At 38.7% G+C, this 144,179-nt stretch overlaps 4 protein-coding genes across 5 annotated transcripts in view; 2 read left to right on the forward strand and 2 right to left on the reverse strand.

Annotated features, from left to right (window-relative positions):
• Positions 1–50,012: 50,012 nt before the first annotated feature.
• On the forward strand, positions 50,013–56,000 carry LOC140234062 (uncharacterized). Its single transcript, XM_072314141.1, has 2 exons — positions 50,013–52,257; positions 53,990–56,000. The coding sequence occupies exons 1-2, from the start codon at positions 50,027–50,029 to the stop codon at positions 54,912–54,914; spliced, it is 3,156 nt and encodes a 1,051-aa protein (XP_072170242.1). The 5' UTR covers positions 50,013–50,026; the 3' UTR covers positions 54,915–56,000.
• Positions 56,001–58,676: 2,676 nt separating this feature from the next.
• LOC140234072 (stathmin-like) lies at positions 58,677–106,633 on the reverse strand. 2 transcript variants are annotated; one of them, XM_072314153.1, is made up of 5 exons: positions 106,548–106,633; positions 90,095–90,361; positions 69,802–69,956; positions 65,349–65,540; positions 58,677–63,493 (listed from the first exon to the last, which is right to left on the reverse strand). In XM_072314153.1, the coding sequence occupies exons 2-5, from the start codon at positions 90,102–90,104 to the stop codon at positions 63,407–63,409; spliced, it is 444 nt and encodes a 147-aa protein (XP_072170254.1). In that variant the 5' UTR covers positions 90,105–90,361; positions 106,548–106,633; the 3' UTR covers positions 58,677–63,406. The 2 variants fall into 2 exon arrangements, with proteins under 2 accessions (XP_072170254.1, XP_072170252.1); XM_072314151.1 differs by having other exon boundaries at positions 69,802–69,959.
• Positions 106,634–120,315: 13,682 nt separating this feature from the next.
• Positions 120,316–121,795, forward strand: LOC140234270 (heparan sulfate glucosamine 3-O-sulfotransferase 5-like). The gene has a single exon (XM_072314331.1). It carries the CDS (start codon positions 120,354–120,356, stop codon positions 121,386–121,388), a length of 1,035 nt encoding a protein of 344 aa, XP_072170432.1. The 5' UTR covers positions 120,316–120,353; the 3' UTR covers positions 121,389–121,795.
• A 12,209-nt stretch (positions 121,796–134,004) lies between these two features.
• The window catches only part of LOC140234231 (uncharacterized), a 17,881-nt gene continuing 7,706 nt past the window's right edge, over positions 134,005–144,179 (reverse strand). The window contains exons 6-10 of the mRNA XM_072314291.1: positions 143,790–143,922; positions 142,570–142,737; positions 140,791–141,071; positions 138,988–139,173; positions 134,005–134,456 (exon numbers count right to left, since the gene is read on the reverse strand). Of these exons, the coding sequence (XP_072170392.1) occupies positions 134,322–134,456; positions 138,988–139,173; positions 140,791–141,071; positions 142,570–142,737; positions 143,790–143,922 (903 nt within the window). The 3' untranslated portion in view covers positions 134,005–134,321. The remainder of the gene's footprint in view (positions 134,457–138,987; positions 139,174–140,790; positions 141,072–142,569; positions 142,738–143,789; positions 143,923–144,179) is intronic.

The raw sequence follows: 144,179 nt of genomic DNA on the forward strand, positions 1-144,179 counted from the left end.
CGTTACATGATCACAGATGCTTATCTCAGTGAATTTAACAACCAACATTCTCTGCTGGTACAGATAACCTTTTTCTGTTCATGCTCAAAGTAGAACCCCGAACTGGCTTATACAGCTGTAATATCATTTGATAGAGTTCGACCACCTCCCTGCTCAGAGGACAGACTCACTTTCTCCAGAGATAGTAGCAGGCCACGATGGTAGGTATACCAGCACCAAGGACAACGATGAAGATAGGGAACAGATATGTGTATTCTATAATACACGAAAAAATACAAGATCTTGTTTAAAGGGATGTTACAGTTTTGGTTGAGATGGGGCTACAGGTTTCCAACGTTTTTTGACGATGAGTCTTTGAGATAATAAGAAACCTCTCAGGGAATATGTAAGAGCATATATAATTCTAGAGGAATTTAAAGTTTATTTGAGATAGCCAAAACAAGGCAATCTGAATAAAAGGTGGGACCCACCTTTCATTATGATCGCTTTGTTTTACTTTGTTTTTGGATATCTCAGCTATTTCAAAACTGATTTTCATCAAACAAACTTTGAATTCCTGTTGGAATTTTACACTCTTTAACATTTCATAAAGTAGTCACCATCTATATACCCACTTTCGCTTCAATTTAATTCCTACTTATTTCATTTCATCTAATAAAAACATTAGGACATAGGTACAGATACATTGATTACAATTATTGACAACACAAATGTAATAGAATGTGGAGACGGGAAGAAAATCTAATCTTATGAATAGCTTCTGTCATAACAAAAAAACAACAACATACAATTGAAGAATAAACTCACCTTAAAAAGAACATGAAAACGTTATCCTGAATATAAAGATTTCATTTAATCTATTTTAATCATTAAGATCTTTGCTTGAAATATTTCAAGATGGACTCGTTTTAAGCTCCTGAGGTAAGCTACTCCAAATTTGTGGTCCTCTATAAAAACGAGCATAAACCAACATCTGTTTAGTTAAAAGGGTAAATTATAATTCAGAGGATTTCTCAAACAATATAATGTTAAAAGTCAGAAACAAATATTCTGAATACAAACTGGAAAAGGAATAAGAATCATCAAGAAAAAGTAATTTAACACCCTGTTAATAAACATTTAAATAATGTTGATTATAAATGCACAATACATTGTGTAATATACATGTATATTATACATTGTCAGATTGGTAATTTTTGTTGATCTCATAAAATATCATGTAGTCCGTCGAATTCCTTGAGTCCAGAACCAACCTCACTGTCATGATGAACGGATATCAAAGAAAAGATAAGTAGCAACTTACTAACAAGAAGTTTCTCTGTGAACGACATCTTGGTGGGCGTTACCCCAACGCGACCCTCGTTATCTGATGCTTGGCCGCCCTTTCCATTATTCACGGTATTTGATTCTGCCAAATAAGAGGAAAATTAGAAAAAAAATAGTAAAGGAAACCTTTCACGACATGATGAAAGACGAGAGATACATTGCATTGCATATAGTGCATTTTTATCGTTTCAAGATATTTCAATTCAATTCAATTCAAAATGATTGTATTTTCATTTAAAGTAATACAAAGTGATATACACAACGCTCAGATGAGTACATAATTCTAAGGGAACTTAGAATCACGAAAGTTTCAACAAAACATGAATACAATTATTATAATGATATCAACTCTGGTTTGAATAAATAAACAAGTAAGCAATATAATTTTAATTTATAACTGTACATGGAAAAGAGGAACTCACAAAAAAAGAAAAGAAAACATTTGGTAACAATGCCAACAAGCTCAGAAAACTATATTATATGATTATACAATCTCCCTATCTTATAACCACACAAAGATACACTGCCTTCACATACAAGAAAATATTGACGTAAGGTATCAATGAATTTATGCCAAAGTTGTGCGTTTTACATTGGATAACTGTACACATCTTTACATAGTTCACAGTTTTGAAACAGGTTTGATAAGTATATAAGGAAATGAAATTGAATTGATGATTATGTTGCATTGCCTCAGAAATCCCAAAACGTTTTGCAAATTGAAAGGAATGGTTGTCATTTATTTATGATTTAGCAATGCCATTATTATTCCATCATTCGACAGTTTATTCAGGAGAGTATTCAGCGAAGAAAATTCTTCTTTTTCTTCTTCTACACATTTTCTTTCTCTGTTGAGGAATTGGAGGCTGTGACGTTATATGACACCATGGTCTTATTTGTATAATTTATTTCACCATGCATCTTGAAAGGGAAATTCCTTCCTGAAAATATTTTCTTTAATGTAAACAAGAAATCAGACAAATGGACAATGTTTGTTTGTTGTTTTTTGAGGGGCATCAGACACACAATTCTTATGTAATGAAATTGTAGTCTAGAGAGAGAAAAGAAAAATTCACCAACTGTGTATAATGTAGGTGTCTTCTCCATTCGGTTTGTACATAAACTTCACCAAGTATTTTTTTTTTCTCTCAAATACATGGAGTTATTTTGGGCATACTGCAAAATTCTTCTCTGAGGAGGACATCTAAAAACATATTACACTTACTAAAAAGCAAGAACAAGTTCGAAGATATTTTTTCTCCTCGATATAAATTCAAGTTGGTAATTTTTTTTGTGCAAACTGAATGGAGAGCTGCCCCCCACACACACACTAAACAAAGCTGAACTTTATTTCTCTAAACTTTGGCCCCAATTCACGAAGGTGGTACAATTGAAACCATGGTTTAAACCATCGACAATTTGTATGGAGCGCAAAGTGTCGCATGGCCTATTTCGTTACGAAATGATCAATTCGTCGACGAAATGACTGATTTCGTATAACGAAATAGGCCACGCGACACTTCGCGCTCCATACTATTGTCCATGGTTTAAACCATGGTTTCAATATTGTACCACCTTCTTTAATTCGGGCATATTTGTTCAGAGCATTTGTGTGTGTGCGTGTGTGTGTGTGAGAGAGAGAGAGACTGTGTGCGTCTGATCTTGCCCCAGATTTTCACTAATCAGTCTTCTTCCCTGATTTTTTCTTTTTATAATTATACAATGCAACATAATAATTAGGGATGAAATTTCCAAGAAAAGACGTGTATGACTACTCTCTCTTTGTCTTTTTGAACGTCGGACAAGGCTACTGAAAGTTAATTAAAGGGGTATTCCAGACGATTTTCATAATTTCACATCAAGTACTAAGCCTACATAAATCAACAGCTCCATATATAGATTTTGTGGAATTCATTATGGTTCTTGAGAAGAGAAAGCCATACTCTGAAAAATCTTTATAAACAAATTACATTGAACAGTGCTGATGACATAGCAGCCTCATATATTTCAGAAATCTAGCAGTGTAATTCCATTACAATACTTCTTGCTTAACAAGTTCACCAGTGTAGAATATAGACATGCCTTCTTCTTTTGCTCTGCTTACTTGAGCCCCAACCCATGCATTCCTATGGTGAGGCTGACATGTCATCATCCATGTTCATTACTATTTGTTTTACATTTTGAAAACATTCTTATTCCCGACACAACTCAAATTCTGAAACTCTGCACTCAGTATAACTAACTTAAAGTTGTTCAAATGTAAAAGGCTGAAAATCATCCGGGTGTCTCCTTTTAATGGAATCCACTTGGTGAGGTTGTTCTTTTTAATACACGGTGATGTAACGACTAGGCCTACTTCATCCCATTAAGTACAATAATATGAGGGATTTATCATGACTAAAGCACGTGAATGCAAGCATTATACAAGACTGGTGTACTAACCGGATAACACCGACGATAGCATGGTGTTCATGGGGCCCATATCTCTGTCTGTACTTGATGTAACACCTGACACGTTGCTCGCCGTTCTGGTGTCGGGCGGTGCAGTTTGGGTGTTGACGGGATTTGGATGAGCTGTGCGCCGGGGTAAGGTGTTGGTGTCACCATGAGTTAACTTGGTGTCAGCATCAGTAATTGCACTGGCAGGCCGTCTGGTGCTGGCTTCAAGTTCAGCGGAGTTACCCGAAGTAGGCCCACTGTCGCCGCCACCAGAGGCGGACTGACCAGACGATTCGCTGGATTCAGATTCTGGTGCGGTAGTGTGTTGAGGAATAGGATGAGTTTTAACGCTTGTTTTCTTGATAAGTGGTGGTGCGGTAGTGGACAAATATGAATTTGTAGAAGGTGGTGCGGTAGCAGAAGGAGTGATAGTGTCTTTGCGACTAATATGGGATGCAATAGTTGTTTTCTCAGATGATGACGATGGTGCATCAGCAGGGGATGGTATGCTGGTGGAGGGTGGTGCGGTGCTATGCGTTGTGAAAATACTTACCTCGCTGGAACTCTGAAAAGCAGATGGGTCTGTTGATTTTAGCGGTGGATATGTCATGTCGTGACCGCTCCCAGGATGCTGGGTGAGTTTATGAGGGCGTGTTGTAGCATAAAGCACGCCCTCTATTGTGGTTTCAAAGGAGTTCTCGCTGGGCGCAGCCACGCCAGCTGTGGTGCGTGTCGTTAAAGCGTGCTTAGTGGTTAGTGAGCCATGCATGCCAGTTGGTGGTATGGGGCCACCGTTTGAGGTGTTGTGTGCGGTGCCATTATGGGTGCCGTGTGCTACAAAATTGAGCGCAAGTGCCGGTTACACAAAAACCATAAACAAAACAAAACAAAACAAAAGTTCCAGATACACTCAATATCTATGGAGATGTGGCTCACTTTTAAACTTATCAAGTAATTCTAGTATGCTGTGCATTTCATGCATATACATCGATAAAAGCAATGTATGAACCATCTTTGGTGGGTACATGGTTGGATAGGTGAAAAACTACACAAAAGAAAGAACAGCTATGACCATAAGGCAAACATAAAGAAACATACGCTCTCTTTTCATCGATATCAACATGATTCCCATAATAATTCAAAGTTCAGCAGCTAAAATATAAGCTGAAGACAAAGCAAAATTTCTGCAAATTCGGCATTTTTCCGAATAATATATTGAACACAATCATTGATATTCAGCGTACTGTAAAGAACATAGCAATGTAAAAAAAAAAAAAAAAATCTAAACAGAACAATCGAACGAATAGACTTCTCATGGGTTTTAAAGTCGCAAAGCGTACGAAAGTAGAAAATGATTATTGATCTATATAGACGGGATTTTATGATTAGCAGCTATTTACAAGGTACCTAAATGACGTAAGGTGATATTTTACTAGAAAACTTCGCTTTAGTGACTGGTATGCCTCCGCCATGATGCATGGTTCTCCCCATAGGCCTATATACTACGTCTTGACAATGTGTGATGACGGTTTCATATACTTGAATAAAAGGCTAAAATATTAAAATGACATACTAGTGTTAGATTTGATTGGATGAATGGCTACAATATTTAGGAATGCAGGTATTTAGTGATTTGGGGGATTTTTATTCGACTTTGACCCTTTTGTATAAGTTTATGCATTGAGTAATTTACAAGATATGGAGAAAAAAGTGTGATTTCATGGTTAAAGGCATTGTTTACCATTGGGAGCAGTGATTTAAAGATGTTCGACTTGTCACATTGATGCATATATATATATATATATATATATATATATATATATATAATGGCCCTCTGCTTTCGGAGTGACTGTAGGAAAAGCCGTGAGAGTGATAAGATTATAATGTCGTGATAGATACAGGTTTGCAAACATGAAAGAAAGATATTACATGGTGAGACATTGCGAGAAGTGCAAGGGGTGCGGCGTGGAACAGGCCAAGGAGCTTCTGCACTTTCCGTGTTGAAATTGAGGTGCGATACACTTTTACATGTGATTGGGGAAATAGTTATAATGAGCACACTTATTTTCAGATAACAGGGTAAGGTGTCATACGCCAAGTTTCATCTTAAAGAGATTACATCCCAGCTCTTACCTCGTTGTACCCGACAGGCGTAACGGACCCGAAAGTCCGGGCAGTGGTTCGTTCCGTCCGCCTTCAAATTTTCATCTGAGCAGAAAATGCCCCCAGTGTTGCACAAGGGAGAGGCCTCACCTTCGGGTGTGATGAGGTCGAGCATGTACCATTGCTCAACATTAGTACTACTTCCAGCAGGTGTTGTGGTACACTCGGCATACCTTGGATTTTGGCACGGCGGAGACGGGTCGGAATCTTGAGTCTGTGAATCAAAAATATGCTAAATAGGACCAGTGCGTGTTTTTCTTAATTGTAATGTTATTTGTTATCGGTTGCCAAACAGTCAAGCGTTGTGCTTATTATTGGCAATCGTTCTGTAGGCAAATTATTAACATGTTACTTTTTATACTACAGATGTATTGTATAATTGATGAAAATTGTGAAAATTGTTGAAAGTAGGTATTTTGTACTTTGTTATTGAAATTGCAGAAAGTTGATGTATTTGAAAAAAAAATGGCATACAGAGAATAAATCAAATCAAATCAAATCAAATCAAATCAAATCCCACTCGCTAGTTTATACTCTACATTACATAAGTAAGATAAAAATTTGAGCCTGAGAAGTATAGTTGTCCTATACAGCCTGGGAAGCTAGGCGCAATTCCCTACCGTAGTGTTATAACGATTTGAAAGAGAAAAAAAAATAATCATGATTGATTAATAATTATAATGTTGATTTATGATGTTGTCTGTCCTTGGATAAAGAAAGGAAATGAGTCTTTCAATGTAATTTACACTGCATCATCTCCAAACGATTATCTTGATGCAGATGTTTAACGAACATTAAAATACTCAAATTTTGTGCAACCTTGAAACATTAATATGTACGCATGCGCGAGCACACACACTCACACACACACACACAGATGCACCAAAAACACAAAGACGCAAGAACACACAAATATAATGATTGTATACAGTTTTTACAATGAATCAACAATGAATCAACACCGCTCAAATTCAATAACATTGAAGGTGCTTTCTGACAGCAGGATAATTTTATTTTCCGATAATTTAGCAGCACTGAATAAGCCAGCTCTCATTTCGAAAATGAGTATGTGCAGACAAAAGGCATTGCAGACATTCTCTGTAACTCAGATTTTTGAAAAAGTGGATAGGTTTTCACGAAAACTTAGTTCTATACGTATTCGTAATGTATAATAATAAAGTGTTTATAGGCTCATACCCGATTTTCATCAAGTTAATAAACTTTGAATTCCTCTTAAAATGGTATGCTCTGTACTATATCATAAGTGTTTTCTTGGTATCTTGCAAAAAGTTCAAAGCCCAATTCTCATCTCCACCAATACTGTACCATCCCTTTAAAGACCAGGTAGTGTAATAAGATTGTGTATACATTTCCGAAGCTAGGTTCGATTTAAAACCGGAAATTTTCTTAAGTCATCGAAACTTACATACAACCAAATACGAAACATATGCGAGACTGAACATATCCGATGAGTGAAAGTGTGAATCTACGCAAAATTAAGTACAAACACTCCAGTGATCTATACAGTGACTCATACTTAAGTTAATAATTATGCCACTGCCGGTAGATGTTGTTTTTATTGTGTGTGTCTGTGTGGGTTTTTTTTGTTTGTTTGTTTTGTTTGTTTGTTTGTTTTTTTGGGGGGGGTTGGTTTGTTTGTTTGTTTTTTTTGTTTGTTTGTTTGTTTGTTTGTTTGTTTGTTTGTTTGTTTGTTTGTTTGTTTTTGGCATGAATGTGTATTGTTCAGTGTCAGAGCGAACCATAATTTCCTACTCTTCAAGGTTTTTAAAAGTATAATCTTAATCTATATTAAGAAAAGTCTGGTAGTTTACAGTCATTGCAGACCATTGCTAACTAAAATGAACTGACTTATTTGATTTCTCACTTCTTCCAGGTGTCTTAGTTTGGTCTCTGTTTCACCGTCGGTAGAATCGTGGTCAACGTTGAACCAGTCGGTCCAGTAGAACGTCGTGTCTTCATCCACTTGGAGGAAATGAAGAAACATTATTCAGATATTCAGTCATAAAAGATAGTAACACTTACAAGACCTCGTTTCTTCTACCAAAAAAAAAAAAAGAGCTAAAATAAGGCCATGTTATTTTTCTGAGACTACCAGAGACAAGAATCCCATGCACGGTTTTGTTATTCTAAACAGGTCCCTCCCCATTAGATAATGAGTTGTTGTTGTTGTTGTTGTTGTTGTTGTTGCTGTTGTTGTTTTTATATGTAATGACGTAATCCAAAAATAAATGAGGTTCCGTGACGTCAAATGACGTTCACTGGCTGGCAAAAACAAATCACGTGTGTATTAATCACCTATCTCTAGCGCGCGGTGCGCGTGCAGCATTATACCGCCTGCCATATCATGGGTCTTGAGATGTAACGCTTATGCGCTTGCCGTCGTCCATGATTTATATATTGTAATCCGCCCAGAATTTATAAAATTCTAAAAGATAAAAAGTAAAAAATGGTAAAGACATGTGCCGTTATGGCCCGATAAGCTAACACAATATGCGATGTAACAGTAATGGAACCATTGGAAAGATAATTCCCCATATTTTTGCTTTTCTTGTATAATGAATATAAGTGTTTTTGACTTTTGACAGGGCGGTGGTAGCTCAGTCAGTAGCGCGTCTGCCTAACGATCCAGAGGACGACGCCGGTTCGATTCCCGCGGGTCCCACTGACCATGCTGTGTAAAATCATACCATCCCCACCAGAAGCAAAACACTCTGTCCCTCGGATAGGACATAAAATAGAGGTCATGGACAGTCACAATTCATGCATGCAAAGGATTCCGTTTCATTTATTCATCGCAAAGAGCAGAGTGTTTAACCCGGTAAAAAAAAAACACACGAGATTTTGCCAAACAATTCGGCAAAAAGCACTTGAATTGGCATCTTATGGGACACAGATGAGGCAGAAGTGCAAAAATAAGAGACAATCCTAGTCCAGTTTTATTTACATGTGTATTTATTTTTGTTTTTGTGAAGAATATTAACGAGTGATCGTTATGACATTCAATGGTAATTATTGATACGCATTACAATGATGATGTAGGCCATCAATAATGTTTGTACATGTACTTTGATAATTCCGGCCCCACTACAATAAAAAAAAAAAAAAATAAACACAAAACAATATCAGTGATAATGGTAGTTAGTAAGTTGATGATAACGAAACTGTAAATAATGTAAAAAAAAAACAACAACAACAACAACACCCGCTTGGAAGGTTAGGCGTGTGTTGCCGCCAAGAAAATCAAGGGATTGATGAAAAAAAAAAAAAAATATTAGACATTAATTTGTCAGTATGATGCTACTTGGTTTGTGTATACTTACAGTTGTTGCCGCTGTCCAAAGACACGTAGATAGGTTCCAGGGAGTAAACACTGAGTGGGCGAACCGAGGCCAATTCACAAGTGTAATACTCCGGTAAGTCATCACCATGAACATTTCGATCTCGCCATCCGTATATCTGCATCCGTGCTGTTGTCAGGTATACAGAATTGTATTTATCGGTAAATAATGGGGTGAGTGATATTTCGTATGCTATATTTCTTTCTTTGATTTCATGCCATAGGTAATCGAAATTTTATCGCTGCTATTATTGGAAATATCTTATGATATTTTCCCGGCACACACGCCGATTGAACCACAACACAAACGAAATACATGGACTGCAAGAAACTGAAGTGACAGGACCTGGTATAGTTCAGGTCCCACCCTAGGAATTGATATCGGGGCTAGCAGAGCCTATATACAGTGCACTCCCGTAAGTCCCGTCATAACGAACACGGTAATAGCAAGATTCTCGTTACAAAGAAATCATCATTCAAGTCCCAAAGTTAATACTTTGATAAATCTACATTCTACTGTTTGGGTATAACGAAATTATGTTATAACGAAAGAAAACCGCCGGTCCCAAGGATTTCGTTATGACGGGAGTACACTAGTGAGAAGGGGGATATCAGAGTCTGCGGCACCAGCATCGACAACAATAATCGACAGTTTAAATCCAGAATAACAATTTCCGAGTGTATGAAAAGATAAAAGTTCTGCGGTTCTTGGGGTTGCAAGATATAGGCCTATTCATTACCATAATTACATCGGTTGTCTACGTTAACAGGTACAAAGCAATATTGTTGTTTCCTAACAGAGGTCTATAAGAATAAAAATGAAACATGTGTATATATAATTGGAAACTGTCGGCGAGAAAAAAAGAGTACCGAAATGATAGAAATCAATACTTACTTGCACGTTGACAGAGCTGGTAATAATAATCAAAAACTTACCATTACATATTGTATATCACATTTCTTTAAGCGTGATAATTAGGTGAGGTTTGACGAGAAGAAAACAAATCCATGTTATAGATCACCGTATTTTGTACACTGACCCGTGATTCGTACAAGGTTCCTTCGGCTCACGTGAGTCCAGATGTAAAATTCCTCGTCGGACACCGGATGGAACCGCTCGTTGTCGAAACTGTACAGGAAGCGGACGTCGTCACTTCCTTCGGGTTGGGGGGCGACGAAGAGACAGGTGAGGTGAATGTGTCTCTCCTCCTTACCATTGCTCACGTCCTCACCATTGGAGGCAAACCGATACGACGTCCCTGCTGCACGCATCAGCGTGTATGGCACACCTATCAATTGAAGTTCAGGCAAGGATACGCAATATCAGTTATAATCATTATGATGATAATGACGATGATAATAATCATGACAACTTTATGTTTGTTAGTTATTGTTATCATTATCATCATTACTATTATTATAATTATTCTATTATTATTATTATCAACACTATTATGATTATCATTATTATCATTATAGTATACTTGATGATAAGTAGCCTCTTCAGTGTTACCACTACTCCATCACGGGGTCCTGCCAATATTCCATGTACAATACGTCATGTATAAGCCAGTTCGGAGTTCCACTTTGCGCATGAGCAGAAACAAGGTCATTCGGACCAACAGGCATGTTGGTTTTTAAATTTACTGGGATAAGCATCTGCCATGTAATGATTATTCATGTAATTCTTATAAATGCCGCTTGCCAGCACATCCACCTGACAGCAAAAGTGGTATTTGGCAATATAAATAGAAAGAGATTGTCAATACATCCAATGCAAAATAATGAAATGGATGCTTTCTCAAGTGTGAATTGACAGATTATTCTGCTCATCTGGTCTACGCAAGTTTATTCTTTGTTTGAACGGGATTGATGAATCCCATAAATTGTTACGTAAAGCTTATGCATTATGTCGCTCTGAAAACGATTGAAGTGCCCCTAACCAACTGAGAAAAAAGAAAGGTCATTCGTACCAATGTGCCCATGAGCTAACTCCGAACTGGCTTATTACCCTATAATACCACTTGCCTACCGTTGCTAGGTTCCCATTTATATTTAGGCCTACATACTGTAACAGAAGAGAATGTTTTTAAATCATAATATCACCAAATAAACCGATATCGTCAAATAGACTTTGAATTTCTCTTAGAATTGTACGCTCTTTAAACTTTCATAAGTGCTTTCTAATCATCTGAAAAAGTTAAAAGCTGTATCTTCATCTCAACCAAAAGCACCCTCTAAAGAATGTGGTAAATATCCCTTGTGTAAATCATATACAAATAGGTAAGGTAAAAGGTAAATACTGCATATTTATGCACATCAAAAATATCTATTACTCCGAAGTTAATAAATAATGTCCCAGAACTTCAAGATACTTTTTTGTTACCCACTTGTTCAACTGACTATCGTTTTTCTATAGTAATTTTGTATTATGTGGATATGGAAAAATAAACAACAGACACGGGTCTCGTGCTCACTATGATATTACAAGTTCACTTTCAACGTATTCTTGCATACGGGCCAGCAGAACTCAAGTGTGATTATAGTTTACATATTGAAATGTCAGAATATAGAGATCAAACTAAATTTGACAAAAAAAGAAAGGAGACGTCTCTTACTTTCCTTACAGACAAAATAAAACGCTCGCAATGGTTATGATATAACCCAACGAAAACCGCATACACAATATCGAGACTGATGCTATAGGAGAGACTACAGGTAATATAACCAGAACGTTTTCATTAAAAGTTTCCTCGATAAAAGTAGAAATGAGCTAATAAATCACCAATAACTCACTGTCATAACTACTCTTGATTGTGTCTTCATCAAGAGCTGTGTAGTGTATTTTCAGGTCACTCATTGCGATCGATTCAGCCGCACCGCTTTCACTATCCGTAGACAAGATCTTGAAGGAAGTATTGGTAGCTCGGAAACTATCGACGTTGAGCGGCATTTGGGTCGTTGAATTCGTCTCAACCCGGAGGCCATTCATAAAGATCTGCAGTTTCTGCACCTGGTTCCTATATGTCACGTCGTAGTGCGCCCATTCGGCATTCACGGTCGATGTCAACACGGCCGAGCGGGTATTCGCGTCGATCTGCCAGGCAAGCTTCCCACCCCTTAATGTGACTTGAAGAATCGGGGAGAGAAAGACGTAGAAAGGGTCGCTCGAGGTGGACGGCGCCGCGCCCTCGACCCGCAACCAGAACGAAACGGTGAAGCCCTCAGCGCAGCTACAGGCGGAATCCGTGAGACAGCTCCGAACGTGCGGTTGCATGTCCACGCTGGTGTTGCCATTGGGTGTGGCGTTCAGGGCACATATCCGGTGAACGCGATTTGGCCCTTTCACCTTGCCCAGATCACTCCTGGAATGTTTAAGAGACAGACGATCCCATTAGAGCTCATTTCAGTTCCCCACCTCCATAGATTGACATTGTCAAAAAGAAAAAAAAACTGATTTATTTAAAGAACAGAACTGATGATTATGTATTGTGGATTATCTGTACTCGTACTTGATTAAATATGTTGTGTTTTTTTTTGACAGTTTTAAAGCGCTTCGAAACATGTCTGTCTCAAGCTCTATGTAAATTTTCTATTTTGTTATCATTTACAGCTCCTCCCTGTACATTTGAGACGAGCCTGACATGCAAACTTAACGATACGCCCGAGGGAACCGAAAACCTATTTACTGGTTTTAAGTGGTGCGTTTTATCCTTTAATGAATTGACGTAGATACATTAATGGAAAACATAATGTTTCCGAATATTATTCGACTCTCCTAGTTTTAAATAACTGTGTACAAACTGAAAGAAATTCTTCCTTATTAAACGTAAGTGTAACCCTTCAGTTACAGTCTCTCTGACTCGAAATTGCCCTACATCGCCCTTCATCGCGAATGAGCTGACCGCCTTTCACTCAGTCTATAATCATTGATAATGTTCTATCTCTTTATTATTAGTGATAATAATAATACAGGGTATACTTCTAGGGCGCCAATTCCACCACATGACTAATGTGTTTAAGGGGTAGTGAGAAAAGGTGAATTATGAAAGACAAAAATCATTACACACACATGTACATGAAATAAGAAACTATTTAATGTAAAATTCTACTGGAAAACAGTTATTAACAATTGAGTCTTGAGGGCAGCTTTGAAGCAGTAAACATTCAAAATGTAACGGAAAACTCTGAGGCAGCTGATTACACAGGACGGCTGGTGTACTTTTCTATTCTTTTCTAGCCTAGATGAACGCACACTTGCGCGTTTCTTTTTTTTTTCTGTTTTGACACTATTGTGTATTATGTGGGTATGTGTAGGGGTCATGTTATCAGTCATATAAGATAAAAAGTGTATTTTTGAACTGCTTAATTTGTTTTGTATACTTAACCTTTTTATGGAATGTAGTTGAAGAGGCTGCACCATGCACGTCCGCTTTTAGCAGTTCCTATATTTTACATTTCTAGTCTTCTATGAAATAATTGTCATGTATTTCTATATAGCATAATATTCCATCGAAAATACTGTTATTTCATCGTTTGTAACATACATGAATAATTGTTTGAAAATGAATCAGAATTGGAAACACTGAAATGCATATAAAAGTACAGTGTATCAACACTGCATTCAGGATGTAATTTCTTCCATCAATATCATTGGTTAGAATGAAAGTGCGTCGAAATGAGGGGACGGGGTAATTTTGTTCCTGATGGAAACTAAGAATGAGGTTGAAGGGAAAAGACTATCAGCGTAATTACATATCTTCGATGAGCATACCTAAACCTCATCAATTTTACCGTTATTGTGGTTGGAGACCATGGTGAAAATTTGACCAAGTAAACAATAACAGGTTTATTAAGAAATTTCAGACCGAGAATATACGTGGTTCACCCTTTTCCCATGTTATAGTGGTCGAATTGAAACACAGGATACTGGCTATAGAGTCTGTTAAGGATGAAATTTCTGCAGTATTGAAAAAAAAAAAGAAGGCCGGTAAATTATGGAAGGTAGTACACACAAAAGAGGAGGGGGGGGGGGGGTTGTGAAAGCAGACAAGTCGCTGGACGTCATTCTGGTTTGTACATATCGGAACATGATGCGAAAGAATGGGTTTTCGATGCGAGTGCGCCACTGTTGACGGCGTGCAAACAATGATCGCTTCTCGACATTCGCTGTGCCTGCCCCAGACAATTTTTAGCTTTCCTTGTCAATATCTGCTACCACTGCAGCTTCTTACTGCAATGTGCACCACGTACCGCGTCCGTTCCGGTTCTTTTGTTTCTTCCTCCCCCTCTCTATATTCTATCTATATATCTATCTATCTGTCTGTCTTTCCGTATATATGTTCACATTCACGTTTATTTATAATCAGAAAATAGTGCATGATAATTATAGAGAGACGACAGACAGATATTTTATATAGGATGTATTATTATTATATATATATATATATATATATATATATATATATATGGAAAAAAAAAGAGAGAGAGATTATAATCATACATACAACACCTAGGTCTTCATGAGTTAGTTTTCTCAAGGTTCGTAATAATTATGTGCTGTGTAGATTTTCTTCTGTAAAATCATACACGCGAGACGAAAATATAATAGATTTTATACAACGTCCAAGTAGATCCTTGTAATTTGATTGGAGGATTGTTGGTGACGTGTTATTCAATAAGTACTCCATTCAACGCGCCGTGCTATTTTGGTTCTATTTTTGTGTGCAACTTGGTTCGATTTTTTCGCTCTATTCCACGGTTCGAGAAATTGTACGGTACTGCATGTACTGTGTGTTGCATATTGAGGATCGCGCATGCAGCTAGCGCAGTGTACGTGTGCGGTACATTGCGGATGCGCGTATGTAGCCTATACGTAGTGCTAGTGCACGAGCGCTAGCTGTGACCTGTAAGTATCTACACTGATTGCACAAGCCAGAAAGAGAATCGCAGTGGATCCACATGTAAGTATGGCTATATTTTTCATACATATATAGACTTCTAGGCCTAATTAGACCTACCCAGTAATCCTCCAACCAAATAACAAAGATCTACTTGGACGTTGTATAAAACAAATAGTGTATGGTCTTGACTCGTGCGATGGAACGAGATTTCGCACTCGATGAAAGATGAGGCGCACTATTCAACTCGGCTTCGCCTCGTTGAATAGAGCGCCTCTATCTTTCACCTCGTGCGAAATCTCGTACCATTGCACTCGTGACCATTCACTATTTGTATAATATCTAACAGCAACACACCAAGATCTGATTGTAAAAAAAAAAAAAAAAGCCAGAAAACAAGACAAAAAGTTAGTTGCGCTATTTCAGTTGGTAGACTTGGATGTGTTTCTTACAGTAGTTCAAAATATTCTCTATACGATATTTGACTTTTTTTATGACACTTTTAGAAATGACAAAACATCTTGTGTTTCAAGAAAATTATCATAAGATGTACTTTTAAGCCGTCGAAATCTGGCCCGAGATTGTTGTTTGTTTGTTTGTTTGTTTCATTTTCCATCTCAGAATATGGCTGGATAGCCCATATATTCAGCCCCCCTCAGCTGGTCTTCCATGGGATCTTGTTGGATGTGTGGGCTATCACTTAACCGGGTTAAACATCCTGCTCTTTGTGATGAATGAATAAAGGAGAACCTTTTCGTGCACGAGTTTTGACTCTCTCACACACGGGGCCTCCTTCATCTTTGTCCTTTCCGAGGGACAGGGACACCGAGAGAAATTGTAAACGAAACGGCAAAATAGGTATTTTTGACTTTTTACCCAGTGATTTCTATTCAAATGGGTGTTTTCTTCCTCCCTCTCCTTTTCTTTAGACACCTGAAAAAAAAAATCTAAAATGGGGTTACAAAATATATGGGAATTAACCAAATCCAGTGATCAAAATTCCTGCAAGGTTTAAAAGCTCACTGTTTATCCGTGGTTATTTGATATGTGACCGTGTATCACAAACGAAGAAAAAGTCGCACACACTGTTTTTGTGTGAGGACTGAGATTAGGTGAAATGGGTAAACCGAGCCGATCTTGACTTTTCATATTTTCTGAAGGAGCAAGTCTTCTTCTACATTATACTAAAATTTGGGATCATAAAACGGGCAGGGAAGTGTATTTTTTAGCAGTTTATCTTGAACATATAGTGTGATTGATTGTGTCTTTGAAGTCCCCTTTTCATTTCCTAAAAACCATGTACACACTCTTCACTTTCAACTCCTGTAACTTTTCAAAGGATGATGTCACTGCCTTGAAAGTTGGTATTAATTAAGGACAGAATTTGTTAATAAGTCATGCTCAATTTCAGCTTAATCTGATAATCCCTTCATTGTTGTTACTCCGGTGGTTTACATCCTGTTTTTTGTCCCATTCATCGCGCAACCAGCACGGCTTGGTAAAGATTAAGCGCTTGAATAGACAGTGTACTTCAGAGCCTCTTTTTCTCAGTTCACACTTTTCCTGAGTGTGTGCTTTTTTTCCGATATTTAGATGTAGGTTAGGAGAGTCCATTTGACTTGTGTAATACATCATTTTAAAGCTAAAAGTCTGCTCTTTCAGAATATGCTTTTAACTAAAATTTCATGTCTGGCGACTTTTTGTTTGTTTTGTGGTGCAGGGTCACATATTCTTGAGATAACGTGGATGAGGCAGAGGGAGGGGTGCGTGTCTTGAGGTAGGATGCTGGAATGAAAGTTCACCTGTTTAAAGAGAAGTAAGCATTGAGCATGCAGTGTTCCGGATTAAAGGGAATATCCAGGCAGGAGAACAAAAATCGAAAAGCCTGTGAAAGGGGGTGTTGAGGAAGGGTAACGTGCCTGAGCGTACCCTAAATATTATAAATAACATTGATTGGGCATGATGGGGGGGGGGAGGTGTATATCATATGTATGCATATTTGTAAGTGTGTTCAAGTTTCTGTTCGTAGGACCCTATATTCCTTATGATAAAATGTATACAATTTGAAAATGTTAAATGGGCATGAAAATTATATACAACTGTTAAGAGAGCCCATATATGCATTTCACGTTTGCCTCCATTATGAGCTCTTTTTTCCGCTCTCATTTTTCTTTTACACATTGTGGCGCCCTGCTCCCCCCCCAAAAAAAAAAAAATAAAAAAAACTGTTTGAATGCTTCATCCATTGCTAAGCAATACCAGTACTCCATCTTTTAGCTGGTTAGACAACCCTTAATCATTCATAAACATTTAAATGTGATAGCACTACCTTTACACTCTTCTCGCGCTTGATGGACATATGGCGTCCCAAGCACGCATGCACGCATCGCTCCCCTTTCATGTAAAAGTCACGTCACTGCTACAAACTTCTCATTTTCAGCTTTTCAGTTCTCTTTATTTATTCATAGGTTACTAACAATCGATCGATATGTTAGACTCAATTACTGGCTGATTATGATAATACTAGAAATGACAACGACTTGCAGCACAGGCGACAATTTCCAGTTATTACTGTATGCTCTCTAAAAAGGAGAGAAATATTTGTCACGTAATTTTTGTGTGTGTGTGATTTTGCCTTCTGCCATCCACAATTATTGTCCAAAATAGTTTGCAAGTCTCTTCTTATCATACCCTTAATTCTTTACTTCTGTTTTCCTCATTATCGTAGATTTGGTAGAGTTTGTTGTCAAGTAGTATACATGATGATCGACAAGTAATATTTGATTGTCGCTCGCTGCATGATTTTGATAATGACGTGGTGTAACAGTTTACAATAACAAGAGTTATACATTTCTTGCGCTTGATGATTCCTGTTTAATCTGTACATAGGGCTTTCTACCATTGTATTTGGCTCTGTTGTCCCTCGCAAAGCCTTCGTTTGCTTCGCATTTTTAGATATAATTTTTTCAATGAGTGGTGAATATTTAATTTTTTTATCCGATGGAGCATTTACCTTTGTACGCATACAATACCATGGCGACGCACGTGCACAAATTGATAATAATTCATATGGGGCAAATTGATTGAAGACTGAGAAAACGGCAACTGCAAAAAAAAAAAATTAAACGTTAAAGATTTCATGAACCAATCAAATTGATGATAACCCATCTTTTCATCGGCTCATCTGGTATGGCAGTTGCGTTAGAAGAAAAAAAAAATAAGCAGAATTCTATAATAAGCGAGGGAGGTACTTTTGGTTCGACATTATTCTATTTTGAATACAAATGACGAATGCAGTCAGACGAAAGGGCTGAGCAGAAAAGAGTTTGCTTCTTTGCTTGTGTTGTTTGAGCCTGGCAATGTGTACCCGATCGATTTTTTTAAGAGCGACTTTTTCTGTCCATAAAATGTTAAATAAATGTCCATCAAATTAAAATTTCACGAGGGACACTACTGCCCTTTCTCTTTCTCCCTCTCTCTCTCTCTCTCTCTCTTTATCTCTTTCCTTTTCTCTCATTTTACTAGTATATGTATGTCTCTCTCTCTCTCTCTCTCTCTCTGTGTCTATACACCACACACAGCAGTTACACCCCCTATAACGACTTCAACAGGCCCGTGAAAAAGACCTGTAACAGGGAGCAATACAAGGCAAAGTGAACTTCTACGCCTATAAATTATGTATGATAATAGGCGTACTGTGTTTTGTGCTTTATCTGCTACCGGCGGTAGGCAGACTGATAGACCCAACGGATTATATATATATATATATATATATATATATATATATATATATATATATATATATATATATACATAATGCTTGGTGATACTATCCTTCTATGAAGAGTGCTCGATATCCTCAAAGGAAGAGCTTTAGACAGAAGTATTGGAACAAGTTCACGCGGTTGACTCCAGGTTCATCCGTTCATGAGTTGCAATAAATACGGATAAACCTGCAGCCAACCGTGTGAACTTGTTCCAATACATATATATATGCTATTCATGAATATACTTTACACTCTTCCTAATCCTAATTATGTATAACCTTAAACTACTCTTATTCCTCCAGATTAACTATGCATTTTCATTTTATATGATTCGTTTTCTTTTAATCATGACTGAATGCTTAAACAATAATATAGACAATGTGTTTTTTTAACAGTAGCACCCACTTAAAAGCACCTGAAAAATAAAAACAAGAACTAGAAAGCAAACCTAATCCGAATGTTTGTTAAAAGAAGACTATTCGGTTTCAACGGATGCGTGTTCCATACCTGCAAATGAAGCAATAAGAGCAAATGTGGGTGTTTCTCTGAGTGCCCTAACCATATTTACTTGAATTTGCACTGTAATATAACTTTAAGTTTTCATATCATACGTACTGATTGATAATCCAAACGTTTCCAGAGAACTTATGATTGCATCGGAAGAAATATTTTGTATTGACTTATTGCTTTGCTATTATTGTTTCATCTTTTCCGTCAATATTCAAAGTTTTCAAGTGTTTTACATGCCTTATTTACTTCAGAAAGCTTCCCCATAAACCAATGTCAAGATAAGGGAAATACATGAAAGGACAAACCATTTGTTATTCGTTGAAAGACTAAAGACTTCGAAACATTTTTTTTCTCAAATTTATCATCAGTCTTATGGATAATTTATTTATGTGTATGTGTTAATAAGAGATGTCAAATGCGACACAGGCTATCAACTTTGGTTGTCCTCGTGACTGTCTCTGTGTCGCTCAAGGTTTAAACTGCTTGTAAATTAATTGCTTCCTTGGAACGGCTAAACCCAAGGTTGAGCCAGCTCAATGCAAAATCGAAATTTAAAGTGTGATATCATTACACCCATTTCTCGACTGAAGGGACTTGTCAGCTAATAGCTTCGAGCAGAATGGTTTCCTCCGTGTGTAAAAACAACAACAACAAACGTATTGGGTTTGCTTTGCATGTCACTAGAAGTTACTACTAAAGCGCAACACATGCAACATGCAACAGTTTTTAGCAAATTGCATGCAAAGCAAACTAATTTAAAACGCTACTCAATATGAAAATACGTTTCATCATTTACGATAGGAGCACGCATTAAGCGTCCTGATTCTCTCTTCTTACGTCATGTCTGGTGATTAATTGCAATGAGAGACTATCTGACGATGCAGAATATTACCAATAGCAGCAACATAACACTGCACGTAGTAAACACGCGTCAGAAAAGAAAAGGCTTGATTCGAAGGCGTCACGGTGGAAATGGTGCGCAATATTGGCGTGTATTGTCATGTTATGATATATAGGGAGAACGATTTAAACTGGTTCGAGCACTTACAAAAAGAAAATAGACACGAGGAAATGTAAGACTACAAAACTATACGGATTAAAAAATTACAATTCATAGCAAGCCCTCTCAATTATAATCATTGCCACCCCCCCCCCACGCAATGGTAGAGCGATATAAAACACTGTCAGTTAAAGTATTTCATCAAAAGAAGATTATGAATGGAATGAGTCGAAGCATAAATGACTAAAGGAAAGCTAAAGTAATGGAGACCCGAATCAGTTTAGAAATCTAAAGACTGTGAAAGCAAATGACACATTTACAGAAACATGATGTGGTTCAAATCGACCACGTTATGACGTCACAGCGATAAAAAAAATAAGACAACGAGTAGCTGATTAGAGAAATATAGAGAAAAAAACGCAAAATATGCAAACACTTGCTTCACATACACACACACACTATAAGTTTAAGAGCACACGCAGAGGAGAATGTCAATTCGTTTTCCTGGCAAACCTATTAAAATTGAAATCAATCTTTTTCCTACTAGTTTTTTTTTTTCTCTCTACTCTCCTCTCGACTCATATTCCTTTCTCCTCTCCTCTTTTTCTTCTTTCTTCCCTTCCTCTTCTCCCTCTTTCTGGACCTCTGTTATAGCCGACGAGAATCAATAATAATAGAACATCATTATCATGATAATTATGTCTGTGAAGCGAATTTCAGATTTCCGGCCTAAACTTGGTTTACCATCTTTTCATGGCTTATTTTGAAGGTGTTAGATCCGAATCTGCAAGGTTGATGCAACTCTTGCATCCTTAAGGGTTTTGAGATATTGAAGATGAAAATTTCGGACAACGATAGGAGATAAGATATTTGGTGGCCATCTGGCGGCTATCTCAAAAATCCACGAGGATGCAGGAGTAGCTGCATCACCAGGATTCGAGTTCAGCATTCGGAAATTATGGTAAGCCCATCAATTTCTTTTTGATTAATTCACCATTTTGTTTAAGGGTATATGCTTACATGGGAATTCTATTTTTGGGGGCGAAAAAAGGATCAAAACCATCAAAAAAACACCTGGCGATGGTTAAACAAGATTCAGTTTCAGACACTCAGGCTACAAATACTAGTTGTTTCTCACCCTCGTACTGTGCCCACCAGGTCGCCAGTCAGTGGATGGACCTTCTTCACTGCTGCTGCTTCAGAGTGATCTCTGCAATCCCACGTGCCCCGCTGGCCGCCAGAATTCCAGTCAAGTTCACTGAGGGACCAGTGATGGGCCGGCTCGGGTAGCATCGTAGTCTGAGCAGCCGTTCCTGCTGACGGCATGGTATAGAATAAATTACCAAGATGCTTTTAAAGCTTTATACCCCCGTTCCACAGATATTTATTTTTCTCATTGGTCACTCATCGGAATCAAAGTTTGCTGCTTCCGACCACCCACCGAAGTGTATCGGATCGCAGTCTGATGAATCCGACTCGGTTGGTCAACTATCATAATATGAATGTCAGACATGTCGCGCGTGATCCTTATCGGACGATCTTGCCTCATCGGATCACCGCCCGACATGTCTGGCACTGACCTGATTGTTAACCAACACAAGTCGGATTCATCGGACTGTGATCCGATACACGTCTGTGTGTGGCCGGAAGCGGTAAACTTTGCTTCTGATGAGTGACCGATGAGAGAAAATCTCTGAAGACTGGGGGTATCACATGACATTGTGGTGAGGGCACAAGTTTTGGAGCGATAGGTTCCATCATCTTTGCTCTTGATTGCGTGATCGAGTAGATAATATCATAATGATATAATTCCTCGTGTGAGCGAGCTCGTGTAGTATAAGGCCAAATAAACTCACGTCACCAAAAAGATACAAAGAGTGGTCGCTTTGGTTAGACGGCTATTATCTTAGTATCATTATGTCAATGTATGTGGCATTGCAACTTTTTCATATACCGTCATCAGAAAGCTGACCTTATCTGTCCTTCCCACTATACAAAACAACACCCAAACAAACACGCAAAAACACACAAAAGGGCATAGTAAACTCTTAAGTTGATTTCAAAGAAATGAAAGAAATATTCGAACACTCGTGACTGCGTAATCTTACCACCCAAAACATAAATGATAAAAATGTATAGGAATAAAAATAGAAAGGTTTATTCATTGGGGTCTATCCCCTGGACAATTACCCCGGACCCTTCCACTGACCTTAATCCTTATCCTAATCCTGAACCTAATCCTAACCATAACCCAAACTCTAACCCAAAACCAAACTCTAACCCAAAACCAAACCCTATATATTATAACCCTAATCTTTACTCTAACCTTATCGCTGACCAATATTTAGCCGGGGGGGGGGGGGGGGTGGGGGAGACAATTGCCCTCTGGGGGTATCAATTGCCCTGATACGATTTATGCGTATCATACCTCGTAGCCCATGAGCTAAATTTGCGTAAAATATTACAAACGTATCCGGCCAATTACCCCCAGAGGGCAATTACCCCACGGCTAATATACTGGTTAGTTGTAAGGTTGTAATTAGAGTAAAGATTAGGGTTAGGGTTAGGTTTAGGGTTAGGAGTTTGGGTTAGGGTTAGAAATAGGTTCAGGATTTGGATTAGGGCCACGGGAAGAGTCCGGGATAATTGCCCAGGGGGTAATTGCCCTCGACCCATTAACAGACAAATTCAAGATGAGATTTCTTACTTGTGTAATTGCAGAGCAGTCTCATCTCCATATCCAGGCAGGTGTTAGGGGGATTCTTATTCGTGCTGCATCGAAGAATTCCGTTTTGACACGGCACATCGAAGGATAGTTCTGTCTCATTCAGTTCAAGCCTAGAGTACATGGCTCTGCATTCGGTCAGCTCAATAGTATCGCATTCCTACATCAATAGAAATGATGCGGTACGACACGAGTGGGGCAAGTTTGAGTTTGAATCATTTTTAAGGGAAATGGAGATTTATAGATGAAATGATATTAAAGGACACCTCCGGATGATTTTCAGACTTTTACATATGAACAATATTAATAAGTTACACTGTCACTGGGTGCCGAGTTTCAGAATTTGTATAGTGAATGGGTTGAGCAGGGGCGGATCTAGCTTTTTATAAAGGGCGGGGTTGGGGGCGGTATGCGAGGGAGCGTAGCGACCGAGCCCGAGCGAGCGGAGCGAGCAAGGGGGGGGGGAATGGTGTGGGAGGGGGGTGTCCCCCCTCCCACAGTAGGGAGATTTTTTGAAAATCTGTGTGTGAAAATGGCGTTTTCTTGCATCTAAAACACCACTATTTTTGGTATAGAGGTCATTGCCATAAATAGAAAAAAATAAAAGTACAAGTTTAAAAAAAAAAGATAAGATAAAAAAAAAATGGTCCCCGGATTTTTTTTTTTTTTTTTTTTGGGGGGGGGGGGGGGTTGCAACCCCCCCAACCCCCCCCCCCCCTCTAGATCCGCTTCTGTTAAGGAATAAGAATGTTTTCAAAATGGAAGGCAAATTGCAATGAACAAGGATGATGACATGCGACCTCATCATAAGAATGCATGAGTTGGGGCTCAAGGAAGCAGAACAAAAAAAAGAAGGCATGCATAAATCTTACACAGGTGAACTTGTTAAGCATGTCGTTTTGTAATGGAATTACATTGCTACATTTCTGAAATATGTGAGGCTCCTATGTCATCATCTTTGTTCAGTGTAATTTGTTTTGGGTTTTCAGAGTGTTGATTTCTCTGCTCAAGGACCACAATAAATTACACAAATCTATACATGGAGCTGTTGATTTATGTTCCACAAGATGTGAAATTACGAAAATCGTCTGGAATGCCCCTTTAAAGACGTTAAATACATCACCAAGAGCACGAAATGGAGACAGGGGTATATTATATCTGGTTTAACCCGTTGAGGACGAGTCCCGAGTATTATCGACTCGGGCAGGGGTCTAGAAATGCGTGTTGTAGCAAAATCAGCCCGTCCTCAACTTCTCGCAACAGCAATGATTGAAATCGAAAAAAAAAATGATGTAGCTACTTGTATTTCTGTCAAATCAGTTTTCATCACACACAAACACACACTCAAGCTCATTTTGTCTTTGTCTTTCTGTTCGTCTGTTATTTTTTTTCTTTACTCTTCTTTGACTATGAAGAAAAGCGAAGATCACTTGGAACATCATGATTATTATTAAGTATACCACATCACACCGGAGACACAAAAAAACAAGGGCATATTGATCACAAACTGCAAAAGGTATTATATAATAAGTAGTATTTTATACACTATCAACATTACAGCCAAACAGCTTTAAAACAACAACAACAACAAAGAAAATTAAAAATGAAAACGGATGGGAAATTATCATTACCAACATTCGAAATTAATTATCTGTCCTTATTTACAAATATTAGCTTGAGATACTGCAAAGATTGATTTTAAAATGTTATGTAGCTTTACTTGATATGTAAGTTCATGCTGCATTCATGGTATTTTCATTACAGAAATGTTAATAGAATCACTACTGTTTGATCTCTAGACACACGTCACAAATATAATATATTGAAACTTTACATAAATGAATAAATGACTGGTATAAACAAAAATGATAATATGAAGAGTTTGTTCGCAAAAACCGATAAGTCCATATTTGCCAAATGGAGATATTTGCGATTAAAGATCGAGAAAAATAAAGAGAATAATAAGAATTGTTTTGCTTCTTTTGACCATAACTTCAAAAATGTACCTTTATATGTAGTGACCAATATATCATTTAAAAGGTATTATTTTGTACTTTATGACAGAGACCGTACTTCAAAATCTTTAAAAATGGACTTATCGGTTTTTGCGAACAAACTCTTCATATTTTCATATGCCTTCTTTCTTTTAATCTTGAAAAACGCATCACCCTGTCTGGATACGCACACACACGCGCAAACCGAACATACACGCTAACCAAACATACATGCAACACACACACACACACACACACACACACACACACACACACACACACACACACACACACGGAAGAGAGGTTTATTACAGTGGCATCAAAAAGATTTTTAAGCATGATATGACACGCAGGAAAGTGTCTCTCACAAGCCAGTGAATTCCGACGACGTATATTGTGTCATCAATCTCTCTAGTTTTCACTTCAATAAAGATAATCCAATGCATTCACGTTTGGCATGATAGATTACACTCTGGTGCTGGCTGGGCACGAAATTGATTCTGCATCGCGAATTTCCCAATCCTTGTTTTTGTTAGCTGAAAAGTGCTTGGATTATATATCGCAAATCCCTTTTCACAAATTTCCAGCAATACAAGGTCGCATAACGTAACTGGCGACAAGGATGGATATATTTTCATTTCTATGAGCACTTTAGGATCGCGTTTGCACTTCCATTACAACATCTCTAAATGAAAGAAAATGTACACACTGGTCTATAGGCCTGATCACAAGGGGGTGGATTGTGGTTGCTTTCCTTTTAATAGTGATAGTCCACGCACACCTGTGTATTGTGAGTAGCAAGCACGCAATAAATGCTCTCTCTTCATTAATATGTAATATTCCTCAATACATCAACACACTTTTTTAACAATACAATCAAATTGAATCATTTACAGAGTGAATTAAATAAAAATAGGCGCACATGTTTGTGCAAAAAGAAAAAAAAAAAAACATATTGAAGCAGAAATTCCGACACAAAAAAAAAAGAAATCACCCGAGTCTTAAATAGTTGCAGTGATAAGGATTCCCAAAGACCACTGAACGCGTGATACATCGCCTACGCCAACAGAGTTATTATGTACATAGTTAACACAAGAAGCTAACATATCCTTGGCTGACTACTATATTGTACTATGATAGCGCAAGCCAGGCCTCGGAGAGCCTTAAAGGAGACCTCCGGATGATTTTCAGATTTTTACATTTGAACAACTATAGATTAGTTATACTGAGGACAGAGTTTCAGAATTTGTGATGATTGGGATGAAGAATAAGAATATTTTCAAAATTTAGAACAAATTGCAATGAACAAGGATGATGACATGGCAGAGTCACCATAAGAATGCATCAGTTGGGGCTCAAGGAAGCAGAACAAAAGAAGAAGGCATGCATAGATTATACAAAGGTGAACTCACAAGCAAATGGTATTGTAATGGAATTATACACTGCTAATTTCTGAAATATGTGAACCTCCTATGTCATCATCCTTGTTCAGTGTTTTTCAAAGTATTGTTTCTCTGCTCAAGAACCACAGTAAATTCCACAAATCTATACATGGACTTGTCGATTTATGTACTACATGATGTGAAATTATGAAAATCGTCTGGAATGTCCCTTTAAAGAAACTTTTACGAAGGGGCGTGCGAGGTTTGCCTATTTTGCAGTTGTTTTATTCCATGAACTGCAGACTCACACAAGCGCGCCGGAACACTTCTGTTTTTTTTTTTTTTTTTTTTTTTTTTTGGGGGGGGGGGAGGGGCAAAATCTCCACGGGGGCACATTTATGTGACGATGTGAGATCCTCGGCGCGGGAGCGAAGCGAGTGAGCGGGGGGGGGGGGTGATGGGGGTGTGTGGAAAGGGAGATACCCCCCCCCCCCTACTGTAGGGAGCTTTTGTAAAACAGGGTACAAAGTTCGCGTATATAGAGCATTTATAAGCAAATTTCTAAGGAACTAGAAATTTGGCCGGCCATCTGGCCGGCCATCTTTTCAAGCTATGCTTACAATGGCGGCCCTCTGCACTATCGCTCCATAATTATAATTGTTGTAATCCCCGCTGCATAGACATGCATACTGTATATTGTATCATTAATTACCTTTTATATCTTTGTTTACGCAAGTCAAACGACTCTGTTTTGAATCTATTTTGTATATTTCCCACATGTTCATGATCATGTGCCTTATGTATATTGATTTGCTGATTGATTTGTTGATTTGCAGAAAATAAAGTATCTATTAAACAAACAAACTATACATATTGAAAAAATCAGTTGGAAGGACTATGATCTTAACATACGGGGGTATATTATGTGATGGTGTGAGATCCTCGTCGAGGGAGCGAAGCGACCCAGCGGGGGAGGAGGATACCCCCTCCCACGGTAGGGACTTTTTGTAAAAACAAAGAATAAAAGTCGTTTTTATTGAGCATTTTACATTAAATTTCAGAGGAATTAAACATAGTAAAAGAAATCACTGCGAAGGACTATGATAATACCTCATGAAAACTTTTCATTTTACTATAAGTACGGGCAGGACGAGCGAGCCACATTTACTTTGCAATTTATCTGAAATGTACTCATTAAAAGCTTAAACGTGATCGCATCGTTCGAACAATAAAAGATATTCTTATACTGCTAGAAAGCAAAGAAGAAAATGAAATGTGTAAGGTTTACTAAAGGTATGTTTCAGCGGGCACACTCGAGGACACGAGGCTACCATCTATACACTATATTTACTCATAAGTTACTATTAGTGTATAGATACAATAATGTATGTTGTTAGTGTATTATAATTTTCGCCCCGTTAGGGGCGAAAATTTTTGCATTTTCAGTTATGAATTACAACATTTAGACCAGATATATGCCTTTATTATTCATTTTGGTTTTTAAATCAGTGATTAATATTGTTATACAGGGGCACTTGGGGGGGGGGCCAAAAACTCGTTTTGCCCACCAATATTTTTTTTTTTTTGGGGGGGGGAGGGGGGCATGCAAGTGCCACCCCTAAATGTACGTGCCTTTACAAGAAAGGTACACTGCTAAAAATCCGATGAAACACCGAGCTGGTGTTAAATTTTCGGTGCTCATTTGTGGTGTTAGATCAAGACCTCAGGGTGTCACTTCAAAATATAAAATCGTTTTTTGAATAGTTTCTTAGTTACTATTTTTCTTGTTGATTTTGAACTTCATCAAGACGATCAAGAATTTTCCGATAAAGTACATTATTTTTGAAAAAAAAAGAAAGGTGTGAACACATTTACACCACAGTAACATCAGTTGATGTGGTCTCCTATTGAAGCTGGACGGGTGCTATACCATTGACATTAACACCAGCAATATCAAATCAACATCATGCGGTGTCATTGTTGAATTAACACCAGCGCAGTGTCAAAAATATCACGAGCTGTAGTGTCAAATTTGCACCATGAAGTGCCAGGTGAACACTTTTCAACACCATCATAACATACTTTCTACACCTGTGGGTGTGGTCCTCCATTGACACTTGATCGGTGCTAGCAAGGGCGCCGGAAGCGGGGGGGGGGGCAGGGGTGGCACTTGCCCCCCCTAACAAAATGTTGGGGGGGCAAAACGAGTTTTTGCCCCCCCAAAGTGCCCCCTGTAACAAATAATTAATCACTGATTTAAAGACCAAAATGAACAATAAAGGCATATTTCTTGTCTAAATGTTGTAATTTCGTAACTGAAAATGTAAAAATTTTCGCCCCTAGCGGGGCGAAAATTATAATACACTAACAACAAACATTATTGTATCTATACACTAATAGTAACTTATAAGTAAATTTAGTGTATAGCCTCGTGTCCTCGAGTGTGCCCGCTGAAACATACCTTTAGTACATTTTTCATTTTCTTCTTTGCTTTCTAGCAGTATAAGAATATTTTTTTATTGTTCGAACGATGCGATCATGTTTAAGCTTTTAGTGAGTACATTTCAGATAAATTGCAAAGTGAAAGTAGCTCGCTCGTTCTGCCCGTACTTATAGTAAAATGAAAAGTCTTCATAAGTTATTATCATAGTCCTTCGCAGTGATTTCTTTTACTGGGTTTAATGCCTCAGAAATTTAATTTAAAATGCTGTATAAAAGCGACTTTTATACTCTGTTTTTACAAAAAGTCCCTACCGTGGGAGGGGGTATCCCCCTCCCACACCCTCCCCCGCTCGGTCGCTTCGCTCCCTCGACGAGGATCTCACACCATCACATAATATACCCCCGTATTTTAAGATCATAGTCCTTCCAACTGTTTTTTTTTTTCAATATGTTAACTCCCTAGAAATTTGCTTTTAAATGCTCTATAAACGCGACTTTTATACTCTGTTTTTACAAAAAGTCCCTACCGTGGGAGGGGGTGTCCCCCCTCCCACACCCTCCCCCCGGGCCGCTCGGTCGCTTCGCTCCCTCGACGAGGATCTCGCACCATCACAGTATTAATGTACTCCCGTATGTTATGATCGTAGTCCTTCCAACTGATTTTTTCAATATGTTAATTCCCTAGAAATTTGCTTTAAATTCTCTGTAAACGCGACTTTTATGCTCTGTTTTTACAAAAAGTCCCTACCGTGGGAGGGGGTATCCCCCCTCCCACACACTCCCCGCGCTCGGTCGCTTCGCTCCCTCGCCGAGGATCTCACACCATCACATTATTATGTACTCCCGTACGTAATAATCATAGCCCTTCGCACTGATTATTTTTCACTATGTTTAATTCCTTAGAAATTTGCTTTTAAATGGTCTATAAACGCGACTTTTATACCCTGTTTTACAAAACCTCCCTACAAGGGGGGGGGGGGAGGTATCCCCCTTTCCACCCCCCCCCCCCTCGCTCGCTTCGCTCCCGCGCCGAGGATCTCACATCGTCACATAATGTGCCCCCGTTGAGATTTTGCCCCCCCCAAAACCAGAAGTGTTCCGGCGCGCTTGGGTGCTAGATTTAACACCCGTGGTGTTAAATCTAAAACCGATCCTTTTGCAGTGTATAGTAACTGAATTGAGGGGAGACTGCAGATTCCTTCCTTCCTTCCCCACTAATCGTTCTATCTATTTATTTTTTCTTCCTTTCCATTGGTCAAGAGAGCTGCCTCATGATTGTTAATGTGCATCTGTGTGTGTACTACACTGGGTTTTTTTTTCTATCTCTTAGGCAAATTGCCCATGCAGTCTCTTTTTAGTTGTGCAATTCTTTTTATATTATATATATATATATATATATATATATATATATATATATATATATATATATATTATATTCATGAGGGGACTGTATACTACACGTTCTGCTTTTTAGCAGTCCCCTCAATTTCCAACAACTGTGTTTCGGAGTTTACCATAAAGATGTAGCATTTATTTGTATCTCTGTTAATAATTACCTCTGTCTTTGTTGCATGTTATTATGTTCATTACATTGTTGTACTAATTTCATGGCATTGTTTGCATACGCAAACATATCATTGCATCCTCTATTTGTTGGAGATGAAATGAAACTACTTGAACTTGAACTTGATTTGGGTGATGGGGAGGAGGGTGAGCTGGCGGGTTTTATAGTATTTCTTACCCCAGAGAAGTCCTCAGTTTCCCCCCGCTCGGTCAGGGAGCCGTTGGCTGAGAACCACGGAGTCCAGAACTGGTCCTGTGTGGACACTCCAGTGTCTATTCGAAAACCAAAAGAAAGTAATACAAAATAGCGAAATGAAATGAAAGATGAACCATGCAGCCAAAACGGAAGATTGTTTTGTCATTCTGCTTTGTTCAATACACGTTTACAAGGAAATACATGTTTTGTCTTTCTGTTACTTCCCTGCTTTGTTGCCGTATTAAGTTTTGATAAGTAACGAGAATCGATCAGTGTGGTATTACCATTTTGTCTTTGATTGGATATGTTTTTTTTTTCTTTCAACGGCTAAGCTACATTCAAGACCATGTTTCATTCAGTTCACTTCAATTTAATTCCTACTTTATTTCCAGCGAATGAAAGGTTATACATGATAAAAGGCATGAGAGGAAAAAAATAAGGAAGTACATTATGATATCAAGAAGTATAAAAATGAAGAATTGGCATTAAGACCTGTTATGAGTACTGTTAAATGTTTTGTAGTTGATATTTATAAAGGGTATATACGAGAATATTTTACAGAAGTCGAAGTTTGAATGGCCAAAAGTATATCGGGCATGAGCTTAGAACCATAGGCGAGAGGAGCGATAGTGAAACGTAAGTTTAGATAACAAGATTGGCATTGATTAAGAAAGCACTTAGTTGTCATGGCACTAGCCTAATACTGAACCATGCCGAAGGCTGCAATTATTATAATCTATAACTTACTCGGCATCCTACCATCTTGATTAGAATTGGCTCAATATTATTAGCTTTGAACGGAAATGTCGATGAAAAAAAAAATCACAAGGAGACAAAACACATACTGCGTTAACATTAGACGGTCTTTCTCGCATAGAATGTAAAACTATTGCAGCCTGCTTAAATATCAATATGTTGGTATAGAATGATGATGATGACGATGATGATGACGTTGATGATGAATATGAAGATGATGATGATGACGATGATGATGATGATGATGACGATGACGATGACGATGATGATGATGATGATGATGATGATGATGATACAGGACAACTGATACAGGATTACCTTGGATGTATTTTCACTATTAAGCCATAGTAAAATAGACTACTCATTTCCATTCTACTATCAATCTGAACTTCTTGGTACCGTAGTCATAGAAACACAGAGATTGATAACAGACGCACCACGCGTTGAGAAAGAGAGTGAGAGGGAGGGAGAGAGAACAGCTATACCAAATAACTCGATACCACTTTCAATGGAAACCCAGTTCAGAGTACATCCCGCCAACGCTACTCACTAAGAGCAAACATCCAACCATGAAGGTCTGTCGATGATATGGAATTGTTCATAGATGAGAGTTGGGAGATGGTTTCGATTGGTATTTTAAAGGTGGAAGCAATGTATTCTGGTGCATGCTATGCGGTCACACCAGTGCCTGCTGGTTTGGGTTTGCATGTATAAGATTTTAACATTCTTGCATTTAATCATTATATCGTAGTACTATATTCTTTTTTGTTTTCAATTATTGATATCTGTATGGGGGAACTGCGGCATGGCGCATAAGACTCTTGACTTTAATTCGGAGGTCCTGGGTTCGAATCTCATCCAGAGCCTAAGTCATTGGACAAGATGTGTTTACCCACCATGTCCCTCTCAACCAAGGCGTCCATTTCATGAAGTCATCACATAAAGGCCTTTGCATAAATCTCAGAATGTCCAAAGTCGCTCATATGTAACTGTGAGAGACTTTCAAAGAGAATTACGTACAATCCATTTCAAGACGTCTCTCGTATAAGATTTTCATGAAATGGACTCCAGGGGTATAGATTATAAATGGATACCTGGCAACGCTACAGATACTTCTTAGAGAGCAGTGCCAACAATGAAGAGTTTACATGGACAAAGGAGATCACATTATCATTATTTCTATCGTCAATGTTAGTATAATAAAATGTCACTAGCATTACCCTTGTAAAATGACACTTCCCATTCATTTCAAAATTGCCCCCCCCCCAACAAAAACAACCACATTTTGCTCCTTTACAATATTATTTTCTCACTCAGGCATTATGATATGCTTTGAATAAAACTTGTCTCTTTGTTATTGGTGTAGTCAAATAATCAAAGAAGATTGTGGATCTTTGGTCATTCGTTTTTGTGAGTACTGGGGTAGATTTTCCTTACCAAAGAAACATCATTTTTGCATGAAATGATATTGATATCCATGTTGGTTTGACCATGGACTTTCCTATCGTTTCTAATACAACCAATTTGAATCATCCTTTCGCAGGTCGCAGATTACAGGTGAACCGAGGTGGTTTTTTGTTATTAAAAAAAATGAAAATCAGAGTAAAAAAGACAACAAATCCGTAGCTTTCTGAGGGCTCTTGCTCATGCTAAGAGCCCATGCTAAGATTCTTCCCGTTGAGGGGAGGGGGGGGGGGAGGAACCATTGACCCAATCATGAGCACGGTCCTTGCTCGGGGGGGGGGGAGGAGGGGGAGGAGGGGGAGGTAAAAGTTAGTCTAATACAAATAAAACATGTGTCAATAAGAATTGATGACATGCAATGTCACCTCCTGGGTTCCTGGGTTCCTATTCTAAGCCGCTGCAAGCCTGTAACGTCTTTCTACATTTTGCGTGGTATTTCTAGTTTTATTTCCGAACCTACATATCTCTTCTCTTGTTACAGTAAAGAGCAGATACGAAGAATACAAAGAAAATAAGAAAATAAAAGGTGATGAAGGATAAACCATTCAAATAATATCAGTAACCACCGTCGGCTCAGATTCCTAATAAGACAGAAAATTTGAAAGAAATAATGGATTGTTTCATCTGAACAACAAACAAACAAACAAACGCTTAAAGGGATGGTACAGTATTGGTGGAGATGAGAATTGGGCTTTTAACTTTTTGCGAAATACCAACAAAACACTTATGATATAGTGCAGAGCATACCATTTTAAGAGGAAAAGTTTATTTGATGAAAATCGGGTTTGGAATGACTGAAACATCCAAAAAACAAATTAAAACAAAGCGATCGTAATAAAGTGTGGGTCCCACACTTTATTAGAATTGCTCTTTTTGGATATCTCAGCCATTTCAAAACCAATTTTCATCAAATAAACGTTGAATTCCTCATAGAGTTACATGCTCCTTCATATTTCATAAGAGGTTTCTCAATATCTCATCAAAAAAAAAAGTTAGAAACCTGAAATTAGGTCTCAACCAAAACTATACGATGCCTTTAAGCTGTAGCCCTCCTGTAGCATTCATTGTATAGCTGATATGTTTAGCTGTACATTGTATAGGCAGTGAAGAAAAAAAATGTTAATAACTTATGTCTGTGTATATGTATGGCACCAACAATGTATGTATCCATGTATATGTTCGTACGTGTACAATGAGAGTAAACGAACCAATAAATCCAATCAAGTCAAATCAAAATTTTCACAGTCAAGTGATAAAGTAGTAACCTTACCGTCCATACATTGTTGCGGTACAGCGTTGACTTCAGTGAATATAAGCCATCCAAGAATGAGTTGTAACTGGAAATACACACACAAAAATAAGGAATACAAATTTTGAAATTGTATAGTTGCTGCACACTTGCCATTCAATCTCATTCGAAATATATTGTTTCCATAAAACCACATGCAACGCGACTCGCTGGATGAAGTACCATATTAAAGTTCTTACACTTAACCTAGACGAAAGCGATATGGGAAAAATGAATCAAACTGGTAGAAAATTGAACTGATTTTTTTTTTTTTCAGAATTGAAAACGAGAATTTGACGCTTTACAATTAAATTGTCTTTATACGACAAAACCATATTGATATTATTGGTCTGCTATAGGCATCAGATTACTTTTTTTTTCGTCCAGCCGATTCTCATGTTTGACATTGTAACGATTGACTGTGCAATTAAACTCCACTCTCTGCCATCCATAATCCATTGATTGATAACTGAGCTAATATTTCTTTAAACTTTATCAATGCTTGTCATATTCTAACGTCGCGCGCATGCTACTCTCTATGATTGAGTGGATGGTATTGCGAGGGGCTTGCCTAGCAATAATTCTATATTGCAGGAAATAACTCTATTATCTCTAAAGACATGTGTGTATATGGGAACGGCACCAACAAGCTCGTGACCACTTACATGATAATAATATGCGCGAGCTATTTGGTCAAGTGGGTTTGTTTCGGGTACAAAACCGTGCAGATGAGCTATGATTCTTTCTCGATACTGACATTTTTGTGTTTTGAATTGGTTGTTGTTATTGTTGTTAAATTTTTCTTTTTTTTTTGAGGGGGAGGGGGTACGAATGACCCCGTGTCTTTCATTAACCCAGTACAAAGATTGGATACCTGGCACGGACAAGGTTTATCAATGGCAATAGCACAGCAGGGCTTTCAAAAAGAGGAGAGAATATGAATAAATGATAGAACTGATTTATTAAAAATCAGACAGAGCATAGTGTGATACGAGTCTCTGCTATCTCCTGCATTTGTGGTAATGCTGATTGAAGTCTTGTTAATTGATATGATCGTATCGTTTGCTTTGTATTCTTACGTGTGATGAGAAAGTCCATATACAGACGATATATATTTAGAAGGAAAATGAAAAAAAAAAACAGAACTAAATGACGTCTCGACTGGGACTTTGAAAAATTATTGGTGCACAGAAATTTAAAGAGAGCATAGCATTTCAAATACAGCAGGTAAAAATGTAATACAGTGCGTATCAAAAAAAAAAAAAGGTAATCCAATTCTGGAGGGCTACTACTTCATAATTGTCAGCTATGGAGAGCACAATGTTAGTTGTGAGGAAAGGAAAACTCCTCTTCTTTTCATTGATACCTAATTATGATGATAAATGTCATGCATGACTGAGCACATGAACTTTAAAAACAACAATGACAAATTGCACTTTTTCCAAGTTTGAGTGTTAATTGTGAAGGAACAATGAATCTCTCACTGAATGAGTGAAAGGGGTCAAATTATCAGGCCAGGCTGTAGGACTGCGGGCTTCTGTTTCTTCTATTTTTTTCTGGTCCATAACCTTCAAAATGGCTACACTGTCGATAACTTGGTCACTCCCACAAAGGCTAACCCATTATGGGCTCACACCCATGAATATTTCCCCATAGGGATGTGTGTTAAAAATCAAATTTCAAAAAATTCTGTAAAATAGCTGGGAGAAATGAGTTGTTTCAGCTTCACTAACCTGGATAAGTGAGATATACCCTTTCATCCATCAAATTTTCAGGGTGGATTCTTCAGCCCAAATTCTGTCCAGGGGTCCGCAAAGCCAGACTACGAGTTCTTGTCACTCAAAAAAATCACCTATTTTCCGTACACGTACCCAATGAAATATAGTCCCCTCAAATTCCATCAGAAAAGCTTTCATCTTCCAACCAAAATGCAGTTTGTAGAGAAATTCATACTCAATATCTACAGCTATTCAGTTTTTTGCCAAACTACATCATTGATTTTTAATTAATTTTTTCTTCATTTATTTTGGTATCTTTGGTACGAATTTGTGAAGGGGTCTGGGACATTCCATTTTATTTACGGGTGTGAGCCCTTATCAATTTTTCTCTCTTCATATTCAAGACACGGTTTGTCGCTGGCTATGTGGTGAATATGATCAGAAAAAAACGGATTGTGTGGGTTGGTATTTGTGGGATTAACCAAGTTATCGGACAGGTGGCCATGATTGTTAACGGTTATGGTCCATAAGATGTTAGAAGAAACCCTTAATACAAACTCTGGACACAAACCTGTATTCGTAAAGGCTGGCCTATTTATTTGGCCACTTTCATTGACAGTCCCATCCATTCAATGAGACGGTCTATTCATTTTTCATTCATGATAACACTCAAACTTGGAAAAAAAAAAGTGCAATTTGTCATTGCTGTCTTTAAAGTTCATGTGCTCAGTCATGCATGACATTTATCAACATAATTAGATATCAATGGAAAGAAGAAGAGAGTTTCATTCCTCGAAATCAACATAGAGCTCTCCATAGTTGACAATCATAGCCCTCCAAATTTTGATTACCTCTTTTTGTACGCTCAGTAGATTACAATACTATGCTAATGACTGCTTGTGTAACTGACCTAGTAATGATGCTAGATCAGATGAATTATATGAAGATATTTAATTAGAGATGGATGTGCATGTATCTCTCAGATCAATTAATTAGCTGGTGCCTTATGAGCAATAATGATAACCCAAAAATAATACTGCTGATGATCATGCAGAGCACACAATGAAGATAATAATTAACGTAATTGCTATGAGTTTATGCACCATCACTCAAACGCGATGCGGTATCTGTTTTTATGATGCTCATCACATTATAATTATCAGCATTATACTGTAGCGTGGTAATGAAAGTAAAAGGCAACTTCGTCACTATAGCAACGAATGTTACATTCCACGAAAGTGTAGTGACGGTAAACATAATTATGGTTATTCATTCAGCACTATCTTTCTCTTCTCTCACTTCCCTTAAAAGCCTCTCTCACTCGTCTTGCTCTCCCTCCTCCTCTTTCCCTCCCCCCTGCTACCGCAGTCATCCCACGACATAGACGCCCACGAGTCAAACGGTCCACGAGCTAGACACCCACGAGTCATACTGCCCGCGAGCTGGACAATGGAAAAAAAAAGGATCCCTGAGCCAAATAACCACGAGTCAATATAGCCCATGAGTCGTACAGCCCATGAGCTTAGCCGAAAAGTAAAACAGGCCCAACTGCTCTACACTCGAATCAAACAGGCCCAGGAGCTAGACACTTGGCTAAAAAGGCCCACGAGCTCTCCACTACATAAATTAAGCTCAGTGATGTATTGTTCTTTTTTCTTTCCTTTTTTTTTTCTTTTTTGGCCTAGTGTGGAGCTCGTAGGCTTTATTTATTTAGTGTCTAGGTCTTGGGCCTTATTTTCCCAGTGTCTAGTTCGTGAACCGTTTGTTTGTTCACACTCATCTGATCGTGCACTGTATGACTCTTGAGTTGTGTGACTTATGGGTGCCGATGTCGTCACGTGGACCCCTGTTACATGCATTTCTGTTCTCCTTTCATCCGTTTTCATTTATTGTTCTTTATACTGATCACCATGTAAATATTATGTACATTCTTTATCCACCATTGCAAACGTCATGCAAGATACATGCTTGCATTTATGTACAATAATGTATGTATCTATTCGATCCCAGCGTCCCAATTTGCCAATGGTGGGCTGCAATGTCTATGCTTGTATCCAAAAATGTGTACAGACAGATAGATAGATAGATAGATAGATAGATAGATAGATAGAGAGATAGATAGACAGATAGATAGATAGATAGATAGATGTAGATAGATACTAGATAGATAGATATAGATGAACAGATAGATAGATAGATAGATAGATAGATAGATAGATAGATAGATAGATAGATAGATAGATAAAAGATACGGTAGGCATGCCGCGTTACAGGGTCTTATTGTTTTACTACTGCTATTTCATTATTTCATCAAAATTGGCTGTGTGATAATGTAGAGCGCTATTCATTCCCTTCCTCTTAGCTCTTCCCAATTCTTCTTCTTCTTTTTTTCTTTTTCTTCTTCTTCTTCTTGTTCTTCTTCTTCTTCTTCTTCTTCTTCTTTTTTTTTTCTCTCTCTCTGTCCAGCCTTCCATTCCCCTACCTTTTCTCCACCCCATTCTTCCCTTCCATCTATCAATCCCCACCCCTCCACCCCATCCTTCTCCCAAATCTACCACTGGTCTTTCTTTCATCCTCTCCATACCCCCCCCCCCCCCTTTCTCTCCTAATCTTCATGATATTCACTTTCGTTCCCCTCTCTTCCGCCATCTCATATATACTCTCCCTGTCAAATCTAGTTGTTGTCTTCCCCGCCCCTTTCCCCTTCATTCCGTAATACAACAGTGGTGGTCCCATTAGCGTTGAGGGGCGAACAGGGCGCCCCTTACTTTGTATTCTTTTTTATAAAACGAAAAAAAAGAAAGAAAGAAAAGGCCACACCAACCCGGAAGTGGCACGAGAAAACGCTCTGGCCAGCTGATGAAACTCAAAAGCGCCGCGGCCCTGGATCGGACAGTCCCTACGCTCCCTTGCTTTGCGCCTCTCCTTTTTTTTTTCCCCACGGAGTTTCTGGATCCGCCCCTGCTTACAAGAAGACCTACATTGCACATGCATCATCATACATTCAACCACGATGAGAGGGGAAGTGCAAGGCAAACTGACTGAGTAATCACTTGCTGAACATCCATCCGAACCATAATGACTGTAAGGCCTTACAAAAAATCACTTAACATAATAGACCCGGCTCAGGTACGGCCATTTCCCTCTCCTCTCCAATCAGTCATGAAGATGAATTTGGTGGAAAAGTAATTTGTGACATTCTTTATGTGATGATGGAAGCGTGGGAATGAATGAGCTAATGCTTAAATTTATAGGACAACCCCCCCCCCCCCCAAAAAAAAAAGCAAAAAGAAAACCAAACAAAACAAAACAATGGCCATTCCAATGACTGTGACGATGAAACCAATCAGGATATTAATAATGATATAAGCTGGAAATGTTCATAATTCGTGTCAGTTTGATTACGAGCGATAAAACGTTTAAAAGAGTTGGCTAGTAACTGATCAGTGGGAATCAGTGGGAATGCTGGGGGATGATTGTTTTCAATCCTTGTGGGTTTCATTTAAGAGTATATTATATATCTGTTGTTGTGTGGAAATTATTCGCTTCAGAATGGTCTCATATTCAAGTAGTGTGCAGTTTAATGTTTCAAGGTTAGCATGCCTCTACAGTGACGGGGCCTTAAACTGCACATTACTTGAATATGAGACCGTTCTGAAGCAAATCATTTTCCCACAACAATAGATACATAATGCACTCTTAAATGAATCCCACACGAATCGGAGCAATCATCCCCCAGCATTCCCACTGATTCCCACTGATCAGTTACTAGCCATCCCCTTTAAAGAAAAATATAGATGATACCCTATTATAGCAGCATCTACAGCACTCTGTCATTTTTCGTGATACGTGGGTTCCGATAAAATCAAAAGAGAGGCGCGGAATTGGACGTATTGTGATAATTTCATTTTCATCAAACTTATTCCATGCGATCTACTGTATTAAAGGACAGGCAGTCAGCAAGCAGAAGGTTTCTAACTCCATTTACTCTTTTTTTTTCTCGTATTATTTCATTCTAGAAGAAATAATTCCACTGAAATATAAACGTCTAGAATGGCATTTTCAAACAAGAGATTCAATTCAAGTGATTTTAATTCCACATAAAGTAATACAACGCAATATACATAATGCTTATACATAAGTACATAATATTCTAAGGAACTTCGAATCATATAAGTTTTAACAAAACATGGATACAATTATAATAATATACCAACTTTGTTTTTAGACAAATAAACAAGTAAGCCATACAATGCTATTTTTAAATTTCATATGGAAAAGAGGAATTCACAAGAGAAGCGTAGCTTGTAAATTCTGTGAATTATACTCTAGAAGATAAGGGCATCTCAAGGTCCGTCAAATGTCTCAGATGTTAGAGAAAGATTGCGGTGTTCCACGAAGCAGTTTGCTTGGCCCACTACTCTTTGTAATTCATATTAATGATTTTCATAGATCTTCGAAAATATTATCTTTTATCCTATTTGCAGATGATTCTAATCTTTCTTTCGCTCACCCCGATCGTCATATTCTCATACGTATACCCTGAACTCAGAATTAATAGAAGTTTACATCTAAAATAACATCTATAATAGATACAAACAGCTTGTAGATCTGGATTAAAAAAAAAAAAAAAAAAAAAAAAAAAAAAAAAAACGAGATTACAGTGATCACAGCAAAGGTTCCACCTTGTCTGGACTGTCTGTCATGCTTGCAATTCTTAATTGAAGTGTCACGTTGTACCGATGCTGTAAAAGACAAGACATTTCCTCAAGTTCCCTTTGTTAGGCTGCTACTCATCAGGCGACGTAGAATCAAAGGACAAGTCCACCTTCATGGACATGTGGGTTGCGTGAATGCAGCAATATTGGTAGAACACATCAGGGAGAGTTTGAGGAAAATCGGACAATTCAAATTTAAGAATCTTTGAAGTTTTTGTTCAGCCATTGCTGGATGAGAAGACTACTACAGCTTGTGATGTCACAATCATGTGTACAACGATATAAAGAAAACATATAGAAACTTCAACATAATTATTTTCACTTTTCATGATGAAAGAACGATTGACTTGCCTCTTTCAGAAGGTTATAGAAAAAATAATATTACCCTTAACATACGTCAGTGACAAGTCGAGGAGATGTGCACTTAAAAAAAGTGAAATTCTCTTTATATGTTCATTCTATCGTTCTACGTAGTTTATGTCACACCTACACTGTAGTAGTCTTCTCATCCAGACTGCCGCGCAGATACTTTAAAAATTCATAACTTTTGAACGGATTGTCAAATTCTACTAACATTGCTGCATTCAGTCATGTCACATGTATATAAAGGTGGACTGTCCTTACAGTAAATATGTCTCTTCAACTTCCCAAATACCAACTTTATCTCTTCATAGCTGTAGTCGCCTCCCCCTCCTTCCCCATTCCCCTTCACACCATCTACCATACCTCCTTCATTGCAGCGGGCAGATTAACTTCAAAATAATCTTTTCGTAAATCAGCTTACTTTTGGAGACAAGAATTGAAGAGTTTGTTCGCAAAAACCGAGAAGTCCATATTTGCCAAATGGAAATATTTGCGATTAAAGGTCAAGAAAAACAAAGAGAATTATAAGAAAATTAGTGCTTCTTTTGGCCATAACTTCAAAAATGTACCTTTATAATATTATGTAGTGACCAATATATCATTTAAAAGATATTATTTTGTACTTTATGACAGAGACCGTACTTCAAAATCTTCAAAAATGGACTTATCGGTTTTTGCAAACAAACTCTTCAATTATAGGCTATGAGGTTCTATGAGACTCTTTCTATCGCTGAACGGTCTTTCAATAGTGTTTTCCGTTCTTGTCGTAGTATATGTTTCATTTATTGCTTTGTTTTTAACTGTGTGCTTGATTTGTTTTGTTTTTTTCATTGAGGGTGTTTATAAGACAGTTTCTAGCCTTCCCCCTCGAACAAGCCCAGACTATGAGAGTTTCAAATTCCCAAAAGAACAAACCTGATTATACCTGACTCGCTAACTCTACATGCAGGTTTACAATCGTATACTGTCTAAAAAGATATATATTTTATTATAAACGAAATTCTTTCTTTTTTTTTACGTTGACAGAGAACGGACAGGTTGACAATCCTCTTGTCTGTGATACACGCAGTTTTCATACAGAAAGAAAACTGATATTGAAAGAAGAAAGTCCAATCTTTCTCTCAAAGCCATTTTTCTGGGTGGCAGAACACAAATAATCATGAATTTAAGCCACGAATGCATGTACTCTTGTCTATGGGAACCTGGTATAACAGGTTACCGTAAGGAACGGGTTAAGTGTGCTATTGAAGCTGAAGTTCTTAACATGTAGCACAACTTAGCAGGAAATCAAAACATATCCCAGTTGCCTTTCATGAGGTCAGTAGACATCTCCTCATCTCCTCGTCTTCCTCGTCTTCCTCCTCCTTCTTCTTCTGGCACAATGTAAATATGTGCTTCCGACAAAGGCATAATTTATCAGCGTGTGGTGCCTTCAATGCTATACTGTGTCATTTGTTTCAAGAACTTCGAGGATAATGCAGAAATGAAACATTCTTGTAAAAAAATAGATGGTGTATGATGGTACCTATCTGCAATACCCAAGCATAGCATTGTATGATATGATTTATCATAATTATGATGGCATGTTATGCAGTATAATTTTTATTGATAGACATTTGCAAAGCACGGACTTCGGTTGTTGGCTATTATTTCTGCATTCCCCTGCCGGATTGATTTAACGATATAATAGAGAAACAGACCTTAATCCCGGAGTAGCACAAAAAGTTGATACAATAAAACTCTCGATGGAATGTCAGTTGTCATGGTAACGACAAGAATCCAACTTCCCGATTGGCTGTTGCTATGGAAAATTGCCATTCCAGCAAGGGTTGCTATCCTAGCATATATTATGTAACGTGGCCCACAAGGTGCTGACGTGAGTGGTTTTAGACGTAATTAAAATTCTAGCAAAGAACTCCTGAAGAACCGAAAAAACCCAAAAATTATATCTACGAAGTAAACAACGAATTATTGGCAGCAGTAGATGATATTAAGAATGAAGGTGATATACAAAATAGTTGGCTTCATGAAAATGAGTACAAAGACGAACAAAATTTCGAAATTTGCAGACCCATTGCTTTTGTTAGAGTTAGAAGCTTTTCTCTTCATATTCCATAATATCCGTTGAAGTTTGAAGAAAAAATGCAAAAACAAAATCGCTGCAATAATGCAAACACGTTTACCGGTTACTCTTGTTTCCAGTCTTTTTTTTTTGGGGTGGGGGGGTGGGGTGGGGGTTGGGGTGGGTGGGTAAAGCTGAAATGCATTCAGCTTTAAAATCCAGTCAGTATAGTGATAACACAGATAAGCACAGTCTTACACAGGGGTTTCAAAACTTCTTTGTTATTTTTATTTTATTTATTTATTTATTTATTTATTTATTTATTTATTTATTTATTTATTTATTTATTTATTTATTTTTAGTGCGGAGAAGGGGGCTGCGGGCCGATGGGGGGGGGGGGGGGCGGCGAGTCAATGGTCAATAGTACACCCCACCACCCACACCACCACGGCCACCACCACCGTTTTGACCGAATGAATCTTCGGCGGAACCCTCGGTTGGTAGAGTCGTGGGGTTTTGTAATGGTGACTTTTATGCTTTCCTCCTTTGTTTTCTAAAAACCAGTATTGTATGTGTGTGGAATGGGAGGGGGCGGAGGAATCGGTAATTCGTACTGCACCTCTACACCCCCCCCCCCCCCCCCGTTCCGCGGAACCTTATACATATTATGTACATTAAAAGAATCATTCCTTTCGTTTCAATAACTTTTAATTGAAGGTGAACATTCAACAGAGTGAGGGGCATTGAGCATACTTGATAAATACGAGGAAACACAATGAATTTACTGACGTCAAAGATACCATACGTATAATCAAGAGAAATAGCTAGCTGTCGACGATTATATCATATACAATATACATTTGTAATGATTACAGAAAATCCGTCTATTCCACGATTTCTAAATAAATTTGTGCTCGTCTCAGACGTCTGGACGTGGAGAACGTGAACAATGATTTCAAACGATTACTCATACAGTTTAATGATAAAGGTTAGTAATGTGTGTTTTCTGTTTCATAATTATGAAATATTTTTCATTGTTTAGATTAAATATACCTCTTTCAATAACCACCGTGTCTTTCCTTCACTGAATGCTGACATTACTCGATCAACTTGTGCTCCCTGTCTAAAATATAATTCATCAATCAATTATCTCTTTTACTCTGAGCCGTGACATAAGAATGATTGGTGAGCTGAACTTACCATCTTCATCTTCTTTATCCCTGTCGTCATCGATTCCAATTATTGTATATCTCTCCTCTGTGGGCTTTAAGAATGAAGACTCCTTTCTCTATATTCAGAGAAATTGTCACTTTCGGGGGGAAATCGCTGCAATATTCAGGAGTGAGTCTGCCCAATGCAACGCAATTGAGAAATGGAGATAAGGTAACAGACAGTTGATGATCCAGCAAGAACGAAAAGAAGGTTTTGCATAATATCAACGAACTCTTTTTGAGAAGAAAAGAGCAGGCGACAACCGAGGAATTAAAACATTAATCGGTAAGTATCAACCTGGAAAACTGCCAGGCTCAAAATATTCTAAGTGGTGGACGGAAGCTTGCTGAAGTCTGCTCTTATCCGCACACGATTAAACCATCTCGGCTTTGCAAGGATTCTGCCTCATGGGGGCGGGCGAATGTACACACTAATCTTTTTTTTTTTCGCCGCTCCTCAGGCACTTGTTACTTTTTCATAATCGAAACATTGACAGTTGTCGCGAAGCAGGAGAGGAGCAAAATACATTTGCGTTCTTAGCAACCGACATAAAAAAAAAATATAAAAAAAAATTACGCTGAGCCTCGTAAAACAGTGAACGCGCAGAGGCAGCTGAATACCAGCAACTGCCTTTGGGTAGCATCGAATAAAAGCAATCCTCTAACATTAATCATTTTCCAACGCCTTCTCATTGCTGTTCGTTTTGGAAGAACGCCGACAAGTAGTGATGCTTCTGGTATAGGATACTTTGCCGGGCACGATGCTTTCAACGAAGGCAGAACATAGTATATTGTGCATTGTATCCTCTTCGTTGGATGTTGTTGTTTGGCTGTGGACGGCTCTGTTACCAGACGACGGAAGGTAGATATGGAAATGTTCAAGGTCAATAATAATAGGCAACCGCCGTTACACAGTGAACGCTGAAACGCAATGTGAGAGTGACGCAATTAATCAGCTCGGGGATGTGGGGGGGGGGGTGGGCATTTTTACAACAGCTTTGTATGTAACCATCTGATTCCTTAGAGCTGTATCTAATCATCGCTTCACTGCATTCAGATAATGTACTCAAAATAATGCCATATCCTCGACATCCGGTCTTTACTGTGTTAACTCAGTAGCCTAAGACATCTAGAAAATGAAATAATTATGACATAATTATTCTTTGCAACTGATTGACAAATTGCCCTACATTGACGTAAATAAGCACTGCAGTGTTTTAGTAGTAGCCATGATAAAAAATGATGGGCGTACATACTCGTAAATACATAATCATTCTTCAGCAGAAATCTACTCTTTCCCCTGTTCTATTCTTTATTACCCTTTTTACAGCAGTTAATTTACCGCGCGTTAAAAAAAAAAAAAATGTATTAAGAATTTATAAGACATTTCATCCATTGTAAAGGATCATCTCGTTAACTTCTTCAGCATCGGTATGACCTCTGATTCACTTGATGATATGCAGTTGTACTATAATTACCGTGTATTATCTTTGCTCTGTCTCATTCTGTCCTTACTATAATGGCCAGTTTCCTAGGTTTCGTCTTCTCATTTCGCGTTATCTTGCCCTTCATTTATAATCTCACTGGGATATATTTTTATATCATAATATCATAATATCAACCCTCATTCTCGCTTTTATTTCTTTCTCCGAAGAGCGTATATCTGGAGAGCTTTTCTTCCATGCATCACCAAACTTACTGTTTTTATGCCTCCACCACAAAGTGTGCCGGAGGCATTATGTTACTGGGTTGTCCGTCTGTCCGCCAGTCCGTCCGTCCGTCCGTCAGTCCGTATTCGTGGACAGCGTAACTTAAAAAAAGGTTTGAAGTATCGTAATAAAACTTGGCATTATTATGTATGAGTGGACGAAGTTGTGCCTATCAACTTTTGGGTGCGGACGCTCAAGGTCAAGGTCAAGTTCAATGTCAAATACTCAAAATTTCACTATTTCTCCCATATCTATGTAATGCCAGAAGGTTTTTCTTCTTTTTTTCTTGAAACTTAATATATGCATGTATTAACCGATAAAGATTCTCTAGGGAAAGTTTCCGGCCATGGGCTCAAAGGTCAAGTGAAAATGCTAAAATTTCACTTTTTTTTCCATACATCGGAAATGGTTTAAAGTGTTATCATGAGGCTTAGTCTATGCATATACTGCCAGACAATGATTCTCTAGGGATTTTTTGTTTTTTTGTTTTTTGGTCATGGGTCAAAATGTCAAGAGTCAAAGGTCACATCAAAATACTAAGATTCTACTATTTAATGCTGAAATTAAACCTTTTTCCTCTATACCTTAGAGATTACCCAATGCATAAGCTTAATAAAAGGGTCAAAGGTCAAGTGAAGATCCTAAGATCCCCAAACATCCTTCCATATTAAACTCAGGTTCAAGGAAAGAAAACACTCGACGCATCTGTGACAAACACGCCATTTCAATTCTTTGTCGATTTTGTGAAATTGTTTTCTCACATTGTCAGGACATTGTCAGACCCATAATAGTGGAAGAACCCCGTATGATGGCGGCGGCATACCAGTCGCCAAAGCGACAATAATTTTCTCATCATAATTACAATATCATGTTTGAATCAGATTTGGCATTGTTAGTTGGGGAAAGCCCACCGGAATATACGAGTCAATAACGTTCTTTGAATGTTCGATTTTCTTGCATCCAACAATGATCTGCTTTATTTACGCATTATGCAGCGCCCCCTGTCGATATGAGGGTCACCCATTTTTATGTCATGTACAAATTCAAGGTTATCACGTATCACGCACCATTTGACATGTACAATGTCTTTCCATGTAGCAATTAGGGAGTATCAATACCGTAAAAATCTGTCTAAATACGTGTCCTTCAGCGGGTTTACTGACATACAAACTTGTACATATAAGTACAAGCAATCAACCGGTGCAATGTAACAATGATGATAAATTTTGTTTTTATGTTGGTTGATGGTCATCCCCCCCCCCCCGCACTCTCCCTTCAGATTTCAGCCATGTGCACTCCCCCCCCCTCTTCCTCTCTCCCTCTCCTTCAATCATGCTTCTCTCTTTTAGCATATTCTCATACAAAAACCAAGCTCGTTCTTCTTCATATCCAAGTAATTAAACTATTCTAGTCACACCCTGCTCCCAGGCGAAGGACTTTACTTAATACAAACCATGCAGACAATGACCCCGCTCAGTAACAGTTACACTGTAAAAAAAAAAAAAAAACAATAGAAAGTAAAATTAAAAAAAAAAGGCTATAGGACATTGTTGTGTGAGAATTGATGAAAAAAATCTACGTCCCTACTAATATCTTACTTTTTACACATATTCCCCATTTTAAAAAAGCACAATAGATTATCAGGTTAATTGTAGTCTCTTTCTTTCTTTTTTCTTTCTTTTTCTGCACAGAAAACGGATTTCAAATATATCTAATTATTGACAAGAAAGTATCTGCCATTTCTGGTACACTCGGAAACGTTTGTTTCATTTTCAGTCCGAGAAGAAGGCTGGATAGCCCATGGATTCAGCTGCTTCCGTGCGGGGTCCATTTGGATGCGATGCCCAACAGAGAGCCGGACCATTTCACATTGTTATACACTCTGCATGTTCTTTGCCATAGATGACTGAACGGGATCTTTTACAGGGTGCATGAGTTGTGACTCTCTTACACAAGGGACTCCATTATTTTTATGTTCCGTCTGCCTCTTACTAAAGGGGACGGTATGATTGCATTCAACATTGCTCAGTTAGACTCGGGAATCGAACCAGGGTCCTTTGGATCTGGAGGCAGACGAGCTACTGACTTTACAGCTAAATCCCCGTTTCAAATGTGGAGATTCAGTGGTGTCGTAGGGGACAAGGTTTTATGTTATCTTTGCTAAGGTTTTGTTATTGTGTTTATTCAAATTCAGTCATTCATTGTCAATATCAGGGTGTTTGTTTTGTTTACATACTTCATACAAAAAAGAATACACTACATTATATGAACAACACTGAAATGACATCTACGTCATAAGAAAAAAATCGATCAGTTATACAACATTATGAAATGTTTACATGAAAATATTGTTCAACATAATTATCAACATCAATAATCAAACATCAAGCTGTTGGTTATATCAATATAATATGTAAACTGTGAATGCTGAACTGATAATGCTGAACTAATAAGGGTGATGAAATTTTACTTCCATGCCTAGAGGGTACAATATTGTTTATGAGTGCGATTGTTCCGAATATTACATGAGCGTGCAAGCTTAACCATATTCAACGACGCGAAGCTCAGTTGAATAGAACGGTTAAACTTGCACCGGACGTAATATTCGAACCGTCGCATGAATGATAAAACATTGAATATTTGTTTTATACAACACACGATATAAGTCTGGTCTATGAGAACAAAATATATAGATCTAACGTTAAGCTTATCTATAGGAGGAGTTCTAACAGTTAGGCCTACTAGATCTAGATCTGGCTCTAGGTCTTGCTGGCAGCGTAAACGGGTGTGCGCGTACAGTATGCAGTTATGCGTTACGATATGCACTCAGAAAACAAAGAAAGTAAACACCTTTTCAAGTTTATATTTCTCATTAAATGTGTTGCTAAAAGTTCATGAGTAATATACCATATGAAAGGTAATGTTATTGGCTTTCAACCTGATAGGTCAATCAAATTAGGGTAGCTTTACGCATGAGTGAACACCTTTGTTTTTCTCTTCAAAGGAAAAAAAGTAAAGACTGCAAAAAAAAAATGAACAAGATGTCATTCATACGTAAGTGCTCTTCCATGTAACACCAAAAACAAAAGACAAATTGAACACAATCAAAAAAAAATATGACTTCAGTTGCAACAATAACCCTATGAGCTCTATCTCCGAAGTCCAAATTATTAATATAGGCTAAAGTGATGGTGGAAAATGAAGAATCTTCTGTCAAATCCAAATTGAAATGAAATGGGAGAGGAAGCAATGTAAACAAAAATGAACTTTCTCAAATTAGGAAAATTCTAAATGATATTTGGTTCTTGAATCATTATGTCTCATAAATTCTTAAATTACTAAATTAAACAAACAAAATACATAAAAAATTATGTTCATTTAATCATCTTTATACCCGTATTCCCTACGTAATTTGAAGTTTGAGTTGACAGAAATTCTTATTTTTCCTCTTTAGTTTCCCACTTTGATTTTGTTTGAGGTTATAAAGAGATAAATGTCTTTGACCTTTACCCTACATTAGTACATCTGTGCCCACGTGAATTATATCAAAGTAGGTCCCTATTGTGCAGTATGTTTCATAGTCTGGAATGCAGTACAGTCGTGGAGCGCGTTTCACTAACTCACACGCGTCATACATGTCTTACTGTGACGTCATCACAAAATGCGCGCTCATGTCTCGCTCAAGAGGCGCAGCTGCGACGGTGATCTATTTATGACATCATAAGAGCAACTGCGCTTTACCTAGTAACAGACCAAGAGTAATCGATCAAAACTAGTATTATGGAACATACCAGGAATTCACAGAGATGGAAGCAGCGCTATACGTTGAAAACATGCAGACAGTGAAACGTAACGGAAGGTAGAAACATGTACATACTAGTAATATCAAGATCTTACGACGCCGTCTGTTTCTCTTGGAACTATTATCAGAGGGTTTTTTTTTTTTTTGATTTAATAATCTAAATAATCACCATGGATTCCACCTTAGCATGTAACTCCAGGTTACAGCGCCTGCTTTGGACTAATGATTATGTCGCACTTACAGAAGAAGTTGTGTTGCAGGAGAGTTCGTTCGTTCTCAATAAGAAAAACGGCACCCCCATCAGAATGGTCCACGTTGGCCTGACGTCAACGGCACTGCTCATAGCTGAGGACAAACTCTCCTCATTTTCGCCAGCAAATCGACTCCTGCATCGTCAGACCACCGACTGCAACTCGGATCTCGAGCTCTTCGAGCTCATCTACCTCTTTCCGCTCGTCAACATTCGGCTATCGGTTCGGACGCACTCGGAGGAGCTCGGTCTCCACGTGATCAGACTGCGGCTGTGCAACCGCCGAGTGTGGTATCTGGAGCTGTCAGACTCGGGTCATCGGGAGGACAAGTGGCACGAGTGGGTGTGGTGGATCAAGGAACTGGAGCAGAGACGGAGGAAGGAACAGAAGATGCTGCGACGCCACCATCGGATGTTGGGTTCCAGGAATAGAGCCTACGTGAGTAATCACACGATGAGCGTAGCTGGCAGTATGAATTCAGTGCTGAAACCATTCGATCATTCTTGTGGTGGGAAGAAGGATGACACTCCTACAGCGAGTCCTGACAGAGGGGCTATCGGTGAAAGTCTGTCTATCAAAGGAGAACACCCACAAAGCGTGGTCCATGAAACAAAAGGAAAACGAGGCGCACAGGTTAATCGATGGGTTCACCACTTTGCTGAACACATTATTGAACATCACGATGAGACCCTGAACACTTGCAACAGTGATCGCCATCTTCATGGAGCCGTGAAGGAGAAGAGAGGCTCGAAGAATAAAGTTAACCATTTAGCCGACAACCAAATCGTAAATCCTCTTCTTGAGTTTGAAATCAATTCAAATTCCAAGCTGTCCAATCGTTCCTCAAACATCTGGAGTGAGGCCCATCTCACTGGAAGCCAAATCCACAATCGCTCGAGCCACACCCACATTCGCCACACCTTCAGAGGTTTTCCCGGCCGACTTCCCAGCAATAGTCGCGCGAGGTCGCTCTTGCGCCAGGATGACGTCAACTCTCTCTCAAGCCTCGAAGACATCGAGAGCGTAGCGAGTTTCGTGTCCAGCAACGCGGAGAGCTGGACGAACAGACACTCCAGAGATACTAGAAAAGGGCTCCTGCTTTCCGTCGACGATCTCTTTGCAAAGACAAATTTCGAAGAACACGCCCACGGTCACGTGGGCCACCTTCGTCCAATGGCGTCCATGACCAGACTCGAAGCTCTTACAGACGTTGACACTGACATCATTACCCATAATTCCTCAGAGTCTTATTGGTTGAACGCTGCTGACCTCGAGGCCATTCACCATTGCTCTTCTCTGCCAGATATTCTCGAAGGAGAGGCAAGTTTCTTGGAAGATCTACCAAACGCTGACGACGTTGGCCACAGGATTTCCCTCGTCTACCTAGACCTTGAAAACGACGACGAGAGTCGCACTCCGCACGTCATCAACGGTCACGTGATGCTGCTTACAAAAGAACAAACTGACCTTCACAAACGAATTATGGAAGTGCGCGAGACAGGAACGAATCCTACGGTTCGACGCAAACTTCGTAAAAACAAACGTAGTTTACACAACCGCCCTTACACATTCACAGATTCTAACTTTCAAAATGCTTTGCACCAGTCACCGATGTCTTCCTCGTCGCATCCTACTGAGGACGGGAAGACGGAATTTTCAAATGAAGGTAAAACTAAAAACGGGACCAAAGGAATGGGTTTGTTCTTCAAAAGTCACCGCAGCCATGTCAGCAGAAAGGACGATAAGAAATGTTCAGTTCGCATGAATGGTGTGCGTGACATGAGCCCACAGAAATTAGCTAGTGAGTTGACGTCAATGGATGTGGCGCTCTTTTTGCGCATTCACGAGGCGGAGGTTGTTGACTGCATGTGGCGAAAGGAAGATCACCATTACCGGGCGAAGAACGTTCTCGCCGCCATCGAGTCGTTCAAGAGGGTTGCGGGCTTGGTTGCCGACGAGGTTTTACGTCCGGTGACCTGTCAGGGGCGAGTTGACGCCATCATTTACTTCCTCGAGGTCGGAGAAGAGCTGAAATCACGGCAGAATTTCCACTCTCTGCGAGCCGTCCTCGCCGGCCTGCAGGCGCCCGCCGTCTACAGACTGCATGACACCTGGACGCTTTTCGAGCATCATTATGAACAACACTACAGGTACCTATAATCAAAGCTAACTGAAAACAGTGGCATCAATGATGATAATAATGATGAAAATGAAAATTATAGTATAGGTTTTCCCGGTCAAATTCGCACTTTTGTCAGTCCATTTGATAGAGCGTTCATTCAATTTAGCAAAAACCATCGTTCTCGCACGGTCTGTCTTTTAAAATTGCAACTTGTGCGTTCCAATCTAGCATTTTGATCAATGAGATTTGCACGTGTGGCTTTCAAATTTCGTAAAAAGGGTATTGACATTAGCAATTACTCTACGTTCATTCAAATTCGCCATTACTGGCGGAAAAGGATATTTGAGTCTTTCAATTTCGCGAATGGGCAGTCAAATTCCAAACATATTCATTCAAATTCACGTCATGTTATATCTGTTTTTGAAAAGGTGAGAACATTTAAACATGTGTATTTTTATGTGACTTCTTGTCATCCACACACTGTTAAGCATTGAAAGTATCATATTTTTGACCCTATATAACTCGAGATTGTTGCTCTGTAACGCCCCTTTTCTTTCATACATGTCGTTATCACTAGGCCTATACATGTACCAGTACTACAGATTAACTTCATCTTCTTACAGTCATGACAACATAAATCAGTTAGATACAGACGTATATCTAAAGAAGACAGAGAAAGAATTATAGAAACTTTCGAGGATCATAACCTTGACTATGACCTAGAAGTGGCCGGCACACTCGGAATAAAGCGCTCAGCGGCCAGATAATTTGTGGCCACATGCATGGCATGCACTGTCTTCGGACTGGGAGACTCATTATAAGCACACTGAAAAAATAAACTGTTGCCAAAATCTCTAAAATGACCAAGAAAATGTGAAATGTTATGATGCTTACAAAACAATAAGTATGATGAAAGAAAATAAAGAAAGAACCAAACCATAAACATATCTGCTAAATTGACTGCAAAACATATTTATTGGATGCCTAAAAAAATGAATTCGAAGGAACGAGCACAGCATATACGTGATAGCAAAATTGTGCTGGTATTACGAATTTCAATTGAAAAACTGTTGATTAGAATGAGATTAAAGGTAATTCGAATGCTCCAAAATGAATTTGAATGAAGAGATCATAAAATTGATATAACCAACATGTCATCTGTGCTAAATTTTGCTAAATTGAATGCAGCAATAAGGAATCGGATTTAAAGAAGCGCGAAATTGGCCGGGAAAACCTACTAGTATAATATACTGCATTATTGTGTAGTTGTATACAGAATGCCAGCATGTCTATCATGCTTAAAGTAAACCTATTTAGATATTACATTAATGTTAACCTCAATCAATCCTTTGCGATTGTATCATAATGTGGATTATTAACTGTTAAAATCGCAAATGTTTAAAGCTATACTTTTATGCACACACACACACACACACACAAATAGATATACGATATCCAAATTTGGATCCTTCCATCCCGCTCTTCATCTTTCTAATATCTAGTTCGATTCTTCATCATTGCGTCGTCAAGTGAAGACAAGTTCTGTCTTCAGGAGTAATATTTGATGAGGGTTAAAAATGTGCCAATAGGCCTCCATAATCATGTCTTCATGGATTTGTCTCTCGCAAGCATACAGTGTTGCACGGATGAAAAAGCTTTCTTGGCTTTTGAGTGGAACAGCATTGTCTTTATTAATCAACACCGTCATTTATTCTGTCCTTCGGATCATTTGACATTGAATTTCCTGTCTTTATTTACAGCATAATGGAAAACTTCCTCGACAACGTGAATGACGAAGGACGTTCTATGCAGAATGATCCTGAACTTGACAGAGCGATGGGGGCGCCCCCGTGTCTACCATTTCTTGGCAGCATTTTGAACCGGATTATTGAATTTTACTCTGACGTCGACATCAACGGGACGCGAGCTGCACACAAGATGTGGGACCATCGCATCGATGACTCTTCGGAGAGTGTTGACTTTGAATCGGAAATAGATGTAACACAAGGTCATTCGCTGTCGAACCTGGACACCAATGACCACAGCACGTCTGAAAATTCCCCTAGGTCACCTGCTGAAAGTGGCAAAGGCACTCTCAAACTAGAAAACTTCATGACTAAACTTATGCACAAAGTGGGTGCTATGCGCGCACATCACACTTCGGGAAATACTCGTTCGGACAAAAAATCCACGCGCATATCAGCCTCGCGCAAGCAGCATATTAAAAAACTCGTCATCGAACACGCGAAGCGCCTGGCTAGAGAAAATGGCGTGGATTATTTTGGCAACGACAGCGAAGAGCTCAATCACCCAGATACATCTCTGTGCATGAATCTTGTGGAAGAATTCATGCGCGGTGCGCGCAAATCTGAAATCAACACTCAGCACCGAATCTCGCACCACTTTTCCGACCTCCGACAGATGGCACACGGGCATGACGACATGCCTTGGAAGCACGCATGGACATCTGAATATCACGTGCATGAGACGCTGCTGGCGTTTCAGCTGGCAGCCGTACAGTATGATGTTGGAAACCGCAAACACTGGGTAATTGCCGGTCTTCTACAGGACGCGCAGCTTCAAACGGACGAAAAGCGATTCGCCCTGTCGTTAGAGAGAGAACCCCCATTCCAGCTGGATAAACCCATTGATTTGTCACAAGATTTATTACCCAAAAATATGTGATGATATTCAGGTCGAGTGAACTTACCATGTTTCAGTGAATTAACCAGAGGAAAACGTTTGAAGTAGCTTTTTTTTTTTCTCGAAGTTTCCTGTGACAATAATGGAGTGGTACACACTGCCAACATTCCTTATGCAAAAATTATCTTATGACTGACTTGGTTAAGGGTGCTCCTCAAAAACAAAAGGGAAGAGTACTATGTTTCAGTGAATTAACCAGAGGAAAACGTTTGAAGTAGCTTTTTTCTCGAAGTTTCCTGTGACAATAATGGAGTGGTACACACTGCCAACATTCCTTCTGCAAAAATTATCTTATGACTGACTTCGTGAAGGGTGCTCCTCAAAAACAAAAGGGAAGGTTACTATGTTTCAGTGAATTAACCAAAGGAAAACGTTTGATCTCGAAGTTTCCTGTGACAATAATGGAGTGGTACACACTGCCAACATTCCTTGTGCAAAAATTATCCTATGACTGACTTCGTTAAGGGTGCTCCTCAAAAACAAAAGGGAAGGTTACTATGTTTCAGTGAATTAACCAGAGGAAAATGTTTGAAGTATCTTTTTTTCTCGAAGTTTCCTGTGACAATAATGGAGTGGTACACACTGCCAACACTCCTTATGCAAAAATTATCTTATGACTGACTTCGTGAAGGGTGCTCCTCAAAAACAAAAGGGAAGGTTACTATGTTTCAGTGAATTAACCAAAGGAAAACGTTTGATCTCGAAGTTTCCTGTGACAATAATGGAGTGGTACACACTGCCAACACTCCTTCTGCAAAAATTATCTTATGACTGACTTCGTGAAGGGTGCTCCTCAAAAACAAAAGGGAATGTTACTATGTTTCAGTGAATTAACCAGAGGAAAATGTTTGATCTCGAAGTTTCCTGTGACAACAATATGGAGTGGTACACACTGCCAACACTCCTTATGCAAAAATTATCTTATGACTGACTTCGTGAAGGGTGCTCCTCAAAAATTAAAGGGAAGATGAAAAAAAATGAATGGGAAATTAAAGTACGAAAAATTGCAATAGTATTCTTCACTAATGCGCGATTACAAGAGAAATAAATCTTATGAGGTTTGCCAAAGTCTAGTTTTGTAATAAGACTTGTTTTTTTTCATTGAAAAAAAAAAAGTAGTTAGCGACTTCACATTATTTCTCTTATTGTTTATAAAAAGTGATTAATACCCTAAGGTTTGCAAACAATTTGAAATTAGTCTTTATAGTGAGAGTACACTAAGGTTTGGGGATATAAGCAAGTTTTTGTTCCGGTGCGCTGTCAAATCATAAGGTGGTCTGAATTGCTTTAAAAATTCCAAACTAAAGAGAGCGCAATAGCAGGCAAATACTAATCCTACTCTTTGCGGGACTACATGTCTGTGCGTGGATATCCGATGAGATAACAATGACAATGCATTTGTTCCTTCTAGCCTTGATGAATGTGTCTAATGATGTGGGTATTTGATCATGATTTGTTTGTGTTTTTGTTCGTGCTTTTGATATTTTTGATTTTTTTTTTCAAAGCTGCCGAACATCACTGATTATGACTATGCAGTTGAGATTGATTGAGTTAAATTTGCACAATTTTGTGGACACTTTCGTATGCACAGTGTTGTTAACAGCTCTTTGTCATATATGGAGGAAGGATATTTGTGCAAAAAAAAAAAAAAAAAAAAAAAAAGAGAGAGAGAAAGAGGGAGAGAGGATAATAAAGATAGATGTTTCTGCACAGTACACGGCGTCATTGGGAATATTTTTTGTATCGGTCTGAAGAGGGCGACATTGCAGCTCTAACGACATGAAAGATAAAAATCAATGTTGACGCTCCTTTTCTCGTGACGACCTTCGGTGTACTTGTAACTCTCTGGTCTTCTACAAACCAGTGTACGATTCTGATAGATTATAATACATGTGTTGTCATTATAACCCAGAGGTCTTCAGCATTTTTCTTTGCAAGTACAATACAAGCAGTAAAATACAATACGCGAGTACAGGTTTGTGTGTGTGGGTTTGCGTGCTTGCGCGTATTTTATTTTATTTGGCCGCGAGCGTGTGTGTTAAACAAAGATATTTTATATGAAATATCGTGGTTGTTGAATGGCGTGTGTGTTTGTGTTTTAAACACACACGTCATTACGGTTTAAACGTTGTTTAAACATTGAATTGTTCACTATTCTTGCGTTCGATGAGTGATGACGATGTGCCATTTTAAGCAATGGTTCAAATCATAAAAAGTCTGCAAAACTTTTCAGATAATATCTTTCTCTTTTTCTGTTTTTACGTCTTCTTCTTTTTTTTTTCTCTCTCTCTCTCTCTCTGTTTTCTCTTTCACTCTTTGTGTAACTGCTCTTGACCTTAAGTTGGCTTTCTCCTTGTTTTCGCATTTTTGTTTTGCCTCTGAAGATGTCATCCGCACGATTCGAATACAAATCCGAGAGTATTTTGTTTTGCTTTGTTTTCGAAGAAAGTATACGTGCGTGTGACACGTCGAGAAGACAGTCGCTATATCCACTGGATCAAGAGGCTTCCATTAGTTCAGTAACAGCTCACTGCGCACAAGATCGCTTATTACTCTTTTTAGAATCCCGTGTCTCCGCAGTCTCTTTTTTTTTCTCAACACTAACACACAAACGCACACACACACACCAATGCTCAAACGCGTAAATTCCAAAAAAAATCAGACATTTCTTCACCAGAATCACTCATTCCCGTCCACCTACGTTTTAACAATGATGATGATGATAATAATAACAATAATATTAATAATAATAATAATAGTAATAATAATAATAATGATATTAATAATGATAATAATAATAATAATAATAGGCCTAATAATAATAATAATAATAATAATAATAATAATAATAACAATAATAATAGGCCTAATAATAATAATAATAATAATAATAATAATAATAATAATAATATTTATTATCATTATTATCATGACTATGATTGTTTTTATCATTATAATTATTATCGTCATTATTTCTATTATTATCATTATTACTTCTAACCTCTAAGTAACTCCGCATTCAATTACAGTTTCACTAATTGCAGCATCCCACCCCTCCTCTTTTTTTCTCCTGTTCCATCATGATTGGTTATCATTAGGATACTTATTATAATTTCACATTTTCAATAACTTCCCTTTCCTTTTCCAGGGGGGTGTTTCATAAAGCTGTTCGTAGAGTTACGAACAACTTACGAGCGACTGGTGATCAGTTCTTGTGCTGAATTATGGAAATTCTGGTAAGTATAGCACATCGAACTGATCACCAGTCGCTCGTAAGTTGCTCGTAATTTTACGAACAGCTTTATGAAACAGGGCCCAGGTTTCTTGCTATTGACTCACTCATAATCGATATCATTTGTGTATCTATTCATCTATGTATCTATGGGTACAAATATCAGACCAATCTATCTGTCACTCCTAATTATCTTATTGTCTGAAGTCCATCACCACTGTAGCTGGTACAGAAGTGTTGTTCTTTTATGCAAGACTACCACATTGTAGTTCTTTGAACATCAGTTCATAGTCCATTCAAGGACACTGGACATTTACTCTATTTTAGTGGGGGTTTTTTTATAATGTATAATATTCACTGAACTCTGATAATATATGATCATTACAAGGAGCAAACATATTATACATACAAAAGCAACAAAATTAACCTGCATAACGCATACAAGTATGATACATAATCTTCTGGCCTAATAGAGTGTACTTTAATGAATAGACAGAAAGGAGAAGTATCTCTTTTTTTTTTAATTCACACAAACTTTTTATTCAACATTCACAAGGCAAAATGCAGAATACGTGTTTGTAACATAACATACATGAAAACAGAAATCAAAGATTCAGAACAATCCTAACTTTTTGAACACCATGCATTCGTATCATTATGCATTACTTGTTATGCCACTGGGGTTGTATATTATTCAATTACTATCAGCTTGTAAAGGGGGATGCGGAGGGAGAACCTAGCAGCAAATCTAGACACACAAAAAAAGGCAACCCAATGCAACGGAATCCTGATCCATCCACTGTTATGTTACTGGTTGAAAGACACTTTGGAAAATACTGCAAAAAGACGAACTTTTACGCTGGTAAAGCTACCATACAGGGAACACTCCACTGACTGACTAAGGTTTGGTTACTTGTTGCAAAGCATATTATGATGATATTGTAAGTCTGTGATTTCCATAATTATACTATTAGGAGCATGAAAGGGAAGAGACCCAAATGATTGCACGATTCCCACAGTGATGTTTGCTGTGACACAGAATCTTTATCGGGGTGGGCTATACTGGGGTGCACCTGTGTTACTACATGTATACTAAACTGATGATAGGTTTGGTATGTACAAGATGGTTACGACTATTAATGAGTTTATATCTAGATGGACCTATAAGTTAGCCTCGGTGAGCGGTATGAGAATTAAAGCAATATCTTCCCGACTGCTGCAAATTAGGGAAAAGAAAGTATTTCACCACATGTATGCAGAGATAAAATGAGTTCACCAGTAACGAGCATTTAGAATACCCTATCATTATTATCACCATCTTTTTTTGTGTGTTACTAGGGCCTTTTTAGGAACTTTTATCCTCATTCCACATCCCCACTCCTAACCTTAGACACCATTTGTTTTTGTTTTATTTTTGCTTTTTTAACCAGCACATTGCCTTTCTCATACCTAGACTTTATACCACTTCTTACAGCAGTAGCCCCTGCTTCCACTAAATAGCAGTGATGTCCAAGAAAGAGAAATGGCCCAATAAAAAAGATCCACATTTCTACGATTCATATATAACTTGAGGTGAAACATCAATGGCATATTCTGAGATGGACAGTGAACCAATGGAATTCAACAGATCATACATTCAGTGGAAAATGCATCCACAGACACTTAAAAAATGCTGTTCAACTGCATTTCTAGGTCTAAACAGCTGAACCCGCTAATCCTATACTATGTGCGTATGTCAGGTGGTATGTATATAATATGGAATTGGTCTAGCTAGACAAAGAACAAGAATAAGCTCAGAAAATTATCAAATCCACATGTCAAACCAACTTTGTACTGTACTAGTAGAGGAATGTAGAATATTCAATCACAAGCTGGTAAAACGTCATTACAGAGAGGTTTCTTTTTCATGTATGTGCATTACTCAGTAACATCTAGCTTTCTATGGCAAATGTTCCAGATCAGAAACATGTGACATCAAATAATTGGCACTTTCATGGAAAATGAAGAGAGAAGAACCAAACTTCTTGACATAACAAAAACAGGTGACACAAGTTCTTCGTTTGCAAACAAAAGTATGTATGTATACAGCACCATGAATTATAGACAAAACACACACAATAGTCATTCTCTTTTCAGCACATCAATCAGTTAAATGCTTATGTACAAGATATAGAGATATCCAATTCCGTTCCCCTTTACAAGCTGTTACGGACACGTTATGCATTCATGCCCATTCTCTTGCTTCATGCTTGATCGCAAACATTCTATTCTCCAATACAGTTCTATCTCGTCACTTCTCAAACATCGCGTCCCATTCAAATAAACAGATCAAAATTAATGTTCTGTCTGTTCTGCTTGTTCTGCCTGAACCATATCTAAGCATTACATATCAGTTTCGAAAGTCCTTTGTACCATGGTTATTGTTTGCTTGATAGGGGGTTGGGGTGTTTTGTTTTGTTTTCTGCTTTGTCTGGTGGTATGAAGAATAAAGATATGAGGTTCTACGGGTTACATTTATATACCATAATACGACTGCTACAATGAGTCAAGTATACTTGCCTTTACAATGTGTGTACCTGTACTTGCATGCTCTGTTCTATTTGGAGTTTTATACCATCAGGGAATGATTGTTTCTAACTGGCTAAACATACTGGTTCAGAGTCAATATATTGGCTGCCATGTATATAATGTCTTTATATCCTGACTGTAAATTTGATTAGAAATAGTGCAATGCCCACGTACTACCAGTGGTAGTTTACAGGTTGGGTCACGGTGTATCATCATCTGTGTACCAATACACCTTGTCCAGAGGACGCACTTCTTATGATATCTAGTCAAAACCACAGGAAACACAGTCGATGATGTAATAATTCTTTGAACCCGTAGGTCCTTGTCTGATCAAACGGCAACAATTTGCTGGTTTCCTGACAATAACATCCAATTTTCGTCTTATCTTTGTGTGTCTGTTTGTTACTCTTTGTTTTCAACACCACACATATGGAACTCTGTCTGCCAAATTTCCTTCTCCCATTTCTCGTCCTTATAACAAACTATAAGCTCTTGAGGGTGGCATTTCATAATATCCATAGCCTAGGCCATCCATCCCAAGCGCCATCATGATCTTCTACTGGCCTTTTGTGCTCGCGACGATGTATCCCTATTTCTGCCAACATCAAAATGCATCTTACTGTGCATGACTACAGCGGAACAACTTAGGATGCGTAGCGTGACATTTTGAGTACGTCTGCAAAAAGTTAATTAAGCACACTGAATCTATAGTAGTTTCATGGATGGTTTTGTCTGACTGTAATACCTACTCATTTTAGTGGTGCCGGTGAGTTTGATACAGATGCAGCGATTGACTTCCTATTACCTTGCTTTGATGAGCACTTATCTTGCCGTGTCTGTTGCTTGTGTTGATAAAAGTTTTCACAGATCCCACTTTTAATACAATTGCGCTCCAAATCGATACCACAATGAAATGTCTAATTAGCACACCGTCTTTAGCTCTTTGTTTAGTCTAAGTTTGTTTGTTTGTTTGTATATTTTCTACACCGTTTGGCCATAGGCGTGAAACATTGATAAGTTGGTACATACCATACTCACCCAGCTGTACCATCATGCAATACACTGGGAGGAGCGGTGGGACACAAAAATATTTACCATCGATCACAGTTCAGGATCGCCGACAAGCACACAGAAAACAAAAATGGCCGAACATGAAACAAAGATGCAGTTATTTGCATCGTAAAGATAAAGCACTCCTGGAATGAAAATACCACAAAACCGAATTTCTCTTGAACACATAAGTACTGTGTGAAAAAAAAAAACAACAACAATCATTTTACAAATCCCCTTGTAACAATGAAATCAAGTAAGTGCCACTACTTTGTAACAATGTGTATATATACAATAATTATCTTCAACAACTTTCAATGAGACAAACAAAGAGGGTGTCACTGCAGCAATCATCTCAGTGGAAAAAACAAACAAACAAAAACAATGCCAATAATGAAATATAAAATTTGGAAGCCAAAATGAACATATGCATAATGAATCACAAAACTGAAATATTTCCCTTACCTAATGAAAGGCAGCCAGTGTTTTTTTGATGAAAAGATAACACCAAAGTGCATTTACACCAACATCATTCCAGTCTACGTATTACCACACACGGTCCAAGATTTTGTTTTCTACAGTTTAAGCTGAATACATGTGCAACTTTCTCCTTAAATCCACTACATCTGCCATAATCTCAATAGAAATCTGACGCTACTCACTACAGGAATCAACAAACGCTCTACTCTACAACTTGGATGAAGGACTGTACGTGCCTAACAAATTTTCTTCATTTTTTTTTTTTTAATTCTACCATACATGCAATAACTGTCAAGCTTACTCAATGCCTAACTCACTACAATATCACAAAAGAAACACACAGCATACTTTTTCGTTGTATTGAATACAAGTAATATAACTGCTTTCCTCTTTATCTCAATCTCTCCACATGTGTTCATTATTCATTTTATGAATAACTCTACAGTATTTTTTGATGGGTTTTCTGCAATATCTCTCTCTTATTTGCCCACCATACAGTGATTTACAGGGTGGGGATTCTATAGCATTCTAATCTTCTCTGTTTTCTGACAGGAGCGAACAAATCTCTTTTCACACAATTTTTCTCGGTGTAGTGAGCACGTGCCAACAGTAAGATGGGTGTTGCTGTTCTGAAAAGACTGGTAGCATAGACTAATCATTGCAAAATGCCAATTTTCTGTCCACTCTATGGATTCCATACGGACCAGTATGAATATAATGTTGTCATCTTGCAAAATTGGTGCAAAATGATGCGCTAGCTTACCCCACGATGACTCTTAAGAATTTATGTTCGAAGCACTGCCGCAAGATATGACCGTGTACAACACGTGCTTGCCATGAAAACAAGGAAAAACAAAAGTTCTGAAATCACAGAACACTTCATCATCACAGTACAAAGGATGAACACAGACAAGGCAAGAAAAATAATCAAATATCTGACAGAAAAATGTCTTTTCACATCACTTTATAATCAGCATATACAGCAGATACATCTGTTAATCTTAATTTTTTCTCAACTTTTTTTGTGTGTGTTTGTTTTTTTTTGTTTTTTGTGTTTTTTTTTTACTCTTCTCATCAAGTATTTCTTTAGAATGATTCTTCTGGCCATGTTGATTATCGTACTTTGTTGGATGGCAGAATGATCTCATTGTTTCTCCTCTGTCGGACTCTGGGCGTCGCCGTTCTCCCCCATCACCTTTTTACGCTCCTGGACCTCTTTGATGTGATTATTCTGAAAGGAGATAGGGAGAAAAGATAGATACAGCGAGATAGAAAGAGAGAGAAAGAGTTAAATGCATGAATTCAAACACACTAGAATGAAGAACGAGTATCGAAAGTGAATGGAGTGCAGGTAGGTATGAACTATAGTTGAGTCAAATATTGCAAGGACTACACATTGGATTAATTGGTGTGTGTTTTTTCTGGTTATTTACCAAAAATATGCAATTCAGACAATCTACAGATTCATGTAGATTCATTCGTTTGAACTGGCAGATTTCTTTTGTTAGATCGAAATTCAGTTACGGCCAAACAACACAGTAAAGATACAAAGACATTAATTTGTGGACCTGAAGTTTTTACTGACTTGTAACAAAGAGGTTTGTCGCACCATGTTCGGTAAAATAGGAAGGCACTGTATTTATATATTATATTGAGTATTGGTGAATTGAATGGGTTTGGAGAAGGACAAAACTTTTTGACCTGAAATTTCCCTAGCATCAGCAAAGCATGTTTTTATAGCGTACCAAGATCTTTTATCCAAAGAAAAGAGCATGTAGTATACATTGTATATTGCGCACGTTGTGTGTATGTGTCCGCATGCCTGTTTGAGGTTGGGTGCGAATGTGTGCTGCTTTTTTGCTCTATCCACATGAAATCTTGGCGTACCCGAAGACAAATTTCTTTGCAAGGGTGAGGGTTGGCTTACTCGATGACAACAACTGACTGATTCAAGCGAGGCAATGCTCGCTGGGTCACTTGTCCCCAAGAGTGATGGATTGCCTGAAAAGCCGACATGCAGAACTCAAATTTCAGGATGGGAAAATGGGAGGGCTTGAAGAAATTGTAATTTATTCATGGCCAAATCGAGAATGACTGCCGCAGGCTAAAAAGCACACAGCGTAGGATTACGATTGAGATACATTGTAGGCAGAAATACCACGTCGAATCTATTGCGGACACAAGTCGAAAGTTGTTAAGCTGACATATTTTGGGTCAAGGCTTTAATACTATCTACGAGACATTGTGGAGGGATAGGGTTCCGTTTAATAGAGATTTACTTGAGTATTCAACCACCATCCTGAAGAATCATGACAGCAGGGAAAACGTAAAAAGACCAAAAAAAAAAAAAAAGAAGAGATTAGATCTACATCACTTCTGTTATTAAAGATGCTAGGTGAAAATTTTGCGCAGAACGGCCTTGTCAGTAATGGTTTGGTGATCTGTATGTGGTATCTCATAGAAAATGCCATTCTGATATTGCGCATTATTATTCGCTTTCACCAAATTTCCAAATTAACATTACAGTACACTTGCTCTATCAAAAGAGTACAGCAGTATCACATGTTTTGCTACACAAATGTAATTTCACTTCAGCTTTACTATTTAAAGCAGTTCTACAGCTGTAATTGGTATGTACCAGCTGCAATATAAAGGGATAAGGGAAAAAAAGAAGACAGAAATATCACTAAAGTTATAATACCCCTACCCAACTGTTGCCATGGCAACTTTCTTTTCATCACTGTTGACAAATATGTCTTGCACAACTTTACATAGAGTTGAACATGCTTGCAAAATTTCCTTTGAATTTAAAACTGGAGAAGTAGTTTGATCCTCAACAGACGGATTGGCCAAAAAGTAACCTTCTCTTTCTTTCTACGGCCCCAGTCACACATAAACACAGATCCTCAAGGATCTACACACTAACACGGTGATCCGGGGAGATCCGGGATAGTTTCGACCTCGACACGGATCTCTCCCGGATCACCCCGGATCAGATGTGGGGTGGTCCGGGGTGATCCGAGATGTCTATGTGAATGGAGCATTAGGGCAAACTCATGTGCAACCTCTCCCTCCTTTTGACCCACCTTCTCTTGGAACTTGGACTTGAGGGCCTCCTTGTTGGCCTGCAGCTTTACCTCCACCTTACTCATCTTCTCCGTCAGCTGCTTCTCGGTCACGGTCTTGAAGACGGTGTTCTTCTCGGCGACCTTGGCCTGGGCCTCGATGATGCGGGCATTCTCCTTGGCGAGCTGCTCCAGCATCTGAGTCTCGACGGACTGAAGAGAAGGAATTAAAGGGAGGGGAGGAGATTTGAGAATTGCAACACGTTTTAAAACACATACAGTATGTCCCACAAAAAAAAAATTCGATCGGATTTTCACATTGATAACACTCAATATGATTAAACTATCCAAATGCTACTTCAGGGTCTTAGAATATAACATCTTAGCTCTATTTTGCAGAAAATCCCATTCAATTTGATTTAAAGCCATCATAGAGAAATGTGAACTGTTGCAAAGCATGTCATGGGTCTGATTCTTCCAAGTTTAGCACTTGGATGCTCTTGGAACTGCATATAAAGGTGCAAACACAATAGACAGAACTTGGAGGGAAGAGAATCCTGACATGCTCCACAAAATTCCTCATTTCTCTTTGACCACTGAAGCAAATCGAATGGGGTTTTTTGAAAGATGTGGGAAATGAAATATAGTTTCATACCCTGAAATTGTATTTTGATTGATTGACTATTTTTAAAGTTATCAATGCGGAGGATCCCATTATAATTTTTTGGGGGACATATGGAATAATGGTAGGAGTATTGTTGAACTTAACTCTTTGTATTTCTTTGTTTTTGTACCCTGATACAGTGACAAAACTTGGCATATTAAAGGGTGTGTACAGTTCTGGTTGAGGTGAGGATTTAGCTTTTAACTTTTTGCAAGATATTCAGAAACCACTCTATGAGATGTCAGAGAGCATGCAATTCTAAGTGAAATGAAAATCGGTTTTGAAATGGCTGAGATATCCAAAAACAACGTGAAACAAAGAGATCCTAATACACTGTAAAAGGTGTGGCCTGGTGCCTCTTATTACTATTACTATTATTCCTACAATTACTATCACGAGCCCGGCCTTTTCTCAGAGTAAACGCAAACTGGGCCAAATGCGCCGCCAATTTTTGTCTAGCTTCCAAACCCTCTACCTGTACTATTTCGCTATTCAGGATATTAACTCCCTCAACGTCAAAAACTAGTAAAGTTTAAGGTGGTTTTGTCCTGCAAACTATTTTTTCCTTCAGCAAAGGCCTTTGTCCGAACGGCGACTTCGTCACCACAGAATCCAGTTGGCAAAGAGTCTGAAAACCAGACTATACCAAATTGCGTTTGTTTACAAGCAGAGCGCCACTACGAGAAAATATTGAAAGGTTTGAACCAAAAGCGCGGCCGAGCCCGGCAGTGTAAACGGACAAAATTGCGGGGCTCGGCCCCGCAATTGAGGCTGGGCTCAGCCGCGGCTCGGCCCAGCCCCGCACTGTAAATGGGATCCAAGTGAAAAACTTGTAAAGGTATAATTATCATGGTATCTAGGTCCTAACCAAACCACCTTAAACAAGGTGATTTTAAACGTCTCGACTTTTTATTTTCTTTGTTTTTGTATCCTGGTAAGGGTGAGAAACTTTAGATAACAAGGCACAATATAATCGTCAAGGTTTTTAGGTCCTTGCTATTACGAGGTTCAACTTTACTGATGGATAATCTAGCGGTAGTTTTCAGCTGATGGAAAACCACTTACAATGTTTCAGATTTTGTAATCAGATCTCATAGTGTGGGTCTTTGAAAAACTTAAGGGGAGAAACACTGTATCTACCAAAAAAGAAAAAAGAAATGCAAAAAGACTATTCAAAGTCATGACAGGATATGATCAAATGTCTGTTTAGATTTAATCTTTATCTGATATCAGTCTTGCCCCAAAGACTAGAGTTGATTGGCACTTTCAAGGGGGAGGGGGTCGTAAAGGCAGCATTGTGACAGCCGAGGTATATAAACTTGTCCATGTTTGCATTGATCATCAGTTTTGAGCTTTATCGAGGAGACTGGGCGTGGTGGGAAGGGTGTCAGGGCTAGAAAATTAAAACATTTCGAAATTCATTCAAAGGTAGATGAAGCCAATAAAATGAAGTATTGCTTCAATTTTGCAGTCCCCGATATATCTGAGATATCCAATTCACCATCACAAAAGCTTGAAAATGACAAAACAGGAAATCAAGATGTATTGAGCACTCGGTAAACAACTTTTATAGATACCTCAATTAAAAAAAAAAGTTTCTAGCGTGGAAATGGAAAAGACCAAGCAGGTTATTGTGAACTGGTTTGATGTCATAGGGGAAATAGAGGATAATCAAGCAAGAACTGTTTTGGGCAGATCCTGGAAACATTTTTTACGGTAAATGTCATGCATTTAATAAACAAAAATCACTGCAGGATCCACAAATATGATACAAACAACTCTATTTGAGAATACAAATCAAAGCTACAGTTGAATGTCTGGCACTGCCTCTACATGATGTGAAGATGTTTGAATTGTAGCATATTGCCAAGTTTGCAATTCATACACCATTGTACAGCAAGTACGTACCTCATTGCACACAACACCATTCTACACAAATATGCATCACACACGACATTCAAGGCACTTCTATCCACCATATTACACAATGAAATCTGCATAGCAGACAGATTGTAATAGGTACAATACAGTACCCCCTCCCCCCTATTGGAGCAGACTTCATTAGCATTCAAATCCGAATGCTGCCAATCCCTAGGGGCCACCAGTCCCCTGCTGTCACGGCGCTGTGCAATGCTGATCACTACTGTCGTAAAAGCAGATGGAATATACGTGAATAGTCAACCAGGAAGGCCACTTAGGGGTATCTAAAGGGGAGAGAGAGTGTGCGTGATATTACCTTGACTTCGCAAAAATCCTGGCTAATACCGTGGCAACTGCATTCAGTCACTCGTAGAAAGTGATGGATCATGGGTGGTTTACAACCTGCATGCGTAAGCATGGAGTTTACTGTTTAAAACAAGGAACATTCGCGGCATGAAATTTGCCATGCGAATCTTGGCTCCTCATGAAATTCTCGAAAATTTCATGGCCACAAAAATTTCTTGTTTTATGGTGTCATCAAATATCCTAATCACAGATCTTTATATTAGTAGGTCTGTGTATACAGTTAGCATATCAAACAGGCATTTTGGTACTTTGATGCAAGACTATCTGGTACTACATGAGAGCCTGATACAACCCTTCGACATCTGTATTTCCTTGTATTGTAGTGTCATATTTTGACACGCCCTATTTGGTGGTAACACCTGTGTGCATCATTCTCCCTTTCTCCTCTCCTAGTCATTTTTCATGGCAGAATGGCAGTTTATTCCTTAAAGGCATAATCTACCCTTTACAGACGAAACAAAAGCCCAGCATTAGTGCTGCAAAACAGTTCTAAAATGTGAGTTAGGGATAGAAACAACAAATTTGTAAAAATTGTTACTCTTTTGTAACCGGAATTTCGTTATAACCGTGTTCGTTATAACAGGAGTGCACTGTACATTCTCATATTTTCCTCCCTCTCTCTCTCTCTCTCTCTCTCTCTCATCTTAAAATCTTATTTTATCCCTCTCTATGCTGACTGACTCTCAGTACTTTTAATTTGTCAAGCTGCCTGCACTGCATCATATCAGCTTCCCCTGAAAACCGGCCCTCTCATGCCTTGGCCCTCTCATGCCTTGGCCCTCTCATGCCTTGGCTAGACACACCCATTCAAATGCAAGTGTCACAGCTGAGTGAAAAAACAGAAGAAGAAAAAAAAAAACATAATCACACACATTTACTTTCTCTACACATCGGACATCCATTCCTTAAGATGCTAAATTTGTCATGGTTCGAGATCTATGAAAGGTATTACACTTCAGCAGGGTGCTACATAAGCACTTGCCCATTTGCCCGGGGCATGAGACAATCAAATTTGGGCAAGTGTTTTTGAACAATGAGAACAAATGCTTGCATAAATTGGACAAACAAAAATGTTTTGCAGCCACCTTTTTTTTTCACTGATTCTCCCTAACAAACTCTCAAAGTCAACCATACAGAAGCCCAAAGATAATGGCTGTTTAGTGATGCAACACACTTGAAGTTAATATTTTATTTCAGCAACTTTCCGACACTTGCGTGAAGAAGCCCCAGAGCAATGCAACAGCAAAACTTGATCGTACTATTCAAGTTTCTTACTCCATTGTGTTTAAGCATGCAAACCAATGTGTGAGCACTGTTCATTCAAATGATATTATTTTATAAGGCCTTGACTTACACATGATTTTCTAATTATTTCTTTACATTTTGGAATTCCTTCTCAGGCAAGTAAAATTGATATTCGGGCAAATGTTTCCCAGCAAATTTGAAAATCTGCTTGCCCAACGGGGCAAGTTGTAAAAAAAAAAGAGTTCGATGTTGCACCACGTTCAGCACCAATTTCCTCACCCTTCTCCTCCTCTCAGCCTCCTGGAGTTTGGCGTTGATCTCGTCTAACGACGTGGTGCTCTTGCTCTTGGGCGGAGACAGGGGGCACTTGTTTGGGTCTGGCTCCTTGTCATCCAGGTTCAGTTCAAAGGAGACACCACCGGAGGTCTTTACTTCTGCTTTGGAAAACAATTCATGAATAGCAAGAATATAGATGACTGTTTTAAGGCTGGAAAAATAATTCAAGAGACTATTATAAAATCTCTGTAAAAAATCGTAAAATGCATAGCTACTTTAAATACTACTTGTAGAAATGCACTACAGTGCATTCATGTAATTACAGTATTACAGTTTGGCAGGAAAACATGACTTTAGTCTGGGCTTTAAAGAACAGAGTGCAAAAATGTTGTATCTAACACTACACTCACATTAATTGATGTCTCTGGGTCATTTTAATCATGCCAGCAACTATAATCGACATTAATGAAGGTAACTGTTCAATGAGCACCAGAAGGTAGAAATAGTCAACATAACGGATGGATACAGTTCATCTGATTTCAAGGTGAGATAAATCATGTCATTATACATTAAAAGGATTTTTTCTTTATGGGAACTGAACAAACCCACTGCAATGTATATCATTTGTATCTGAGAGTGGCAGCTCTGAATCAGACAGTTCAACATCCAAACGGAATAAACAAATACAGTAAACTTTAGGTGCGCTAATGGATCATATGAAATATCCATCATAAAAATCTTTGAGAGAATAAAAGAAATTTTACAAAAGAGGAAAAACAAAAGATGGATATGACATACGTGTCCCTAAACTTAAAGGTCCAGTTTACCTTTGGGAACAGTGATTTTAAAATGTTCACAATATTATATTTGATGCATATGTGTAGGTCTGTTGTATCACAAAACATCCTACTATATCAAATCGTTGCAATAAAGCCTAAAATATAAGGAGATATCAGTATTTTTTTTTAATAAACTATAACTGTAGACGGTTTATTCTGGAAGCATTCTTATTATAACTATTGTTCACATTTTGTGCATTTAACAATACTTAACATCAATTAAAATACGGATTCAAATTTTTACGGTGGTTGTTTCTATCCCTAACTCACATTCTAGAACTATTTTAAAGCATTAATGCTGGGTTTTGTTCCATCTGCAAATGGTAAATTACAAATGTATGTTTTTAAATATATCCCACAAACATCTGGGCTGAAACCACAAAGATAATACTGTTCATCAATTGTCATTAAAAGCGAAAACTGCCCAATATGAAAATGAATGCAAGGCATTTGGCGTATGAAGGGATTTAGATCAGTGATGCTATCTTCATAAGATATGAAAATAGTGTGACAGTGTCTACTCAAGTCAATCTTTTCTTTTCTTTGCCTTTTTTTTTTTTTTTTTGCTTAATCTACATGTAATATTCTTCCTACCTAGGAAGAGAAAGAACATTATATCCCTTGAATGCCATACCTCTTCAGTATTACCTTTCCACTGTAATAGTGCTATTGTACTTGTAGGCCCTTCGATGAGGCATGTTTGCTTATGATGGATACTTAAGGGTTGTTTGAGTGTTTTTTCCGTCACCCTTTTCTAGTCAGATACACTGTACATGTGGTCTCTTTTTTATTTAAAGGGGATGGCTAGTAACCGATCAGTGGGAATCAGTGGGAATGCTGGGGGATGATTGTTCCAATCCTTGTGGGATTTATTTAAGAGTACATTATATATCTACTGTTGTGTGAAAATTATTTGCTTCAGAACGGTCTCATATTCAAGTAATGTGCAGATTAATGCCCCGTCACTGACCCGGGACGCTTACCTGGAAACATTAAACTGCACATTACTTGAATATGAGACCATTCTGAAGCAAATAATTTTCACACAAGAATAGATATATAGTGTACTCTTAAATGAATCCCACAAGGATTGGAACAATCATCCTCCAGCATTCCCACTGATTCCCACTGATCAGTTACTAGCCATCCCCTTTAATACAGACAAATATTGAATAAGTATTGCTTGCTTCAACTTAGTGCCAAGCAATAAAAACTCTAACCCCCTTAAAAAACAAAACAGAGAAAAACAAAAACAAAAAAGTATGTTGAGATACCACTGAACAAAGCAAAGACATCATGAAGTTACCTCTTTCAGCAGTATTTTAATACATACAACACTACAGTATGTGTCTGATATTAACCACTTTACAGTGAGTTGCAGAAAGTGTGTGCTAAACACAATGACCAGGTTTATGTAGCAGTGACCCGAGTCTGTACATGTACTTGCTAAATATATGGAAACAGCACATTAATGAATGAATTTATGAAAGGTAATGTTTGATGAATTCCTTTCATGATTCGCATGTGGAAATTTTCATGACTGTAAGAGTGGGATTCTGAACTATACATTTAATACAGTTATATACATCCAAATACAAATTTAGATTTATATGTGTACAGTATGTACCACTAACATTATAAAAGATACATTTATGATTAAACATGATATTTTACACTATTAAGAAGAAATGATATGTTTGATAAGTATTAAACTATTCTAGTATAAACTTACGAATGCAAAATCAAAGGATTTTCATGAAGGTCAAATCATTTTTAAGATGCTAATTTATATTGATTGAAAGCTAGATTATTAATACTTACAAAAGAATAAAACTCTAGCTAGAAAAATTATCTAGCTATCAAGTGTTTTGTCGCCTTGACAAGTATTCAACAATTAAGGAATTCATACACAAAGGACAAGACCCAAGAGATTTTAAATTAAGAACATCTTTTCTTCACAGAATAATGAGCTTTCTCAGTCTATATAAATGTCAGACACCAGCAAATTTGCAGGCAGTCTTTATCATTTCAGTATCTTCAAAAATCAGCAAAGGTCATCATATTTGCCCTTCAATTAGGCTAATTTGATCACTATCACATAAATCCTTCCAAAAGCCAGCCATAATTTATGAAAAGTGCCCAATGCTGGAAACAAAAAGAATGTGAGAAAGAGAGAGAGGTTATCAAGTCTCATATTTCTTGTGACACTATTGGGAAAGGTTGCCTTACGCAGAGCCGGCAAAATAAAAATCCAATGGCATCGTGTGTGGAGATAAGCTTTTGGAAAATTGGATGAGACTCAATGAGAAACATGACGCAGCTCCGAGAAACGATGGGCCTCGAGAAATCTAGGGATCGTTAGGGGTGATTGTCGATCCGACACTGTGTCGACGGTACCCAGACACTCCCTAATGGCAAAGAGAGCGAGTGGCTAATATCTTGTCATCACAAATCGCTCGGAAGCAGACAGCAGAAGGTTGTATGTGTAGCCTTCCTTCAGAGACTCTGCTTTTATATCATTTCTTCCTCTTTATGTCTCTCCTTTGTTATAATAACACTACTTTAAATATGATGATTGTCCACTAATATCCACAAATACAAACATTTTTATTATACATGTGATACACTACCAGTAGTGCCACATTTAATACATTTAATGCAATATAATTACAGTCAAACCTGTCTATAGCGGCCACTCAAGGGAGACGGGAAAAGTGGCCATTATAGACAGGTGGCCGCTACAGACAGGTAATCCACCTTTGTGTGCATTGCTTACATGTACATGTAAAAGTATGTGTACAATTGTACGTATGCACACGTGTGTTTCATGCAATAAACCATGCCAGTGTATATGAAATTGTTGCTCAGTAGTATGTGTACTATCATGAAGAAAGCTTAACACTAGTGCATTATTATGACTGAATGAGGGACGACTGCAGCGGTGGTGATTACTGAACCTTGCCCGCACGGCTACAAAGCAGAAAAACACACTGAATTATCGGCTCGGCTACGGCTCCATTAGGTTTTTGGCCGCTATAGACAGGTTAAAATCTACTGCGGAAACAAAATTTGTGGCCGCTGGCCGCGTTACTATACACAGGGTCTTTAACACTGCTTTTCTCTCGGGGGGATTTTTCAGTGGCTGCTATAGACAGGTGGTCGCTATAGACAGGTGGCCGCTAAGGCAGGTTTGACTGTACCAGATAGTAACACATGTGTGATGTACAGACTTTGCCAATAAGAGTGAATTATCAAAATCCTATATGAGGGAGGTACACACACACACACACAAACACATGATGTATTAGCATTGTCAGGCACATTAAGACTACGCAATACACAGCAGATGTGAAACACACTGATTCAATGATGAAACCTACAGTTGTACAATGGTGAATTTGAAGACGTCTGACCGAGCTTGCAAATGGTCCCTTTCTCTTTTCAAATACAATGTAGACTGTAAAACTTGTATTACATTGTACAACAAGAGTGTTATGTTTGATATTCAGAATGGGTGGCAGTGGAACACCTTTAGTAGTGCACTCAAACTTGCATCGCCGGTTTTGATTCTGCATCGCATCCAGTTTTGATTCTTCAATGCATCCAGCATTATGTGCGGAGTACTAGCACCAGTGTGGTTTCCTGCTGACATTTCAAAAAACAAAACCCCACGGGGGATGGGGTGGGTGGGGTGGGGAGAGGGGAGGTAAAACAACTTAACAAATAATAACGGGACTACAGATGCTCAACCCCTCTTCTGTGGTAATACCACGCATACGACAGACTTGTCAGCTCCATGCCATGAAAAATTTATACCCATACCTTCAGTCTGCGCTACTTCATTAAGAATTGAACACTTTGGAAGAGTGTAAGTGTACAAAGGTGTCACGAATATAATGTGTTTCTTGTCAATACAAATGGCCTTGTCATCATTATAGACCATGGGCCTACAGGATGTATGCCCAGTCAGCACTTATGGGTTTATCTCATTGCTTTGTTGCAGCCAAAATTTCCATCCATTCCTAACTGCTGAATTTAAAAAAAAAAAAAAAAAAAAAAAAACTTATCAAAATCAATAGCACATATCATGCACCTTTTGTTTTTGTTGTGTGTGTGGTTTTTTTTTTTTTTATCTTGACCAAACTGAATAGTCAGGTACACCCACACACATTAAAATCAATTTAAAGAAGATGATACCCACAATGTGCATACAGTGTACAGTACTCTGAAGAGACTATTATTAGTAGAAATGATGTACAGTTGTATCTTTTATATGGTGTCCACACATACAGTTGCACTGAAAATCAAAGTGAGATTACAAATGCTGCTTTCCAGCTTTAGAGTACCCCAAGAGTATAAAAAATAAAGATAGAAAAGCCATTTTGGTGTGCACAGTAAGGAAAACCTACAAATACACACGTCTGTATTAACTTGTATACATGTACATGTACACTGACTGTACCATGTTTAATAATAGTTATTGTACAAACTTGTTGACTTACCATTTCGTTCCTGCAATTGTTTCCATTTTTGTGCTATCTAAATCAGCCCATTACTGATGAAATAATTGAGGCTATCCATGGCACAGAATGGTACGTATAAATACAAGGCTAGACATTAACTTCTATGAACAATAGCATACGAGTTGTACGTACATGTTGTCTACTCTTTTTAGACCTGCGTACAATACAAGAAGGTAATATGAATGACTTCTGCGAGAAACTTAGTTTTCACAATCAAGTGACACTGAAGCAATATGTTAAATCATCTCTGTCCAAGCAATATCAAGGGTCATAGCATACCCTTACAATTTCTTGGCATTTAATACATTGTAACTTTCTCTCACATTTTGCACTCAATATGTGCTGCAATGCTACAACTATAAACACAGAATATACCGGTAACTTTTTCAGAGACAACAGGAGGGCATACAGTTGTACTTGCACACAAAACACTCTACAAAACACCCAGTCAACATCAGCACATGCTGTGTATAGATCTCCTGCACACCAGGGGTGGTATTCTGAACACTGTTTTATATCTGTTGTAACTTTTGTTGTAACTTGTGTTGTAAGTCTGTGAGTTACAACACCGCTAAAACAGTTGTAAATCGGTATTCTGAAAACTGTTTTAACGGTGTTGTAAGTCATGATAACCACGCCCATCGCACTAATCATATCCAATAGGAAATATTGTTAAAAGTAGCATCTAAGACATTTCAATCAATAAGATTGCTCCCTTAGGCAAATGCGCCTTGCTTAACTCTGCGCGTTTTAACAAGCGCTAATTCTCTGGCGTGCGCACAAATAGGACAATGGTATGCGCAGGTAAAGAGAGCCAGAGATAAAATAAAGTTACCACAGGGGACCGTTTCATGAAACTTTTTGTCAGTGATTTACACTGACAACTGTTAAAAGCTACTGAAATCCTTGCGTCTGATTGGCTGATAGCAAATTCGTCGGTGAAAACCTCCGACGCACTCGTTGATGAAACGCCCCCAGAAGCTTGATCATTATGCCTTCTTACCGGTTTTGACGTATAGTTGGTGCAGTAGGGGATTCGCAAAGCTATCTCAGATTGAGTCTTTTTATTTGAAATTTTGTTTAAAAAATAAGATATATGGCGTTCATAAGAGGAACCAAAATTTCGTGCTTTATGGGGAACTAGACGCTTCTAAATTAAGTTAAGCCCTTGCAATGCCATGTTATTATTATCATTATTATTGTTGTTGTTGTTGTTGTCACTATCTTCACAAGATATCTCTTGGAGATCATTATCACGTCAAGTTCCATCATGGAACCTTAGACTTCTAATACTTTTCTTAGGATTCGCGCCATCCCCAGCAATAAATATTTTTGAAACACCCAAAGGTATACTGATAATGAATTCTTATTGGTGAAGATAGTGAAATCATATTAAAAAAAATTAATATTTTGAAAGATATTTTTGAAATGAATAGTGCTTAAAACAAGTTAGTGCCGACGGTGCCGGTAACCTTTCTGTTCATGTGTTTGTGTTTTTATATATTATGTGCATAATTATGCTACGCGTATGTACTTGCAATGTTACTGTTACCAAATTTTGTATTGTGGAATGAATTTACATTTTGTCAAACTGCTATATCATTTGCCTTTCTGTACATGCATTGTTTTTATTTTTCGAATATCTTTTTTATTTTGAACTCGCATACCACAATATGGAGTTGATGAATAATCTCACTATCTAACATAAGTTAAAACGAAAGTTACAACGAAGTTATAACACCCTCCACCCTGTTTTATCTCAGAAGCATAAATTTGCACAGGGCATGACTTACAACAGAAGATAAAACAGTTTTCAGAATACCGTGTAATCTAATGGGTGTTCAGGTTTGCGCCCACCGTTACGCGCGTGCGCATACCCTAAGACAATGGTATGCGCTGGCAAAGAGTGCGCAAGATAAAACACTAGTTACAACAGAAGTTACAACAGAAGTTACAACAGAGATAAAACGGTGTTCAGAATACCGATTTGTTACAACAGACTTACAACAGAGATAAAACGGTCTCAGAATACCACCCCAGACTTCAATACGAACACCTTTCGTTGCACCCTCCCAATCAAAAGGATAGTAGAAATCAACGCAAGGGATACACATTGATGAACTGTGTACTCAATAACCAATCAATGAAGGGAAAATTAGTGTCCACTGGCTCATTATACGTTATGCAATAGTTGTCACAACAACAAAAAAGTGCGCACTCTGCTAGATTAGGGCCCTTCCTCTCTGCAATTAATTTGCATAATGGGCTCGGCAAGGCTCGGATTTACACATTCAGCCTATGTACCTCCGAGGTGTGGCAAGCACACTCTGTTTGCCATTTAAAACGTTTGTCTCGATATAGACGTTTCACGAGTGAGATCTACAAGTGTTCACAGATGCACAATGGCGTAAATTCTGTATCTGACAGATGTCTCAAACAGTTTGTGACACTGTGGCAAGATTTCTACAAATTTGCATGGAGTCACAATATTGTAGACTATCAAGGGTTTTTTTACAGTCTGCACGAGCTGCCTTTCATTTTTTTAATTTCTTTTATTCTAAGAAAGATTTGAGGGGGTGCGCGCCTGGTGCAAAAATATTTCACAATTGGAGACATGTATAAAGAAAACAAATTAATTGTATCAGCATGGGCACTATACCAACTCTAAATCCTGTACTTGCACTTCCCCAAACCCAAGTATCACTGCAATACAACTGTTGTTTGTGTCATTGTACCCTTCTAATTCCCTCGACCTCTCTCTGTACATTTACGGCATGCAGCTTCTTCCTCTTCTTGTTTCGTTGAATCAGTTTTGTTAAACTGCACTGTTATCCCTTTGCTAACCAACGGTTTTAACACACATTCTCTGCACATATAGTGTATGAATCTTTTTGTTCTATCTTTCCTTTTTTGGAGGGGGTGCTGGATTGGAACATGAACACAGTGCAGCATATAGGAAACCATTGTTTTGCAGTGTGCAGCTTTTGCAGTGTTAAGATTTTATGAGTAAAAAGACAACACCAATATTTCCAGAAGTAGCCTACTGTAGTACTGTGTGATTTATTGCTATTCTAGATCCAAAATGTCACTGTGTGCACTTTGTATGAAGACACTTGAGATATTTTTCATCCCTTTCTCAACCTTTAAAATTGTCATCAAACTACAACTGCATAATTGCCAAAGTACAATTTTTCATCCTACAATCTGTAGCTACACCTAGAGACAGCTTGCCTAGAGGTTGAAATTATCGATATACACTGTACTGCCCTTTAAAAATTTGGAGTAAAAGCACAGAGACGTGACCTTTAAAGGCAATGAAAAAAGGAAGACAGATAAAGCAAAGGTAACACAAAACTGTGACTGAAACATAGACTAGATTATCTGAGCACTGTAACTGACATTTCAAATATCAAAACCCTATTAAACAAAGCACAGTCAATCTTTACAGTAACTCAAGTAACTATATAAAGTTTGGCAAGGAGAAAAAAAAAAACCAGTGTACTGCCATCTATTGTTCAATGACGGCACAGTACACAGGCAAAACAAAGCACCCAAGACAATAGGTGACATCGTACATGTACCAGGTACATGTACAGGGTATGACAAATGGAGGCCATGTCTCCATTTTGGACTGCACATTCTCGTTGGTCTACAAGCCTCTTTGGTCACAACCATGGCACAATCAAGTCCCCACATTCAAATTGGTTGAAAGAAAAATATGCAAAACACAGCAGCACATAAAACAACAAAGCCAAAACCCTGCCTCAATAGCGGTGAGTGGTGAACCATCAAGAGCGTAATGGAATTTAGCATGTTCAAGTGTGTGAATTCATTCCATGACCAAACGACATTGTACTGTTTACAGTCCAAGCAGTGTATTTAAAAAGCATGATCAATATAGTACACCATAGAGCCTAAATTTACATGAGGAAGAGGAGAGGTGACTTGGCTACTAAAGTACAGAGACCAGCTCACAGAGGGTTCATTCACAGGTCAGGGCAATGTGCTATTGCCTTCATACATAATTTACATAAAGGCTTTAATCTTCACGATGTCACCCTATGATTGGTTAATTGACGAGCCACAAGATTGACTCTGGACTCCATGCAAGGTTGTATCAATAGATATGAATCAAAAGCAAAGTAATCACAGGTCTATTCAAAATATAAAGTTCACTGACATCACTTGTTTTTTGGATCTGGTTTTTAGTATGAAAGATTGTTTTTTTTTATTTGGGGCTTCTTTTTGCTCTTTGGCTACTACAGAAGGCAATACCAGGGCCCTGCTTTATGAAGAGTAATAACTGATTATATAGTTGATTTCTAAAGTCTATAGATGGCAGCCTGTGTGGTAAGGGAATTTACAATTGATTACATCTTTTGATAAAACAGGGCCCAGATCTGAAAGTCCAGTGGCAAGAGATTGGTTTAGATATGAGGGTGTCAATCTGCAGATAAGTATTAAAAGACTTTTAACATCATTCAGAAATTCTATGTGTACACTGTCCACTATCAATGTCAGTAATACCACACAGGATCCCTTGCAGTATTTATGAAAATGATAATAAAATGAAAACACACATATGCATACTCTTGAAAGCTTCCTAATCTATTAAAGTGTCCCTCTCTCCTGACATTCAAATCAGCAATTTAAATAATGTGGCAAAAAAAAAAAAAAAAAAAACCAGAAAAATCATATTATGAATGATTATTAAAGTGTCAAAATCAATCTACCTTTTTGACACACTTACAAAAGAAAATTACATTCCGGCAGAAATCCTGCTAAAATTACTTCTTTGACTAAAACCGCTCGGCTTCCATGCCATGAATTAACTAGAAATGTCGCTATGGCGACTGATGCCTCCGCCATAATGCATGATTCTCCAAATAGGTGTATAGTACAATGTCTTCACAATGTGTGATGACAGTTTCACATAACTGGCAAAATATTGAAATGACAGGTTTGTCAGAAATATCTTGAACGTTCACTTTCCTTGAACTGGGTTTGCTATGATTGTCTAAGAGTGCAGGTACAAATATTTAGGGAATTGAGAATTTTTACTTGACTTCTGATGGACCCTTTTATAAGTTTATGCATTGAGTAATTTCCAAGGTATGAAGAAAGACTGTAATTACAGTACAAAATAGATTATTTGGGGGGCATTGAAACCTGGCCTTTGACATTTAACCTTTGACCTTTGACCTTCTAGCTGGAAATTTCCCGGAGAATCTCCATTAGGTAATGCATGTATATATTAAAGGGACTGTACAGTACTGGTTGAGGTGGGGATTCATGTTTTGAACATTCCTAAGTGAAATAATGAAAAGCCTCTTATGAAATATGAAAAAGCATGTAATTTTAAGAAGGATTCAACGTTTATTTGATGAAAATTGGTTTTCAAATGGCTAAGATATCCAAAAAAGTGCTAATAATAAAAGGCGACATGCCACAACTTTATTAGGATCTCTTTGTTTCACCTTGTTTTTGGATATCTCGGCCATTTCAAAACCAATTTTCATCGAATAAACTTTTGATACCCCTTAGAACTGCATGCTCTTTGACATCTCATAGAGTGGTTTCTGAATATCTCGCAAAACATTAAAAGCTAAATCCTCACCTCGACCAGAACTGTACACACCCTTTAAAGGGTGTGTACAGTTCTGGTCGAGGTGAGGATTTAGCTTTTAACATTTTGCAAGATATTCAGAAACCATTCCATGAGATGTTAAAGAGCATGCAATTCTAAGGGGTATCAAAAGTTTAGTTGATGGAAAATCAGTTTTGAAATGGCTGAGATATCCAGAAACAAGTTGAAAAAAAGAGATCCTAATAAAAGGCATGGCCTGTCGCCTTTTATTATTATCACTTTTTTGGATATCTCAGCAATTTGAAAACCAATTTTCATCAAATAGATGCTGTATCCTTCTGAAAATTACATGCTCTGTCATATTTCATAAGAGGTTTCTCATTATCTCGTTGTAGGAATGTTCAAAACATGAATCCCCACCTCAACCAGTACTGTACAGTCCCTTTAAGTTTTTAAACTAATAATGCAAGCATTGCATATACTAGTATATGAGGGAAATAGTAACAATTTTGAGGAGTTGACCTTGACCTTTGACCCCTGACTATTGACCCCTGACCCCTAAATTCCCTAGATAATCCCTGCCAGTCAGTACATGCGTATGTACCAAGTTCCATGAAGATACATTGAACCATTTGCGAGAAAAGTGATATTACAACATTTTCACCTAACCTTTGACCTTTTGACCTTTGACCTTATGACATGAAACTCTCTCTGGAGAATCTTTACGCAGTAGTACATGTCTACACTAAGTTTCAAGAAAATACCTTTGGGCATTGCATAGATATGGGGGAAATAGCAACATTTTTAGCATTTGACCTTGACCTCTTGACCTTTGACCTCTTGCCAATGTCCCTAAAATCTACTCAACTAATTGTCCCATCATACATCATCCTTGGACCAAGTTTGGTGAAAGCTGCTTCATCCAGTTTTGAGTTATCACATAAAGAGATAAATTTTAGGATTTGACCTTGATCTTTGACCTTTGACCTCTGTCCGATTTCATTAAAAAACTAATCAAGTAATTGCCCCATCATACATCATCCTCTGACAAAGTTTGGTGAAATTTGCTCCATCCAGTCTTGAGTTATCGCGTAAACGGATACAATTTCACGATTTGACCTTGACCTTTGACCTTTGACCTTTGGCCAATTTCACCCAAAATCTAATCAAATAATTGCCCCATCATACTTTATACTTGGACCAAGTTTGGTAAAATTCCAGTCAATATTACTCAAGTTATCGTGTAAACGAAAGCGGACGGACGTACGGACGTACGGACGTACGGACGTACGGACGTACGGACGTACAGACGTACGGACGTACGCACGGACGGACGGACAACCCGAAAACATAATGCCTCCGGCACCACTTCGTGGCGGAGGCATAAAAATGTGAAAAAAAAAGCTTCTAAAATCCTCAGTAGCATCAAAACCACTCTACATCTTTACTTGATCGTAAACAACCACTTCCCAACCACCCCCCCACACACACAAATCCACTCTGAATAATGAACATTCTGAAGTCGCAGGTGTGGAATGCACGGGTAGAATGGGTTCATAGGAAGGTCATGGCAAAAGGAAGAGGGAGGGGCTCACAAATCTAAAAAAAGGGTAGTGTAGGCCCATCTAACGTAATGTGAATAAAATGCAATGAAGCTGATTTCCCAAGAGCAGAGAGGGACAGCATGCACTTATAAAATACACGCACATGCCCTTTAAAACATTTAAACCCAGCACTTTGAATGTCGGTATAACACAAAAGCATTCAATAGAGAAGAATATAAAAAGTTGTTCTTTTTAGCTATTCTTTTTTTCTTGCATATAATAAAAATGAGCAAGACGATAAAAAAGCATTAACATTTACCCTACTATATATGCATCTATAACATGCAGGGCTAACCATAAAAACAAAATGGTTGTATGAGCCCCGCCCACAGTTTGCTTGATATGCAAGGTGCTTTCTTTTATAGTGTGTGAGCGTACGTGTCTGTGTGCATCATGTTGCATAACCCTGGGTATGAAAAAGTTGTAACAATGTGTGTTTACACTTGTATGTAAGTATTGGGTTAGGGTGGGCAAACATAGTATTATGTATGATTCTTTTGCCCATATCATCCATACGTACTACTTTCATAGCACTTTGCAAATAAATCAAGAACTGCATAAAACTTAATTTCTTTCAGCGATAAGAGGTTACATAGTGCTTTGCAAATTAACTTTCAAGAACAGCGTGAAATTTATATATATACCATAGTTTCTTTCAGAGTGAAGGGGTTTGCACTCACAGAAATGTCGCATGGGAAGGGATTGTAAGTATGCAAAAGTTTAATATAATTAATTTCTATTGAGGTTTGATAACCATGACAATTTTAAACAGTTTCTGATTTGTTTCTGTTTCTTCAATCAGGACAATTGAAATAGTAGCATTTAAATATTTACTACTGCACAGATGTATACATTACCAGTTGTACAAACACTTGTATCTCAAAAGTGTGACCAAAAAATGAAAGAAAGAATTCAAATTAATTTCTTCCATTTTTTTTTTCAGTGTTATGAGAATATAACATGCACACATTATTATGCAATTCCATTTCAGCAAGCCGTTGCATGTTTCACACAAAAATACCAATGTCAGGAGATCACAGACCCTGCCATTAGCGGCATTCTGTGGCAACACCTTTGGATATTCTTTGCTCCTCCCTTCCTTACAGTCAAAGGTTAACTACCGGACCCAATTGAAATACTGTAGCATTACTAGTATATCTCCCTCTCCATCTCTCTCTCTCACTTCCATTCACGCATCGACTGAATGGCAAACTTATGCACGAGGAACATCCAGCGCCCCCTCGTTTTTGTCTCTGGCCCCCACATCATTTCTTCCGCCAAGAAAGTCATTCTCGAGAGTCGGCTGTCTAGCAAAATATGCAAATGATGCCGGCCGCTGACGTCTCCGGGTGTACCCAGTGCTCTCAAGAGCACTTGCGTAAAAACTGCAGCGAGTCACCGTGTATCACGTCTTGTAGCCATTTATGCTCGACTTTGTTTTAGCTATGGTAGTAACCGTACACTTTCATTCACGTATCTTCTTCTGGCAGAATCTACATGTAAGTTCACATCTAAATTCTAATTTCTATTTAAAGTAATAATGGTAGTTTTTTTGAACCATGACATGCCAACTGTGCAGTCTCTACACAGTCCTGCTTCTGCCCACAGCTACTATGGGACTCTGCTCATTACTTATTAAGAACATTGCTTGATTAACTAAAGATACCTGTACAGAAAGGTCAGGACTTGCACATCAAGTCAACAATCACTTTTGTACTACAAGTACGTACAAAAGCTTTGGACATTCTGAAAAACAAAATCTCATACAACTCCAATGGAAAGTTTCGTTTTTAAGCAATACACTACTAAATTTCAAAAAAAAGAAGAAGAGAAAAGTCATTTGAATTCCAATGATGTATAAGTGGTACACCCTGCAGAAAATGAAATGGAAAAGAAAAACAATGTCCCTCCCCCTCCCCCCCCCCCCCCCCCGACACACACACACGCACCAAACCTGTCTAGAGCTGAATGTCAAACAAAGGTTGGCCATGTAGTACAAAACTGTATGTGTACACTGTACATGTACTACTGTTTTGGCAGGGTGTATAGTGATGCTTTCTCTTTTGTTTTGTTTAATATCTAAATGATGATTGCAAATGTTTGCAAACTATGTTCTCATTTTACTTCGGCATTGATTCGTTTAATCTTGATGTACATATCTCTTCATACAGAAATGCTTCAAAATCCATACAAGACATTACCTCAACCAGGAAATGTCATGTTGCTCGACAACCCAAAATTAAAAAAAAAAAAAATGAAAACTGTACACTGACTTCTCTTCTTTATCAGTATGCTATATCCCTGCTCTTCAACTTTTTCATTCTGCCTGAGGTGTTGTTTTCATTGACTGATTTCGAGTGACCTTCTACATTAGAATTTAACTACAGTAGTGGCAAGCAGTCCTTGCGGTTGCTTTATAATGTGCTGCTGTGAACCTTGATGTAATTCCTACCAAATCGCTCAAATTACTTTTCGCTTTAGTCATCGGTGAATAATGCAGGCATCGACAAAACTAAATGAAGACAACAAACGTTGGTATGACACCGTCAGTGACTCATATGTCACAGACAGGCACTGCAAGAAAAAGTGATTAGACAGGAAATAAATTTTTTCACAACATTGTATGTTAGTCAGCAGATACATGTAGTCTGAATTCCGTTGGGTCAGAAATACTCATTCCATTACTTTGGAGTCTATTCCTTCACAAAAAAAAACAAAAAAAAAGTATGGTAAAAGGAATAAGAAATTTAAGTATTAAATCATTTTGTGGGTATGCAGCAATACAAACACAGTATACAAGGTGGTAACTCTTCACTAAAGGGGTGGAGGTCAGCTGAGGAATAAAAGCTTAATTTGCTGTTGTCGCTATTATCATTGCTGTTGTTGTTGTTGTGCTGTATCAAATGTCATCTACAGATTAGGCTTGATGGATGAAAGGGGAGCCCTGCAGCATGTGCCTTTAACCCATTGAAGACGAGTCCCGAGGATACTCGGGCAAGTGTCTATGGGAAATGCGTGTTGTGGCCAAGTCGGCCCCTCCTCAATGGGTTAAGAGCTTTTGTCGATATGCTTCCATCTTGGTAATCAGTATGAGCAGCTCAGACAGAGTACCACAAGAGGCCTCATCTTCCATCAGTCGTGTGGAGCCCACGCAGTGTAACAAGTTCTCCGCAGGATTCTCAAATCTCAGAGGACTTTGTCCCAGACAGACCACTTCCCCCTGGGTATCGAGTTAAATGGCATTCGAGTTGATATCAATGATACATTTTACCACTTTGCAATTTGATAAACCTCACGTCAAATTGCACCAATCACTGTCATGATGTATAATGCATGCGCACACGTCGAGGTACACTGTATGCATGTACTGAACACACACACACTTTACACACATGTACAACCACACACAGACACACACACACACAGACACACACAGAGACACACATGCAAAATGTACACACCCAGAGGCTACGGATTTATAAAAGAAAAAAAAAAGAATTGAAAATCAGATGAAAATGAAATGCAAGTGAATTCTCAGAATACTGTTCTTGTGGGTGGTCGGGTATCACTTCTGAGTTCATATCTTCCAAAGATAGCGGGGTGGGAAACCGCAAGCCGCGTATTTCATTTACGCTTCACTGGCTGACTCATTTCCTTTCCCCGACTCAACACAACGACTACCTTCAGCAATCACTTTTTTTTCCACCCCTAATGAAAGTCTCACGTCAAAAGTGGCTTGCAGTGCCCAGGAGAATATGATGCCTGTTAGATTAAAATATCTCTTTATCTCTTTCTCCATTATCTCTGCTCTCTGCATCAGATCTCTCTTCTTATTGCTTGAATTATATTCTCTCTCTCTCTATGTATATATATCTAGTATATCTCCATATCTTATCTATGTATTGATCTAATCATATCATTGCTCATAAAATTATCTGGCACTTCCTTTTTAACATCTTTACAATTTCGTGTTATTTTAGTTTTATATCAATATACAACACTCTCTCTCACACCCCATCCCGCCCCCTGATAACTTTCTAACATGTCCTTTAAAACAACGCCGCTATAAATACGTACCTCAGGGGTGTACTTGCAAAAAAAAATCTTGTAATAATTTACCAACTATTCTTTTGTTTTCTCCCTTGTGTCTTTTTATCTCAAGGTCATCCTGTTTTATTAAAAAAGCCTCTCTTTCTCTCAACCCAGTCATCTACTGTATATCCCATAAATTTAGCAAATTTAATATTTTGCTTATCAGGACTTCCCGACAATTTCGCGAGTTGTTAAATTTGCGATGGTAGAATACAGTTCTGAACGGAGCAACGAGTCCTGCACTTCACATTCATATCCAGATCAGTTTCGAATGTCCTTAAATTTGCGACTAGCATTGGACTTGCAAAATTTGTGAAAATTTATGCAAAAACCTCACAAAATATTTGGCATATAAAATATCATACTGTATACTTTCTTTTAAAAGTATAAAGCTTGACATCCATTCCAGCTGTTCTTGGTCATCAAGTCCCTCACTGTGTCTCTGTCTTCTCTCTTTGTTGTTGTTGTTGTTGTCGTCGTTTTGTTGCCTTTTTTGTTTTTTGTGTTTTTTGTGTGTGTTTTTTTGTTTTTTTGTTGTTTTTTTGTTGTTGTTGTTGTTTTTTTTTTTTTTGAGGGGGGGGGGGGAGTATGTCACACGATATGCCTGTCTAGCTACATTGTTTCTATCTATGTCTTCTCCTTTAATACCTCCATGCATCTGACTGCTTGTCTCATTCTCTGGACACGATAGAATAATCTGCTTCCTTTGTCCATGTTCAAAGATCTCAATGGACAAAGCTTTCCCCCTCCCTGAACCCCCCCCCCCCCACCACCACCTGCTCCTTTGTTTCACTCCTTTAGCTGCACATTTCTTTCAAGGTTGTATGCACACATGTACCGTAAGCCTGTTAAAGTGCCCCGCCCCCCATTTCCTTTGTGCTTGAGCTCTTTGCTCATGTATTTCACACACATGATACACACACAAACACACACACCCTCTCTCTCTCTCTCTCTCTGTTCCCCTCTCTCCCCGCTCATCTCCCGTACTGCCATTAGGCAGTGGCTATCTATAGATCAACTACAAGGCCACTGGTATGCCCACAAAAAGTGCAAATCCCTGGGTCAGCTCCGTGTCTGAGAAACAAAACAAGGGTTTCCATAGTAGCCAGCCTCGCAAAAGCTCGACTCTGCATCAATGAAGCCACGACTGCACAGTCAAATTAATTTTGGGCACCCAAATAGCACACCTCCGATGAATCTCTTTCAATTACCACATCCCCCCATGCATGGATTCCAACAGATGTCACTTTCAACTGGATATTCAGAGCAAAACACCTTCTCTTTCAACACATGAATGAGTTATAACAAATTGAAATGATGATTAAATGTGATACAGTTTCCGTTTTTGAGGTCCATATTAATGGCAATACGTGACGTGGAGTAAAAGTGTATTTCATCAGCACCAAGAGCCTTTTTTTTTCTTTTCTTTTTTTTTTTGCTGTTGTCTCTCTGCCCTGTTAACGGGGATGGCTAGTAACTGATCAGTGAGAATCAGTGGGAATGCTGGGGGATGATTGTTCCAATCCTTTTGGGATTCATTTAAGAGTACATTATATATCTATTGTTGTGTGAAAACTATTTGCTTAAGAATGGTCTCATATTCAAGTAATGTGCACGATCATCCCGTCACTGTACAGGAATGCTTTAAACCTTGAAACATTGAACTGCACATTACTTGAATACGAGACCATTCTGAAGCAAATAATTTTCACACAACAATAGATAATATATAATGTACTCTTAAATGAATCCCACAAGGATTGGAACAATCATCCCCCAGCATTCCCACTGATTCTCACTGATCAGGCACTTCACTCTTTTTCAAAGCAGCATGATGCATGAGCATACTCACAATTTATGGATAATTCACATTCAAATAAAGAATGAACTTGTGCAACACAGGTGACAAGAACGGTCTGTCAATTGGCAATTCAGCAGGCATTCATGTCATTGTTTTCTTATGAATGCATTTTACAAGCAAAGTCTTTCTACCAACGTTGCTATTAAAATAACAGGCTTGCTGTCAGGTGAATGTGCTAGTAAGCACCATTTACAAGTGTTACATGAATAATCATTACACCAGGGATGCTCATTGAAGTGAATTCCAAAATAAACATGCCTGCCTGTACAATTGACCTTTTCTGCTCATGCACTCAGTGGAACTGTAAATTGGCTTACTGCATATTTTCTCAAGTTTCTCTTCCAACTCTCTTTGCTCAGCTGCCCCCTGCTTTCTTACCATCATCCCCTTCCCCATCACAAAGTTGTCTTGTTTACACGCAAAAAAGGTGACACATTTTTTTTCTTCTTCTTCTTTTCGTGGAAGATATCCAGGAAAGGTGCGGGACATTGTCATTCCCGGGTTCCGGCGGGTCCAGTGAAATCAACATGAGTCAGCGCTGTCTCATGGCGGCGGCGGATTGTGATGAGTCACGCCATTTTTCTCACGCACACTCACTGCCGCCTCGCCACCCGAGCGGGGCCCCCTGTGTCAGAATCCTAAAAGTTGCGTCTCGCAGGAGCGTCACACACCGATACATGTTCGGAAACGAATGTCCGATACCTTGACAACGCTTGCGGGGTCTTAAACATGACATACATCCATGATATTAAAATCATGAACACACTATTTGAAATGGGGGGGGGGGGGGGGTTCAGACTGAGTGATAGGCAAGTACAATGTATCAGTATTGCAATTTTTTATATAAAAAAAAGAAGAATTACATGTTGCACAGCCATAACATTGTGTATACGTACCATGTGCTCTACCCTCTTTTAAATTTAAGGGTGGATAGCATAAAGCATTCATACAAGATGTGATGAATATGAGAACAAAAATGAAGTGTATTTTGCAAGCATGATGTTCTGAAAATCCATTCCAATTCAGGTATGATCAAGGTTGATATTTCATGCAGGGCGATGGTTTCTCACAAGAACCAAGTGTGGCTTTAATATCCATTGCACATTGCAGGGAAAAGTACAACAGGATAGTATTAAAAGAGTGTTGATCATGGCCTTGCCCTTTATCTGAGAGTCAATGTAATATTTAGACCATTTTAATCTAAACAATTTTAGTCTTTGTAGTTTTGTATTTTTTCCCTTTCTTTATATGGCATCAGTTATTAAACAAATGTGAAACCTGAAATTTGACTACACATGTAAAACATTTTTTTTGACAATTTCAATCAATTCTTAAATTTGCAAGTTAATGAATTGCCTGTGATATTACTGTTCATTTGTCCTGCATTCTATTCTTCTTCTTCTTTTTTGATTTCCTTGAATTTTCATACTATCACATCTGTACATTCAAGGGCATCTGGCTTTATCAAAATGGATTCAATCACAGCATTGTGCACACAAAACTTCATATTACATAAGAACAGGATACCAAACTTTGTACAAAAACACTCAGACATACATAAAATCAAATAAAAATGAAATACTTAGTATTCCCCATATTATACATGAACGATGGACAAATCAATACACACACATGCATCCACGCTGAAATACACCCCAACAGTTAGCACACAGATCATCCTACAGAAAAGCTACACTGTACATTATTTCACATCACACTCTATGAAATATGATGCTCATGAATGTTCTTTACCAACCAATGGAATCGCTGACCCTCAATCAAGTTCTTACCTGAAGGCATCTTGAAGCTGATCTACAGGGAAAAAAAGGGCGCTGGTCTCTGGGGCTACAGGATCGTGCTTGCGCTGGATTTTCCTCACTGCACCAAACAGCTCGATTGCAGACGTTAGTTTTCAGCGACTGTAGGGAGACGCACCGTCACGCCAAACGAGGGAACAATTGAGGATCAGAGAATAAGGCACAAGAAAACTCTCGCCGACGTCCGCGGTTCCGCACGAGGCAGTGGCAGCCAACACCTTTCCTGCTCAACGAAGTGATCTGCAAATGATAACGGAAGGAGCAGAGATGGGAGACGGGAGAGGAGAAAGGGAGTGTACACGTACATTAGGAGCGAGAGCGAGCAGAGCTGAGGGGCGAGTCTGAGTCATAACGACACCCGCATCTCATCAGCATGTCTGATTACGTTCAGGAGGCAGCGTGGTCACTGCGGGGAAACGGAGATTTGCAATTTTGTGCCAGCACCCACGGGCCACATGTGTGTGTGTATTCATGAATGCTTTTTATGTCCTTTTTCATTTGTGTCCATTTGTGAATGTGTGTGAGAAAGATGGAGAGTTTAAGGCAAGTTCATCAGGGGGAAAAAGAAACAACACACTGCTTATGGCCTCCCAAATTTTCCCCCCACATCTTAGCCAGATATTAGACCTAAAGATTGCACGACAGGGGTGGGGCTTGATGAAGGAGGGGCACTCAGTGTAGAGTTGAATGTCAAGCAGTTCTATCAGTGTATCCACCAGAGATGCTCTCTGCATAGACACTACACGCCATGCAATTAACATGAAAAATCATTTAATTAACTACTGTTCAAAAGCAATTTCTGTGTATACAGACAGTATACTTTTCCTGTTGACTCGCTCTCTCTGGATCTTTTTTTTTTCTCTCTCTCTCTTTATCTCTCTTTTCCTCTCTCTCTTTCCCTTTCTCTCCTGTATTTTTCGTTGACATCAAGTATACAAGTCTAGATCTTCTTCCACAAATCATTTTTATTTTCATTTTCCTCCAATAAACCATTCATCTCCTTCCATCACTATATCCAAGCATGATCAGTTCACAAACAAACCATCAGAATTGTAGCAAAATATTATTGATTTGAGATCTTAATACTGGCAGTAAATAGCAACTTGTTAGCTCTACACAGACTTTCACAGACAATGTCTTTACAAAACATTCCATCACAGATTTTTTGAGAAAATACTTCTTTATGTCGCACTTGCAGATATTAAACCTAGCAAAACACTCTTCATGATTTATAAATCACTTCTCACACACTTCTCTTCTTTCTGCCTCATTTCACCTTTTTCTATCTTATTAATTTTTTTTTTTTGTGTGTGTGTGTGTGTCTTCCCTTCTCTTGTTGTCTTGCTTCAGCAACTTCCATGTCATGTGTGATGAATAGTCAACAGAAATGACCTCAATCTGATGTCAAGAGTACCGTAGTTGATGTATGAAATGTTGAATGAATGAATGCCCGCCGGAGCATTACAGGAGGGCTGTGAGTGACTTCAACCATCCACCCAGGCAGACTTTGAAAATGCCACACCTACATCATTACACCTCATCTGTTCAAGAGAAAAAAAAAAAATCATCTCAAATCCACTCTCAATTCCTAAATAGCGTGATAAAGAAACCTAATATACACCAATTCGGATTTAAAACAAGAGCTGTAAACTGATATGTCCACCATACTGTGGGTGGGGGGGAGGGGCCCCATTCACATTAACCCACATATAGCAAACCATGTCACTGGATGTCAGTGTCTACTCATGTTATTTTGAATACATAGACACAAAGACAACCATTGACAAGCATGGACACTGTAAAAGGCAGAATAAACCATCTCAGTCATGATTCCCATATATGTGCCATTTACATCCAACTCAGGGGATAGAAAGAGGATGCAGTGGTAAAATGTGGAAAGGGTTACCTAGGAAAACATATTCCTATCTATTGTAGTCATGCACAATGCAATTCTGTGATACTGTCTGGCTTTCACAATATTTTAACAAAAACGCATCTAGGTTCCAAACAATCCTACTGACTGTTTTTACATGATTTGATGAATTTAATGCTTCATTAGAAATATTTAAAAATTAGAAATCAAATGCCCTGATTGGACATTAGGTATTGAATCTTTTGTCCCCATATCATTTAGCACCAAAGTCTCAACAAACAGGATTTCCAACTCAAATAAACTCTGTGTCAAATAGTACAGTTTATGTGGGGTACTTGTATACCTATTACATGCATTTTGCAGTGTTCTTTTTGCAAATTTTACAAGCCATCCAATATTTGCAAGGACATCATGCAAAAGTATTACCTTCTGTAGCTGTTTCATGTATCATATCATCTTCTGAGTGGGAAATGGCAAACATCTTTTTTATTCCCCATACATGTATATGTGAAACTACTTCTTTTTTTTTTCATTTTGCCAATATGACTATCTTTGCAAATTCAAGCGCGTTTGCAAAATTATCTTAGAATTTACAAACATCATACAAGTGTTTGGAAAATACACTGTCATGGCTTTTAAGTTCTAGACTAAATGTGTGAATAATGCCTTAAATCTAGTCTGAATCACAAAATTTGTTTGTGTTTGACATTTCTTGGACTTTGGTTATAAAGAAAGTCACTACTAAATCTTTGTACGTCAGCAAACCACAGGGAGTTTTTTCTTTTCTTTCATTTTTATCTTATTTTGTTACAATGAATAGCAACAGGCATATGATGTTGAGTGCAAAATGTGATGTCATGGCCATTTCTGGCCATGGAAATTGGTTCTAACACAACTTCACCTGGAACGGACATTTGTGAACACTAGTATTGTTGCTAACCATGCTCGCACCCGATTCCAACCCAAGCTGTGACAAAAGACTGTGATATCATCACTTTGGAAATCCTTGAGGTTTAAACAACAGACAGAAAGACAGACACACAAACAAACACACACACTCACATACTTAATACCTGATTATGTTTTATTAACAAAACAGCACATGAAAGGGGACTTCATGATGTATTCTGTAAACACACATGATGTAAACGCACCCACACATTTTGTCTCATTGTACATACAAATACCTGTAAAGAAATATAATTAAAAATAACATTTAAAAAATCTCACAACACAGAGAGGAAATGTCAGATGTTTCAGGACAGAATTTACTTTTTATAATATCTCTGTCTTTGTCAGTATTCTCTGGCAAGTTAAATGTACGTCATACACACTGAAAAAAAAATGGCTTAATGTCAATCATTTTTTTTTTCTTTTTTTTTCACAATCCATGACATTTAAAATGTACACTATTTTCATTATGCTGACCTTAAAATGTATTTCAATGAGAGCAGATTAGTAACTGAGGGGGAAAATAGCATTGAAGTATTAAAAAATATCAAGGTTTGGGAAATAAAACATGTTTGTTAATGTACATGTCTCGCAAGACCTTACAGTAAATTTGATATTTGTGGTCATCAAAACAAAACTATTCACAGGAACAGTTCATTCACTGCACACTACATGTAATTTGCCTCAGCAGACTTCTTGCCTGCATAAAAGATTAACTTGCATTACATCTCCACAAACACAGGCCAGCACTGCAATCTAGCTAAAATGATTTTATGTTAATATGTGGAGCTGTGATTAGTGTGGTACTCCATGATACATGCTCGATGTGGTATCTAGCAACCAAATACATGAATAAGTACCTGGAACTCAAAAGTGCAATAACTCTGTTGTCTATCCAAGCAACATTGATATATTTTTGATGCTACACACAATTGGGCCCTCTTAAAAACCTGTGCAAACAAGTGTCAAAACACTGGTTGGATATCAAACTACATTCCGTAACAGATGACAACTATAACATTCCATACAGATGACAGTGATCTATCCGTATTAACTCTTAAAGTGCCACGGTGAAAACCCCCTGTGTGCCACATTATTCTGAGACACCAACACAATTAGGCTTTGAGAAAACATTCTACTTTTCAAATCTATGTAACTTTTATACATTTCTGTTAAAAACTCAACATGTTGTGAGCAAAGCTGAGGAGAAAATGTCAACTCTTGCTTTGATCAAGAAAAATCTATGATTGCTTTGCCTTCAAATTACCAGTAGCTATACATTATTATACAACACCTATTTAGAATGTAGCTATCCGATTGGTCGATTGCCCATCACGTGACATTTAGGGAAACGTTCAATTGCACGCTCTGGCTGTCTCGCCGTGCAATTTTGGTTCGACCAAAATGTTCCATTGCACGCGCTCTGATGTCACAATAAACAAACATGTGCCGCACGCACTCAACAATTACAAGCGCGCTTACAAGCACGTACTTTTGTCACTCATTTTTGTAAACGATTTCATTTCGCATGTATGTACGTACGTACACATGTAGTGTTATACAGTGACTGCGACCGTGAGGCTAATTATTCGTTTTTCACGGAAAATGGTCGTCATTTCTGTGCTAAATTCAAGAATCTGTGAGTACCAAATCTGTTGACGTTCGAGGTGTTGTATAAAACAAATAGTGTATGGTCTTTACTCGTGCAATGGAACCAGATTTCGCACTTGGTGAAAGATGAGGCGCTCTATTCAACTTGGCTTCGCCTCATTGAATAGAGCGCCTCTATCTTTCACCTCGTGCGAAATCTTGTACCATTGCTCTCGTGACCATTCACTATTTGTATACTGTAAATGCATGACTTTTGCACACAACGTAGTGACAGAAACTTAGAAATTACACGCTAATCCAGTAGGGAACACTTTTTGCTGTACAATCATTACATGAAATGCAAGCTATCTGTGAGAGAAACGAAATCGCAACAAACGCTTTCACTGTACTGTGGCATTTGGCGATTTATTGATCAGTTTGGGCGGGTTTGTGCGTTTGAGCAGTATAATGCGAAGTTGGCACGCCGTCGACCGAGTCGGGCATGTGAACGTGGCACATAAAGAGTTAAAGGATGAAATGAACTAAGGATTTTTGTAATTTTCTTTTCAAATAATATTTATTGAAAAAAAAAATGCTTGAATAGTATAAAGTAAAAGCTCTATTGATGATGTGGCTGACTAATCCATGACTATCAAATTTTCCTCGAGATATTTTCATCTTTAATAAATTAAAGATGAAAATATCTCGAGGACCTCATTAGCAGCATCTATTTGTATGTATTGTAAATTTACAATACATACAAATAGATGCTGCTAATGCCATAGGATGTGAACATTATCCCTTTAATACAGAAAATGGTTGGCATATTTGTGGAAAATTGTAGAATTTGTCACGCCAGTACCTGGTAATTGAGAACTGAGAACATCTTTTGAAAGGCATGATTCATGCAGACAGTCATACAATTTCCCTGAATGCCATGATACTTTGTAGGGGCTTGAAATGTCAAGTATTTCATATTGGCAGCAAATAATGAAAATAAGATTAATGTTTATTACCTTAAAAAAAAAAAAAAGAACCCTCAACATCCCATCAGTTGAGAATGGAATCCCATTTTAATGACTATAGGACTGCAACACTGCATTGCACTATTCTTAACCTTTGGTTTTGAAAAGCATTATTAGTGAGCTTTAGATCTACGATGCTAACGCTGTACATTTTGTAAGACGACGCAGCCTCCCACGTTGGACAATGGAAACAGCCATCTCGCGCATGCACTTTTTACAGAACACCATTTTTTTGCCTGATTAGTGTCATCTTTAGCATTCACATTGCAGACCTATAGCTCGCTATTGTGCTGAGAATAGGAGGCGCAGTGTTTGTCACATTCCCTGCTGGTTTGCATAATTTCCCTAGTATTGCTGTCTACAGAAGAGTCTGCAGTGTACACTTCATGTGACTTTCCAGATAATCCTGAGTAAACTGAAATTTATGTTATAAATGCAGGAAACCAGCTAGTCTGCATAAACTATGAATCCTACTAGAAACAGAAAATGACCCAAATTGCCATTACTTTGTAACGTATAGACACAAACACACACACACACACACACATAAACTATACACTATTTTCTAATCTTTATTTGAATTTCATATTCACAATGAAACAAAAAACAAACACGCAAAGGAAAAAAAATGGCTAGTAAAATTCCGCTCTCACTGCTCAATCACATAAACTGACACACACACACACACACACACTGTATAAACACACAAATAAGAAAAAAAAAGTGCTTTATAATGTTCTAAGCATGGTTGATTTTGCTGGATCTCTGGGACCTCATAAACCATGCTATGATCCCCTTGAGCCTGAGGAATCAGCCATGTCTCTTCATGGCAATCCATATATATTTCTATAATGGTGCCCTGGTCTGACAGCCTCTATGTATTTCTAAAGGCATATAATGGCACTATCAAAGTCTGTGCATGTGTGTATGAGTGTGTTGTGAGGGACAGGGTATGTATGCAAACTTGCATTCTTAAAGTATGGTGAACGAGACATCAAAATCAAGAAAATCATATTAAAAAAGGTGTCAAAGCAGAGGGAAATGTCTCCTAAAACAGATAATTAATGTGACTTATTGAAAGATATTAGCGCCACTGAGAAATCGCGAGTTAAAACTGACTGATTTGCTTCATCGATATTAGCCATGGAACAGCTGTCTTTTTCGAGCCCTAAAATATGACGTCACGAAATGAACAAAACCCTTCACGAGTGCAGCGGGACATCGAGGCCCCCATTCATAAAGCATGTATTTCTTGGTGGGCGGATGCAGTATCTGGCCTGTCTTTAGTCGCCTCTGCTTTCTCGGCTGAGACATTAAAACGTCCAAATTTCCCTTATAGTGTACGGAAAGACTTTGAGTTTGACATCGAGAGTGAATTGAGTGATGACAGTGACAATGACACTGATAGTGACAGTGGCAAAGTCGGAGTGGTAGAAGAAGCGATTGAGAGGCGACGGATATGGATGGCCGCCGAGAACACAACTCGTTTGGGACATACATGGAAACGGGCACACTGCCTCTCCATACGTATGCCCCAAACGAACCACGTCCGCAACGGCCCTCCATAGACGGAGCCCACTGTGTGGATTGAGTGGTAGCACAGCGCACATTTCATGACGTCATAATTTTGGTCAACAAAATTTCACTGTCAGATCGGGTTCTGGTGGTCTAAAAAGAGTCTTAAAACACCATCTCTCTATCGTTCTGGAGACGTTTTTACCTTCTGAAAGTTAATTATTCATATTCCTAGAGAATTAAGCTTTCCAGGAATGTATAAATCACCTTGTTTATGAATATCGTCCTTTTTTTCTCGTTCACCATACTTTAAGTGTAAAGGACTACCAGTATTACAAGGTCATATCATATCAAAATGAAGCTCTTATAATGGTTTAAATGATCTCATCAGCACTGAGATGTTCTTACTTATACACCTCTGACCTGGAAAAAGAGAAAAAAGAAAATAACATGTACAATTTGTATCATATAATTTGAGAAAAGAGGCCATAAAGTTCAGTGTCTAGTAGAAAACATACTGTGTATGTGTAGAGACTCACTCATAATCTACTGTGCACACATATGAAAAAGAGATCTAAAACTCCACAGCAGCTATGAGGAGGGAGTATCAAATTATTGAGGGAGTAGAGATACATACCCATTTAAAACATTTTATTCATGTTATCAAGAACATTCAGGGATGGTGATTAAAAAAAAAAAAAAAAAAAAAAATCAGAAGTCAAAACTGAGTTCAGGTTATTTTCATACATGAAAAGAGCAAAATGTGTACAGACTTGAGATATCATGCCCGACATTACATCCATGCTTCTACTGCCACTGTGGAAGTGTTTGCTAGTTTTTGATGGGTATTTTTGCAGTAGAGCTCTGCAAGTACAATGTACACTTTGCACACGTCACGGATAGAAAATGGAAAAAAAAAAAAAAACAGCAACTGCAGGAAAACAGTTTTAAAGGATTACCAACCTACAATGTGATGAAAAAAAAAAAAAAATCTATACTGCTCTCACATACAAAAGTGTACTTCAGTGCTTTCAAAATTCAAATCAGAACCCGAAGTTTGAAATTAAATTGGTAACCAACATATGCTGGAAAAAAAAATATTACAGGTAGATTTTTCTCTTGTTTTTATTTCAGGCTTAATGGGGAAGTGCAATGACTCAACTCAAGTGTGTTACCTGATGCAAGGTCACATGTTCCCTCGTGCCTTTCACCGTATCAAGCTTTAGTGTCAGCACAAGGACGTTAAGGATTTAAACAGTAATCAATATGAGTGTGTAATTCTGCATTAGGAGAGAAAAACACACCTGATGGTAGTGGCAGGCCTGCTATCAATTTTTTTATATGAAGTTGAGACTGTGTTCACATCATCTGTAGATGACAAAAAAACTGCCCATAATGGAATTTCCCGTCTGCCAAGCAATACAGGTATCAAATTATTAAATAGAAGTTGGGGAGGTAATAATCATTACTTGTCTAGGGCCTCTAGTTTGTAGAAGGGTCAATATGAAAAGTACCTTGGGGGTGATGATTTCCACCACCATCCTCATAAGCAGTCATTATTTGGCGAATCGGGGGGGGGGGGGGGGGGGGCCACACTTTATTTTTGGTGGCTCAATCAGGCAGCTAAGATTCATAATGGATTGCTACTTTTGCTTTTACTTCTGGCCATTACCGGTACATATCTTTTTTTGGCGACCAACACTTCAAATTTAAAGATCGTCTGTTGAGAATAAGAAGGGCTTTAAGTTGTCTCAACACTATGGGATTAGTGGCAACTTAACGCCCTTATCATTCTCAATCAATGAGTTTTTAGTGGCCTTTTAAACACGCCATCAGACAGAAAAGTTTAGTTTGAGCCCTTGTAATGAGTGAGACAGCGTTTGGTTTTACATTCAACAGTTACCAATGTTACATGTATGGATAAATAAGAAGAAATTTAAAGAAAAAAGAGGAATATGATATCGGTTACAGAAAGGGCAGAATTTCTTTCCCTTTTTTCAATTAAGATAAATTATGCACGGTCAGTGAAATTTCACCAAAGAGGTAGTATTCACATGTCACACAAAAACATGTTGCAGATACCAGTGCAGCAGATCTTGGGAGTAAACATGCAGACAGAGACACAACATTTGCTCTGAGGACTTGGGGTGGTGTTAGGGCTGTGATAGGGTTTTAGGTTTACAGCTGTAGTTTGATGTGAGGATTAGGGTTAGGGTTATGTTTGTGGGTAGGTTTGACATGTATGTATGTACATGTATAATGTGGCTTAGTGTGTCTACTGTACGAGCTGAAATTTTCTCGGTGGTTTTATTTTCGTGAATTTCGCAAATCACCTTTAAACCGCGAAAATAACAACACATGAAAATAACAACGCGTGAATAACTAAGTTCAGTTAGACCCTAGCAACCGCGAAATTAACAAGACGCGAAAATGTCCTCCAAGTAGCAATTCGCGAAAATATCTGTACGCAAAAATGTCAGCTCGTACAGTATATTTCATGGGAGCCATTTGTCGCAGAGGCAAATGGCTGCATGGAACCTGTTCAGACACCTGGCTGTGCAAAGGGATTACAGGAGATTCCATTCAATGACATGAACAGTGAGAGAAACTCACGGGGAGATGGGGAGAGCAGACACAGGCTTGAGTAGACTGATTTCAAACAAAGTGGGGTGGGTTAAAGGCGAGATGGGAAAGGAGACCGGGGGGGGGGGGGGGGGGGGGGGGGGGATGGGGGATGAGGAGGGGCTTTGAGATAAAGAGTATGGAGATAAAGTGGGAGGGGAGGAGGGAGGGGAGAGGGGAAGGTGGAGAGGGGGGCAAGACAAGACCAACTGCACAGAAAAGGGAGAGGGAGAGAGAAAGGGCAGGGGAGAGAGAGAAAAAGAAAAAGGAGAGGAGATGATGAGAGGGAGAAAGGGGGCTGAAGAAACAGTGGGCAAGGGATAAGGAGTGACAAGGTTACCCATTGGGAGTTTCTGTGGGGTCAATGCCTGCATACGATAACTCCTTTTAAACCAGGCAGACTCTAGAAGCAGGCCAAGATGGCTTTGCATGCATATTGTGTGTATGCATGCATAAATGAGTGTGTGTGTGTGTGTGTGTGTGTAAGCTAAAATACAGCTTCTACATTTGTGCACTTGCGTGTATGTACATGTATGCATATGGTGGGTGTGAGCATGTGCTATTAAACTGTGGGGCTCGGTTCAAGAGTTTGGGGATGCGCAGGTCTGTGCCTGTATGCAATCACATTCATGAGTCATGCCTCATGACTAATGCAGTACGGAACTGGAATGTTCACCGTCATCATGCAAGTGTCTGCTCGAAATCACAAAAAGGGAACAAAACACAAAAAGAGCGGGGGGGGGGGGGTGGGGAGGGAAAGAAGCTTAATTTTCATGCGTGGTTAGCGATTATATCTTGAGACTGTGCGTCTCATGCTGCTGCATATATGTCTACCATAAACTGTATCACCTTTCAGTGCCCATTATGAATTTTGCTTTGGGTTACTCCCTGAAAGACCGCATTTAATTCATTCTGTACACAATTCATATCAACATTCTTGAGTTAAATAAATTTCATATTCTAGTCAGTACAATTTACATTCTGGATACCTGTACTGCATCATCCGATACATGTACGTCAAATGTGTGTAGCAGTAACTACACTACATAAAGCTACATTGTGTATGTATGTCACTGACTTTTCCTTAAATTTCTGTAATTGTAAATTTATCAGAACATGTCGTGTACTGCTTGATTAATTTCAAAGAGAGATGTATTTTTTTTTTCAAACATACCAAGCAATGAATGGGTGAGTTTAAGAATTCTGAACTGAAATGGCAAAGATTAATCAGGATAATCCATAGCTACGTGTATGCAGAGAACGTTTCATAGCAGCAACAAGCATTTGACTGTAGTACAATACATGTAAAAACTGGCATCGTCCTCCAAACTATGCAGTAAATGCTACATACATTTTCAAAACTCATCTAGGTTTCAATTTTCTTTCTTGTATAGAAGTACACGCGTAGACCGTCTACAACTTTTATTTGCTCTTTGACCCTTTACATGCGTTTTGAGTACCAGAACAGATTTATTTTACTCAAGAATGTTGAATGAACTGTGTACAGAATAAATCTTTCAGGGACTGAGCCAATGAAAGATATAGTATTTACGCACTGAAGTGTGATACAGTCTATGGTCGTAGCAGCGCATGATGTTTCGGCTCTTGCGCATGAGTTTTAGAAAGCAATAATAGATAGGGATAACATTGTGTGCTTTAATCACACGAATTTAAACAGCATGATAAGTAGCCCAACTTAGCAGGTTGGCTCCAGTATCACACTACAGTAGGCAGTCAACTACCCTGACAGTATGTACACATTTTATGCAAACTACATCCCGAGAACACCCCCAATGTGACATGTGATTAATATGTAATAAGTCGGTTATTAACACTCCAAATAAGCAGCTATACATGTATATTTGCATGTTTTCATCAATCCTTAGGGGACAACGCCCTCTGGAAGTTTGCTATTAAGGCAAACCCTAAGAGACATAGCAATTTTATAGGGGGGTTACTACTGCACATTACAATTCTGCAGCTGGCGAAAGTGAGCTCAGATTTTAGTTGTGATTCTCTAGGGTTGTGAATACCATTTTTATGCCAGTGCAAGCACGATGGTGTTATTTTGCTTCGTTTGACATTTAAGATATTGAAATACAAAGTGTATGTGTGGATCTTTTCACATAATATTCAGGCTAGGAAAGTGAACAGACAAGTCAGCTTCCAAAGAAGCCAGGCAACCCCCCCCCCCCCCACATGGGTGTAAAAGTATTTTTGTTCAAGTTTATTGTGAAGTTTTGTAGTGATTATCATATAGGTACATGTTTCCTCCATACAACAGAGAAGATACTAAAATTACAAATTTGTAGATTTTTCAAATATCATTTCTTTATTCATATGGAATATACAGCTGTATACAGTGTGTACCATTGATACTTTACAATGACAATCATGGATGGCATTTCCTGTGACATCCATGCAACTGCTTGCTGAGAATATGGTGACAAATTCTGCTATTTGAAGTGATGTCATTGTTTTGTTTGAAAGACACTTGTTAAAAGAACTTTATTCCCATGTTTTACTCAGCTTCACCCAGCACAATGAAACCATGTAATCAATCCACGAGGGGAAGAATTACCACGAATGATGCACTATACATGTATGTGAGACAAATTACACAGAAAATCATACAGGGGAGTGCTCGCAGAAGGAAAGATACACCCTGTTCACATTTTACAAACTATACATCATTTCCGTGCAGCGCTAGCTCTTTGCACCATTAACCGTGAGATGATGCCATGGGACGAGGCCCACAGGGTTCCTTCATGCATAATTCTTCTGCTGTATGGTTGCCCAGCTGCCTGCAGATATTTTAGCTCTGTCTTATGTGCTGTTTGTATGCATCTTTTAACAGAATACTTTCTGAAATGGGAAATATTTGCAGAGGAAATTGATAGGCTCTAGTCTTTCCAAGCAATACTTCCATGCATTTGGTGCTCAAAAAATTACTCCTTCGACACTAAGTGAATTGCCCTAGGGATGCATATTGTGAGAGTAGCTTCATAAAGATGGAAATCACTTCAGAAAGGTGGAAATATGTATCTATAAATTTGATGATCCCCTTTATATCTTTACTCCTTCTGAAAATGGCACATTGGGCCCCTCTTCCACGATAAGGGAGCTTCAGTACTTGTCCTTGGTTTTTGGTGAGCTTTTTTTCTGTTTGTTATTTTTTGCCAGCTTATTGATCATGTGTGTTTATCATTTAATCCTCTTTTTTTTGGGGGGGGGGGGGGACATGGACTGGTTTACTAAATTAAGAGGATCTACACGTTTATCAAAATACCTGGAACATGTAGTAATAAATGCACAACCATAGAAACATAAAGTGAGAGCTGTCTGATACAGCACCAACAAACTGTCATACAAACTGGATTCTAAACTATAGAATTATGTTGAATACGGAAAGAAATTTGTTAAAACGTGTAACTCATCAAAGGAAGGTGCAGACATAACAAGAAAAAAAAATCTTAATGGGATAGTTTTGGTTGAGATGAGGATTCAGGTTTTAACTAGAGAAACTACTCACATTAAATATTGAAGAGCAAACAATTCTTTATAAAGAGGAATTAATTGATTAAAATCAGGTTTAAAATGGTCAAGATAACCAAAAAACAAAGAGGTCCAAACAAAAGGTGGGGCCAACTTTTATTAGGATAACATTATACTTTGGGGTTTTTTGTTTTGTTTTGTTTTGTTTTTGGATATCTCGGCCATTTCAAACCCAATCTTTATCAATATTAATGAACTTTCTCTGAATTCCTCTAGGAATAGTATGCTCTTCAATATTTCATATTTAAGAATTGGTTTCTACACTGTACATACCTCACAAAAATGTTTAAACCCAAATCCCCATCTCAACTAAAACTATACCACCCCTTTAACCAGATGAGGATAGACTGATTTGGCTATAACACACTTTTCCAATCTAGACATCTGCCTGAGTATACTCAGGGCTCATCTTCAATGGGTTAATGCTGCAAATAACTGAACCAAACTGTTGGCATGCATTTACTCAGTGTCAAACCTACATTGTATACATTGTATCTAGGTGAAAACATCATCTTAGAAATTAACCTGTTGAGGGCGGTTTGATTTTGATCCAACACGCATTTCCCATAGAAGCTTGCCCAAGTATACTTGGGACTCGTCCTCAATGGGTTAACAAGTGTTTGAAATTAGTGACTGACAATGTACACTGTACGTGTATGTCTGGACCCAAAACCACCATGATATCATCATTCAGTGAGAACTGAGAAATGTCTCCCCAGATCAATATTACATGTCACAGCAAGGACTGATTGTCCAATTACTTCACTTGCTAGGTATAAACCACAACTTTACACAAAACACTGAAAAGATGCTTCAACAAAAAATTTTGTTTGAGACATCGGACCACATTCACTTGGCAAGGCCAAAATGAAAAGCATCAATGCAACGGTTTGACAGATTTGCATCAAAAACAGGCCTTGAGCTTTGAAGATGCAATCCCTTCTGCATCTCATTCTGGCAGTTGAACTGGGAAACTGGTAACTTTTCTCCAATCTATTTAAAGGACAATTTTGTAGAAACTATTTTGGTAGCTGTATAACAGTCTGCATGGCTGACTGCAGTCATTGCATTCTATCCCAGAACTCTGAAAATCCAGTAACACTGCACACTATGTACTTTCTGGACTTATCAAGACTGTGCCTTGCAATTGTCTGTCAAAATACAAGCAAATAGTGGCTTCAGCATGTAATACAGCATCACACCCAATTCATACCACTCACAAGCTTGTGGTTCACAATCACTGGCTTCACACATTTGACATTACATTTTTTTTTTTTTCAGAATGTGTATGGTTGATTGGTCCATACATCATGCATGAAAGATTGTCCAGCTTTTAGATTTGGAATATTCCAGAATGTTAGCTGTAGTTTACCACAATTAGACTACAAAATGCAACTTAGACTCACTTCCCATGTTCTCTGATCAAAACGAGCACTGCGTACCCAGTCACTGCCATTTCATGCGTGAGACTATTTCCCCTGGCACACATGCTCATTGTAACACAAATATTGCACTACCACCTTGTCAAGATGTAGTCTAGAGGTAAGTTTCATACATGTATGTATACACATAATGTGTATGCATGAAAGTGTCTTTACTGAATAGCACTGATCATGGTGAATTGTGGGGTAATACTAAAATATGAAATAGATTATGAAATAGAATATTAAAACTTGTCATCCCCTGCTAGAATATGAAATAGAATATGAAATAAGAAAAGAAAATAGGACCCTAGCTTAGTAACAATTTTGACCTGAATCACAAATTTCCTACCAGTTTCTTTTGTAGCTTTTTTTCAAAGGTCATCGAGCTTAGACTATCTAGCATATCTTTTTAATTACACACTCTAATTTATTATCTATGTGCATATTGGCAGCTTTTGCGCTTGCCGCTTTAATCCCACACAGTCGTAGAAATGCAGTTAAGCTACCAAGCAATCTTAGTGTCCTTGCGCAAGATCTAGTCCCTTTTCATTTGATTTTTACTGTAGAATCTACTGCATAGGTTAGGATTGGGAGGTGATGATACTTGCCTAGGCTCGAGTCGTCTACATATCTAGACACTCGCAAAAAAAAAAAAAAAAGGAAAAAAGGAAGCTTAAACTAGCCCGAGTTCAGAATCATCCACAGATATCCATAGAGGAGACCTTATCAAAGATCTCAATGCTTACAACAGACTAGTGTAGTTGGGTATCCAACACCCTAATGTCGTCTATCAACAGAAATGTAAAACATCTCACAATTTGCCTAAAATTTTACTCACATGTGGAGAAAATACTCCAAATTCACTAGCCCGAATTAAAAATGCAATTTGCAGTAGGTCTTCACGCTCCAAGATAACTGCTTCCAATGCAGTTACCAGTATTTTGATGCACTCGGTTGCGCCGTAATTTTGAAACCAACCCCCTGGCCCTATCTATACCCTCTAGCTCTAGAAGAGAGCTCTATTGCCATTTGATACGTGTGAAATGCACATAAAACCCTGTGTGCATTTATAATCTACGGCATCATTGTTTTGCTGTTGATCTTGTTTATGGTATGGTATCAGGTTTTTCAGTTATACTATAGTTTCTATTTGGACATCTTCAAATCCCCAGTGAAGAAAGAAAAAAAAAAAAAACACTGGCCACTGTGAGTAGTCTCATGAGTGAAAGTTTGTTAGACTTTACATTTCCAATATAACAATAATTCAATATTATCAGATATCACAGTGTATGACTAGATTCTATGGCTGTATGAAACAAAACCACTGTCTCTTGCTTGACGTTTTGTCTGTTCTATCATAGCTAGCAATGGCCTAACGTTAGTAGGCCTAACGTTACACAAGTAATTCAAGCATTTTCTCGAACTTGTTCAGGCTTGCTAGACTTTGAAGTGTGGTTCCAGATGGATACGAAGAAGTAAATTATTACTGTCACAGGGCATGAGCGAAGTAACTGTTACAGAATAGGACGGTCAAACCATAGGATCGAAGTATAGGAGCGTGGTGTGTTTATGGCGGAACGCCTTTCCCCTATAAAATCGTTGATTCAAGACATAGGACTTATTATAACATGTTGTTAGAGGCTTCGCAGCCCCTGAATGTCAGACCACAGGCACAGCACAGCACAGGCACCACCAGTTACTCAACAAATCACTCTTTCCCATACACAAAGACCGTCAACTTACACAGCACAAACTTTAAAGATTTATCGGTCAAAGTAGGATCATAACGGGTAAACCAAAATTCGCAAGAAACAGATCAAAATCAATAAAGAATTCTACGAGAACCTGAAGAAACCTTATTGTCAACTTACCTGACACGAACTAAATTGTAAAAGAGGCCTAGGGAACATTTAAAAAGCTAAGAAGCGCATTCTATTTTGCGCGCGCGTGAAATATATAGGGGATGTAAAGTGTGTGTTCGCGCGCGATCTAATCTTTTTGTTTTCTCATTCCGTAGTGTACGTGTTGAGGTTGTGTGTGCATGTGATTACTGTATCATTAATGTGTGAATACGTTTGCCCGTGGCCGTTTGTGTTATCTGTACACGTGTTTCAGTTGTTGGCGTGCATTTTCACCATCCCAGGCACGAATCGGATACATCCAACATCATCCATCACAGTATGTGCTGGAGCGTGGCCGTGGAGCTGCGGCAGTGCTTACTGCGTGGAGTCACGGGATTAGATGCCACGCCCATTTATAAACGTACTACAGTGTAGTACTCAATACCGCACGCAGGGTTCCCGCTGCAACATCGCGCAAGTCGATTGCTGTGTAATATCAAAGAAAAGAAAAAGAAAGCAAAGTGAAACAGTAATTAATTTGACACGATGAAACGTTTTGGAAAAAAACGCTTAATGGATAGGCCCACACCTTATCAATACACCTAAAAATCGATTGTTGTAATTAATCTCAAAGCATTGTTAGATTAATGTGTCACTTATTCCCTCTTTGGCATATAGTAGCTAGGCCTACGTATAGTCTTACAATATTTTGGTAACTTTTTAATACTTCACTTTTGATATAATACCGTAACAATCAAATAACCGAGTGAAAGGTAAGAAGATTTACCAATTCCATCGCGAGATCTGACAAATGTATTTTGCCTAATTTTAGAGTAACAACAATATCCTTAAAGATTGTAAGAACTAGATTGAATTGATACACAACCTCAAGCAGGAGATTTTCAAGCAAAGTGGGTATACCCTCCCCCCCCCCATTCTTTCCTCACCGTTGGCCGTGTCTGTTTTACAAAGAAAAAATAATAATCTCGCATCCACACTCAAAGTCCTGTAGGCATATACATTGTAGTATAAAATATTTTCTTCTATATAAGTGCATTTTAACGCGTTATATCTTAAACGTGTCGAGATGAAATGATTGTTTGTGAGAATCCTGCAACAATCTGTCATGAGATTGAATAATATGCAGTAGTGAATCCTTTGACTATTCTGATATTCACACAAACGATAGGTCCTACCCAATACGGCTAGGTTATCAGTACTATAATCTTTTTTTTTTTTTTTGATGGTTAAAGTTAGGGTAAAATGAAACTCAGCAGACTAATTCGTATTGAATGCGCTCCTTGTGTGAATTTTCGGAGCCACTTTTGAGTGGGCGGGGGACAGTTTATATTTCTGGTGCCACTTCCGGGTCTTATCAGCTAACAAGCAAAAAAAAAAGCAAAAAACAAAAACAAAAACAAAAATTAAAAAGGGCCTTCAGCGCTTGATTCCACTTCCGGGTTTCTTCTGTGACAAGCAAAAACAAACTGGCCTTACCCTAGCTCCTACTTCAAGATTTCATCGGCTGAAAAAAAAAAAAACAAACCAAAAAAAAAAACCAAAAAAAAAAAAAATCCCTCTGCATGGTACAACTTTCATTCGGCAACACATTCAAGTTTCTTCTGTGCCACTTCCGGGTTTAAAAAAAGAAAAAGAAAAATGAGTTTAAGAATAAGGAGAGGTCGCAATGGAGAGAGAGTGGGGGAGAAGGAGAGAGAGAGGGAGGGAGGCAGGGAGAGGAAAAGAGAGTGAGTTAAGAGGAAAGGGAAGAAGAAAACAGAAGAATGACACAAATATTGTATAATTAACATAGAAATGTATGTTTTAGAATCAAATATCGCAGGTTTTAATTTGTCTATGTATAAAATGTATTTCCTTTCGTCAATTTGTTCGTGCCTATGCAACTGTATTGTTTAGTGTGTCTTTCATTGTGTGAGATGCATTTATATACTGATTATTCTGTATTTTCTTTTGTCTTTGCTTTGTGTCTTCTGTTTAATCCAGGAAGCAACCTAGGCCTTTCATGTCAAATTGTTTATTTGCATGATATAAAATGTTGAAAAATAACTTTATGAGGTCACTGGTTTTTATTCCGATTCCCTCCCGATTATTTTACCATGTAGGTGCATACTGAGGATAATAATAATAAACTTTGCATTAAACGTGCTCCGATACTTGTCAATAGGTGGCGCTTCAATGCTCTTATATATCATCCCCAGGTTTTGCACTGTGATTGATATACTGATAGGAGAAATGATTATCAATGTGAGGTATACAAATTGTGTTACATGATTATATTTTTCCTGCATGTATCCTACTTTACCACCTTAAAAGGATGACAGTGTAATTATGATAGTTATTATATTGCATATTATTTGAATAAAAAATTTATCCTCTTGTGATTGGTTGAAAGAGCGATTTTAGGTATGGCTACAATGTATGTAAGAGTACTGGGAGCGTTTCATGAAGCGTTTTGTCCGACAAACATGTCAAACAAATTTGCTCTCAGCCAATCAGATCCAAGGATTTCAGTAGCTTATAACAGTTTGTCAGTTTAAATATCTGACAAAACGCTTCATGAAATGCCCCCTGGACTCGACTGGACTGTGTTGCCAAGTTTGACACTCACTCCATGAAGTACTAACAATTGCAAAATGATGTCACAAAGCAATTGTGAAATTGTGCGCATCTTTGTACCGTGGCCGTCACTCTGTGAGATGCAAGTGAAATGTAATTTTTTTACCAAAACAATGTGACATCACAAAGCATTTCTGACATCGCGCACCGCGTCGTACCGTCTTCTGACTCGGGAAATGTAACAATTCCTATTGTGACGCCACAAAACAAGTTTGACACTGTGCACTTCTGCGTACAGTCACTTTGAAATGCATATTTCTAACAAAACAATTGTGACGTGACATAAACTAATCCTGACACTGCGCATTACTTCGCACCGTGACATCACAAAGCAGTCGTCTGACACCGTGCGCTACGTCTGAGGGTCAATGTAGGGTCCCTTTACAACATACATTGCATCCATCACACGACCTCTCGCTTCACATTTTTCCATTTTCCCTTTCTTTTTGTATAATCTTTTGATCCAAAATATATAACAAATATACTTTGCCTAATTTTGAGTTTCTGCGGGTAAAACATAGGCATCGGTGACTCCAAAAGAACTATTCACTGAGGGGTGCAGTCCCTCAGTGAATTGTTCTTTTGGAGTCACCGAGGCCCATAGTTTTAACCAGAAACTCTTAAGGCAAAGCATATTAATGTATAACAGAGATGTTATCTAATAGGTGTATATACCTATTAGATTATAATGGGCAGGCCTATATTAGATGCCTAATAGGTATAGTAGTTTCATTATTTTAAAGACGAATGAAAAAGTTCAATAATAAAATTCGAAATAACTTCAGTGATGATATAACAAAAAATGATAACAACAACTAGTATTCATAAATCCTTTCCAGGGGCGGATCCAGAAATTCCGAAAAGGGGAGGCGCCTTTACAAAAATTAAAAGAGGCGCACGCCCCCCCCCCCCCCTCCTCCCCAATTTTTTCCTTTTATTTCTTTCGTTAAAAAAAGAATACAAATAAAGAGGGGTCGTGTGCCCGGTGCTTCCCCTCTGGATCAGCCACTGCTTTCTGTAAAAAGAATACTGTTTGAATTAATGCTCAACCTAAAAACAAGACAGAATAAAATAATCACTGTGCTGCGATCACTGTGAACTAAAGTGTTAGTTCCGGTGAACTCCAGCAGCATACAGGCCTGTTCGTAAGTACGATAATCTATATAGAGAGGCAAAAGAAATGATTAACAACGCATACAATCTAATGGAACAATAACCACTGAAATGGTTTTATGCATTTTTATAGGCCATTCTTTATTGATATGTCATGGCTTATCAGTGGTGGGTCTACGGGGGGGGGGGGGGTTGGGAGTCTAACCCCCCCCCCCCTTTGGGCTGCCAAGTAAAAATGTTGTGAGAAGATGTAATATTAGTCAACTCATCTGGTAACTTATTAAGTTAATAACCAAACACATGATAACTCTGGATATAACTGTGTATTAAAATGTTACTTGATCTAAAAAGAAATTATCTGGACTGCTTTTTATGGTCCCCATTGCGTTAGTATAGATGCCAGGATGCCAGGATGCCAGGATGCCAGGAAAACATCACTTACCGGGGTTCAAATTGAAAAAAAAAAAAAAATCGGGAGGTGCAGCCCTACCCCCCCCCCCCCCCCCTTTCCCATTATTTGCGGGAAAAAGAGGAAAAAAAATACAGCATGCAAGAATGCTTAAAATCTCAAGCTGGCAACCCTAAAAATGAAAAATCTCCCTATTGTGGGAGGGGGGGATACCCCTCCCACTCTCCCCCCCCCCCCAAAAAAAGCTAGATCCGCCCCTGGCTTTTATGAACCATTAACATTCTCGAATTCGATGATTGAGAGATAGTTTATAGATTTAAAGGGCCTCTAATCTTCAAAATTAATGTGTATGAGTAAGTAAATAATAATAAACACTGACTCACACACAAAATTGATGTTTGGAGTCAGGCCCGTAACTAGGGGGGAGGGGGGGGGGGGGTGCAGGGGAGTTTGCGGGACCCCCCCCCCCCCCCCCCCCGCCCCCACCCCGTTTGCTCCTTGGTATTGCTCGGTATGTGTAAAATAACGGAACTGAACATAAACTAGGACTAAAAAGGTCCACTTCTTTTCTAATTCTGAATGTCCTCCATAAAAAAAAAAAAAAAAAATCATACGGCCTAATAATACAACTTATTATGCCCATTTATGTTCAGATAGATAATGTGAAAAAAAAAATCTTGCTGCATATATATCTAAGGAACTGTTCCGAACACTGTTTTACTGCCGTGTAAGGAAGAGAGATTTGATATTTTTTCAGCCATTCACAGATTTAATTCATGTTGTAATGTATTCTAGCACAGTTACTGATCAAGAAGATTGTAGAGATTATTTATCCGAATTAATTTTCTTTCTTGTATAGATTCACGGTTTCAACATAGTCTACAGAGACACTGGGAATATCATGCCGAATGTCGGGACCTCTCTACGGCTTACCCATCATGCGGTCATCTATTTTTTCATTGTCATTTTAGACTGAGAATCGCAATGAGCTCTGTAATGCGGTCCATCTCAGGATAGGCCTACAATGCCTGCATTATTGCATGCGGCATGGTGAATGATACCGTAAAGGTTACATACCCAATATCGTCTATACGCGCTCTGAATCATCAACATCATTATTATTATGTGATAAGAGGATGACTCAAGACCCCCTACGGCGGTGATGATAGAGGCACTGTGATTTCCAGGAAATTTGTACTGTCAGTTAATTTCAACCTATTCATAGGCTTTTACACTGTATACATCATCATTTTGTTTGTTTGTTGTTGCTGTTTTGTATAGAGAGAGAAAGAGAGAGAGGGAGAGGGAGAGAGAGAGAGGGCGGTGTGAGAATTGGGGGTGAAGATGCGCTGATTCGATTGTTGGCAAAACCACTCAGGGTCAAAGGTCAATTCTAGTTATAACTTCATAAAAAATGTACGTGATGACATGATCAATATCTGATATTGTTAAACATAAGCATGGTTTATCAAAATGATTGTGGTGAAAGGTCAAAGGTAACTGTATTTTTTCCCCTGAAGAAAGTATAATGTAAAAGTGGACAAGGTCACTGCCGGCGCCATGTTTGTTGTTCTTTTTTTTTAAACTGGGGCCCAGTTTATATTTTTTTCTGGTACCAATTCCGGGTTTCATCACCTCACAAGCAGAAACAATCAAACAAACATACAAACAAACAAAACAAAACAAAATAAAAAAATCCCTTAAGCGGGTCTTCAGCCGGCGGCGATTGCAACTTCCTAGGTTAATCGGCTTTTTTTTTTTTTTTTTGTGGTGCCTCTTCCGGGATAAAAATGAAGGGGCCCCAAGCAGTTATGTTAGACACTGTATTCCTGCAAACAAACAAAAAAAAAAAAGAAAAAAAAGTGTGTGTATGTGTATGTGTATGTGTAGGGGGAGGTGGTGCGGGGGTCGGACCAAAATCCCCCCTCCCCCATCTCCCTAAAGGTAAATATACATTGGCAATTTATTGTATAAGTTCGCGGGAAAATGGTCAGAAGTCATCAATAATTAATGATTGTTCCAGGATTAATCATTTCAAACTTCAGCTCTGAATTTTCCATCCCCCCGCCCCGCCGGAATCGTAGTCTTATATACAAAAAAAGAAAAGACAGAGATGGAGGGTGCGAAGTAGAGTGAAAAGGAGAAAAGGAAATGAGAATTGAAAAGGTTGGAAAGACAAAGAAGCCGACTTGCTCAAAATCAGAACAATATGCCGCCATCTACGTCGAGAGGATGAAAACATTGGTTCGTGTGGACGACAGTAAGTTACTCATAAAATGATTCGAACAGAAACAATGCATTGTCACTCTTATTCGTTGTGTCCGTCCTTCTCTTGATGGTGAGTTATCGGCTTCCGATACAATACAAAAAGCATGTAGGCCTTCTGCTCTCTGCAGTTAACCCATAGGCATCATTATATTGCACGGCAACTATTGGCTTGTGACCGGCATGAAATTGCTGCAATCTTGAGTCTATATAGAACCTGCTTTCACAACAAAGACGGAAAACTAGTATCAGTACCAAATATGGATCGAAAAGAAACATATCGAGGCAGTCATAATCAACCCCCTAAAGAAAATGAAACAATCTGACTCTCTGTTAACCCTGTAAAGCCGGGGCCGGGGGAAAAATTGTGTCCCCTGGGCCATATTTTCACTTGCCACCTATACATAAGTCCTTATACCCCAACTCGAACTGAATTTAGAGACCTTTCCTAAAATTTTATCACAAACATTTTAGTACGAATACTTACAGGTATGTCAGACATTGTTGGTTACCATGGCAACCATAAATTGATGAACATGTCAGTCAGATTTTGCGTGTTTTTCTGTTCCAATTTTAGTTAAAGAGTACATGTATAATAGTGGATGAAATGAGGTTTTCTTAGCTGTAATTTGATAAAGGACCAAAATATGAAGTAATAATGGTTGCATGTGAATGGTGGTGAAACGGTCTTCTTTTTATTCCCTCTTTTTTTTTTACATGTGACATAATAATCAGACAAAAGCCATAACAGAGATAATTGAAAAAACAGTATTTTCCAAAGACTACCCGTTTACTTTGTGTCATCATATAAAATCCTCACACGAATTTTGCAACTTATCATTATTTTTTGTATCATCATAATTAGGATCTAAACTCAAAATTCCAACTATGGAAATATGAAATGCGATAGCCATAACACGCTTTATTTCCCAAACATTGCATCATAGGTCACTGTATTTCTTTATAATATTGTAATGAATAGGGCCCCCATGTAGTGATCTTAAGAACTTTAAACCAATAGTGAAGTTTGACTTGTTTTTCCTTTGTGGCAGATTTGAAAATGATTGGTCTAAAACGAAGGCATAATAATCAGCGACCTAGGAAAAATGTGATTTTAGTATATTATCTCCTATGCATTCCTTTAACTCTCTGTATGACACATTAATTACCTATCCATGCTCCCGGCTCGACACTAATTTTTTTGTTTGGTGGCCCGATGGGGCCACCAAAATGCTAAATTTCAAATTTTTGGTGGCCCGAGAGAAAAATTTGGTGTCCCGAAAAAAAACACAATAAAAAACATTAAAAGTCTTTTTTTTTTTTTAAATGAGTCAAATATTTAAGTTTTATGATAGTAAGAATTAGAAGTTGGACATATCTACTCATAAACAAACTTCAACAAACTTGCAACACTCACTCTCAGGCACTCATTCAGTCCTTTTCATCCATCCTTTAAAACAAATTTAACTGCTAATTTCCGGCGCAAAAAGTTGCGAATTTATTGACATACTTTTCAAAAAATTTTGGTGGCCCGAGGCGGGCCACCAAATTTGCCCTTTTTTGAAATTTGGTGGCCCGACTTTCATTTTTGGTGGCCCCGGGCCACCGGGCCACCGTTAGTGTCGAGCCCTGCATATAGGCATGTATGTAACATTTTGTGCACATTTGACTCATTGGCACAGGGTATAGTGAACAGCACCCTCAATGAGTGACCTTGAACGTCTTGCTGAGTTTAAGGTGCTTTGTCCATCCGCACGGTGATAAAAATATGGGGGTGGGCAACTTGTACTCAAATAGCCTCCCCCGCCCTCTTGGGCCTGGAAGGGTGTAGATTTTGCTTGGGCTTTGTAGGATTATTGAAAGGGACGTGAGATATAATCTTTCCATAACTTTTTAATGAGATTGATTAGACCGTGTATACATGATTATTGAAGTGTCTCGAGAAGACCCCACGCCAAGAGGTACGTCTGATTTCCGTAAAAGTGTACCTTACAGTATTCACTTTAAGCGCCTGAAGAATCAGAGAGTACACTGCAAAAAGTCCGGTGTTGAATAGTGAACACCGAGCTGGTGTTAAATTTTCGGTGCTCATTTATGGTGTTAAATTAACACCTACGGGTGTCATTTCCAAATTTTAAACTGTTTTTTGAAGAGTTTCTTAGTAACTGCACTTCTTGTTGATTTTTAATTTAAACAAGACGATCAAGAATTTTACATTAAAATACTAGATTTTTGAAAAAATGTGAAATAAATTTACACCAAAGTAACACCAGCTGGTGTGGTCCCTTATTGAATGAAGCTGGACGGGTGTTATACCATTGATATTAACACCAGCAAATATCAAATCAACACTATGTGGTGTCATTTTTGAATTAACACCAGTACAGTGTCAAAATAACACCAGGTACAGTGTCAAATTAACACCACGAAGTGTCAGGTGAACACTTTTCAACACCATCACAGTGCATTTTTAACACCTGTGGGTGTGGTCCTTTATTGAAGTTTGATCGGTGTTAGATTTAACACCCGTGGTGTTAAATCTAACACCGATGTTTTTACAGTGTAAAAGATGAAAAAGAAAACTAGCTGAAGGAAAAAAAAAAAAAACTTGAGAGGAGAAGGAGGAGCTGACATTCGAAGAACATGATGTTTATAGGAAAGAAGACAATAAGAGATAAAGGTCAAAGAACGCCCGGGAGCTAACTATAGCACATCCACAGTGCAAAAAGTCCGGTGTTAACTATGAAACACCGAGCTGGTGTTAAATTTCCGGTGCTCATTCATGGTGTTAGATTAACACCTCCGGGTGTCATTTCAAAATATAAAATTGTTTTTTTTTTGATAGTTTCTTAGTTACTGAATTTCTTGTTAATTCTGAACTTCAACGAGACGATGAAGGATTTTCCGATAAAGTACTTGATTTTTGAAAAAACGTGTAAATACATTTACACCACAGTAACACCAGTTGGTGTGGTCTCCTGTTGAAGCTGGACGGGTGTTATACCATTGAAATTAACACCATCAATATCAAATCAACACCATGCAGTGTCATTAATGAATTAACTCTTGCGCAGTGTCAAAAATATCACCAGCTACAGTGTCAAATTAACACCACGAAGTGCCAGGTGAACACTTTTTAACACCGCCACAATACATTTTCTACACCTGTGGATGTGGTCCTCCATTGAAGATTGATAGGTGTTAGATTTAACACCCATGGTGTTAAATTTAACACCGATGTTTTTTCAGTGCATCAGGAGCAGAAGAACTAAAAGGAGGGTTATTACTATTATTAACATTGTTATAACTATGATAATGATAATAATAATAATGATAATAATAATAATTATTATTATTATCATTACTATTATCATTACTATCATATTATCATTATCATCATCATTATCATTATTATCATCATTATTTATTAGTTAAAAAGTTAAGAAGTTAACCCGAGCTCCTTTCAAATGTCATACATGACTGAACACATGATCTTTAAAGAAAACAATGACAAATTGCACTTTTTCAAAATTTGTCAACCTACAATCTAATTTCTCTTTTCATATTCAAGACATGGTTTGTCCCTGCGAGCTCTATGTGTTGAATGAACAGAAAAAAAAATGGACTGTTATGTAGGATGCCCTTTTAGGGAGTGACCAAGTTATGGATAGGACAGGTGGCCTTGCTAAAGGTTATGTACCATAAAACCCTGAACACAAACCTGGGCATAATACTACAGGCTGACCTGTTATTATTATTAATTTTTTTTAACCACAGATATCTCGTTCATCATTTCAATGAGACATCCAATGTTCCTTCATGATACAACTTCAACTAGGAAAAAGTGCAATTTGTCATTGTTTCCATTCAAGTTAATGCGTCAGACATGCATGACGACAAAATAATTAGGTACACAATGGAAGAAAGAAGAGTTTTGAACTTTCCTCACAATCAAGAGTACACAGGTATGTACTGTGAGTACTCGTCGTTTTCACTTCATTTTCTATTTTCCTTTTTGCAGGTATCCTACATCGCTCCTCGGCCTCCGCCACTTCCCAGCACTACACAGGATATTGCGGTAATGCAGGACAAGGTGCGCCGCACTGCAAGAGTTTCAGTGTTCAGTGAACTGTGAACACTAAGCAAGTACAAGGTTGTACTGTATGCCTCGTATGCTGCTCCCGTACTTGCATTCAGTACGACAGTCGTGCAGTGGCTGCGCCCATTGTGTGTGCGCTGCAGGCCCTGCTGGCTACCAAAATGCGTTTACGCTAGATATCCGGACGATCGCGAAGGATTCAACATCGTAGAGTGGTGTAGAGCCACCGAACTAAAACTGTTTTAGTTCGGTGTGTAGAGCACATACAGTAATAGTACGGTACGCGTGTACGTGTACGTATATGCGTTGCACGATATGATTTGTACTTATTTGTGCACGCACAGGGGCAACACTGCTGTACCATGTCGGCCTACCTTATCTGCATCAGTGGCAATTTTACAATTGTGCAAAATGTGATTGTGGCACGGCATTTTCGAACTACTTGACATATTCCTTGAAGAATTCTTATTAAAGGCAAAGAAACAGGTAAGTTGGTTTGTTTGTTCATACGAAGAATGACTGTAAATCTAACTCGTGATAAACAGCAGCATGCACTGATGCCGCAAACACTATCCGACTGCTACGCTACAGCCTACAGCAGGCTGGCGAAATACGGCCTGCTGGTGAGTGCTGATCTGATTAGTATGAAGATGGCTTCAGTTGCCCCTTCGCCTTGACTTGGTCAGTGTTGTTTGAGATAAGGGAGGAGGATAAAATTGAGCTAACTAAGCTGACTAAGCTAAGCAAGGGCCAGATTCGGAAGCTGATATAATAGAAACCACTGGCACTGAGCGAAATGTTAAAAGTGGAATTCAAAGTGTAGGCCTATTTCGAAAGTAAATTTATTTGATGAAATCGGTGCCTGGTGTGTGCACTGCACTGGTGAGAGCGGATATCCAACTCCATCAAGACCAAGAACATATCAAAGTAAAAGTAACAAAACAAAGCGAACCTCCATGTATCAAAAGGGCATACTCGCATACTCGTGAAATAGGCCCCACCATAACTATACACAGCCCAGTCGCCGCTGTACATACGTAGCGCGACAGTATTCTGTAAATTTCTAGCTGTATTCGCGTAGCGTATTAACAGCGTCTGGTCGGGCTAGCCCCACCACTGCATGTCCGTACTACCATGGACCCTAGACAGATAGGGTCCATCAGACTCCATGGTACTACTGTACATGTATACGCTGTTATTTTTGTGAGGGTTTTATTTTTGCGAATTTCGCGAGCTTTGGGCTGATCGGGAAATTAAAGACACGCGAAAATATTACCCCATCATACCTTCTGTACAAATTGTAACTATACACAGCCCAGTCGCCGCTGTACATACGTAGCGCGACAGGGCTGTACCAACGAAGCTCCAAACATGAAGAGGGTCCAACGATCGCATGCGATCGGATTGAATTTTGATACTTTAGATCATTTTTTTTGTCACTTCAAACTCATCTGACAAACAAAATGATAATGAGACTTCATATCTATGCTATGAATATTGAAATTTAGATTTAATAACTTACCTAAAATGATGGTTATATGCAGCATGTGTGAACGGTTCATGAACGGTACATCGTCTTTCACGCCAGGCCATTTCCAATATCCGGGAGGTCACATGATCTGAATGCCCTTTCAAAAGGTCGCGCTGTCGACCGTGCTGCTACACCAACACTCAAGCAGCGCATCGCACGCACGCAAAAGATTTCCGCAGAGATCAAGGCGCCATTTTGAATTCTGCAACGATGAACCCTGACGGTGTTAGGGAATCCGCCAGAAAGTATCATTTTTTGGTTCCACGGACTTATCACGAGGGCTCTCAATGGACTTACGAACCTTCTGTAATACAAGCATGCACTTAAGGTGAGTAACGTTTGGTAACGTGTACATTGTTTATAAAGAACGTATGAATTTTCATAAGTTTTGTAGTTGTGTTGTGGTTCCCCACTTTGTAGGTGCCCGCTCGTTGGTCAGACGCTGTATTCGCGTAGCGTATTAACAGCGTCTGGTCGAGCTATACAAATTGATGACAAAATGCATCCAACGCTGGCCGGACCAGAACACGGCTGTCACACCGGCCAGTATGTAGGCCTGCACACACTAGGTCTAGTACACTGTACGCTAATTTCCACTTCGAGTGCGTACGGTGCGACCGATTCTGGAAGTGCAGTACGATGATAAATGTGCATTCTCCGTGCTACATTACCCTATGCGAACGAACACCGGCTCGACGTGGTTGGGTGAGGCCTAGGGATGCATGTAAAACTTTCGCTAGCGCTAGCGCAGCTCTGAAACTTTGTAGTCTACATCTGTTTGTTGCAACATTTGGTAGGTACTTGTGAATGCCGTGTGTGAGTGTGTCTCACTGCAAGTTCCCGTAATTATTGTTTCATTTCATAAATCTTCTACTGTGTCTTTTCTATTGTCATGTTTGGGAAGTCACAATGCAAATGGAAAAACGTTACAAGTTCGTTGGCAAGTGTTTGAACATGTTTCTCGGGCTTGGCAGTAGACCCTACTACTAGTTAGTATCAATCGCGAATTTAACAACACGCGAAAATGCCACTGATACCGTGATTTGCGAAAATATCCGTACGCGAAAATATTCGCGTGTACAGAATACTACGGCGGCTCGCTGTTTATACTTGTGAATTCAGCCCCACCATGTGGTGTTCATCGGTACACTATAAGCACGGCGGTGGGGCTTTCTTCCACAGTATAATACTCGTGAATTGAATGCGGCCCTACCACCAAACGGCGTTTACGCGAGATTGATACAGCGGTGGGGCCGATTTCCACAGCATAACATCTTTCGTCCTCCCTTTCTCCCGTTTTTTTTTTTGGTCTTCAACTTTTTATTTTCAGAAGGACTTCCTAATGTACCTCGACTAATTTAACAGCCAATATAACCATAGATACAACCCTACCTACATATGTAACCCTAAACCCTAACCCTAAACATAACCTTGCTTGCTATTAACGCACGAGTGCATGCACACTGCGGTGGGGCCTATTTCACGTCTTTCAGGTCTTTTTTCGAGTACAATTTGTGCATACAGACACCTGAAGACCTGTCTACAAAATGTGACGCCCCCTGTTCACCACCTAAATGACATCTACAGTGTACTTGTACAATGTATAATATCTGGACCACACACACAACATGTGTAACTATAAACAGGAGATGGTCATAAATATGGTGAGGACTATGTAGATTATTACACATGTTTTTGTATGTTTTCTTTCATCCGTGCATACAGAGATGTTCCATTAGAGACTGCGCAAAATGAGCAGTGATGAATTCTTGAAAGCCTAACATGACGAAGACACTTTTGTACCGCATGATGGGAAAACATCGCATACTCGTGGCGGCCCTCGTCATTTCGGGAGTGCTCCTCCTCCTCTCCACCAATCAAATCTCGGACAAGGAGAGGATGCGAAAACTCCTCTGTGCAATGCATAGTGATGGGCATCACCTTGACGACGCCGAGGCGGATGAACTAGAGAGAGAAGGGAATGCCTTTCCTCCGAGTATCGACAAAGTCAACGCGGATATCGCAGAGTTATCAGCGCAGCATTCTGGGAGCTTCGAGCGTAGATTTCCCCAGGCCATCGTGATCGGAGTGCGCAAGTGTGGAACGAGGGCGCTTCTCGAGATGCTTCGCATGCATCCGAGCATCGTGGCGGCCAATCCGGAGATCCACTTCTTTGATGACAACTATTCCAAGGGAATGCAGTGGTACCGGGAGCAGATGCCATTCTCCTACGCCGACCAGATCACCATGGAGAAAACGCCCGCATATTTTGTTACCAGCGAGGCTCCGGAGAGGATAAGTCGCATGAACAGCTCCATCAAGCTGCTGGCCATCGTGCGCGATCCAACCGTTAGGACAATATCAGACTACACGCAGATCAAGAGCCACACCTCAAACAAGCTGCGCAATTTTCCACGATTTGAAGACAAAGTTCTGGATCACGGAGAAATTGACACGAGCTACCAGGCTATAAGGACCAGCATGTATGCCAACTATGTGAAGAGCTGGCAGCGCCACTTTTCCCCATCCCAACTGATGTTTGTTGATGGTGCCAAATTAATTCTCGACCCGCTGCCAGAAATGAAGAAGGTCGAGCAGTTTCTCAACTTGAAGAGCTTCTTTTCCAAGCGCAATTTTGTCTACAATGCCACAAAAGGATTTTATTGTCTAAAATCAACAAAGTTAAAGTGTCTAGGAGACAAGAAAGGGCAATCACATCCCGATGTGGACCCAATTGTCTTGAAAAAACTGCAGAAGTTTTTCAGGCCATATAATGACAGATTCTTTGAATTAATTGGGCAGACATTTGAGTGGTGATGTACACTGTATCATACTCCTTTTTAATATTTTCTGTGGATAGTAGCAACTCTTTTTACTGTAGGTGGAGGTAGCGTTTGAATGACTCAGATTGAATTTATACTAAACTTGCAGTAGATGTGTAATATCGCTTGAATGCCACATTGAATAGATTTTGAACACATTGAATCTAAAATTTTGATAAACATCTGGCAAAATTCTACCCTTTCCAGGCAGTACAGGTGTACAGTATTTGTCTAGCGGTATTTCCAAATCACAAACCGATTTCTGGTGTCTACTTCTTTGATGCTCGCATGCACCAGAATCTCATGTTCATGTGTGCATCCAATACATTCAACTGTCATGCAGTTTACAATTGTATCTTTTAACTAACATTACTATGCAGATGACACTAGACATAGAAATTAGCCTGGAGTGTCACAAAGCGCTTTGCCCTTTGACCTTTGGCAGGATGAAACCCAGGAGATATCTATATACGTACAATTGTATAAATTACATTATATTGTAAGCAGGCATTCAAACAAACTGAAGAAAGGTGAAATATGTAACATGAAAATACTAGTTGTTTTGAATAAAGGTGCGTTTATCAAAAAATTTTCTGAGGCAGAATCATGATCCTATAAATCTAATGTATTTGAGGCATTTCTGGGCGATAGATAAACGCAACGGTGTTTTCAATGGCTTTTAGAAACATTGCGTTTGAGACCATGATCACCTTTCTGGGAGTAGAGAAAAGCAATGCCATCTCGAATCGTGGTTATATCCCAAGGTCAACTTCCAGCTGTTTCTGGTTGTGTTTTCTACTCATCAGTTTTGTGTGAATGATCATGGCATGTTTGGTGGTATGCAGTTGACCTTTATATTGTACTTCCTGGGCCGAATGGCGCAAAGCAGCTGCGCTGTGACACTTGAATCGCTAGTGTGTGATGGTTAGATAAATGCGGCACCCCAAGAATCGTGGTTCAAACCGCATTCATGAACGCCGTTCGAAGCACGTTTTGAAATGTGATTCTTTTTCTTGAGTTTAGATAAATGCAGCCTAAGAAGTACACGTACCTGGCAGTGACCACTCCTGACGTTGTGGACGTTGTACATGTAATTGTGTACTGCAGCCTATCTGTAAAGTTGACAATAGACAGGATTTCAGTGCTGAAGTTAACAAATTGTAGAACTGTAAACGTTTCATCCTTACAACCACCCATATTTCTATAGCCTGTACATTTTTGTGTACCTGGTCTTCTATACAGTGTACAAGTGGTGTACATGCTATTTGATAATAGCCATATCCATGCATGTACACAGGTTTTGTCATTGTAGGTGTTTAAATGTTTGTACATCTTGACAGTGTAGCCAAGTTATTTTCTCACTGTTTGTGAGCGGTGACAGGTCCCCTGTTGGTAACTATTTGAACTTATGTTCTATCCATAAAAAAAAAAAACATACTTGTTGCTGAGGTACACACTGTAGTACATGTTTTTGAGTTGTTATGGGTATTACAGTGTAAATCTTTGGAAAGGAAATACACTGTACAGTTTGTGTGAGATTAGATATGCACTAGTTATGTTGGTCTGTCCATTATAACACAAGCCATTTCCGTCCCAGAAGATAGCGGAGTGTTTAGAAGTCAGCAGAGTTGTATTTTTTCTTCCAGGTACATTCTATGCACATAACTTGAATTTTACACATTGCTCTACAAAAGGGCTCTCTGGGTAGAGGGAGATAGAAATTACATTGCATTTTGTTGGTCATTTCACACAAACGTCTCCATAGAAATTGGAATTGAAGACAATGTACATTTGTATACAGTATTAAGGTAATATGCTTAAGTTTGTATTAACTGCTTTAATAACATTCTTGATGAACAGTTGTCTGTGAGTTCTCTTGACTCCTAACTGGTGAGAGTTTTATAGCTTAAGTTAGATGTATTACCATTATTTATGAGTCGGTCTGTTTGGTAACGTTAAACCCACATACCATTCTATAGAGTCGGTATTATAAAATGCATGCTCCTGCTTTTACACTGTATTTATGATACTGACAGAGCACTATTCCCCATACATATTTACTTTGATGACAATTTGCAGTAGACAGTACACTTTTAGAATATAATGCAGTAATAGTGATAAAGCGAGACTTTCACCATTTTTTTTTTTGGTGTATCTATTTGTATCCAGAGTAATACACAAACAAATGAAAAAAAAACACACCCAAAACTGGCAAACAAGACAAAACAAAACATAACAAAACAAAAACTCTGAGAGGTATCTTTGTTCCCATGACAACCTTTAGTCAGGAAGATCCTGTATAGAGTGTACTTCAGAAATCGTTTCTGCTCATGAAGCTCAAATGCAATATTCCAACAGGTCTCCAAGCTGCTTCTCTTGTCTCACAGCCGCCAAGTCTCTTTGATTCTTCATTAGACTTCCTGAGAACATTGATCAGTATCTCTTCAAATCTGGATTATATACTAAAGTAGCAACTCTCTCTCTGATATGGGCATTATATTTTCCCATCAAAATGCATGGAACGTTTATTCAGTATTAATTCCACATTGCTCACATTGATTTTGATGTGTGGATGTTTGTAACCCTGCTCTCTGCTTGTACAATGTACATGTACACGTACAGTTGTAATGTACGTTTACACTTGTGTGATTTCTTACATTGATGTACATACAACTTTTTTTTTCTTGTTGCCCCCCGCCCCGCCCTCCCCCAGTTATGGTTCATGAATATCAAATTGAGGTATTCTGCAATGCTGTCAGGTGTGACAGCTTATTGTACAAAGTGGTTTTTACAGCCCTTCTCTTTGTCCTAGTGCACAAACCAGACAGGAAGTGCCGCTGGGAATGGCTTTGTGCAGTGCACATAATGTACTTTGCCACACTGTGGCTATTTTGTCCCTTTAACCCCACTGCCTACCCCATCTCCCCAACTTTTAAAACAGGAAAACAACCTGTACAGCTGTACATGTACGTAGTATGTGCAAGTGCAGAACTTCTGTGAAGCTGTAAGTGTACATCATGCATTTGTGTCAAGTGGGAGGGGGGAAGCAGTATGCACTACATGTAGTACAGAACTTCTGTTCTGCAAATGTAATCATGCATTTGTGTTAAGTGGGAGGCAAGTAAAACATGACCCGTGCCCTGTGGCATGTACAAGTCTATTGACCACCAGAAAAAAGGTGAAAGGATTATATCTATATGCAGGCAGGGCTAGCTATAACAAATGAAGGGGAAAAGATGTTTTACATGTTACTGTCATTGCAGTTGTTGTGGTGGATTAACACTTGAAGCTGATATCACTGCAATTTCTGTACTTCAAGTGTGGAACCTTCGAGTCCTCGATGTGTGATGCAGTTTCTGTAACCTCAAATAAACTGCATCACATAAGTTGAAAGTCAGGGTAGCCTGCAACATGGAATGTATGATGGTCGATGAGCCAATTGTACAACACACGTCCTACATCGTCTCAATGTACAATTGTCCGTGTATCCTTGTGCAAACAGTACAATGTGCTAGTAGTAAATTGGAATCCAGCAGGACTTTAGTACCTGGTACAGTATTTACTTTGATTCAACTCCAGTGTCAGTTGACTCATACTGTGCTTTTTTCGCTGATGGTCAGAAGTGTTAGAAATCTGAGTGTCATTGAATAGAGATAATCTTAATCCCCCTAATCCCTTATTGTGTTACCATTGCCTTCCTGTTGGACTATGAAGGCTTGTTGCTACACCCGAGTAGGCTAGCTGACTTTAAGTGAAAAGAATAACTGAGTGTGAGTGCTGATAAAAGAGCTTGGCACTTTAACCCGTTGAGGGTTTGATTTTGCTACAACACGCATTTCCCATAGACACCTGCCTGAGTATACTCGGGACTCGTCCTCAACGGGTTAATATTGAGTGTTTGGGTATGGGCTGTCATCAAAAAGACTTTTCACTGTTTTTTTTTTTTCTGTTTTTTTTTTTTGTATTGTTAGAATTCACTTAGAGAGCAGATTGACTAGAACCAAACGTAAACTGGCACTAAAAGTCTGTGTGAGCTTTGAGTGCTGATTAGCACAGAAAACCTCATGGCATTGTACACACTCTCCTATGTCCCTTGCACAGAAAGGGTTTACCCATTGAGGACGAGTCCCGAGTATACTCGGGCAAGCGTTTATGGGAAATGCGTGTTGTAGCAAAATCAAACCGTCCTCAATGGGTGAATTGTAATTAGGCAGAGTAGACTGTTACATAATGCACCAGTCTGGTTTTATCAGTTGCCATGTGAAAGAAGCCCTAAAAAAGGGTGAATTCAACAAAGAATTCTATTCCGGCAGCCTTGGCTAAACTGAAGAACTCACAAGATACTCTTCAGCAAAGATGGTTTACATTTTGTATGAAAAAAAGTGAAATGCCTAGTGGATTTAAAACACACACACAGACACACAGAGAAAACAAAATGAACAGAAAATGTTGGTTTGGTTGTAGACAATCAGAGCATGTTTGTACTTGGTGTACTCCGTCTTTTAGCTGTGTTCTCATTAGACGCATCCATATTATTATACAATGTCCTGCACTGGAAATATTACCTTAAAAGGTCCTGTTTTTTTTTTTTTTTTGGGGGGGGGGGGGGGAGGTTAGGAATAAACTTTTTTTGAAGACACCAAGTGGGATTGCTAGATGGACATTGTGAATGTCTATTTAGTGCTTTAAAAGTAGCTGTTTCATCCCCTACATGCTCAATGCACTTCAGTACGATGTTATCGGAATCTAGTTTTCGACGTGTTAGTTGTTGTTACAGGTTAGAAAAGCCTCGCTAAACTGTTACAGTAGGTTGTCAGAAACACGACAAAGGTAAGCATGAAGTTGGATGGAATATTCGCAAAACCAACCCATTGCGTTATCTTCGTCACTCCACGTTTCATAGTGTTGGCCATGTTCGGATACGTGTACTGTAATTAGTGGACTGCATTTTACCGTACGTAGTTTTCGTGTTGTGTGCATCTGACAGGTGTAGTCTTCTGAGCTTGCATTGAATGCCATTATTACATTTTTTTTGTGTGTGTGTGAAAGAACATTGACAGTCTCCACTGTTTGCGTCGTGAAATTCATATGTACACTGTTTGCAGTGAGAGCTCTACTACAGGCAAGCCTTCATGATGTGTTATCATCTAAATCAATTTCCGTACATTGCAATTTTATGAATGCTGCAAAATGGTATAACCTCTGTGACAGACAATTTTAATGCGTCAAAGGTTTCTCGACATAGAGCAATAGGGTGCATATTGACGAAAAGAGTCATGGAGTTTTAGAAGTGTTGAGATGTCCATGGTGGAAAAAAGTGAAGTTTCACATTCACACTGCAATGTATGGGGAGAGTTATGGGTAGTTTACCATAAAAATCACACCAGTTGGCTATGCTACACACTGTACATCAAGCGGCAGACTACAAGTGTAGACTAGCCAAGTCATCTTGTGCGGTACTATGTGAAAAACATGTCGTTTGAAACTCACGACATGATGCAGTTTAATTCCTTCTTAATCTCCAAATGTGCAGATTATGTGGAGATGCAGATGTTGACTTAGGCTTGAAGTACACTTTTTAATCCCAATTTGAACGTGTACCATGATGTATAAAGCCCCCTGTGTGTCACATCACTCTGATACATACAGCAATGCACCAGTGTTTTGTGGTAAACATAACCTGTTTTCCAAAGCCATGCAACTTTTTACAGAAACTTTTATGCTAGATATGCAATGAATGAAGTACAGTAGCAAAGAAAATTCCAAGCTGTGCTGTGATGTAAATTGTGTGACAGTGCTATGATAAATATTTTTCTTGCAAATGGCCAGTAGCTATGTTATTATCCAGGTCTGATAGGCATGACTTTTGCAGACACAACGTGACAGAAAAGTGAAATTTACTAAAATAATGGTGTGGAACACTGACTCTTCATTCACAATGCAAATCAAGCTACAAATTAATGTACATGTGTGAGGAATGGAATTTGCGAGTGAAGCTGTCAAAGTACTGTGGCAAATCTTCAATTTATTGATGGGTTTTGATAGGTTTGCGCATTTGAGCAAAATACAGTGTATGTGAACATGGCATGCCATCAACCTAGTTGGGCATGCAGATATGACACATAAGAGCAAGAGTGCAACTTCTCACCCCGATCTTGATTTAAGAGCACAATCAGACAAGGAGGAGGGTAAGATTTTTCAAGCAATTTGGACTTGAAAATATGAAAGTTTTAGAATTTTAAAGTCTTTCAGCCCTTTCAACAAATAATAATGTTTATTGCAACCGCATATCGTTGCTGGAGTGGCAAAACCTTTTACCTCACATTTTGTTGAATGTCACTATTTTTAGATTGCAATGTGATGTACTCGTCAGATAATCAGTAAAGTGATGTCCTGTCCAAATCCTAGCTGACTTACCCCTATTGTAAGAAGCCATCATGGCATTTCAAAGGAAAGGCGATCCCATTTGTTACAGTGCTATTTTTTTCCTCTCCTGTACGTTTGACATTTTTAAGATACAAGGTTTTGTTACTGCAGCAGCAATGTGCAAATTATGTCATCAACCCACAATTCTCCCGTTATCTTACGCACACATTAACAAAAATGTTTTGAAAATCTGCTTTGTTAGGTAATTCAGCAACTGCAGTCATATCCCTGTTTGTCTCCAGTTCTGGTTTAATAGGCCTGTTGGAACACAGCAAAGATTGGACACACAGATTCTATGTGAGAAAATGGCATTTACTGTAGTTAAGATTTATCAGGTAGGCCAGTGGTGGCATGCAAGTTCATGACACTACATGTATCACTAAATCTGATAGTCATACACAGATGGTATAACATATATCTATAGTGGATGTGTGTGTAACTTGAAAATTCCATTACGTTCCTGCTTTTCCTCAATATTTGATGAAATCTCTCCAATCATGGTGGCTTTATAAATTTAGCTCTTATTGATAAAATTGATGAAAAGGGGGGGGGGGGGGTGCAGGAGGGGGTGCTATGGCTGGGGCTGAATGTGAGATTTGCCCAGGCCTGTATTATTATTATTATAATGAGATGTCTGTGTAGAATGAGGCACCACTTCAACAGGGGAAAATAATGATATGTACAGTGTCAGCATAAACTGTGTGTTTCACTTGCATGGAAACAGCACATCCTTTTGAATTACTTTGTGAATGCTGTACCGAGATGGATGTATTTCATAATTATGCAAATTGCTTTTTTAATTCATTTATTTTTTTCTTTTACGGGAGAGTTTACACATGAAGATTTATATAGAATTGCTGTCAGTTATCAAACCTTCGCCTTGTATTTATTATAGATATTTGTGTATAATGTATTTCCTGTGTACAAATCTTGATCGCTGGCAGTGGATGATTAACAGTTGAGTCTATCTCATAATTATCCAGTGTTTGGATATATTATTAATCTCTGCAACTTGACATGCTTTTGTTTTTTTTCACTGTCATTCTTGAATTATATGCTTAATATGTGATGTGTCCTATTGTAATATGTACAGTGTACATGCATTTCTTTGGTATGGCGTTTTACATGAACATTTACTATTCTGTGAATCGAATAATGAATGTAACTAACTATAAATAAATTCACTTTCATACATAAATGGTTGCAGTTTCCATTGTTTGCTACATAATAGTAAACTTTCTGTATGCGAATTTGCATTTTAAAAACACAAACACACACACACACACACACACACACACACTCACAGTCACACAGGCTAATTTTCCATTATATTAGCACAGATGTGAACGAAATGTTAGAAATTAATTCAAGGACAGTGCCAGTGGCAAAGGCTACAGAGCTCTGGCTGCACTCTGTAATTTGGTAATCGAGGATAGATGGGGGTAGTTCCTTTATGAAAAGGATTCAAAATCAATTACCTAGGTTGAAGGTCACAACCCGAGTATGAATAAAGATGATTCACCATTTTGGCTGAATTTAGTGGTGTGCGAGGTGTACGTGTAGCTCCACTATGCATTCAAGTGAATTTATCGCATGCTGCAGTTTTGTCTGCAAAGGTGTCTTCAGCTTTTGCCAAGTTGTCAAAGGTCACACTGCAAGATGACCCAATGCTCAAATAGTTCCCTTTAAAAAAACAAGAGACCCGCGGGTCTAGCGCTCACCTGAGTATCGCAAGTTCACCTTTCACGCAGTCACTAATCTAAATTATTCACAGCTCTACTAAAATTTGACCAGGCTTCTCAAGTAGAAGATGAAAATGTACAATAAGGGCCGAAATTTTTAAAGATTCCTTCATTTGGGGGGATTGGGGGCCCCCTGGGGCCCTCTGGGTGGGGCATGGTGCCCATTTTGATAAATTGAGATCCTGACCCCCTAGGGATGCTACCTGCCAAGTTTGACGAAAATCCATCATGAGGTTTTCAGGAAGAAGATGAAAATGTACAATTCAGGCCCCCATTTGGACCTTCCCAACCCCCCCCCCCCCCTGCCCCCAAGAGGGGCACCCCTGGATTTGCTATGAACAAACTTGAAACTACAGTCATTAATGTACTCACTCATAGTATTATCTTAGCTCTATAACTTCTGATTCTAGAGAAGATTTTTAAAGATTCCTTCATTTTGGGGGGTTTGGCCCCGCTGGGGCCCCTGGGTGGGGCATGGTGCCCATTTTAACAAATTGAGATCCTAACACCCTAGGGATACTACCTGCCAAGTTTGGTGAAAATTGGTCATGGGGTTCTCAAGAAGAAGATGAAAATGTATAATTTAGGCCCCATTAGGACCCCTCCCCACCCCCCTCCCCTGGGTCCCAAGGGGGGCACCCCTGATTCTGCCATGAACAAACTTGAAACTACAGTCATCAATGTACTAACTCATAGTATTAACTTAGCTCTATCACTTCTGGTTCTAGAGAAGAAGATTTTTACAGATTCCTTAATTTTGGGGGGTTTGGGCCCCCCTGGGGGCCCCCTGGGTGGGGCATGGTGCCCATTTTAACAAATTGAGTTCCTAACCCCCTAGGGATGCTACCTGCCAAGTTTGATGAAAATCGGTCTTGGGGTTTTCAAGAAGAAGATAAAAATGTAAAAGTTTACGCACGACGGACGACGCACGACGGACGACGCACGACGCACGACGCACGACGGACGCCGGACGAAGGGCGATCGCAATAGCTCACTTGAGCCTTTGGCTCAGGTGAGCTAAAAAAGAAGAAGAACTGGTCCAAATTCCTTCAAACTTTGGCTGATAGGTTGTGTTTGTTTTTAAAGCAGGACAATGAAAACTACTTGGGAAACATGACAAAATGGATAGGAAGTTTGTATGTACCCTTGCCAAAGAAAGGCCTTGCAGTATTATTTCTAAGTTTTGGTCCAATTTGTATCTTCCTTGATAATTTTCCTTGAAATAGCACAACATGCATGAAAAGTTTGTCAATACTGTATACGCCGAATATTTTGAGAGGTTTTTATTATCGCAAATTTTGCAAGTCGGGTGCTATTCGGGAATTTAAAAACATTAAAAAATATAAACTCTGATCCAGACATGAATGTCACATGCACACATACACTTCTCTGCCCGGTACTATAATCCACAATCGCGAATTTAGCCACTCGCAAAATTGGCGGGAAGTCCCAAAATCGCAAAAAAATTAGACTCGCTAAATATATGGCATATACAGTAATTTCCTCAATGTCAAAATATTGCAGTGCCAGCAATTTTCAATCAAAAGCAACATCATGCAAATGACACGTAATATCACATTTACAAGTCAATATCAAAGCAGATACTTTTTATAAAAGTTTATTAGATGATTGATTTGATCTCTGAAAGTACTGTACATTCTACATGATAAAAAATTGTGCATATTATGTGGCAGCTATGTATGACATGCTACCACACTCTGTGTGTAGGAACACAATTATATCTTCTCTTATAATACAGTGGTTCTTTTCTATGTGCTACATGACGGACGGATCTACAATGTACGAAAAAATATTGAGATGAAATCTTGGATTCTTTGTAGGTTCACAATGCAAAATTTAAACACAGGTAAACTCTGTTATAATGAGAAACACTACTTGGGACTGCCGTAATTTTCTCGTCATAACCAGGAGACCTCATTAACATAGATGTAGGGTAAACTGTAATGACAGTTTTATCAGACAAATCTCTTGTTTCATTAAAGCCTCTTGTATCGGTCTTTCATTATGATGGACACTGATATATGATAGAAACATCTCACTATGATAAAATACTTCTTTTTTGCTTCTGCCTCTCTCTTACAGCACAAAATTCAAATAGAAATATCTTCCTAAAGACTTTATTGTTATGATACACCATTGCATGACAGTGACCGTACTACACAACACACACACAAACACACACAAATTATGAATACACACTGCTACTTCCAATAACTGCTCTTTTTTCTATCATAAAGGCCCTAAAAAGTCCAAAAGGTAAGCTTACAGGTAGGGGATCCCATTTGCATGCCTTAAATGAAGAGTTGTATAAATACAGTGGTATGTTGAAGAGAGTATCATTTTAGAAACTCCCACAAAGTATTGAAAGTGGAAGGTAACATTTAGTACATTTTTTGACCGTTAAGATTTTGAATTGAATTTTTTTCGGGGCTCACCGTAAATTCCAGTACATTACTAGGCTAGCTTTGCAGACCCATGCACTGCATGTGTGTTCATCATGTATATTTTGTGAAGAAAGTTCATCAACACAAGCCTCATTTCTATATACATTCTTGCCACACACTCTATATGTTATTACATCAGCTCTTGTACTTTTAGATTTGTGTTTATAGATAACAAATACAGAAGACTGCAACAAAAAGGCTTAAGTGTGGCTGACACACAGAACTACTGAGTAGTTGAGTTTTGTGCATTATTCAAATTTTAGATAACTGATGACTTCCAAATTTCTAAGCAGTGGCCTAAGCAAGTCCCCTGAGGTTCATATTTAATGTTTTGCTGCATTTTGGGAGGTCTGTAAAAGGTATCCCCTACCTTTAAATAATATCCTCTGTATTAATTTTGTCCATGGTCTCAGGAAAGGACAAAAGAGGCATACCCTTTACATGCATGTGTCAGCATGCGTTCCCTATTGCATGTCCGTTGCTATACGTGATGTATATATATATTTAAGAAGTCAAGATTAAAACTACCTTAATGATCCCTGGCAAAAGAGAATACCAGTGTATTTCTATTGCTAGATGGTGTTTGTACAAATGGATGAATGAATACAATTACACAAATACAATAAATCAGTGAACAAAAAAAAAAGTTCATATTGTACATGTATACAAAATACAACCAAAAAAAAAAACAACAAAACAAAACAAAATAAAAACAAAAACCAAACAAGGACCATACTGGAATAAAGTCCACTGAAATAACTAGAGATGATACCAGCATAAGTGAGTTTACTGCACTATCTTTAATTCTGATTAAAAAGAGGAGTACTTCACATGTCCTGTACTTGACCTGACTGCTCGAGATGGGGTTACCGTATTAAAAAAAAAAAGCGAACTACAGGGGGATGCAATATTGCATTGTACACTTTACATATCACGTATGAGAGACAAACGGATGAGCCTTGAAAAATCACAAAAATTATAAAGAGTTCAATGAATAGCAGATCTAGCTGCATTATGTACCTATAAAATGAAAAAAGAAAATTAAGTATGGTTATATTCAGGAAGACAAAATTTCAAAAATGAACCTCATCAAAATTTTCAATTTCTACATAACACAGAGGAGCGATTTATTGGATCACAAAAGTTGAGCAGTAATACACTTTCTGGTCTGCATGCTGTGCCAGTATGCTTCAATGTTACATACACATACTATTGTATCATCTCCCTGGAGGAGTTGCCAATGGCAACCACAGATTCCCATCACCAACTCTCTCCTGCCAGATGAATAAATGCACATGTTTTTCACCTGTTAACAAATTTTGGTGGGTCTTTGTCTTGTCTTCACATTCTGAACAGCACCCTTCGAGCAAGCTCCCCTACAATGAATTTTGTTGCGGGCTCACACTTGTAGTGTTTTGATTTGTAAGTTCTGATTTTATCTTTACTGATTTCTCTTCATATCAAACACTCTCCCAGTATCTCCTTCTCTCTCTCTCTCTGACAATGTATTTTATCCAAATGTTCTTTTTGTAATCTTTCTCTTTGTGCGGTTACCGCTTGGCTCTCCCATTCTTCCTCCCTCTCCTCCCTTTTGTAGCTCCATCTCTCGCTCGCTTCATACCTTCTCTCTCTCCTTCTCTCTTTCTGTCCCCCTCTCTCTCTCTCTCACTGTCTCCCTTACCATTCATTCCCTCCGCCACTCTCTGTTGCCCTCTCGTTCTAGTTGGTCGAGCAGCTGCAATCGGAGGATCGCAATTTAGCTTCATGGCCATCACTGATGGTAGAGGTATAATAATGATTTAATCGCGACGGAAACGTTCTGCTTCCAGTCTCCTGTTGCATTCCCCCCCTCCCCACCCCCCATTGCTCTCTGACAAAAAGCAATCACCATCTGGGGGGCCAGGCAGGCATGTAGAGGAAATCATCAACTGCGACGGAAGAAATGAGAGATGATCAAAACATTTATATTTTGTCGCAGAAAGACAGATGGTTGATATTGAAAGCGATTGTGTTTCCATCCAGTCAAAACTTGCACCACAGACGGCTGTGTCACATGTGCCTGGATGCGGAAGTAGAAGGTGCCACAAGAGTAGGATTGACCTTTAACCTTCAGCACACCAGACCATCACAGAGACAGGACACTGTATAAAGATGTATAGATGATTATTTGGGGAAATTACTCTTACTTTGTTGTATGCAAGATTTTGCTATACCTGTGGTCGTTATAACGGGAGTGCTCTAAAACATATTTTTGTGATTCCTCTGTAAAGGTGAAGAGTGCTGCTTGGTCTAATTTTAGATGGTGATGGTGAGATTCCCGGATTTCATCTCCGTCTTGATGGTCTTGGATCCCTTCTTCAGCTCCGCGGGATCCGCTCCAGCTGCCTTCTGGTTCTCCCTCTCAACCACATCCTCTGCCGTGGCCGAAGACTGCAGGGAAGAAGAAAAACAAAACTCTTTTCATTGCAATCTTCGTTAAGTCTTTGTATTTGTTTATTTTAATGTGCCAGAGCCATTTCTTACTGCCGCTTCCAGATTTAGATGAGTATACAGTATACAATATGGTACTTTGGATTTTGTTTGGAATATTTCATCAGTGCCTTCAGGCAAATTACAGGGGCAGAAAATCTAGAGAAACTCAAACTGAGCTTAAGCGATATTTGAAACTGTTATTTTGCATGAGGAATGAGTCATGTAAGTACAAATGTCAGGAAAGTAATAAGATAATATTTAAATATTTAAATTCACATTATATTACATATTTATACACGTACAATTCACTTATCTCAAGTGTTTATTTATTCATTCATTTTTTTTTTTTGCTTCTCATGACTTTTACATGTACATTAAAACGATATTAAAGGTGATATAATGAAAACTGGGGTTGAGTCTAAAAACTCATCATACACAAAGGCAATATTGAGAAAGATTTTTGTATATTTTTTTACAGGATGATAATTTTGTGTATGTGTGTGAGTGTGTGTGTTTGTGCATTTGTGTGTCTCTCTGGGAGTATATTGTAAATCTACTCATGCACCTGGTACCCCAGACATATAGATTTACTGATTCTTATTCAGTGCATGGGAAGGTACCCATTGTTTAAAAAAAAAAAAGAACAGTACAGAGTTTCTTGCCACGTGTACATATCAATCAACGAAGACACATATTGGTTGCTGCATGTCTACTACCTATCAACATTCTGAATCAAACTGAAGGAACTATAGAAAGGGATTATCAGATATGTCTGCAGCCCCTGTGAGGCAGGGTTATCCCTTAATACCATTACATCACAATATTCCACTACTTCTCCACAAATGCTCTTTCAGATTCTTTTCTCATTGCGAAGAAGCGAAAGAAAGATAGGAAAAGAAAAAGACAGAGAGATAAGAGAGCAAGAAAGTGAGAGAGAGAGAGAGAGAGAGAAATACCTAGCAAGAGAATGGGAGTTATAAAATGGAGCATTAAAAAAAAAAGAGAACTATAGAATACTGGATTGCTAGATGTGTCTTAGCGCATGGATGCATTTACTATTCACTTGATCAGAGTGATTTGTAACTCCTTTACATGCTTCGCAGATTACAGACTGTATTTTGTTAATCTTTGTGCTAAGCATACTGAACAAGCCTGTACCAGGTGGTATGCCTTTAGTTGTTGCTAGCTTGGACAAGGTTGGACAAGCCTTCTGGTGCACAAGATTTGAAAATACCTGGCACTATCAAAATGAAACTCCTCTACAGGAACACTGAAGAAAACAGTGATATAATTTCATGTGCTTCATTTGAAGCCTATATACAGACTACAGGTGAGCATTACGATATGAAATGTGATGGTAATAAGGCACTGAAATGTGATGGTAAACATATTGTACATATTATACACACAGTATATTCAGCAGGCATTTTTTTTTATTATCAAATTCAGTGAGTCAACTGATATTTGCAACATTAATAACTAGCAAAAATTTTGCCTCGTGTGACACAATTATGCTTTTGTCATTAAGCTAAGAAATTTTTAATTTTCTTGTGGAAAGTGATATAATGCCAACTTTTACTCTGTCAATGTGGCTCTAAAATACTCAAAATCTCTTACATGTCACAATTGACAAAATTTATGACAAATGCAGTATTATTGAAGATAATTAAAGCAATCTTACCCATACTTTAGAATACATACATTGTATAACTTTCATGGCTTCTGAGTTATGTAATGACCTAAGGCCTAGGGGTGGGGAACGTGTACTTAACCCGTTGAGGATGGACTAATTTTGCTGCAACATGCAATTCCCATAGACACCTGCCCAAGTATACCTAGCAACTCCTCCTCAATGGGTTAATCTGATTAAGGCATTCATCAATTGATTGCACTCCATCCATTGAATTGCTCTTTTCTTTTTCTGATCATCCAGGCATAAAACACAGCCTTCTTTCAGATGTTCATGACTCCATACTGACTAGTACACTTGGTTCATTGTGGCACACCAAAGCCCATTGGGGAATTATGATAGCCACAGTGTGTATGTACATCAATGACCGCACTGTCATGGAATACAGGTACTTCATACAAAGTCAACAAGTGGCTTATGGTCTGCTGTATGGAGTGGCAATACTGTGCACATTTCATATGAAAGTTTGTTGTCCCATATTTTTTTTTAATTTTCAATGATGCTTTAGGGCACTTATGGCCTATGCAGAAGTTGTATGATTTTACAGCAATGTATACACATTTTGTATGTATAAACTGATATTTTGTCTCAAAGGCAGATAAGATTGAAGTTATTTTTAACTACTTTGCTGGTTACAAAGCTTCAGATATAATGCAACTCTTGTAAACCATGCATTAACTGCAATTCCTGATGACCAGGCATGACATGAATTTACATTGTAGAAAAAGAGTAAATCTTTGTGCTATAATGTAGTGGTTGATAAGGTTTCAACTCAGTAAAGAAGCTTAAAGTTACATCAGAGAGTGATAACTGGCAGGAATACATCATGACATGACATGACAAAACTTTGCTCAAACGAAAAAAAAAAAAAAATGCACTGGTGTAGGACAGATTGTTCATTGGCATAAATATGCTATTGTTTTGTTTGGCAACAATGTTTAGAAAGGATACCTTTGATGACCACAAATACCACACACTTGCAATCAAAAAGAAATTAGATCTCAGAAGAAAGAGGCATGGATTTCCTCTGATAGGGAAAACTAAATCTAAAGACTGCCATGCACAGACTGTCGTATAAACCAAATGCACCCCGTAGACACTCTGTGACCCTCAAACACTTTTAATCCATTTGTTCCATCAGATTTGTAACATTAATCCATCCCAAAGTCAAAGGTTAACTTAGGAATGCTTGCATGTACATGAAGTACAAATTAATGCACAAATTACAAACCATATAACATCAACATTTGACAAAGATGATTACGACTGCGAGGTCAAAATAAGATTAGTAAATGCTTATCTGACAAAAGCTTGAAATATGATGAAGTAATAACAGCCTATAAAATGCTAAAACTGGAATGAGGATTTAATGGACACTGTAGCTGAAGTAAATCCATACAAAAATATCAAACAAATAATGAATGTACAACACACATTCCATTTGGAGAAAAAAATACATATCACCAAAAAAAAAATCATTAACTTTATAACCAAGACAAAACAGCCAGGAACATTAAGGAAGATGTATGTGGTCATAGCTTTGCCCATGATTAGTAGGGAGCATGCCTGTTAAAAGGTGTATGCTACCCTATAGCTTAGTTATGATTGGATATCATTTGCCGTAATTTGAGGTTTTCCACGAAGAATAAAATGTGACAATAGGAGTGGTATGCCAAGAAGTAAACCTTTCTTTTTCCTGTACGCCACTGACAAATGAAAAAAAATGCAGACATGGAGAAAATGCATGGTATCAAATGTGACCCGCTACGTCAAAAGGATCCAAAAGTCGCTGACGGCTTAGCTGAGAATAATCGAATTTGATATCAGATCATTAGAATCCATCAAAACCATAGACTTTCTGTTTTTAACATATTTTTGCAGACTAATGTTTTGTCTATTATCTGTCGAAATTTAGAAGGTTAATGATCAAAGGAAAGGGAAGAAATTAGCATTGTTCTGGGCCATGATTTTCTAAGTTTAAACGGAACAGAAACGTGTCCGATGATTTGGATTTAGCGCTGCAGATAGACTCCGCCCCTAGCAACGAGAGAGTGATCTTATTGGTGAGTGCATGGCATCCTGGTAATTGATTGGTCATACATAGACCGCTGGCACCAAGCTTGAATGAGCATCACGGAGGTTACTGGGGCCTATCTTCCATTGTCAACAGGTGAAAACTGTCTTATCTCCCCTCAATTACGATTTGGGAAGGAAAACTTGGAAGGTAGTTTTCTCGAAATGATGCATCACGCGTTTACCCCGGGGTACCGTAGTACCCCAGGTAACCGCGTTGTGTAGCGCCACCTCACGTCCACTCGAGGACAGCCAGAGAAAAATGCATGCACTGTGTGTGCGTGTACATAGTCATTCCCATGCCACTGCATGTTATACTATGCATGCATGGAAGCTGCGATACCACTAGCGTGTGCTTCAGTGCAGTGCATGCAGTGCAGTAGCGCGCGTTAGCTCCAGCACCAAACTAATTTCCTCTTTTTGGCACCCAGGGTACAACCTTTTAAAAAAAATAAATAATTCAACAAAATGGCTGATTTTTGTTTGGTACCCTGGGATACCATTTATGTCATCAAAAGCCAATTTCCTAGACCACTTGACATGCTCTCTTAAAAACATTGATATTTCTGCAACCAAGCACATTTATGAGTCATGTTTTGTATGCAATTAAAGCGGAAGAGTAAGGCAATAATGTCATGTCATTTTCAGAATGTCGACCTCCCCCGGCTTTCGGATACTTTTGTTGTAGCGGGTCACAAATGGTAGCATCAATATAATCAAACTTACCCAGGCATAGAAGACAGCTGCGCCAGCACTGACGTCCCTGACCTGCTCCAGGTCGAATGCAGCCAAGATGGCGCTGGTCCGCTCTGCAGTCGCCACGGGGATCTTGTTTGGGTCGCACTCCATGACCCGCCGCTTCAGCCCTTCTTTGCCCGTCTTGCCGATAAGGGCCTGCATTCCTTTCCAGTCCTGGGTGGATTTTGAGGAAAGGAAGGTGGGAAAACTATGAGCACAGAAACAGTAAAACAGTCACCTGGATTCACACTCTTAACCCGATGAGGACGGACTGATTTTGCTACGACACAAATTTCCCACAGACACCTGCCTGAGTATAGCACTCATCCTCAACAAGTTCAAAGTTTGTGCGTCCCTTTTGCAGCCCTGATTATTAGATTCCATTCATAATCTGGTATATTGTGGAGGTAGGTAATTAAGACCTCTTCTCAAAATAATGAAAGTGGAAGCTTCGTTGTGATAGAGGGGGAAATATTACTATAGATTTCCAGTGAATTATCGGACCCCCCCCAAAAAAAAAAGAAAAAAAAAGAAGAAAATTCCAAACATTCTTCTTGGTTTAAAAGGGGAGGGCATTCTCGAGTGACATGGGTTTTTCATATTCATTTTTTAGAAAACTCTGAGGTGTATTGGAGTAAGATTTACACAAGATGTTGGAAGCATTATTCTTCAACAATGCAAAATTTCATAACACGTGTTTGCAAAAGGGATATATACAACTTTTTATCACATCCAGTGCTGACATTTAGTCGTGCGTCAGTGTACGCTCATTATTGGGTCTCTGTCGCCACACGCACAATGTCATGCAGATTCATGCATACCAAATCTGCATAGTCTGTGGACTATAAAAATCTAATTTACCTTTGTGAATTCTGACTGATATGCTTCACACAAAAGTTAGAGCAATATAAAAGGGTAGATTTGGTTACGTGTGACTTGTTGATAGATTACAGTTTGATACAGTTTCAGAAGAGAGAGAGCGTATGCACTTTTTATTTCTGAAGATTCCACGCTTTTTAGTCATGATATTTACATGAATTAGATTCAATGTTGCCATTCCAAACTACAAATGTACTTGTATATCTTTGTATGGGAAGTTGCATATTCAAACACTGAGTAATGCAAGTCAGCCAGCTTCCCTCAAAAAGGAGAAAAAGAAAAAGAAAATTCAATCATGAGTGATGCTGCACCTGGACTTTCATTGATCTGACTCAAGGGTGGTTCCCCCTTCCCTATCACCCCATCACCTCTGACCTCCATCACTCCCTACCCTATCACCCCATCACATACTGTATACGCTATAATTTTCGCGTGCATAAATTTTCGCGAATTGCCGCTGTCACACATTTTCACGAGTAGTTAAATTCGCGATTGGGGGACCGGAGAAAATATGAAGTGGCAAAGAAAGTGTGAATTTTCACCTTACTAGCAACGAATGCTCCCACAGCGACTGGGCTGTGTATACTAGAGATTCTAGTAAATTAGTTAGACGTGGACATGCTATATGTACGTAAACAAGCTTAGCCAGTATGGTCTGTTCGGTAAGCCGTAAAATGATCGTATCGTCAAGGCAAGGGATTCATTTTAGAAGGTAATATTTTCGCGTGTTGTTAATTTCACGAATAGCTCCTGACTCGCGAAATTCGCGAAAACAAAACCCACGCGAAATATATAGCGTATACAGTACCTGCATCACCCCCTACCCCCATCACCCCCTACCCTATCACCCCTAACCCCCATCACCCCCTAACCCAAATTACCCCCCAAACCTCCACCACTCCCATCACTCACCTGCAGCTGTTTCTCCTTGTTGCCTAGCAACAAGTAGGTGGAGATCATGACCTTGTGGACCTGGGGCGGTGGCTTGGAGTAGCTGCGGATCTCAGCCACAGTACTCTGCTTCAGGTTGAGGATCTCGTCGCGCAGTCGCTTGAGGCGCTTGAGCGAGAGCAGCATCTTGTTGGCCTGGATCATCTCCTGCGGCATGTGAGCCTCGTAGCCGTGCTTCTTGACAAAGTTGATGGCCTTCTCGAGCTCCTCCAGATTGCGCTTGTCCATGGCTTTCATGAGGTCTGTGTCCAAAAGAGATTTAAAGTGAAAACATAGTTTTCAATATGTCCACAGAGCTGTTGATTTTTGCTCTTAAATGCACACATATGCATAAGAACTGTGTGAAATAAAGCTTTCACACAATTTCAGTTGGGTAATGACTGAAATGCTAAATATTAGCCAAAACGGTTCACAGGAAGTACAACAGTCTCTGAGCATACCCAATCGTGGTTGCTACGTAAACTTTGTGATCAATTTTCGATAATGGAGTCACTTTGATATGTTTGATAACTTGCATTTGTTGGTTGACTCTCACTTTCATTTTGTTGCCTCCTCTTGGTACACCTTATTAGGGCTCGCTGCTTGCTAAGCACCCCCATGCTGTTGCTATTTCACTCTTTTCCTTTCTTTATCCCTCTGTTGTTCCTCATCTTGTTTGATGTTGCCTCCTATTCTTCCTATCCTTCAAAGGCTGCCCCCATTGTCCTTGGGATCATCACTGACCCTTCTCTGCCTTTTGTCTGTCCATCCTCCTGCTCTAATCCCCCTCCCTTTACCTGTTATGGACTCCTTGCCCATGACCTCCAATCCTCCCCTTTTGTTTTCTTTGTTCTGTGTACCCAGCCTGTCCCTGACTGCTCTTGTTGTGTGAAGTCCTTATATGTGATTGCTTTCCCTGCCTGTTTGTTATTTTGCCTCTGACAAAGATTCCGCTAGGATCGAAAGCTCAGGCCCCTTTTGACTCCATTTTACTCCATTGGCTCGCCACTATTGGATAAGCAGTTTTCGGCAGCTTTTTTCGCTACAATTTTCGATAACTGACAAATCGGGCCACAACAGTATAAACTGATTTTCTGCACGACAGTGAATTACAAGCAGCTTGTTGGGAAATATAGACTGCTAGGGCACGATCAATCGTCACGTAACATTCTACCTACCCACACTGCTGGACAGGTATCATTCCTCTGGAATAAAAGCTGTATTCAATGATCAAAATCATTTCACACCTTTGATCTGAAAACACTCCAAAACAATTTATTATCTTGGCAAAATCGCTTCACCCAAGTACAAGTTTCTCGGTAGACTCTTTTGATGTGCCTGCAAGCAAATTCCAAATGATGAAAGATGAATTTTGAACCCTTCTCATACTACCAGTATGTCTTAGTTTTAATGGCAATGGATAAAAGTGAGTGGCTTCAAATTTGCATGCACTGAACTGGACTGACTATTGAGCTGTAGTACCAGTAAACTGAACAGAACTGAAATTCAACTGCATCACACTGTTGTAAATCACACCGAGTCATTATGCATGAATGTACAAGAACCAACAAAAAACAGCAGCCTAAAAAAAAAAATGGGAAGTAAAAAGAAAAACCTCTGTTACTACATTCACTCTACAAAACAAAACAAACAAGCGAACAAACAAAACAAAACAAAACAAACAAACAAACAAACAAACAAACAAAAACAATGCCCCTCATTACATTATTCATGGAACAAAAAAGTTGTTCTTCAACTGACCATCCCGGGCCTTGAATCTCTTGAGAATGCTCTCTGCCTTGGCTAGGTCTCCCTCAGTGTCTGCCAGCTTGTTCTCCTTGAACTCCTTGACTGACTTCTGCAGCTTGGCCTTGTCCTTCTCCTTGATCGCCACCTTCAGCTCCTTGCGGATCCGGTTGTGACGCTCGCCTGGAGGACGACAAACAATTCAACAAGCGTTTTCATCCTCAACCAAATAGGGCGATATTCACGAGATGCCAGCAATCAATACAACTATCATTATCCACATCCATGACAACAACAATAATGCAGTCAACGAGGGATATGAAAAAAGACAACAAAGTTAAGTACTGTAAAACGAGGAATGTTCATGTGCATTTTAATTTCGCAAATTTCGCGAGAGCCAGGATTCGCAAAATTAAAATGCATGTGGAAGTTCTTGTCTACACTATACGCATTGAATGTTAGAGGCAACTCTCGAAAATTTCATGCCTCGAAAATATGTTTTACAGTATATTACTCTCACTAAAGATAACGATTATGGTAATAGTAACAATTTGATAACTCTAACAACAGAAATCATAATAATGGTAAGGCTAATCACGAACTGACAAATCTCTTGTCTCCTTTGTGCTGTCATAGATGCACCAGGGACAGCAAAATACTGAGAATCAACAATAAACTCTCCCAACTATGACCAAGGTAAAATGTGATCAAGAAGATATTGCTTCATCTGTTTATTGAGCGTATCAAGAATATTGTGTAATAGCAATGCAGGGTAATGGGGAAATAATTCTCCATCTTGGCCACTGATCTCTATTGGAAGTATCTGGATATCTCATTGACCCATTCATGCTCTTATATAAACAAACAAGTGAAGCCGCCACGCTGCCATGTTACCATGCACACTGCATGGGGACTTGCAGGCATTTTTTCAGCAGATCATGTGATGTCTTGAGTTCCGTATGCAAGTGTATGGGAGATGTGCATGGTTAGATGGCAGCGTGGTGGCTTCAGAGCGATTGGCCAATGAGATATCCAGATACTTGATACTTGAGATCAGTGGTCATGGCACATCAAGAATCGTCAAGTAATGTAGGGAAATGAAGAAACAATTCTCTGTCTCGGGGTCCCTTTTGTAAATATATTTCCTTTTCGGAGAAATATACGCACTGTTGTATTCTGATTTCAAACCAGGATATTCCACTCTCTTCTGCATCCACACTTGAAAGCGAACTTACGTTTAGCCTTCTCCTTTGCAGCCTTTTCAGCCTCTTCGGCAGCCTTCTTGCTCGCGGCGTCGTTTGCTTTCTTCACAGCCTCGGCCGCCTTCTTAGCCTCCTCTTCAGCCTGCTTGGCTTTGTCTGCAGCTTCCTGAAACAAAAACAAAAAAAGATTTCAAACATGTTGAATGCAATAACCTTCAGGTGTAGATTTAAATATGAAATGGAAAGCCCTTCAATTTCCTTTCTCTCTTGTTTTTTTTGTTTGTTTGGTTTTTTTTTCATAATCACAGCACTCATTTTGAGATTGAAGGATTAATCCTTCCTTACAGTTAGAGAGGGCACAGTGTAACCTTCTCTATCCTTTTCATAATGACTGGAAAAAAAAAATCAACAGTACAGAAGATG

This window comes from Diadema setosum, chromosome 10 (genome assembly GCF_964275005.1).
Source record: "Diadema setosum chromosome 10, eeDiaSeto1, whole genome shotgun sequence".
Taxonomy (NCBI): domain Eukaryota; kingdom Metazoa; phylum Echinodermata; class Echinoidea; order Diadematoida; family Diadematidae; genus Diadema; species Diadema setosum.

Excerpts from the sequence above, each read along its gene's own strand:
- LOC140234270 (XM_072314331.1), top strand. The coding sequence starts at position 120,354 with ATGACGAAGACACTTTTGTACCGCATGATGGGAAAACATCGCATACTC.
- LOC140234072 (XM_072314151.1), bottom strand. Across the intron at positions 65,541-69,801 it reads AGGCTGAGAGGAGGAGAAGG|TCCGTCGAGACTCAGATGCT; the intron begins GTGAGGAAATTG and ends CCTTCTCTTCAG. Across the intron at positions 63,494-65,348 it reads AGTCCAAGTTCCAAGAGAAG|AATAATCACATCAAAGAGGT; the intron begins GTGGGTCAAAAG and ends ATCTCCTTTCAG.
- LOC140234062 (XM_072314141.1), top strand. The coding sequence starts at position 50,027 with ATGGATTCCACCTTAGCATGTAACTCCAGGTTACAGCGCCTGCTTTGG. Across the intron at positions 52,258-53,989 it reads CATTATGAACAACACTACAG|CATAATGGAAAACTTCCTCG; the intron begins GTACCTATAATC and ends CTTTATTTACAG.